The sequence below is a fragment of the Schistocerca cancellata genome, chromosome 3 (genome assembly GCF_023864275.1).
Source record: "Schistocerca cancellata isolate TAMUIC-IGC-003103 chromosome 3, iqSchCanc2.1, whole genome shotgun sequence".
Taxonomy (NCBI): Eukaryota; Metazoa; Arthropoda; class Insecta; order Orthoptera; family Acrididae; genus Schistocerca; species Schistocerca cancellata.
In genome coordinates this window covers 98,406,949-98,551,127 of record NC_064628.1, presented here as the reverse complement: position 1 = coordinate 98,551,127, position 144,179 = coordinate 98,406,949, and the positions used below count along the sequence as shown (strand labels likewise).

Sequence of the window (144,179 nt, the reverse complement as noted above, 5' to 3'; positions counted from 1 at the left end):
ACAGATAAAATGAAATACAAGAAACGTATTCAGGTGACAATTCGTAAGTTTAAATAAAGAAAATCAACAAAGTAGCACTGAAATTTGCTTAATTTTTCAGCTCTTCCAGGAGCTCCTTGACAGAATATAAGGAGTGAACCATGAGGAAACTCTTCAGCTTAGAATTAAAAGTGTTTGGGCTACTGCTAAGATTTTTGAGTTCTTGTGGTAGCTTATTGAAAATGGATGCAGCAGAATAGTGCACTCCTTTCTGCACAAGAGTCAAGGAAGTGCATACCACATGCAGATTTGATTTCTGCCTAGTATTAACTGAGTGAAAGCTGCTAACTCTTGGGAATAAGCTGATATTGGTAACAACAAACGACATTAAAGGAAATGTATACTGTGAGGGCAGTGTCAAAATTCCCAGACTATTGAATAGGGGTCAACAAGAGGTTCTCGAACTTACACCACATATACCTTGAACAGCCTGTTTTTGAGCCAAAAATACCCTTTTTGAATCAGAAGAATTACCCCAAAAAATAATACCATATGACATAAGCATATGAAAATATACGAAGTAGACTACTTTTTGTGTTGAACTGTCACTTATTTCAGATACTGTTCTAATGCTAAATAAAGCAGCATTTAGTTTCTGAACAGGATCCTGAACATGGGCTTTCCACAACAGCTTACTATCTATCCGAATGCCTAGGAACTTGAACTGTTCCGTCTCGCTTATAATATGCCCATTCTGTCTGATCAAACTATCGGTTCTTGTTTAATTGTGAGTTAGAAAATGTAAAAGCTGAGTCTTACTGTGATTTAGCATCAAATTATTTTCCACACGCCATGAACTTATTTCATGAACTACATTATTTGATAATGTTTCAGTATTACACACAAGATCCTTCACTACCAAGCTGGTGTCATCAGCAAAAAGAAATATTTTTGAATCACCTGTAATACTAGAAGGCATATCATTTATATAAATAAGAAACAGCAGTGGCCCCAGCACCAACCCTTGGGGAACGCCCCACTTAACAGTGCCCCATTGGGACTGAACATCACTACCACTCTCAATATTGTGGAGAATTACCTTCTGCTTTCTGTTCTTAAAGTAAGAGGCGAACAAATTGTAAGCTACTCCCCTTACTCCATAATGGTCCAACTTCTGCAGTAATATTTTGTGGTCAACACAGTCAAAAGCCTTCATTAAATCAAAGAAAACACCTATCATACACAACCTTTTATTTAATCCATCCAAAACCTCACAGAGAAAAGAGAATATAGCATTTTCAGTTGTTAAACCATTTCTAAAACCAAACTGTACATTTGACAGCAAATTACGTGAATTTAAATGCTCCAGTAACCTTGTATATACAACCTTCTCGATAACTTTAGCAAACACCGATGGCATAGAAATAGGTCTATAATTGTCAACATTATCCCTGTCTCCCTTTTTATAAAGTGGCTTCACTACTGAGTACTTTAATTGGTCAGGAAATCGACCATTCCTAAAGGAAAAGTTACAGATATGGCTAAGTACTGGGCTAACATACATAGAACCATACTTCAGTATTCTGCTAGATACCCTGTCATATCCATGAGAGTTCTTGGTCTTTAGTGATTAATTTTTAACTCAATCTCCCTCTTGTCAGTATCATGGAGGAGCATTTCAGGTAACAGTCTCGAAACACTTTTTTTTACGAGCGCTATATGATTCTCTGTTGGGGCTAGGTTTCTATTTAGTTCACATGCCATATTCAGAAAGTGATTATTAAATACTGTACATAAATGCGACTTATCAGTAACACGGACATTCCCACTACGCACTGATTCTATATCCTCGACCTGTCTCTGCAGACCATCCACTTCCTTTACGACTGACCATATGGTTTTAATTTTATCCTGAGACTTAGCTATTCTATCTGCATACTAAATACTTTTTGCCTTCGTAATAACTTTTTTAAGCACCTTACAATACTGTTTGTAATGGGCTGCTGCATTTAGATTTTGACTGTTTCTAACATTTTGATATAATTGCAACTTTGTTCTACAGGATATTCTTATCCCTCTAGTCAGCCACCCAGGCTGCCTGTTTGTGCTAGTACCCTGTTTTGAACGTTATAACGGAAAGCAACTTTCAAAGAGCACGAGAAAAGTCTTGAGGAAAGCATTATATTTATCGTCTACTGTATCAGCACTATAAACATCATGCCACTCCTGTTCCTTGATAAGGTTTACAAAGGTCTCTACAGCAACTGGATCAGCTTTCCTAAAAAGTTGATAACTATATTTAACATGTGTTGCAGCACAAAAATCTTTTAGAGTTAAAACTTGTGCATCATGATCTGAAAGGCCATTCACTTTTTTGCTAACAGAATACCCTTCTAGTAATGAGGAATGAACAAAAATGTTGTCTATGGTTGTTCTACTGTTCCCTTGCACTCTCACTGGAAAGAATATGGTTTGCATAAGATTATATGAATTAAGGAGGTCTACCCGCATCCTTGTCCTTGCGCAATCACTTATACAATTAATATTGAAGTCACCACACATAACTAACTTTTTGTATTTCCTATAAAGTGAACTAAGAACCTCCTCTAGCTTTAGCAAAAATGTTGTGAAATTGGAGTCTGGGGATCTATAAATAACAACAGTTAGAAGTTCAACTCCACTAAATTTAACCACACCTGCACAACATTCAAACACCTTTTCAGTGCAATACTTTGAAACATCAATTGACTCAAATGGGATACCATTTTTCACATACATGGCTACTCCCCCACACCACAAAGAGCTCCTAGAAAAGCTGCCATCCAACCTGTATCCTGGTAAAGAAAGCCTCTGAATTATATTCTTATTTAAGAAGTGTTCAGATATACCAATAATTTCAGAGTCAACATCTATAAGCAGTTCACTAACTTTCTCTAATACCTTGTATATTTTGATGAAATATACTAATTCCTTCATTACTTGGATACCTAAGCTTTGTCGAAAGTGGTTTCTTTGTTAGAGAGACTTTCCTTAAGCAGGAATACCTATCAGCTGACTTCAATCTAAAAAAAGGTGCAGCTCTAACACCCACTAGTACAGGAATTTTCCCATGAGTGATCCCACCACCCCCACCTATGCTGTCACCTATAAGCTTTGCCAACCTCCCCTTTCCATACCTGTTCAGGTGCAGGCCATGTGTAGTGAAACCCATCCTGGTGATAGACTCCACCGACACCACTGAAATGTGACTCATACCTTCTGTCATCAGCGCACCCCCAAGTCTCATGTTATTACACTTGACAGCTGTATTAAGATGAGTGTATTAAGATGAGGCCGATCATGACGCTGAAACAGTTCCACGAAATGCACATTCGTGTTGCCAGTCTGAGTGGCTATCTTTTCCAGGTCACCATCTATGTCATACTCCCCATCCCTATCAATACTATTACCAGCCCCACCCACATCACTACCTGATCCTCTCACCTCTCTTTGTCATTCTTCCCCCCTTTACCAGTACAGATAGTTACAGCACTATCTACTTAAGTGCAATGGCCATCAGTCATCAGTGATCTACTTCCAACCTATAGAATTCTTGTGTGCCTGTCCAGGTTATGTCATAAGTTATCCACAATATTTTGGCAAACAGACTTGTTGCATCTTCAGGTGGTTCCTGATGTCTGCTGCTCTGTTTGAGATGGTGTTCTGTATAGGTTGGGCATTATCCCCTCCACCACTCTAACCCTCACTGCTATCTGTGCAGGGAGCAGGGGTGGGTGAGGGAGGGGGGAGGGGCTGCAGACAGTGATCCCCATTCTCCGTGCTATAATCACAACCAAATACAGACCTTCTGTACAAGAACAATTGCTTTTTCTAGGTTCAGCGTAGGTTTCCACTCTTGGCTCAGTTGTAGGCTGCTGTAATTGTTAATTAGACCATCTCAGACCCTAATTTCAATGGTCTCTTTAATTGTACAATCTCAGAAGGAAGAATATTGTTTATGTATCATGGTTTTGTTCTAATCTATAGTACATCCAGTTTTTATACTATGATTAGCTGCAGCTAATTTGGTGGTCTGGTATAATTCAGTGTAGCATCTGTGTTCATGTCAAATCTTGTCTATAATGTGTACAGTTTCCCCCAACATATGCCTTGGTATACTGGTAGGGGATCTGATGGACCACTGGTTTCCAAAAGCCTGTATCATCCTTTTGTGAACCTAGTATTGCCAAGATGTCAGCTGAGACTGTTGCTGAGACTGTTTGGGCTGCCAAAAAAATCCACAAAGAGGGCATCCCACTGTGGCCTACAATCAATAGCATGGGAGCAGAAACATACAGCTTGGCCAATCATCTGATTGCTCTCCTGAGTCCATCTGTGGGGAAATGCCAATGTCACATTTGTAATTCCACTCATTTTTTACGACAACTACAGGAACCTTGCCTCTATGATACTGACCTGCTAGTGAGTTTTGATGAAGTTTTCCTCTTCACAGTGGTACCACTAAAGAAATCATGGACTTGATAAGCAACAAATTTGAGAGCAATCTGATGAGACTTTTCATGTTTGCACTTACCTTAGCTTACTTTCTGTTCAATGGAAATTATTATGAACAGGTGGATGCCATTTACCATGGGATGTCCCCCATCTTTGGTTGTAGCAAATTTGTACATGGAAGAGCTTGAGATGAAGATCCTGAAGCAAGCCCAGCTAAAATCAACCTGCTATCTGTGCAGGGAGCAGGGGTGGGCGAGGGAGGGCAGTTTTGACAATGGCACATTTGTTGTTTTTCTGCAAGGATGAGATAGTTGTAGCACCTCAACTTCCTCCATCTCAACATACTATTTGTCTTAAGGGGGACAGGAACAGCATTAACATCAGACTGGGGAAATATAAAGTATGGAGTCCCACAGGGCTCAATTCTTGGGCCATTAATTTTCCTGATCTACATTAATGATCTACCAATCACAATAAATAACAGAGCAAAAATAGTAATGTTTCCTGATGATACAAGTATCCTCGTAAAAGGACCCATACTCCACAATTCAGGATATAGCCATGACAGTCTCTACTCAAGTACACAAATGGTTCACTGCAAACAGCCTAACCTTAAATATTTCAAAAACCAATATGATACGGTTTCTGACAAAAACTTAAAAAAAAAAATAGAGCTCCTGAAATACATGTTAACAAAAATTAATGAAACCACACATACAAAATTCGTAGGTGTCCAGATAGACAGTCACCTAAGATGGAAAGAACAAATTGACCAGCTGGTCAAGAAACTTAGCTCATCGCGCTTTGCACGAAGAGCTCTCCATCAGTTAGTAGACAGAGAAATAATGTTGTTGTCATATTTTGCATATTTCCATTCTGTTCTCTCCTATGGCATAATCTTCTGGGGAAATGCTGCAGGTGTTGAAAAAGTCTTCAGAATACAAAAACAAGCAGTGAGGCTAATATGTGGGGTCCCTAATGGGACATCTTGCAGAGGTCTCTTCAAATATCTTCGGATAATTACCATCACAGGTCAGTATATATACTCACTGATGTTATTTGTAGCCAACAACAGGGAACTGTTTCAGAAAAATTGTGACCTCCACAACCATAACACAAGACAGGTGAAAAATTTTCATCAAGGCTCTGCAACTCTCACTAAAGTACATAGGGGAGATACTGAGTCAGATATAAAGGTCTTCAATAAGCTCCCCATCAATATAAAAAAGGAAATAAATAATGTACAGGTTTTTAAAAGGAAACTAAAATTATTCCTCATTGAACAAATTTTCTACAAAATGAATGATTACTTAGAGTTATGATGTACAAGAGTGGGGGAAACTGCCTAAGAAAAGCACTCCCTTAAAGATAAAGTGTGATGCTGTTCCTTGTAGTTTAACTGAAATTGTGGTGATAAAATGTAAATTTATCTGTTTCATTGCGAGAAAATGTGAACTCCCATGTATCCCACTCTCTTGAGCATTCACTTAAACCTCTTCTTCAGGAATGCAGTTAAACCTTGTATTCATTCAAACCATGACCATGAAGAAAATTTACTTCCTTATATACATCAATAACATTAAAAATGTGCACTGTCACTTCTACTATTTTAAACAATCACTTAAACTGTTTTTGGCATTATGCAGGCTTTAATACTGCATGCAAGTAATTGTTCTTGTAAAATAAACCAATGTCTGTGCAATGTGATGTATAAATGTTAATGTACTACTGTAATTGCATCAATTGACTTGTCCTATATTACTTGTACACTGGCTGTATAATATGTAATCAACAGGACCAAATAAATAAATAAAATAAAACCATGGAGGTGCAACAGTACATCATCCTTTCATTTCTTGATATCCAGGTGAAACAGAAGCTGGATGGTGAGCTGGGACACAGTGTACACAGAAATCTTACACACTCTGATCTGTATCTAAGCACCCACAGTAGTCACTACAATTCCCAGCATTAAGATATGAGGGTGGTTTGAAAAGTTCTCAGAACAGAATAGAAAAAAAGTTCTTATATCACTGAAACTTTGTTTATTTTTCTTTGTAGTCTCCTTGTAGATTAATGCACTTGATCCAACAATGTTCCAGTGCCTTGATCCCATCTAGAAAATAAGTTTCCTCCAGGCCTGCAAAATCGTTGTCAAATTCAGCTATCAATTCTTCATTTGAAATGAACCTTCATCCACCAAGAAAAATTTTCAGTTTTGGGAAGAGATGGAAGTCTGGTGGAACCATATCAACTTGCTGGAAAGGTAGAAATTACTCTTTATATCTTCTTGTATATTCGAGGGGATTTCACCAGTACAACCTTTGAACCCATGGTTAGAGCTGCAGAGGAGCATGGCATTAAGACCACTATATGTAGGCAGATTAAGACCATACTGAATAGACAAAAAGTAGAGGCCACCATGGTGAATGTGAAAATGATGATCAACACCTCCAGAGGATATCTGTAAGGTGGAGTTTTGTCCCCACTACTGTGGTACCTGGAAGCTAGTGGTGATTGAATCATTTAGGATATAAATGCTGGAAGCTCTCTTGCCAATGTTAGTTAAGTACCTAATAAGAACTCAGGATGAGAAACATGGGCCCCTCGTGTAAAAAATATAAGTTCCAAGGCAAAAGGTGCCATAAAAGGGCTTATGGTAAAAACTGTGCATAAGTTCCAGAAACATGTACTGGACATTGACCTCTGCAATAAGACCTATGATAATTTATAGTCCTACAATACAGTAGAAGAAAAGGTGACTGCAGGGATTGGCCTGCTTAGCCATAACAGGTGGAATTAGCAGCACATCTACTGTTGGGGTAAGACCATGCTGGACATGCACTCATTACAGGTTACAATGGATGCAGAGGCAGGGATATACAGGTTAAAAACTGGAAAAAGCTGAAAACTTTTAGGATATCTAGAATCCCACAATAATGTAATAAATGTATTAAATATAAGAATAGTCAGAAATGCCGGCTGAGTATATCATAGCTTCCAGCTTCAATGTAACAAATGGAAGTAGGGATTGGTGGATGAATGCACCACAATAGGGTTCAGGAGAGACAATCTGGTTTACTGATAGGTCAAAAACCAATGAAGGTGCTGTGGCTAGTGTGTATGGGGTACAGCCTAGACTAGAGTCTGTAATCTCTCTAGGGAATCAGGATAAGGTATTCCAGGCAGAGATATCTGCAATCAGAGACTATGTGGAGGAGAATTTAAGTAGATGCTACATGGATTTTAGTATCTACATTCTTGCCTGCCCAGCTAGCCGTGCAGTCTAACGCACTGCTATCTGAGCAGATTAGTGTCAAGGTCTGGTGTGCCAGCCAGCCTGTGGATGATTTTTAAGTTTCCAGCAAATGCGGGCTGGTTCCCCTTAGTCTGCCTCAGTTACACTATGTTGGCGATTGCTGTGCAAACACTGTCTCTGCATATGAGTACACCATAATTATTCTACCATGCAAACAATGGAATGAGACGTTCCCAAGGAGGTCCACTGGGGGTTGAACCGCACAGTAACCCTGCATTCAGTGTGGGGCAGCAGTGGGGTGAGTAGATTGCTGTAGCCTGTTGTGGGGTTGTGTATCACTGAGGGGTATGGTGGGTACAAAGCCTCTCCGTCATTTCTAGGTCCCCAGTTCAATAAATACAAACAACTAAATTCATTCATGAACCCCCAGTGAGGTTAGAGGAAAGCAACGGGATGAGTCTGCTGTGGGTCCCTGGTCACTCAGAAACTGATGACATTAAACAAGCAGATAGGCTGGCACGGTGGGAGCAACATCTTCATTTGTTAGACCTGAACCTGCCTTAATCATCAGTACAGTGATGGAAAAATCTAAATTACGCAACTGAATCAGGAGGTAAGATGTAGAATGTTCGACTAAAATCCAGAACCATAGTTTAATAGAAGTTCTGAAATCTTGAACCTGAACAAGAGGCAGATTAAACTCATGGTAGGTCTAATGGTTGGCCACGGGAACTTCAGAAAACACCTCCACATAATGTGTATAGAAAAAGGCTATGTGATGTAGTGGATGGAACTAAACCTCATTTAACCTACTGATGTCCAGGACTGAAGGCTAAAAGACAAAATATTTGGGTCACAAATTCCTGAAGAGATTGTGCCTAACAAAGAACTAGTAAATCAACTAAAATAAGCAATTTTTGAAAATATAATACAGTTGAATGGATAAAAAATCTGCTCACCAAGGGGCGGCAGGAGAATACACATACAAAAAAGGTATTACCTATGCAAGCTTTCAGAGCAATCGGCTCCTTCTTCTGGCACAAGGGTTGAAGGGGAAGGAAGAGGTCTTTTTCTTCACCCTTCTTCCTTCCCCTTCAATCCCTCTGGGAGAAGAAATAGCCACTGATTCCACAAGCTTACAAACTTGAATACTTCTATATGAGTGTTCTCCTGCTGCTGCTTGATGAGTAGAATTTTTTATCCATTCTATTGCGCAATAAATTTAGTTTGAATGTGGGGACAGGACCATTGTTGTTTTCTCTCCCTTATTAAATCAAATCATATCAAATCGCATCAGATGCGGATTTGGGCAGGTTGTGCCTAGACAACAGCAGGAAGAAGAACAGGAGCACAAATCATTAATGTGTATCCCATTTGTCGGTAATACCTCCAGAAGAGTCTTGGAGGAACACAATGTCAAATGTGCATTCCACTCAGCCCCTAAGACCTTCACACTACTAGGTTCAATACAGGACAACCTAGGCATTCACAAACCAGGGGTCTACCAAATTCCCTGCCCCAGCAGTGAGGCATATGTTGGGCAAATTGTGCAGACACTGGATGAGAGGTACAACAGACACAGATGCCACACTGAATTATGCCAGGCCACCAAATATTTCATGTGTGGTCATTTTATAAACACTTGACACAAAGATAAGATACATAGGCAATATCCCTCCTCCTGCAATTGCGTGATTTAAGAAACCATTGAAATTAGGATTCAAGGTGGTCTAATTAACAAATATACTGACAAAGAACTGAGTCAAGCATGAAATCCTGCACAGAGCTGAGAAAAAGAAAAGTGTTCCCATACAGTGAGGTCAGTACTCAATCACAGTAGCGCAGGAACTGGGGGCTGAAGTTCAGAGCGCACTACCGCCACCCCCACTGCAGCAGCTGTGTGGATAGCAACAGGAGCAAAATGAAGGAGGAGGTCATGGCTAATGTATGTAGAACATAACCCAAGCCAGACCAAGTTATCAGGAAACCACCTACAGGTGGCAACAATTCTGTTTGCCAAAATATTGTGGAGAACTTATAATATGACACAGGCGGACATCTGAGAATTCTACAATTTAGAACTACACTGTGAAAACATCAGATCGCAAATCATCTACACCTGTTCTACTGTCTTCATGTGTCCACTATGTATCCTACATAACTACTGGAGAACCTTATTTACTACTACATTGCCTGTGCCACCACAACTACCTAGAACACACCAAACACTGGAGTTAGCAATCCTGTGGAAGATCAAGAAATTTTCAGTTGTGGTAAATAATGACAATTTTGCAAGAGTAATTTAACAGAGAACTGAGTAAGCAGGAAAACTCATTTGTAAAAATTAAACCTAAATGTGTGGGGAGAGAGAGAGAGGGGGGGGCTGACACTTTGTGTACCAAAAGAAGCAAAATTTAAGTACTACATGATAATGGGATAACTTCAGATTACTTTATGAGGCTACAATCCAATATAATTTATAGAAATTATCCCTGTTTATTGCACTGAAAATGTGCAATGATTTATGCCTAGACTTGTCTTTACAAAACTTTTGTGTACCCCTCACTGGACGCTGGCAAATGACTTTAATTGATTGGTAGAATTCTAGGAAAATTTAATGACTGTACAGTGAAGTCCACTTACAGAACACTTTTTGGTCCATTAATCAGTGTCCCCCCCCCCCCCCCCAGGGCATTGGATTGTCAATTGGTCAAACCAAAAAGGGAAATGAAATTCAGAGATGTAGTTTTGCATTTGAATCTTTCTAGTTCAGTCAGTTTGAGACTGTTATGACTGTTCTCAGAATTTTGCAAGGGAACCTTTGGAAGAAAGAAATTACGTCCTTCAAATATTGTTGCTCTTCTTAATTTCTTTTCACAGCAAATTGTTGGGCAAATTTAGAGATCCAATAAATCTGATACTATAAAATGTTTCTACTACCTCAATGGTATACATAATGTGAGGATCATAAGTGCACAATAACATAGTTGGGACATGTATTTATGTAAAAACTTTCATTTTTCTGTAGTCTATTAGCAGATGGGACAAAAAATTGAATAAACCACTCATTCAAAAGGAAGAGATTAATAAAAGCTTCAAGTACTGTCCAATAGGCACTCTACAATGGCTTTCACATTATATACAACAATATTATGAAAAGGACAGTTGTCACTCACCATATAGCAGAAATGCTGAGTCACAGAACAGCACAACAAAAAGACTATTGGAAAAATAGCTTATGACTGACAAGGCCTTTGTTATAAATAGGTAATATACACACATACACACTCATGGAAATGCAACTCACACACACATACATGACCTCAGTCTCTGGCAGCTGGAGCCAGACTGCAAGCTGCTGTGCATTATGGGAGACGCGACCAGGTGGGGGTAAGGAGGAGGCTGGACTAAGCACCCAGAATCCCAAACACCTCACCTGGTTCAGATTCATTGATGACATCTTCGTGATCTGGATGGAGGGTGAGGACACCTTATCCACATTCCTCCAGCACTTCAAACTTTCTCTCCCATTCACTTCAGCTGGTCCTACTCAACCCATCAAGCCACCTTCCTTGATGTTGACCTCCACTTCAAAGATGGCTACATCAGTACGTCTGTCCATTACAAACCTACCAACCACCAGGAATACCTCCACTTTAACAGCTGCCACCCATTCCATATTAGAGAAGTCCCTTCCATACAGCCTAGCCACCCATGGCTGTTGCATCTGTAGTGGCAAGTGGTCCTTCTCAAAATATACCTAGGGTCTCGCTGAGGCCTTTACAGATCGTAATTACCCTCCTCCCAACCTTGTGCAAAAACAGAGCTTCAATGCCTTACCTTTCCAGTCACCCAATCCTCTCAAAGTCCTACCATCCAGCCTCAGAGGAGCATTGCCCTCCTGACTCTGTACCACCCAGGACTGAAGCAACTGAATTATGTTCTCCACCGGGGTTTGAGCTACTTCTCATCATACCCTGAATGAGAAATGTCCTACCCACCATCCTTTCCTCCTCTCCCACAGGGCTATTCCACTGCCCACCGAACCTATACAATATCCTCATCCATCCCTACAAAATCCCTGCTCCCATCCCCTTGCCTCATGGCTCGTATCCCTGTAAAAGACAAAACCTGTCCCATACATCCTCCCACCATCACCTACTCCAGTCTGGTCACTAGCATCACCTATCCCATCAAAGGCAGGGCTACCTCTGAAACCAGTCATGTGATCTACAAGCTAAGCTGCAACCACTGTGCTGCATTCTATGTGGACATGACAACCAACAAGCTGTCTGTCCACATGAACAGCCACCCAACTATTCCTCCCACTCCCCACCCAAGCCTCCTCCGTACCCCAGCCTGGTTGCCTCTCCCATATTGCGCTGGCCGCTGCTCGCAGTCTGACTCCAGTTGCGAGAGACTGTGGCCACGCGCACGCGCGCTTGTGTGTGTGTGTGTTTGTGTGTGTGTGTGTGTGTGTTACCCACACTGGTGTTCAAATCTGAAGCAACAAACTGCTATTTCCCCATCTTGTGTCTAATTCATGATATAATTATACAAACTGTCAACAGATGTCGTTACAATTGTGTTCTGCATGGAAGATGGCATTACGATTAATTGACAACCACACCAGTAATGACATCAGGGCACCTATCAAGTGGGGTAGTATTTGCATGGTAGTCTCACATCGACAATCGCTGTGTAGACAGTCACAGATGGTGCACTATGGCATAGAGAAGATGCCTACTCTCTGCTGTGGAGGGCAATAGGGAGAATGGAAGCAGGAGAGTCACAAACTGATGTGATCTGATGGCTTGATGTGAACCATTCTGTTGTTTCTCAGATGAGGCAAAATTTTGTAGAGGCCAGGACAGGGACGACCAAGTTTTATATCAGGAAGTGTGGACCATATTTGGCTTTAAGGGTATGATGGTACTGCCTTACTACTGCATTGAAACTGGCATCTGACCTTGCAGCATCCCCTGGACGTGTTGTATCGAGACAAACAGTGTACAGATGGCTTCAGCAGAGTGGCCTTTATTGTTGGAGACCTGCTGTCTGTTTATCTCTGGTGGATCTTCGCAGAAGGGAACGTCTAGAGTGGAGCCGTCAACATGCCACCTGGACGGTTAAACGGTGGGCCAATGTTCTTTTCACAGATGAGTCCCGATTTTGTCTGGAAAGTGATTCTCGATGGATTTACACCTGGAGGGCATGTCGAACATGATTTTGGGACCCAAACATTATGGAAAGAGACATATATCGAGGAGGATCCCTAATTGTGTCGGCAGGGATCAAGTTGACCACTCGAACACCTCTTCATCTAATTGTACCGGAGAATCAACAAGATTTAACTACTGTTAGGTACCATGAGGAGACCTTGGGGTCTCATATATGATTGTTTTGAGGTGTTGTGAACCCAGACTTCGTATTGATGGATGAGAATGCTCGATCTCATAGAGCACTGGTGGTAGGTGGTTTTCTGGAAACAGAAGATATTGCACACACAGTGTGGCCTGCACACTCTCTCGATTTGAATCGCATAAATCATATATGGGATGCACTAGGGAGATGTGTTACATCATGTCAGCATCCACCAACCACTCTCCAAAACTTGTGAGCAACTCTGCAGGAAGAATTGTCATTATTGCCTCAAAATGAGATTGATGACATCATTCATAGCATGTCCCATCATTGTCAGGCCTGAATTGGTGCCAGAGGTGGTCACATCCCATACTGAGCACATTAACCAGTTGTCAGATTGTGTGTGCAAATCTGTCAAGTTGGAAGAAAATGAAGAACATTTTTGTCTACCAATATGCAAGTGCCAATAACCTTGCCGCAGTGGTAACACCCGTTCCTGTCAGATCACCGAAGTTAAGTGCTGTCAGGCTGGGCTAGCACTTAGATGGGTGACCATCCAGTCTGCTGAGTGCTGTTGGCAAGGTAGCGTGCACTCAGCCTTTGTGAATCAAACTGAGGAGTTGCTTCTTTGAGAAGTAGCAGCTCCAGTCTTGTAAACTGACATACGGCTGGAAGACCGGTGTGCTGAACACATGCCACTCCATATCTGCACCCAGTGATGCCTGTGTGCTGAGGATTGCACTGTAGCCAGTCAGTACCGTTGGGCCTTCTGAGGCCTGTTTGGTTGGAGTTTATTAGAGTTTAATATGCAAGTTGCAGTGGATTACATTCTGTATACTTTATATTGTTTCTACTTTGCTATCACCTGTTTATACTGTTTCGTGGCAAAATAAACACAACCTTGCAAAATTTCTGTTTGTTGCTTTAGTTTAGGACACCAGTGTATTTTTGACAAAGGCCTTGTTGGGCAAAAGCTAACCTTCTGACAATCTTTTTGTTGTACCTTTATTCCACTCAGCATCTCTGCTATATGGTGAGTAGCAACTGTCCTTTTCATAATATTGTTACATTCCATACTGGATTTTCCACTGTTTAATATTATGAATAGGATAGATTGGTACCCACAATAAAGTTGACACACTTAATTGCAGACAGGCACAACGAAAAGACAGTTACACTTTGAGCTTTCAGCCAAAGCATTCTTCAGGAAACAAAACACAGACTTTCACACAAGCAAGCACACCTCACGCACACATGATCACTATCTACAGCCAGAAGGCCGGCCGGTCTGGCCGAGTGGTTCTAGGCACTTCAGTCTGGAACTGCATGACTGCTACGGTCACAGGTTCGAATCCTACCTCGGGCATGGATGTGTGTGATGTCCCTTAGGTTAGTTAGGTTTAAGTAGTTCTAAGTTCTAGGGGACTGATGACCTCAGATGTTAAGTCCCATAGTGCTCAGAGCCATTTGAACCATTTGAACAGCCAGAAGGCAACTGTGACACTGAACAGAAGCCACAATCTTGAATGGGGTGGGGAAAGGTAAAGGGTAGCAGGGTACAAATGGAGGAGAGAAGGAAGATCTAGACGGAGGCAGGACAAAGCTTCCAGGTGCAGTGTGTGAGGCTGTGGAGGAAGAAATATAAACATAGAGAGAATATATAACAGTGCTGGTGATGATTTGCTCATCAAATGGAGACTTTAAACATAGCGCCCCATTTAATGCTCTTCTAGAAGGGTTGTCTATTGCTGCAATGTGATGTCACTGCTTCGTTGGTTTTCATTTATATTAGCTTACAAAAACTATAATACAAATTTGTATTGTAAAATGCATTATCTCAGAGATCCATACAACACAGATCCACCTTTTATCCCTGCTGAAAGGTTGGAGAAGGGATCTTGAACCGACCTACAGTAAAACCTTTGAAGATACTTGACGGAGACTTCCTCTGTCACTATAGCTTATTTTTGAGTATGGGAGTAACTTATTTATGGACAGTTGGTGATATTGTAAGCGCAAGATAAGCAATTAAAAATGTGAAATGCTGTTACATTAATAAGCAGTTTAACCACCAGAATGTTGACTACAAACATGCATGCATTGTGTTGAACGGGTGTTGATTGTCAGTTTGTGGAATGAAATTCTGTGCCTGTTGCACTTATTCGGTCAATAATGGGACAGTTAATGCTGTTTATGAATGTCACTGGAATTGTTGTCTGATAGTGTCCCATATTTCCTTGATTGGAGACAAATCTGGTGACTGAGATGGTCAAGGCAACGTTTTGACACTCTGTAATGCATGTTGGGTTGCAGCAGCAATATGTGGGTGAGCGTTATCCTGTAGGAAGACACCCCCCTGGAATGCTGTTCATGAATGGCAGTGCAACAGATCGAATTGCCAGGATGATGTACAAATTTGCAGTCAGGGTGCATGGGACAACCACAAGAATGCTCCTGCCATATGAAATTGCACCCCAGACCATAACTCCATGTGTAGGTCCTGTGAGCACACAATCAGGGTGGTTCCAGGCCTTCAACTGCCCTCCTCCTAACCAACACATAGCCAACATTGGCACCAAGGCACAAGCATTTTCCATCGGAAAATACAACAGACATCCACCTGCTCTCCAGTGAGCTCTCACTTGATAGCACTGAAGCCACAAATGGTGGTGGTTTTGGGTCAATGGAATGCAAGCTACAGGGCATCTGGCTGATAGCTGTCCTCGAAGTATCCATTTTGTAAAAGTTCCTTGTGTCACTTTGATGCCAACTGCCATTCAAATTGCTGCTGTAGATGCAATATGACGCACCAGAGCCATATGCCGAACATGGTGGTCTTCCCTCTTGGTAGCGCCATGTGGCCTTCGGAGCCTGGTCTTCTTACGACAATACATTTTCATGACCACCGCTGCCGGCTGTCATGTACAGTGGCTACATTCCTGTCAAGTCTTTCTGGAATACCACAGAAGGAACATCCAGCTTCATGTAGCCCTATTACAAAACCCCATTCAAACCCAATGAGGTGTTGATAATGACATCTTTGTCACCTTAAAGGTACTCCTGACTAACATCAACTCGCCATGTCCAGTCTCAAAGGTAACTAATGTTTACAACCGTTACAGGGTGCATTCTAAGGCAAACCTGACTTGCATCCTCATAGTGGCACTACTACTGCCATTCTGGCATGAAATGTGAATAGACATCATCTTTCAGATGTAGAAACATACCTACAAACTTTTGTTTATGTTGCACAACTCCTTGGTGTTGCAACTTTTTTTCTATCAGTGTAACATTTATTTTTATTTATTTCAAATAAAACTGCTGTAATAATTCCACAAACTCTGTTTCCTAGTTAATAGGTCTTTTCTCAGCACTTCAGTACATTAGGGGCTGTTGCAACACTTTTGGATACGTAATTTCACCTTTTCAGAATATGGGCCAACATTGTACCAAAGCGTTACATTGTTCCACAACTTTTTTTTCAAGTAGTGACTTCTTTAATTGTCTTGGACTAAAATATCTCAGATGATAAGGAATTATGGTGCCATAGCAACAAAATATAGCAATACATTTAGGTATTTGTGTTTATTTATAAGAACACACTAAACTGAACAAATAAGAGGCGGCCAAAGTTCATTGTGCATACAACAGAGAAGATTCTTACAGATTAAGAAACTGAATTAAGATACTTAAACAAATAACAGGAATGCTCTAGCCTCTATATAACTCTGTCACTTGAAAATATCTCCTCTAGGAAAGTAGGCATAGATATTTTTCTTGCAACAGATGGCCACAGGTATGCCATTACACCTTTTTTCTAAGCCCATTTGCAGCATTTTTTACATTTCTCCACACAGTCTACTGTGGGGCCTTCCACTGAGTACATCTTTACGATTACTGAAGGGTATTCCTGTCTATTGTATATAACAGTTACAAAATTACTCACATTCAGATAGGTCGTGATTCTAAAGTAATCTTACAGCTGTAAGCTCTTGCTACTCACTGAGCTCATCTTCAGAGAACCCCAACTCTGATGATGAATATTGAACACTGAAGTTATCAGCATCAGTTTTCTGAGTCTTCATATTCAAAAGTCTGTATTACTTTCCTGGGTCTTCCTCTCTTTTTGGAAACAGAACTATTATCACTTGAAACAGAAGCAATGATCCCTGAAGATGGAGGTGAATCTTTCAACTCTATTGAACATATACTCTTCCATGGAGGGACATTTAATTTCCTGTGTATCCTCTTCTCAGTTTGCATCTTACACTCCTTTCTTTTCCAGATTAGGCATAGAAAGAAAACTTTGTTCACTTTCTCTGCTGCAAGTTCTTGATAAAATCATATGCTTACCCTTTGTCTTCTAAGGAATAACTTAATAAATGTGTAGCCAGTAAGATTATCTTTGAAGCAGTTGATAACAACACCTTTCCTCACAACTTTGAGGTGTTGGACATTCTGCTGGATGTCAGCTTTATCCTTGCATGATATTTCAATAATGTAACTCATTATGTTCATCAGCTGCTACCTGAGACTACCCCTGGAATGGAATGGGTCCAATATATATACCTACAGCCTTCTCCCTCCATGGCCAGTTCTTGGCATTCCCTCTGCATTCCACACCCACTGGACATGCACTTAGGCATTACATCTCCTTTCAGGTGCAACTGCCAGCATACTGGTATTCTGTTTTCACTCAGGTGTAGTTTTAGGTGTTACATTTGCTGTTTTAACATGCTGGATGTATTCCTAGACATTACATTTTTTTGTCCTGTGCACCTGTTGGCACAACGGCATTTTGTTTTTTGTCCAGTGCACTTCTAGGTGTTTCTCCTGCAGTCCACACCCTCTGGATGCAATCTTAGGCTTTCCATCTTTGGTCCAGTGTGCCCGGTGCTCTGTCTGGGGTTCATTTCCCATATACCGGGTGATCAAAAAGTCAGTATAAATTTGAAAACTTAATAAACCAAGGAATAATGTAGATAGAGAGGTAAAAATTGACACACATGCTTGGAATGACATGGGGTTTTATTAGAAAAAAAAAAAGCATTGCTAGACGCATAAAAGATCTCTTGTGCATGTTGTTTGCTGATGATAGTGTGCTCAGCCGCCACTTTCGTCATGCTTCGCCTCCCAGGTCCTCAGACCTCAGTCCGTGCGATTATTGGCTTTGGGGTTACCTGAAGTCGCAAGTGTATCGTGATCGACAGACATCTCTAGGGATGCTGAAAGACAACATCCGACGCCAATGCCTCACCATAACTCCGGACATGCTTTACAGTGCTGTTCACAACATTATTCCTCAACTGCAGCTATTGTTGAGGAATGATGGTGGACATATTGAGCATTTCCTGTAAAGAACATCATCTTTGCTTTGTCTGGCTTTGTTATGCTAATTATTGCTATTCTGATCAGATGAAGTGCCATCCGTTGAACATTTTTTGAACTTTCGTATTTTTTTGGTTCTAATAAAACCCCATGTCATTCCAAGCATCTGTGTCAATTTGTACTTCTCTATCTACATTATTCTGTGGTTTATTCAGTTTTCAAATTTGTACTGACCTTTTGATCACCCGGTACACACTTTCAGTTCTTGTTTTTGTGATGTGCTTCTGCTGCCCCTGTTGTGTTTTCAGCAATTCCATTGTAGGATCCCAGGAACTATTGAGCTGGTACCCAGTGTCTTGTCCATAAGGTTTTCCATCACCTTATCTCTAAAGATTCTCTTATAACACTGTCCCAGTATTTCGGAGATCTGTGTCAGAACCCTCTTTACATCATAAGTCATGGAATGATTGAGTTACAGACAGAGCTCAGCAATAGCTTAGTCAGGTGTGCCTCTGATGTTCTGTGAATCTGTGTTCATTATCCTGGCTGTTTGGCCAATGTGCCAGTGTTGCATGTCATACATTGAGTAGAAACTCAGTAGAGTCTGGAATCCTGCACTGGAATTGCTAAAGGTGCATCAGGGACAGCAGAAGCACTCCACAGAAACGAGAACTTTAAGTGTGAAGATGGGAAACAAACCACAGACAGAGCTCCAGGTGCACCAGACTGAAGATCATGTCTAGTGGGTGCGGGCTGCAGAAGGAGCACCTAGAAGCATACCTAACTGAGGAAAGAATGCCAGCACACAGACAGGTGCACCAGATCAAAAATGGAATGCCTAGGAACGCATCCAGTGGATGCAGACTGCAGACGGAATACCAAGAACTGCAGCAAACCGAAAATGTAATACCGTGATGCCAGCAGGCTTACCAGACAGAAGATGAAATGCGTAAGAGCACATCCAATTGGCATGGACCACAGAGGAAATGCTTTGGACTGACCATGGAGGGGGAAAGCTGGACCCGTTTGACTAGAGTGGTAGTCTCAGGTAACACCTGATGAAGATAACGAGTTATGTTGTCAAAATATGACACAAGAATTTTGCTGGTATCTGGCACAATACCGGACACCTCAAAGATATCAACAGGCTACCAGGGAAGCCTGAAGAATTACAACATCTTTGCTGTCTAAATAGCCTTTAATTACAAATATAAGATCTGTTTGAACAAGTGGGAAGCCAAATTCAGCAATTTGAACTAGGTGATTTACAAACTTTTCTCTTTTCCAGGACTAAATACTACTAGAAGACTATGATTTTTCACAGGTCTCACTTTCATTTTGTGCTTTAAGGTGCTTCTGGACATTCCATAGGGATTAGAAGTGAGGTGGATGTTCGGGTCAGTTACACCAAACAACACCTTATTAACAGGAGTTCATTTATTCACCTCTTCACACAAGCAAGGCTCACAAAGAACTAGATGGCAGAACTGCACAAAGATAATGTTTAGCTTAGTTCAACGATGATACTCAGATCAATACTGGTGTCGACCTCACTGGCACCACAGAAATAACTCTCTGATTTTTTGGCCTGAGCTAATTTCTTCCTAACACATTTCTACAAATTGTTCTGTATGTTTCAGATAATTTCTTGCCCCAATCTTCTTTTTATATACATTATCCATTTTTTCATCTGAAAATAATAATAATAACAATAATAAGTTCCAGATTGTGGTAATTCATTGTCAACATTTCAAATTTCTACCTCTTATGTAAGTCAATCTACAAAACAAAGTAGGGAGGTAACAAAAACTGCACTTCTTCCTTGTTGTTCAAAAACATTAGCACTGAAATCTGGTGGCTGCCTTGGAAGCATTTCAAGTATCTCAAATACTTGTTAGTGCTGCCCCCTGTGATTTAGCATTGGTACTGCATGCAAATGCTGACGCATGTGAGTGCACTGAAAATCAATAACCTTTACCCCTTGTGGGTCAAAGTAGCCTCACAAGGGCCAAGGCAGTCCCAGTTGATGGTACATACATAGCTTTTTTCACTTGCTGCACTCCATTTATTTTCCATAATAAATCACCACTCTGTTAGAGTACCGGTAACAGATAAATTTACTCTAAATACTACACTTCTCTTGACAAGGTCACACACTGCCTTAAATTTACAACTAAACAGAAGAAGCTGAAATTAACACTAACTGCAATATGTGTCTCTTGCCTACAATTATTTTTTAGTTTAAAATAGAAAGATTTTTGTATCATGTTCAGAATGACATTATACAACATTATCAGGAAAGAAATTCATCATATACTTAACATAAAATCTGATAACCTAAGGCACATGCTAACAACAATTGGACACAAAGTGGACTTCCTAAGAATCTTTGATGAATTATGCTTCCCTACACCAGTCACACTATTAAACATCTTCTGAGATGGCTACTTTCTTCTCAGAAAAAAATTTTATAACATCATTTAACACAGTTGTGCTTCACTACTGTTGCCCCTTATTGATTGTATTCCATCTTAGACTTACCATTAATATATTAAAAATCCTTATTTGATATTAAACAATGAAAAATCCAGGATGGAATAATATACAAGATGTACCACTTTGCTACCGCCATTTTTTCCCCCGGCCTTTGAGGCTTTAATGAAACAGATTATTTACACATGTATAATTCAAAGTATTTTCTATCACTGGCCACTACTTTCTCCCATCTTTCAGGTAGAGTATGAATCCCACATCGAAAAAATTGTTCATCTTTTGAAGCGATCCACGAATCGATCCAATTTGTGACTTCTTCAAGAGATCGGAAGTGTTGGTCAGCCAGGCCATGCACCATTGATTAAATCAGATGATAGTCAGAGGGAGCAATGTCTGGAGAATATGGCAGGTGGGATAGGACTTCCCATTTTAATGTTTCCAATCACATTTTGACCTCTTTTGGAACGTGTGTTCGTGCATTGTCATGCTGCAAAATCACTTTATCATGCCTCTCACTGTATTGTGGCCATTTGTCTTTTAATGCTCTGCTCAAATGCATTAATTGCATTCAATAATGAGCACCTGTGATTTTTTCACTTGGTTTTAACACCTATAGTACACGACGCCGAGCTGGTCCCACCAAATGCAGAGCATGCTCTTGGAGCCATGAATATTTGGAGTCTCTGGCTGCTGAGCCTGGACTGCAAGTAGCAGAGCATGATGGGTGAAGCAATCTGGGTGGTGGGGATAAGGACAAGGTGGGGTGGGGAGAAGAGAAATAGCAGGGTAGGTGTGGAGGTGGTAAAGTGCTGCTTGTGGGAGCATACAGGGATGAGTTGGAGAGAGGATACGGCAGCTAGGTGCAGTCAGGAGGTTGGACAGATGGGAGGGTGGGGATGGCAGTGGAAAAGAAGAAAAGTAAGAAGACTCTGGGTGTGTAGGAGTAATAAAGGTCTGCATAGTGCCAGAGTGTGAACAGAGAAAGGGATATGTGGGTGTTGGACAATGATTAACAAAGATTGTCAGGAGGGTTACAGGAACATAGGATATACTGCAAGGAGAGTTCCCACCTGCACAATCAAAAAAACTGGTTTATTAGGAAGGATCCAGATGGCACAGGCTTTGAAGCAGCCATTAAAATAGAGAACATTGCCTTCAGCATCATGCTCAGAAACTGGGTGGTCCACAGTTTCTTGGCCACAGCTTGTTGGTGGCCATTCATGTGGACAGACAGCTTGTTGGTAGTTATGCCCACATAAATTGCAGCACACTGGTTGCAGCTTAGCTTGTAGATCACATGACTGGTTTCACAAGTAGCCCTGCCTTTGATGGCTTAGGTGATGCTTGTAACTGGACTGTAGTAGGTGGTGGTGGGAGGATGTATTGGACAGGTCTTGCATCTAGTCTGTTACAGGGATATGAGCCATGAGGCAAGGAATTGGGAGTAGGGGTTGTATAGGAATAGATGAGGATATTGTGTATGTTCAGTGGGCCATGGAATACCACTGGGGAAGGGGTGTGAAGTATGTTGGGTAGGACATTGACAAATGTGAATCAGTTGCTCCAGTCCTGGGTGGTACTGAGTCATGAGGGGAATGCTGCTCTGTCGCTGGACGGTGGGACAGGGAGGTGAGGGTAATTGAAGAGATAAGGCATGGGAGATCTGTTCCTACACAAGGTTGAGAGGTTAACTTATGGTCTGTGGAGGCCTCAGTGAAACCCTTGGTGTATATCAAGAGGGATTGCTCATCACTACTGCAGTGACGGCCATGGCTGGCTAGGCTGTATGGAAGGGACTTCATGGTATGGAACAGGTAACACCTGTCGAAGTGGAGGTATTGCTGGTGGCTGGTATGTTTGACACGGACAGAGGTACTGATGTAGCCATCTTTGAAGTGGAGGTCAGCGTCAAGGAAGGTTGCTTGTTGGTTGAGGAGGACCTGGCAAAGCAGATGGGGGAGAAAGTTTGAGGTTCTAGAGGAATATGGATAAGGGGTTCTCACCTGCAATGCATATCACAAAGATGTCATCAATGAACCTCAACTAAGTAAGTGGTTTAGAATTCTGGGTGTTTAGAAAGTATTCCTGTAGATGACCTATGAATAGGTTGGCATAGGATGGTGCCATGCAGGTGCCCATTGCCATACCATGGATTTGTTTGTAGGTGATGCCTTCAGAGGACTGGAGCAACTGAATCACATTCTGTGTCAGGGTTTCGAATGTCTCTTGTCATGCCCTGAAGTGAGGAATGTCCTACCAACTAACCTTCCCATCCTTCCCACAGTGGTATTCAGCTGCTCACCAAACCTCCCACATGTCCTCACCCATCCCTACACAACCCCTGCTCCTAACCCCTTGACTTGTGGCTCATATTCCTGTAATGGTCCTAGATGCAAGGCCTGTCCAATACATCCGCCCACCATCAGCTACTCCACTCTGGTCACAAGCATCTCCTATCCAATCAGAGGCAGGGGTACCTATGAAACCAGTCGTGATCTACAAGCTAAGCTGCAACCACTGTGCTGCATTGTATGTGGGCATGACAACCAACAAGCTGTCTGTCTGCATGAATGGCCAGTGACAGACTGTGATCAAGAAGTAGTGGACTACCCAGTTACTGAGCACGCTGTGCAAGACAATGTTCTCTATTTTAATGACTGCTTCACAGCCTGTGCCATCTGGGTCCTTCCTGCTAGCACCAGCTTTTCTGAATTATGCAGGTGGGAACCCTCCTTGCAGTTCCTGTAACCCTCCTGGCCTCAACCTTCATTAATCATTGTCCTACACCAACCTATCCCCTTCCCTGTTCACACTCTGGCACTATGCAGTCCTTTGTTTCACCTATGCAGCCACAGTCTTTTTACTTCAATCCTTTTAAGCTGACTGCCCACCCCCTCCCCCACACCCTCACCATGCTCTCCGTCTTACCTCCTGACTGCACCTAGCTGCCCTATCATCTCTCCACCTTGTCCCTGTATGCTTCCACAACTCACAGTCTTTTCTACTCTAATTTCACACATTAATAACAAAGTCTCTTTCTTTGTGAATTATCAGTGGTAATCAATCCAAGTGTTTGGTAGTGTGCATCAGCTTTGACTCATAACATAATGAAGTTTTGTCATGTTGGTTGTGTTGGAACTCTCCTGTAGTAAATTTTGATCTCATAAAAGTTGTTTGGTGCATTGTTACTTCTAAAAAGCCATTGCACGTATTCGTTGTGTGATGTTTAACAGCTGCATGTTGATGGAAGAAGTGCGTGACATGCCGAGCACCACAATTTTCCTTCAGAAGTCTGATGTATTGTGTAAAATGTCTCCCTCATCCTCTGATGGATATCAGTGTTCCCAGACAGTTGGTTAGATTTATTAATGAGAAGTTGATAGACTTTTATTTGTTTTGTATTTGAGGGCGGGGGAGGGGGGGGGTGTAGGGTTGTTTGTCTCTGTGAAAAACCTCCAAATTTCATGTGTAGTGATTGGTTGCGTAATTGTTTTTAGATTATTTCAGAAATATATCTTATGACAAAATTTCTGTTGTTGCATGCTTATTATGGTTGCATGAGTGACACGATGATTGCCATATGGGATTTAGATGAGTTGTTTATTTCTACCAGTTTGATGACATCAGGGATGAAAGCTGATATCTTGGTATCAAAAACCTTGATATTTCCACATATGCTCTATTAAATTCTTAGCAAACACATAAGCAGTGGCTATCTACATATTTCACAAAGGTCTTAAATAACATTCAGTGATAAAATCAATAGAAATTACAATCACTTTGCACACATGGAATGGAATAGCATGTAGTTCCTACTCTCATTTTGCAGTAACATCTAAGATTTACTTGTGCACTTATTTAACTAGTGCAACTACATTACTAATGTATACAATGGATTTTAAGAACTAACATTCTGAAGCCAAACAGAGTGTCATATATATCTTTGCTTCTGGTTTAATAAGTCAGCAGTCCATGAAACACAATCCATTACTCTTAAGCATTCCTGAGAACATATACAATTAAAATGCTTTTTTCTGTGGGATTTGATAATTTATGTATGTGTAAAGGACAGAGATTTGTTCTTCCAGTAATTTTTGGGTTTGCAGCCAGATTCCATCAACATTCTGCAACATTATTTCAGCCCAGAGACATCTGTCCATCCTTAGGTGAGTAGACGAAGTACTGAAGAGATCAGATGCAGTCAAGGTATTTATAGTGAATTCTGCACATGCGAATTGTACTGGCAGTTTACGCGCATGCATTGGGAGATGACATTTTAGCACTGGTTTCCAGCTTCTGTAACTAAAGAATCCATGGAAATATGTCTTGCTGATAATTTAATGAATCGTGATAACAGCTTTCAGCTGGATAAAAATTGGAATCCAACTATTAAAATTACGCGGTCACAATGGGATTGACATTCTCAGTTGATACTAAGCAATTTGATTGTCCTTACTTCATCACTGAGGGCAGCACACACAACTTGGCTGCCTCACATGTCATCTCCTAATGCATGCACCATAAACTGCCAGTACAATTCACATGCGTGGTATTTTCTATTAATACTATGACTGCATCAGGTCTCTTCAGTACTTTGTCTACTCACCTGAGGATTGCCGGACATATCTGGGCCAAAATATCGTGGCAGAATGTTGATGGGATCCAGCTGCAAACCTGAAAATTACTGGAAGAAGAAATACACTGGGAAAATTTCAGAAGTCACATCAGAGATTTGTTATTCAGCTCTTAGGGCCAACTGCACCAACGCCGATTAAAAGTTAACTGTGGTCAAGTCAGCATTTAACCCTGATTAACTCAATATTCAGCTGTACCAATCCTGATCAAAGTTAATCGAGGGATTTGATTGTGATTAAAGTTAATCGAGCTCGAAGGTTTGATTATCTTGAATTGATCATGGTTAACTTATTGTAAACACATAACATGGCAGCACGTTTTGATGTTTTAGGTGGCATAGAAGATGAAGAAATGCTATATGTTCAACATATAAATTGTTGCAACTGTGTAGGTGTACATGTGGAAAGGGGAAATCCTTTCGAAGATTACGGTGACCGGAAATTTGAAGAGACGTTTCGTCTTTCAAAAGAAACAGCGTGGTGGTTATTGGATCAAGTCCATGATAGGTTAGAATTGCCAACTTACCAAAATAATCTGGTCTCACCCACAAACAGACTTCTGGTGACATTAAGGGTATATGCAACTGGAGCGTACAATATAGTAATTGGTGACAGAGCTAATGACATTCCACAATGGCACAAAGAATTATAAGTGAACTGTCTGGAATCATAGCAACAATGTCTTGTCAATACATAAAGTTTCCTTCTCAAGCAGAAGTATGCTCTGTGATGGATGGTTTCAACACACTGGCTGGATTTCATGGAGTTGTGGCGTAGAGCACCATAAATATCGATATTTGTTCAGTGCGTTAAGTGTGTTATCTTTGAGGAGAGGGCTTTGGGCAGGATGTTGGACGCTAATGGCAGTTAGCCTCCGGACTTGTATCTGTGTAGAAGCTAAGTGTGAATAAATCTGTATCTGAGAGAATTCTAGTTGTTTACCTACAACTATTCCATATTCCCTCATTGGTGACTCCGTTTTTTGTGTAATATGCGTCCGAGTTACCGCCCGAAGGTTATTTACGCACCTACCGCGTCGGGTTTCTCCGCGATCGCGAGGGCCTTTGTTCAGCTCCAGATTTCAGCAACATTTCTCCAGCACTCCTGCCATCATAGTGGACATGCCGCAAGAAGCTTCGGAATCCTTCAGCCAGAACATGCAGTGGAATTCATCGAGTGCCGCCAGTTTCTTCCAACCGCCAACGGTCGTGGACTCTGGCTTTGTTAGCCTAGACCTTCCCACGTGTTCACCACAGAGTGTTGGTCGGAACATTCCTACTCCTGTGTCGAACGCACAATTCAATACAGTTCGTGGTGTCAAGCGAGGTTTTGCTACTTTGGAAAATCCAGTAGTAAATTCAAACTTGAATTGGTTTCCGCCACGTGTGTATCCTTCCACGCCGGCTAGTCAACAGGTGTTCAATGCTCGCCAAACAGCAAATATCAGACCGAGTGTGAATCCTAGTGGACGTGTGTGGGATCCTTGTGTTGCTTCTAATCAAGTCAACAATTCTGTGCTGGACAGTAATTACTCCGACATCTACCACCAGCTCCACCACTCACGGTCGAGTGAATACTGTGTGCAAAACGGACATTCACCGGCGCACTTAAGTACTTGTGGCTTCTCTCCGAGCTACCATGTCAATGAGAATGCACATTTTGACTATGATCCTCACACCATTCGAGCGTCCGTCACTTCTCAGCCGCCCCCCCGGAGTCAAGTGAATTTCGTGATTCCCGCGTTACGGGACGCCAATAATTCGGACTCACTATCTTCTGCATGCTCTACTTCTGTCCGAAGTAATAGGCGCATCTCTGCAGTGACTGCAGACCTGCTCACCGGGAGTTCTGGTTTAACCTGGTTGAGCAAACATTCAATGTCTGTGCTTTGGACGACGACACACGCTTCGCCTGCCTCACGAACCATCTTCACGACTGCATCGATTTAATTTACAATCTGGTCAAAGCACCCCCCCTATCAGGGAAGTATGCTGTGGTGAAACAGACAATACTGGTGCGCGTCTCTAAAACCAGGAGAGAAAATGTGCGACAGCTCATCTACGAAGAGCATCTCGGTGACAGGTTTCCGTCCCAGCTGTCGCGGTGCATCCGTCTTCTCGCTGATGAACTAGTTATGCCTGATGACACACTCGCAGAACTCTGGACTGAAAAGCTGCCTTTGCCTGTCCAGACTGCAATCTCTGCGTATGAAGATAGGCCAGTAAATGAACATTTACACGCCGCCAACAGAGCATACTCTGCCAGGCAACGTGGGCTCCGTGCACTGCATTCTGGATGTGACCGCACTAAGACACTTTCTGACGCCATGCCCTTGTCTGGTGCTGCTAATAAAAAGTTTGTTAAACTAGCCACCCGGCTTGCACCTTCAACTCCCCGCAACGACAGTGCATCAGCCTCTGTGGAAGACTCTGGGGCACATACTCTGTCACCTAGCAACTACCCACAGGAGCACAGGCCCGCCCAACCTTACTGTTTCTTCCACGCGAGATTCGGGGAGCAAGCTCGCAAATGCCAGTCACCATGTTCTTACCCAAACTCCAACTGCAGGTAGGCTACGGTGCCACCTCCTGTGATGTAAACAACGGGCACCATCCCACGTTGCACTCCGTTTCGGACAACAACAGTAAGTGTGGTCGAGTCTATGTTTGCGATTTACGATCAGGTGTATGTTTTCTGGTAGACACTGGTGCAGACATCTCTTTGCTGCCGGTTCGCCTAGCAACCAATAAAGTGCAACCACACAAAACAGTACTTTGTGCAGTGAACTTGTCTACCCTACAGTGTTCGGGTTCCACTTTGTATGCAGTGAAACTTTCGCCCGAGTGCAAGCTGGAGTGGACGTTTCTAGTGTCAACAATTGAAGAACCTATTCTCGGAATTGATTTCCTCAAGCACTATCAGTTTTCACTAGATTTTGTGCAAAATACTGTGTTTTACCCCCCCCCCCCCCCCCCCCTTAACAAACATATTCCTTTCGCTCCGCCGAGTGACAGTTCGGCTAACACCAAACGTGTGCTGTGCTAAGAAGTGTGTAAACCTATCCTTGGAGCTGCAATCTTGGACAAACAAGTGGCTAGTGGAGTGCGCCAAGTCTTCGAAGTTGCAGATGGAACATATGGAAATGCTGCTGCATCTTTGCAACATACACCACGAGTTGGCCTCCACACAACAACGCCTTGCGGCACTACAAGCAGACGACTCGTCGGCTACAGACAAGGTCAGTCCTTGCCAATCTGGTGTTCCCGTGCCCGCACACATTAACGACAATGTTGTGAACTCTGTAAACTGTGTCAGCACCCCCTTTTGTAATGATAGTGTATGCCCAAGTGCTCATGCTCCTTGCGTTCCGAATGGACAATTAACTTGCCAAGCTTGTGGCAATGAACTACGGCCATCTGCTGTTCGGCCACGCCCACTCGTGCCTACAGCACTCGTAGTGGCACGGCCCGCTACCAAGAACCAGTGTACCAACCTCGCCCGTGTTAACACGTGTGTGGCCTTTACGCAGCCTACGAGTGGTTGGCACACCTGTACTTCCATGCCCTCAGCACCACAGCTTTGCCCGTCCGCCACTGCCTGCTCTGCTTCATGGACATCTGACTGTCGTGCGGCACCACATATTGCAGTGGTCACTAATGGCACAGTTCATCAGTTACGTCTAACCGATGGGCCACCCATATCGCAATGCCCACGCTGCCTCAAGCCAGAATTTATTAAAATTGCAAAAGAACAATTGGATGATCTATTACAAAAGGGAATAATTGAACCTTCTTCCGGTTGCTGGGCTAGTCCTATCCTGTTTGACCAAAAGAAAGACGGTAGTTGGCGTATGGTTGGAGACTATAGGCGTTTAAATGCCCGCACCATCATTGATAAATATCCGGTCCCACACATTGAAGACTTCAATCATGCACTCGCAGGTGCAAAGTACTTCTCTGTTTTGGACTGTAAGCAAGCATTTCATCAGATTCCTATGGCTCCGGAGGATATTGAAAAGACTGCCATAACCACTCCCTTCGGGCTGTTCCAATACAAATTTATGCTGTTTGGGTTGAAAAACGCCCCCCAAACGTGGCAGCGTTTCATCAATCAAACTTTATCCCATCTAGACTTTTGTTTTGTATACATGGACGACATATTGGTTTTTGCTTCTACTTTGGAACAGAGTGAGGAGCGTGTTCAAGTCGTGACAGATATTTTAGCAGCCGCTGGTATTGAACTGAACAATAAAAAGACTCACATTCCTAAGTTATGTTGTGTCATCGGACGGTCTGACACCACCGCAGGACAAGATCAAGCCTGTTCTCGAGATGCTACACCCTCAGACCTATAGGGAATTGTGCAGGTTCATCGGAACAGTTAATTATTACCGAAAACATTTGCCAGCCGCTTCTGCGGTGCAGGCTCCTCTCACAGATGCTCTCGCTGGCCCACAAACTTCTGGCACCCGCCAGGTACCATGGATACCAGACATGGACAAGGCATTTAACGAACTCAAACAGCTATTGGCCTCCACTGTCACTAATGCTCACCCACGTGCGGACGCCACAATGTTTATCACTACTGACACTAGTGACAATGCTATCGGCGCAGTACTGAGGCAGACATACAACGATGTTATGACCCCCCTGCAGTTTTTCTCAAAAAAGCTAAACAACGCGCAGAAGAAATACTCCGCATTCAACAGAGAATTACTTGCAGCTTACGAGGCCATAAGACACTTCAGAACTGATGTTGTGGGACGAGATTTCTATGTGCTCACTGATCACAAGCCGTTGGTTCCTGCCATAAAAAATCCTGCGGCTGATCCACCCCCAACGATGCTTTCGTCACATCAATTACATCTTGCAATTTACAAATGACATTCACTACATCCAAGGAGTGGACAATGTGGTTGCTTATTTTCTCTCGCGTGTTGGTGCTGTCACAACCTTAATTGACTTAACGGACCTACCTCGGTTGCAATCGGCAGACCCCGATACCATGCAGTTATTTTCGGACCACAGCTCCTCTCTCCAACCGGTACGCTCTACTTTCCCTGGCATATCTGACTTAGTGTGGTGTGATGAATCGATTGGTATGTTGCAGCCATTCATTCCTAAGCCCCTTCAACGCCACGTCTTTGACAAACTACACACATTAGCACATCCCGGTGTCAAAGCTTCCACCCGTCTGGTAGCTGAACGGTTTGTCTGGAGAGACATGCGCTGTGACTGTCAGTCTTGGGCAAGGGCATGCATGTTGTGTCAACAGAACAAAGTTTCCAGGCACACTTCCCCACCCCTTGGCTGTTTTGCCCAACCGCCAGGCCGGTTTCACCATGTTCATGTCGATCTCGTAGGCCCTTTGCCCCCCTCCGAGGGTTTCCGTTACTTGTTTACAGCTATTGACAGGATGACTCGGTGGGCTGAGGCTGTGCCTATTCCGAACATTACCTCTGAGACAGTAAGTCGAGCATTCTTAGATTTGTGGATCTCTAGATTTGGCTCACCTGTTTACCTCACCACTGACCAGGGGCGACAATTCGAGTCTTCAGTTTTCTCTGACCTCTGTAAAATGTGTGGTATTGTCAAAATTCATACTTCTGCATACTACCCCCAAAGCAATGGGCTTGTTGAGCAATGGCATCGTACCTTAAAGTCTGCCCTGCGTTGCCATGGCTCACTATGGACAGAGGCACTGCCCTTCGTGCTTCTTGGCCTTCGTGCGACTTTCAAGGAAGACCTCAAGGGCTCCGTAGCCGAGTTTGTGTATGGCCGCCGGCCACTGGTGGCCGAGCGGTTCTGGCACTACAGTCTGGAACCACGCGACCGCTACGGTCGCAGGTTCGAATCCTGCCTCGGGCATGGATGTGTGTGTTGTCCTTAGGTTAGTTAGGTTTAAGTAGTTCTAAGTTCTAGGGGACTTATGACCTCAGCAGTTGAGTCCCATAGTGCTCAGAGCCATTTGAATTTGTGTATGGCCAACCTCTGGTTTTGCCTGGAGAATTAGTCACTCCCACCCCACTTCCACGGCCCTCTGAACTCCCTTCACTTCTTGAGTGGGTGCGCTTGACTGCAGCAAAATTCAGCCGCCACCTCCGGCTGCTCATATACCTCCGTGCGTGTACGTACCGCGCACGCTAGACTCTTGTGAATACGTGTTTCCCAGAGACGACTCAGTCAAAGCCTCGCTTCAGTCGCCCTACATAGGTCCTTACAAGGTCATTAAAAGCTCTGAGAATAACATGGATCTCCTCATAAAAGACTCTGTAACCATGGTCTCACTCAACCGAGTGAAACCAGCTTTCATTGAGCCTCAGGTGAACCTCCCTGATTCTGCCCCTATTTCTCCCACTCCTGCTTCGAGCGGCCATCCATCTTCCCATACCATGCATTCGGGTTTGATTCTCCACAGCGTGCTTCTCTGCCGAGCATTGCTCCTTCTCCGCATTCATCTAATTCGAGTGGCCAATCTTTTTGGGGCTTCACTCCTCACAGCTCTCGCAGTCGAACTGCCAACCACTCGGATTCTACCATTGTGTTACCATCTTCGTGTGACAGCTCTTTGTCACACCATTCAAGCCACGCTGGGTCCTCGTTGCCTTCGGTGACGCTCCCTCGTCTGTCAGCTGATTGCCTGAGGTTGTCTCCTGCGCAGTCCAGTGCATCTGCCACCCCCTTCTTAGCAGATGCTTCCCCCTGCCATGGCTTTCCCACACCTCCCTGCCTCCCTACCATTGCTCGTACAGGTGCCACCCAAGAATTCACAACACATGTACACCCTGATGACATACATAAATTATCTGTTGTCGTAGATGGCGATACGGTGTGTGTGGTACTCGCGTGTGACAATGTTGAGGGAGGAAGTGCAGAATCTCGTGTGGTGCACTGCTTTAAATTGAGCAGAAGTGCTGCGTGTGGCAATTTGTGTGGCTTTGTTAGGCCTTTTGGCAAGGTGATTCTCCGCCTGCTGGCTGACGAAGTGCTACACCTCCACTCCAGGACGGGACGTCGTCTTCAGCTGCCAGCGTCGCTTGCTGACTTCGCTGTCGATGTACCGGGTTTCACCCCACGGTCTCCTACCAGTCGACCGCTTCCGCCTGATGCAGAAGACCTGTACGTTATCTTCCTAACTTCTTCCCCCCCTCACCCCCCCCCCCCATTCACAGGGACGTACTCCATACTGTGCGGGGGGGGGGGGGGGGGGGGGGGCGGCTATGTGGCGTAGAGCACCATAAATATCGATATTTGTTCAGTGCGTAAGTGTGCTATCTTTGAGGAGAGGACTTTGGGCAGGATGTTGGATGCTAACAGCAGTTAGCCTCCAGACTTGTATCTGTGTAGAAGCTAAGTGTGAAGAAATCTGTATCTGAGAGAATTCTAGTTGTTTACCTACAAATATTCCATATTCCCTGAGTCATTGGTACAGTGGATTGCACTCACATCAGGATTAAGTCACTTGGGGGTCAGAATGCAGAACTTTTCCACAATAGGAAATCATATTTCTCCTTTAATTGTCAAACAATCAGCAACCACAATTTAATAATATGGGACATTGTGACTCGGTGGCATGGCTCTGCGCATGATAGTACAATATTTCATAACTGCGCTCGAAGGGCACAGTTTGAAAATGGTGAAATACCAGTCGGTCACTTACTAGGAGATAGTGGCTATGCATGCAGACCTTACTTATTGACACCACTTTCAAATCTTTTCGGGGCTTCACTCCTCACAGCTCTCGCAGCCGAACTGCCAACCACTCGGATTCTACCATTGTGTTACCATCTTCGTGTGACAGTGTGTGGCAGAGCACCGATATAGCAGATCTCACATTACATCAAGGAACACTGTGGAGAGACAATATGGTTTGTGGAAGAGGAGATTCCCCTATTTTATCTATGGAAATGAGGTGTAATCCACAAAAGACAATGACAATTATATGGAGTACAGCTGTCTTGCATAATATTGTAAGGAGCACAAGCAAGGAAGAGCCACCAGAAGATACAGAAATTATGCAGCTGCTGTGGCTATTACGTAGTGAGAGGGGCCCCGATATCGACGATAATGAGCCAATGCCTCCTGCTCAACAAATGTATCGGGATGACACATTACCAGGACGAGCAGTTCACACTAGAATTGATGAACATTTTCACTGAAGTAAACTGTTATTTAATACATGTAAAATATGTAACTATTTTTATTGGAAATTATTATAGTGCACAAAAAACAAAATGTTTTTTAAACATTTACATTACATTCGGTAGAATTCTTCTGCTTCAAATATTTTAATTTTTCTTTAAGTGCCAAAATTTTCTTTCATGTGTTCTCTCTTCATCATTTCCAGCTGCTGCTGGAGTACTTCCACCTTCTTCTGCATCACACTGTCCAGTGCAGAGGAGGAAGTTGGTTTTGGTCTCAGTATCATCCTTCTCCAATTACATGTTTCTTGCGATCCTGCACTTGAAGGTTTGGAGAAGGGTTGTTGAACATTCTCCATAACAAACTGTGCTGGGATCAGGCTTTCACCAGCTTCAGAAGCAATTACAGTTCCATTACTGTTTGTGGTACTGCTGACATTGCCAACTGCTGCATCATCAACTATACCTACATTTAGGTCCATTATTACACTGTAACACTGTACTGTGCATCCGAATCAAAGGTATTTTTCAGTGGCTTCAATGATGAGCCAACTATTTCCAGTAATTTTGTCTCGTGTGGACTCTTTTTAGGTACTGGTACTGAGGCGGCGTGGTTCTTTTCATCGCTTTACGATGAACCTGCACCTACCTGTGAACATTGTCTCAGCATATCATCAGCAGGGAAGCCGAGTGAAACCTACTGTACTTCAACGCGAACCAGGCTGCAATTAAAGTCACTAATCTACATTTTGGGAGAAAGTTTTTTCACTAAATGAAAGGTTGGAAATTTTGTCCTCAATTAATATATTCTGAAACTTAGGTGAACAAGTATCACTGCCAAGCCCATGCTAGTCTTAACACAGTCACTCACAATCCCTTTCACTCACGTTAGTAAGTTTATGGTGTTGCATTTTCCGAAAATGTAATAGCTACAAAAATACTGATTGTTTTTGATCGGAAATGCTCATCAAATATTAAGTCTGCCGGTACCTAATGCAGTCACAGTTTTTAGCCCCCAACCTGCTCAATACGCCACGTGGAATATATGTCTTTTCTCGTCACAAAATTCACTTAAAAATTCCGAAATTTCTACAAGTCCATCAGAATAATTATGCCGTCACTTTACCACACTTTTGATGTATGAAACACTGCTAGATCGGGCAACTTATCGTTTCCATTCGAACTACTACTACACACATCCGAACTTCTTTCATGGCTAGGCTCCCACTCTTCTCTAGAATACTCTGTCTTCTCTACCAGCAGAGAAAGGCGCGTGAAGAATACTGCTTTACCATTGGTCAGTTTACTCAACAGCCAATAGCAAAACAACATTCTCCCGCGTCAATCCGCACTTTTCCTCAATAACCAATAACAAAATAGTAAACCTAATGACTGCACTATTTACTGACGTAATTATCTAATATGCTGAAGTTTTGCTTATGCATAAAGTTATTTACTAATTGTTATTTATACCTGAATTAACTTTCCCTTTACCATAAACTTACTTTACAAAACTATTCTACAAAAATCCCCTTTGTCCATATCCATACTTCTTCGAAATGTTCCCACACTAAATCCTACTACATAACTCATTAAACAATTGTCTTCATATTAACCTTAAACCACACTCACGCATCATTCATACTGCTAAAACACATTTATAACATTTTACATACACAAAAAGAAATAATAACACTTTATGAAAATACTAGAACAGTTTATGAAAAACATTCTATTACTTTAGTGCACTTTAGTGGGCAAAATCGAAACTAAAATCACAGTCTCCCTATCCAATATTGTCCTCTATCGGCTGATACATAAACTAAATGCATGTCCAGTTTCGCGTCACCATCTGTCACTATCCAGCTCTGAGACACATCTCCCACTTAACCGCCTCCAAGGCAGGATCGTTATATGGTGCTATGCCTCAGTACTGCCTTCCCTCCTCCTGTTTTATAGACTTGAACCTTCTCTTCAGTCAAGTCCTTCTGCAACCTCCTCTTCAAATTCTCATAACACATTTTAAGCCTTTCAGGCCTTCTTTTTGTTACACCTGAAATCAATATATTTTGTAGTAGTTGATATTTTTGTGTGTGTATCTTGAATTGTTATTAAATATTAATCTAAGCAGCATGAAAAATTGTGTTTTAATTTACATTAGTAACAGATATTTATTGATTTTTGATTCAAATAAAATTTAATCTTAACTGGAGTTGAATTAAATTGTGTTGCTATATTTTCCCATGCATCCAGTTTATCCCTAACTGTGCAACCATTCCTTTTTTACACTCTAATATACTTGAATTGGAGGCAAGCAACTACAAAAGTATGTCTACTTCAAATCTGGAAAAATTCGGCGTTCTTTTCTTGTTCTCCACAGTACAGTAACTATGCTCACATTACACCAACAATATGAAAAGTGCGCAAAAGTACCACAGACCGAGGTGGTTACAACAACCTTGCCACAAGCAGGCAGCGAATATCATTATCTTTGAATGTATATGGGCTCCTTCCTCTGTAAAATGCAGAGTTAACCGTGGTCAGACTCCCGATTAGCTAACCGTGTTTTGGTAATCGGCGTTTGACATTGGTGCAGCACAGAGACAACTTAATCAGGATTAAGTTTTAACCGTGATAACAGGACCCTCGGTTATTTTGCTTCTTAATCGGCGTTGGTGCAGTCAGCCCTTAATGGAACAAAAGCAACAGATGTAAAGGTAATTTCAGGAGTACCTCAAGAAAGTGTGTCAGGAGCATTATTGTTTACAAAATATATAAATGATCTAGTAGATAACATCATAAGCTTTGTGAGGATATATGTGGATACCACAGTTGTCTGTAAAAAGGTGGAAATGCCAGAAGACTACAGAAAATCACAGGAAGACCTGCAGATGATTGACGATTGGTGTAGGGACTGGCAGTTGACTCTGAACATAAAAATATGTAACATACTGAGCATAAATAGATGCAGAAATCCACTACTGCACAATTACATCATTGGAGACAAATCACCATAAAATAAACTCTAAGACAAAAAATTACCATGAAGGACTTATGCAAATTGTTCACAAACTGTTATTCATACAGGTATCAGTGGAAAACACAAAATTGTAAACTTTGATGGTTGTTGGGTGAAAGTGTGATGCTGCAGCACACCATTGGCAAGGGTAGTAAACAGGGGAAATGATGATAACAGGGCATAAAGTCTTTTCAAATTTCATTCTGTGTACTCCGCTGTACAGAAACTGTGTCTCGCAGACAGGTAAATGGCAAATATAGGCAGATGTCAACATTTGAGAGATGATGTGTAGTTGAGCTCAAAGAAATCAGTTGGAAGAATTGGCGAATCATTCAACATTTGAATATGAGTGATGCTGCTATTTGACAATGTTGGCAGGAAGGGGTGAATTGTGGCTGAACACTGTATCATAGAAGGGAGCAGCCAACCTGGAGAGATGACAGAACATGAGGACTGAGCAATCATCAGAGATGCACTCAGAGTCACGGATTCATCATTATCATTGATCCAAAGTGCAACTGGTGCTTCAGTGACCACGAGGACCATTAATAGGTGGCTCATAGACACGTGGCCGAGCTCACAATGCCCCTCGCACCAACTGTGGTTGACATCTTTTCACAAACAGTGATGTTGGGCACATCTGGTCTGCAATCTCAATGACTGGAGTATAATTGTCTTCAGTGATGAATTCCACTTCAAAATGATCCTGATGACCAGCTAAGATAAGTCAGGACACGCCCCAGACAGCAGTGGAGTACCAACCTTACTGTTGCTCGCCTTAGACCTTCAAGACCAGGAGTGTTTGTCGTGGGTGCGATTTCATTACATAGCAAGACCACTTCAGTTGTCATCCCCAGCACAGTGGTATACTGACAATGTTCTATGATGAATTTTGTTGCCTTTCATGTCAAGCCATCCTGGGCTTACATTTCACTAAGATAGTGCCTGCCCCACGAAGTGTGAGTTTCTACTGCTTGTCTTCGTGCTTACCAGACCCCAGCTTGGCCAGCATGACTGCCAGATCTCTGCCCAGTTAAGAACTTTTGGAGCATTATGAGCAGGGTCTCCACCCAGCTTGTGATTTTAACAATCTAATTTGAAGATTGGACAGAATTTGGCATGATCTCCCTCAGGAGGACATGCAACAACTCCATCAATCAAAGCTAAGCTGAATAACTGATTGATTATGGGCCAGAGGTGGACCAATACATTTGTCACTTGTTCAATTTGTGAAGCTCTTCCTCTTGAATAAATAATCCAGTTTTTCTAAGATTGTATTCATTTGTTTGTCTGTGCATGTACATATCCCCTTGTGGTGTGTGTGTGTGTGTGTGTGTGTGTGTGTGTGTCATCTTCATCAGCGAGTACTAATGATGTGACCTCTTTGAGTTGGCATGTGACAAAGCATCCCAGTAAGATCTTCCATTTCTTCCAATCCTGAGCTTCCTGTTGACAATTGAATCCCACTGTCTTCCTTAAATCTCTGTGCCGTCTGTCTGGTGGTCTTCTTCTAGGTCTTTTTTGGTAAATTGGGCTCCAATCTAGGACTTGTTTAGACCATCTACCATCTTTTGTTCGAGCTACATGAGTAGCCCACTGCCATTTCAGTGTATTCACTCTTTTCATTATGTCAGTGACCTTTGTTGTACGTCTTATTTCAACTGCTCTCTTCCTGTCTTTATTTGGGTAACCCAACATTGATCTTTCCACTCCTCTTTGGACTACTGTTAGCTTCCCAACAATGAACTCATTTAATGCCCATGTTTTGCAGCCATAAGTTATTACTGTCAATATACATTGGTCAAAGATAGATTTCTCTTGATCAACCGACATCTTAGATTTTAAAACTGAAGAGTGCTTCTCATAAGCTTGCCAGCCCAATTTAATTCATTGTAATATTCCTGGTTTTAAATCTCCTCTCATGTTTATCAGTTGACCCAGATACATATATTCTGTGACTCTTTGTAGTTGTGTGCTTCCAACTGATATACTTCCTTCAGGTGTCGACTCATTGATCATTATCTTGGTTTTATCAATGTTCGTTTTTAGACCAACTTCAGAGGACACAAATGCAACTTTATTAACTAATACTTGAAGTTCTTCTATGTCATTTGCAAATAAGACAATATCATCTGCAAACCTCAAGTTGTTCAGTATTTTTCCAAGAACCTGAATTCCCTTTTCTACCAAATTCAGTTTAGACATGGCTTTTTCAAAGACTGCTGAAAATAGTTTGTGAGATATAGTATCACCTTGCTTTACACCCTTTTCAATGGGAAATTCATAAGTATCTTCGGCAATGCCCACAAAGGCTGTAGAGGTTTTGTAAATGTTATGCAGGATTTTGATGTAGCCCTGTTCTACTCCTTGTTCTTTTAGAGCAGCAAACATAGCTGGGTGACTGATTGAATCAAAGGCCTTTTCAAAGACTATAAAAGCAAGGCAAAGGGGTATATGGTGCTCATTTGTTCTACTAATTATTGCCCATAGTTTGAAGATATGGTCAACTGTGCTAAATCCTGATTGGAAACTGGCTTGCTCAATGGGTTGAGCCTGGTTGAGTGTAGTGCTAAATCTGGTAGTCAAGATCCTAGTGAAAACTTTGTACATTATGGAGAGTAAGCTGATAGGGTGATAGTTCTTTATATCTTTGGTACTACCTTTCTTAAATATTAGAATTATTTTGCCTTTTTTCCAGTCTCTTAGTAATGTTCCACAGTGCAAAACAACCTGAAAATATCACAGCTAAATGCTTTATGGATTCCTCATCCATCAGCCTTAGAATATCTACTGGGAGGTCATCACTACCTGGAGCAGCCCCTTTTTCTTGTATTTTCTATTGCATGTTCGACTTCTGATGGGAGTATTTCTGGAATTTGGGAGACAGAAGCATCCAATTCATCTAGGATCAAGGTACCATAATTGATTTTACTGTATAGGTTAATATAGAAATTTCCAATATATTCAAGTATTTTTTCCTTGTCTGTAATTCAGCCTTGATCTGTGTCTAATGCTATTAGCTGATACATTCTAATCATAAGCATTCGCTTGGCTTTCTTTAAACTAGATTTATTCTCAAGACTGACTTTTAGCATGTCTTCTTCACACTTCTTGGTGTCGTCTTTCATGCTCTTTCTCAGGGCTTTGCACAGATCTGCATATTCCATCTTATCTTTGTCTGTATCAACTTTCATTCTTCTTCTCTTGTCCATCAAACCTGTTGTTTTATTTGTCAGTTTCTTGGGTTGGTTTTGAGATTTACTTAAGCCACCCACTTCTTAAGCTGTCATGATTTGTACATTTAATACTTCTGCTTCACAATCTTTTAATTTTCTCTGAATTCTTTCTTGAAATTCCTATTTCTGTTCTCCAAGATTTTTGACATTTAAAATTTTACTTTCTTGATTAATTAGTTTTAATCTTTCATATTTTGTATGAAATTCAAATCTTGCTATTACTAATCTATGATCACTGCTTGTCTTGAACCTGTTTAACACAGTGACGTTCTTAATGTTTTAGGCCAATTGGTGAGAATGAAGTCACTTCAAAGTTAGAACTCCTCCAAATCCATTTATGTCTTGGGTGCTTCTTGAAAAAGGTATTCATAATAGGTGTTTTCATGCATTCTGCAAATTGTACCAATCTCTCACCTCTATCATTTCTTTAGTGTATTCCATATCTGCCAACACACTGAATCACGTTCTTTGTATGTTCCAAATTTGGCATTAAAGTCTCCAATTATGAATTTATAAAAACAATCTCTGTCTTTTGCATAGGTTTCCTTGAGACATTCGTAGAAAGGTTCTGTCTCTTCATCTGCATATGCTTGAACTACACTCCTGGAAATGGAAAAAAGAACACATTGACACCGGTGTGTCAGACCCACCATACTTGCTCCGGACACTGCGAGAGGGCTGTACAAGCAATGATCACTCGCACGGCACAGCGGACACACCAGGAACCGCGGTGTTGGCCATCGAATGGCGCTAGCTGCACAGCATTTGTGCACCGCCGCCGTCAGTGTCAGCCAGTTTGCTGTGGCATACAGAGCTCCATCGCAGTCTGTAACACTGGTAGCATGCCGCGACAGCGTGGACGTGAACCGTATGTGCAGTTGACGGACTTTGAGCGAGGGCGTATAGTGGGCATGAGGGAGGCCGGGTGGACGTACCGCCGAATTGCTCAACACGTGGGGCGTGAGGTCTCCACAGTACATCGATGTTGTCGCCAGTGGTCGGCGGAAGGTGCACGTGCCCGTCGACCTGGGACCGGACCGCAGCGATGCACGGATGCATGCCAAGACCGTAGGATCCTACGCAGTGCCGTAGGGGACCACACCGCCACTTCCCAGCAAATTAGGGACACTGTTGCTCCTGGGGTATCGGCGAGGACCATTCGCAACCGTCTCCATGAAGCTGGGCTACGGTCCCGCACACCGTTAGGCCGTCTTCCGCTCACGCCCCAACATCGTGCAGCCCGCCTCCAGTGGTGTTGCGACAGGCGTGAATGGAGGGACGAATGGAGACGTGTCGTCTTCAGCGATGAGAGTTGCTTCTGCCTTGGTGCCAATGATGGTCGTATGCGTGTTTGGCGCCGTGCAGGTGAGCGCCACAATCAGGACTGCATATGACTGAGGCACACAGGGCCAACACCCGGCATCATGGTGTGGGGAGCGATCTCCTACACTGGCCGTACACCACTGGTGATCATCGAGGGGACACTGAATAGTGCACGGTACATCCAAACCGTCATCGAACCCATCGTTCTACCATTCCTAGACCGGCAAGGGAACTTGCTGTTCCAACATGACAATGCACGTCCGCATGTATCCCGTGCCACCCAACGTGCTCTAGAAGGTGTAAGTCAACTACCCTGGCCAGCAAGATCTCCAGATCTATCCCCCATTGAGCATGTTTGGGACTGGATGAAGCGTCGTCTCACGCGGTCTGCACATCCAGCACGAACGCTGGTCCAACTGAGATGCCAGGTGGAAATGGCATGGCAAGCCGTTCCACAGGACTACATCCAGCATCTCTACGATCGTCTCCATGGGAGAATAGCAGCCTGCATTGCTGCGAAAGGTGGATATACACTGTACTAGTGCCGACATTGTGCATGCTCTGTTGCCTGTGTCTATGTGCCTGTGGTTCTGTCAGTGTGATCATGTGATGTATCTGACCCCAGGAATGTGTCAATAAAGTTTCCCCTTCCTGGGACAATGAATTCACGGTGTTCTTATTTCAATTTCCAGGAATGTATTTGGATCTTACATCTGTCTAATATTTTTAGGACTAAGTGTGCAATTCTGCTTGAAATTCCTTCTGATACTGTTATCTTGTTGACAATGGTTTTGTTTACTTAAAATCCAACTCCATTTAATTTTCCATTTGGTTCTCTACAGTAATATAAGAGATTCAATGAATTCAAGCAAAGGCAGTTTTCGCCTTTATGGCACACTTCACTTGAACCAACGATGTCCCAGTTTATTTTCTCTAGTTCCTCTTCTACTTCCAGCACCAGCATATGACAATTGTATGTACATATTTGAAGGCACTGCTTCTCTTGTTTTGTAAACTTAGGATTTTGTGACACTAAAGCAGCGCCCATCCAGAGATCTGAACGTGAGGCTATTTTAACTCCGGAACATTTTACCTCACTGCCACACATCATGAATCAAAGGTGAGAAGCATAATCACCATGCGTGCTTCAGAAGGGATTGGCAATGTAGCTTTCCAGGCCGCCCCTAACATGGGGTACTGATGCATTTGGCAGGCCGCTCATCTAGAGTACAGATGCCACCTATGCATGAGAAGTATAGGTTGGAAAATGAAAGACCCTTATCCCTCAAAACCTAGTAGCATCAGGGTTGGAAAAGAACAAGAGTTGGTCGAGGATGGCTAAACAGGAAAGATAAAAGTGAGGAGCCTGGCATAAGTAAGTGGAAACAATTCCAGGACTCAGCTCGGGGCCCCATGGTCCAGCCACGTACTCACTAGATGTGAGGCCCCTAGGGAAAAATAAATATATAAAAAGAAAGATGATGAGACTTACCAAACAAAAGCGCTGGCAGGTCGATAGACACACAAACAAACACAAACATACACACAAAATTCAAGCTTTCGCAACAAATGGTTGCTTCGTCAGGAAAGAGGGAAGGAGAGGGAAAGACGAAAGGATGTGGGTTTTAAGGGAGAGGGTAAGGAGTCATTCCAATCCCGGGAGCGGAAAGACTTACCTTAGGGGGAAAAAAGGACAGGTATACACTCGCACACACACGCGGATGGATATGTGTGTCTGCTTGTGTCTGTATATGTGTGGATGGATATGTGTGTGTGTGCGAGTGTATACCCGTCTTTTTTTCCCCCTAAGGTAAGTCTTTCCGCTCCCGGGATTGGAATGACTCCTTACCCTCTCCCTTAAAACCCACATCCTTTCGTCTTTCCCTCTCCTTCCCTCTTTCCCTCTTTCCCTCCCGGGACTGGAATGACTCCTTACCCTCTCCCTTAAAACCCACATCCTTTCGTCTTTCCCTCTCCTTCCCTCTTTCCTGATGAGGCAACAGTTTGTTGCGAAAGCTTGAATTTTGTGTGTATGTTTGTGTTCGTTTGTGTGTTTGTCGACCTGCCAGCACTTTCATTTGGTAAGTCACATCATCTTTGTTTTTAGGTATATTTTTCCTACGTGGAATGTTTCCTTCTATTACAACCATTTCATTAATTTGAGCCCAACAATTACGTTTGTTATTGTCGCTGTTGCATTTCGAAATCTTTCCTGTCGTCTTATTTTCTCTTTATTTTCTCTTTCTGTTTTTACCAGTAGTCTCACTTTGTATTCACCTTCCTCTTTTACCGTAATCTACTATACAATTTTATCCCGCCTAAATATGCTCAGTAATACATAACCCACTTCCAAACCATAACAAAAAAAAAAGAAAAATTCCGCTTTCAACACTACCGCTGCTATAAAATCCACCGTTTCTAGTTCAATAACAGCTGCTTTCACGTATTAAACAACCATTTCGGCTAGTTCTAATAACTTTCACTTTATTTCCACTTCCGTTTTTCGCACATCACTGATCATTTTAGCCGCTCCCCACAGGTTTTAACGTCATTATTTCTTCGTCAGACAATTGTCAGCACCATTTTCGTAACCTTTCACCACAACACCACTCCTTTTAATACGTTTTTTCGAAATTTTCCCGAATTTCTCCGTCCTTTAACGTGATTTAGCAGCAACACAACCACCTAACCTTTATGCACATCGCTGTCTACCAACCCAAGTTCACCACAGGATCAACTTAACCAACACTTTTTCGCCTTTTTTCATATCAGATCTCCAGTTGCTTTCTAGTTCACCTTTATCTCTCCCCTATATTTCTATCTTTCATTTTCGTTTCAACCTCATGTTAAACTTTCCACCTTTTAATACCATGTCACCCTCACAACACCCCCACAACGACCCCATTAAGTTTTATTTACATTCCCTCCGCAAACATGCCTTCACCCTAGCCAGATTACGCTCGCATATTTTATTTTCTCAGGCTTGTCTGACATTTGGCATAACCCCCAAAGGCCTCACACTTAGAGTTCCCATCTCTGGCTGCAACCCTTCTTTCCATCAGTCCCTATACCAGTTCCAAACTGAACAATCCATTGCCCTCACCCACCTAATCCTTCACCTACACATCAACTCAGCCAATGAACACACCAGTCAACTCCTATCCTTAATAAAAGTCCTCACTTTCCTCTCCCACATCCACACCGGCTATTCAGAGCATCCTCCTACAGGCCAACCACAAATTAGAACAGCATGCCACCCTTCACCTCAAAAAACTATCCAATCTCCTGGTTTCCCACCTTCGGAAAGGCAACTCACTCACCCTTCACAACCTTTCCAGCAAACCTCAACCACCTCTCATTGCAAACAAACCCAGTCTCTCCCATCTACTCAATCTCCCACTTTACAAATGTCTGCTTGTGTCTGTGTATATGCGGATGGATATGTGTGTGTGTGCGAGTGTATACCTGTCCTTTTTTCCCCCTAAGGTAAGTCTTTCCGCTCCCGGGATTGGAATGAGTCCTTACCCTCTCCCTTAAAACCCATATCCTTTTGTCTTTCCTTCTCCTTCCCTCTTTCCTGACGAGGCAACCGTTGGTTGCGAAAGCCAGATTTTTGTGTGTATGTTTTTGTTTGTTTGTGTGTCTATCGACCTGCCAGCGCTTTTGTTTGGTAAGTCTCATCATCTTTCTTTTTAAATATATTTTTCCCACGTGGAATGTTTCCCTCTTTGTCTTTAAATATGTCTGCTTGTGTCTGTATATGTGCGGATGGATATGTGTGTGTGTGTGCGAGTGTATACCCGTCCTTTTTTCCCCATAAGGTAAGTCTTTCCGCTCCCGGGACTGGAATGACTCCTTACCCTCTCCCTTAAAACCCACATCCTTTCGTCTTTCCCTCTCCTTCCCTCTTTCCTGATGAGGCAACAGTTTGTTGCGAAAGCTTGAATTTTGTGTGTATGTTTGTGTTTGTTTGTGTGTCTGTCGACCTGCCAGCACTTTCATTTGGTAAGTCACATCATCTTTGTTTTTAGGTATATTTTTCCTTCATGGAATGTTTCCTTCTATTATAACCATATATATATATATATATATATATATATATATATATATATATATATATATATATATATATATATATATATATATATATATATACAGGGTGTTTCAAAAATGACCGGTATATTTGAAACGGCAATAAAAACGAAACGAGCAGCGATAGAAATACACCGTTTGTTGCAATACATTTTGAGGCAGACAAACTTTCGAAATTACAGTAGTTACAATTTTCAACAACAGATGGCACTGCAAGTGATGTGAAAGATATAGAAGACAACGCAGTCTGTGGGTGCGCCATTCTGTACGTGGTCTTTCTGCTGTAAGGGTGTGCTGTTCACAACGTGCAAGTGTGCTGTAGACAACAGGGTTTATTCCTTAGAACAGAGGATTTTTCTGGTGTTGGAATTCCACTGCCTAGAACACAGTGTTGTTGCAACAAGACGAAGTTTTCAACGAAGGTTTAATGTAACCAAAGGACCGAAAAGTGATACAATAAAGGATCTGTTTGAGAAATTTCAACGGACTGGGAACGTGACGGATGAACATGCTGGAAAGGTAGGGCGACCGCGTACGGCAACCACAGAGGGCAATGTGCAGCTAGTGCAGCAGGTGATCCAACAGCGGCCTCGGGTTTCCATTCGCCATGTTGCAGCTGCGGTCCAAATGACGCCAACGTCCACGTATCGTCTCATGCGCCAGAGTTTACACCTCTATCCATACAAAATTCAAACGCGGCAACCCCTCAGCGCCGCTACCATTGCTGCATGAGAGACATTCGCTAACGATATAGTGCACAGGATTGATGACGGCGATATGCATGTGGGCAGCATTTGGTTTACTGACGAAGCTTATTTTTACCTGGACGGCTTTGTCAATAAACAGAACTGGCGCATGTGGGGAACCGAAAAGCCCCACGTTGCAGTCCCATCATCTCTGCATCCTCAAAAAGTACTGGTCTGGGCCGCCATTTCTTCCAAAGGAATCATCGGCCCATTTTTCAGATCCGAAACGATTACTGCATCACGCTATCTGGACATTCTTCGTGAAATTGTGGCGGTACAAACTGCCTTAGACGACACTGCGAACACCGCGTGGTTTATGCAAGATGGTGCCCGGCCACATCGCACGGCCAACGTCTTTAATTTCCTGAATGAATATTTCGATGATCGTGTGATTGCTTTGGGCTATCCGAAACATACAGGAGGCGGCGTGGATTGGACTCCCTATTCGCCAGACATGAACCCCTGTGACTTCTTTCTGTGGGAACACTTGAAAGACCAGGTGTACCGCCAGAATCCAGAAACAATTGAACAGCTGAAGCAGTACATCTCATCTGCATGTGAAGCCATTCCGCCAGACACGTTGTCAAAGGTTTCGGGTAATTTCATTCAGGGACTAAGCCATATTATTGCTACGCATGGTGGATATGTGGAAAATATCGTAGTATAGAGTTTCCCAGACCGCAGCGCCATCTGTTGTTGAAAATTGTAACTACTGTAATTTCGAAAGTTTGTCTGCCTGAAAATGTACTGTTGTCCCAAGCATATTGCAACAAACGGTGTATTTTTATTGCTGCTCGTTTAGTTTTTATTGCCGTTTCAAATATATCGGTCATTTTTGAAACACCCTGTATATATATATATATATATATATATATATATATATATATATATATATATATATATATATATATATATATATATATCAACGGTTGCCTCATCAGGAAAGAGGGAAGGACGAGGCAACCGTTGGTTGCGAAAGCTAGAATTTTGTGTGTATGTTTGTGTTTGTTTGTGTGTCTATCGACCTGCCAGCGCTGTAGAAAAAACAGATGCCAGACTCAGAGTCATTGGAAGGATCTTAAGGAGATGTAATTCATCCATAGAAAAACTGGCTTAAGAAACATTTGTTTGCTTAATTGTTGAGTGTTGCTGTCAGTCTGGAACTCTTACCCCATCAGATCAATTGAAAAGATAGACGAGGCCGAATGAAGAACAGTGCATTTCAGCACATGATCATTTAGTCAGCACTAGAGCCTTGCAGAGATGCTCAATAAATTCTGTTGGGGGACACTGCAAGAGGGAAGTTGTGCATCATGGAGAGGCTTACTATTGAAATTCCAAGAAAATACATTTTGGGAAGTGTTGGGAAACATATAACCTCATATGTTTTGTCACATACATCTCATGAAATGACCACAACAAGAAAATCCAAGAAATTAGAGCTAATATGAAGGCTTAAATACAACAGTTCTTACAACACACCTTTTCGGAATGGAATGGGGAGTGGAGGGAAAAAATAATGATACTTGAAGTGCCTCACCATTCACCATTGTGGACTATAGATGTAGATGAAAATAACATTAATATGATATTTTCATTTGATTTTTACTGAGCCCAGAAATCTTGTTGGGTATTACTATGCATGGATATGGCACATGTCACAACTACAGTTACATTATAATAAACTCATAGCAAGAAAAAAACAATAGTTACATCTGCAGAATGAAATACAGCAGCTCAAAACTAATGGTATTTATTTTGATTATTTTAAACTCATAATAAGAAACATAGCTATAACACCTATTACTGTTACATTTCTTATTATGAGTTTAAAATATTTAGGATATACATGGCTGCAAAATACTAACGTGAATTCTTTACAGACGAATGGAAAAACTGGTAGAAGCTGACCTCGGGGAAGATCAGTTTGGATTCCGTAGAAATATTGGAACACGTGAGGCAATACTGACCCTATGGCTTATCTTAGAAGCTAGATTAAGGAAAGGCAAACCTACGTTTCTAGCATTTGTAGACTTAGAGAAAGCTTTTGACAATGTTAACTGGAGGACCCTCTTTCAAATTCTGAAGGTGGCAGGGGTAAAATACAGGGAGCGAAAGGCTAGTTACAATTTGTACAGAAACCAGATGGCAGTTATAAGAGTCAAGGGACATGAAACGGAAGCAGTGGTTGGAAAGGGAGTGAGACAGGGTTGTAGCCTCTCCCCGATGTTATTCAATATGTATATTGAGCAAGCAATAAAGGAAACAAAAGAAAAATTCGGAGTAGGTATTAAAATCCTTGGAGAAGAAATAAAAACTTTGAGGTTCACCGATGACATTGTAATTCTGTCAGAGACAGCAAAGGACTTGGAAGAGCAGCTGAACAGAGTGGACAGTGTCTTGAAAGGAGGATATAAGATGAACATCAACAAAAGCAAAATGAGGATAATGGAATGTAGTCGAGTTAACTCGGGTGGTGCTGAGGGAATTACATTAGGAAATGAGACACTTAAAGTAGTAAAGGAGTTTTGCTATTTGGGGAGTAAAATAACTGATGATGGTCGAAGTAGAGAGGATATAAAATGTAGAGTGGCAATGGCAAGGAAAGCGTTTCTGAAGAAGAGAAATTTGTTAATATCAAGCATAGATTTAAGTGTCAGGAAGTTGTTTCTGAAAGTATTTATACAAAGTGCAGCCATGTATGGAAGTGAAACATGGATGATAAGTAGTTTGGACAAGATCACATAACTAATGAGGAGGTATTGAATAGAATTTGTGAGAAGAGAAATTTGCGGCACAACTTGACTAGAAGAAGGGATCAGTTGGTAGGACATGTTCTGATGCATCAAGGGATCACCAATTTAGTATTGGAGGGCATCGTAGAGGGAGACCAAGAGATGAATACACTAAGCAGATTCAGAAGGATGTAGGCTGCAGTACATATTGGGAGATGAAGCAATGCACAGGATAGAGTAGCATGGAAAGATGCATCAAACCAGTCTTAGGACTGAAGACCACAACAACAACAAGATATTCAGCTTGATTATTTTACACTGGCATTCATGAATTATTCTACAGTATACAAGCAGCTCTTCTGAAGAAACATTTACCGTATTTACTCGAATCTAAGCCGCACTTTTTTTCCGGTTTTTGTAATCCAAAAAACCGCCTGCGGCTTAGAATCAAGTGCAAAGCAAGTTCTGAAAAATGTTGGTAGGTGCCGCCACAACTAACTTCTGCCATCGAATATATGTAGCGCTACACAGGCATGCTTTGTAGGCACAAAGATAAATACTGGCGCCAAAACCTCTGCGTCAGTAAATAAATTAAAAAAAAAATGTGGAAGACGAGCTTTTTTCTCCGCCCCGAGTTTCGACCACTGCATTTTCATACATTACTCAACGAAGTAAATACAAATTCTGTATTGTTCATCTTTTGAATGTAGCAGAATTACAATGTCATACGAAAATCCGACTGGCAAGACTGTTTGGGATGTTTGTCAATATGGCCAACTCTACGTTCTGAATTTTTTCCTACATGTGAGAAGAGATGGTTGCTAATAGAAACCTGATGAAATGTGAATCACATGCAGTATTCTCTTCACCATAAGAATAATACGAATATAAACATTTTGCCATGTATTCTTTCGTGTTTGCTGCTATCTAATTTAAATCCTGTCTGCCTAATAAACTACGAAACTAGAGTGAGACAACAGCAAACGCGGAAGAATATATGTATCGTTTCATGTTTGTATTCGTATTATTCTTATGCCTAATAGTGATACAGTCAGAAATGAAGCACGGCAACTGACTAGATTTTTAAATCTAAGATGACTCTAATTTCTGTGCAGAATTTGATGTACTAAAGAAGCGGCCGCAAAGATTTTCAAACGGAGAAAAATTTTTGCCTAACTCTCATTCAGAACTATGTTCTATCATACACAGTCTATTATTTGGTTCTTGTTGATCATTATCAAAGAAAGCAGCAGTGTAAGTAACAACAAATAGCAGTCTCTTGCCATTGTTTCGGTTATGAGACAATTCCTCTCTTTGTTTTAATTGTAAGCGGCAGTAGCGCGCACAAAAGCAAGCCATGCCGCGAGCGGTGACAGGCCGTAAACACGCACTATCAGAATGCGACAAACAATGCATGACACAGTACAGTAATGCATTTTCAGCTTAGAGTGACGCAAACACCTATAACAAAGAAAACGGCACTTATCAGCTCAAAGCAAAATAAGCAAAATAAGCAATCGATTCAAACCAGACGAAGCACATGAAAAAGGAAGGGTACCCGTATAAATACGGACGGAGCGCCTGACGCATAGCAATGGCTACCTGGTAAAGCTTAACTGCTAAGCTTACGACTCGAACCAAACTACTGTAGCTGCATCGTCATTTATTTGACCTAAATTGTGTCTCATATTAGAATGTACCAACTTTGTTTCGATTTGGAGGTGCGGCCTAAAACTTTTTTATCCCCTTAAATTTCGAGTCTCAGATTTCAGGTGCGGCTTAGATTCGAGAATTTTTTTTTTCCTTTATTTTGAGTCTCATTTTTCAAGTGCGGCTTAGATTCGAGTGCGGCTTAGATTCGAGTAAATACGGTAAACTTTTACTCTGAATCCTTTTTTATTTGACTGTAAGCTTCTGGGTAGCTTGTGCTGTTGAGGAACACCCATGTGCCTGACACTGTTGTGTCCCTTACATATCCATTCTATTTATAAACATGTCACTGGAATGATGGCTCAGGTGATGGTAGAAGTTTTATTTTTTGTAAAAATATGTAAATTTTCATGAATATAACACACTGATTTGTGAATGTAATACAAGGCAATAGCAGGATAATAAGCTCCAGAAATAAATGTTTAGTTGTGGAGGTAACAGACACATGTCTCATTATCCTTACTGCATAATAAATATATCTCAGTGAGAGATGACCTAATATGGAATGCAGTATGTGATTACTGAGGGTACAAATGTAGACTGGGCATATTCTAGTGTTACAGACTTTATCAGGACAGTAAATGCATAACATAAACTCCTCAGTCTATCTACTAACTTTTTTCTGTATGTTCCATGGTAGACTGTCACATATCCATGGTCAAAGGAATTTAGTGATTACCTATGGGTTTATGGCCTACTTTCAAATCTGACATCATTTATCCTTGATAAAATGTGTATGATGGCCAAAAAATTCTATACACAATTTTATCCTTAAAAAGAAACAGTTTTGTGTGAATATCCAATTTACTGTCTTGGAGTTTGTGTCAAAAATAGTAATAGATGGAAACATTCCCCGTGGGAAAAATATATATGAAAACAAAGATGCTGTAACTTATCAAACGAAAACATTGGTATGTTGAAAGAGACAATAAAAAACACACAAACACACACACAAATTTCAAGCTTTCATAACCCAAGGTTGCTTCATCAGGAAAGAGGGAAGGAGAGGGAAAGACGAAAGGATGTGGGTTTTAAGGAAGAGGGTAAGGAGTCATTCCAATTCCTGGAGCGGAAAGACTTACCTTAGGGGGAAAGATGAGGGAAAGACGAAAGGATGTGGGTTTTAAGGAAGAGGGTAAGGAGTTATTCCAATTCCGGGAGCGGAAAGACTTACCTTAGGGGGAAAGATGAGGAAAAGATGAAAGGATGTGGGTTTTAAGGAAGAGGGTAAGGAGTTATTCCAATTCTGGGAGTGCAAAGACTTACCTTAGGGGGAAAGATTAGGAAAAGATGAAAGGATGTGGGTTTTAAGGGAGAGGGTAAGGAGTCATTCCAATCCTGGGAGTGGAAAGACATACTTTAGGGGGAAAAAAGGACAGGTATACACTCACGCACACACACATACATGTGCGGATGGATATGTGTGTCTGCGCGAGTGTATACCTGTCCTTTTTTTGCCCTAAGGTAAGTCTTTCCGCTCCCGGGATTGGAATGACTCCTTACCCTCTCCCTTAAAACACACATCCTTTCGTCTTTCCCTATCCTTCCCTCTTTCCTGATGAAGCAACCGTTGGTTGCGAAAGCTTGAATTTTGTGTGTGTGTTTGTGTTTGTTTGTGTGTCTATCAACATACCAACACTTTCGTTTCGTAAGTTACATCATTTTTATGTTATATATATATATATATATATATATATATATATATATATATATATATATATATATATATATATATATATATATATATATATATATATATATATTTTTAAAGGCCTTTAAATATGTCTGCTTGTGTCTGTATATGTGTGGATGGATATGTGTGTGTGTGTGCGCGAGTGTATACCTGTCCTTTTTTCCCCCTAAGGTAAGTCTTTCCGCTCCTGGGACTGGAATGACTCCTTACCCTCTCCCTTAAAACCCACATCCTTTCATCCTGCTCTCTCCTTCCCTCTTTCCTGATGAATCAACTGTGGGTTGCAAAAGCTTGAAATTTTGTGTGTGTGTTTCTGTGTTTTTGTATTGTGCCTATCTACCAGCGCTTTCCCGTTTGGTAAGTCATGGAGTCTTTGTTTTTAATATATTTTTCCCATGTGGAATGTTTCTTTATATATATATAACAAAGATGATGTGACTTACCAAACGAAAGCGCTGGCACGTTGATAGACACACAAACAAACACAAACATACACACAAAATTGTAGCTTCCGCAACCAGCGGTTGCTTCGTCAGGAAAGAGGGAGGGAGAGGGAAAGACGAAAGGATGTGGGTTTTAAGGGAGAGGGTAAGGAGTCATTCCAATCCTGGGAGCGGAAAGAAGAAGAAGAACGTATCTCAGCTCTGGTAGACCAGCACCTCCAACCTATCACCCGCAGACTCCCATCCTACATCAGAGACACAAACCACTTCCTAGAACGCCTCAAATCCATTCCCACTCCTCTCCCACCTGAAACCTTTCTTGTCACCATAGATGCTACATCCCTTTACACAAACATCCCACATACCCATGGTCTCTCTGCCCTTGAGCACTACCTCTCCCAACGCCCACCCGAAGATCTTCCAAAAACCTCATTCCTTATCACACTTACCAACTTCATCCTCACCCATAACTACTTCACTTTTGAAGCCCAGACCTACAAACAAATCAGGGGAACGGCCATGGGAACCAGGATGGCTCCGTCCTATGCCAACCTCTTCATGGGCCGCATGGAGGAGGCTTTCCTGAAGACCCAACAGCTGCTTCCCCTGGCCTGGTATAGGTTTATAGATGATATCTTTGTGGTCTGGACTCATGGTGAAGAAACACTCCTTAATTTCCTCCATAACCTCAACTCCTTTTCGAATCTGAATTTCACCTGGTCCTTCTCCAAAACCCAAGCCACCTTCCTGAATGTTGACCTTCATCTTGTTGAAGCTCACATCCACACCTCTGTCCATATCAAACCCACAAACAAACAACAGTACCTTCACTTTGATAGCTGCCATCCATTCCACATCAAACGCTCCCTTCCCTACAGCCTAGGTATTCGTGGCAAACGCATCTGCTCCAGTGATGAATCCCTCAACAATTACACCAATAACCTGACCAGTGCTTTCCTCTCCCGCAACTATCCTGCAGACCTTGTCCACAAACAGATCTCCCGAGCAATACATTCCTCCCCGTCCAACAACAATGTTCCTACCCCCAGACCACACAGAAGCATCCCCCTTGTCACCCAATATTATCCTGGCCTCGAAAACATCAACAAATTACTCCACCAGGGATATGACTTTCTCAAGTCAGCCCCTGAAATGAGATCATCCCTTGACAAAATTCTCCCCACACCACCCAGAGTTGCCTTTCGTCGCCCGCCTAACCTCTGTAACATCCTTGTTAAACCCTACAATATTCCCAGACTACCTTCTCTACCCAGCGGTTCCTACCCCTGTAACCGACCCCGCTGCAAAACCTGCCCCATGCATCCCCCCACAACCACCTACTCCAGCCCCGCTACTGGTAAAACATACACAATTCAAGGCAGGGCCACGTGTGTAACTACACATGTCATTTATCAACTGACATGCCTGCACTGCACAGCCTTTTACATCGGCATGACAACAACTAAACTGGCTGAGCGCATGAACGGACACAGACGAACTGTCCGCCTAGGAGATGCCCAATACCCAGTAGCGGAGCATGCCCTCCAGCATAATTCTAGGGACCTAGGAACCTGCTACACCGTATGTGCCATTTGGCTTCTCCCACCCAACACCAGTCCCTCTGAACTGCGGAGATGGGAACTTGCACTCCAACACATCCTTTCATCCCGCCATCCCCCTGGACTGAACCTACGTTAAACAACCTCACTCCCATTTACTCTTCAGTCTTCTCCTCTTTCCCTTTCCTCTTTAGCCATTCACGCATCTTTTCATCCTACATAGTTGTGTTTATCTTTATACCATATACCTCTTTACTTCTGTATGCATCCTCTTTGGTTTGAAGCTGGCACAGTATTTACAGTAGAATATCTTTGGCTTCCCTCTGACAACCATGCCTCCATCCTTGCTACCCTCCCTATTTTCTTTTCCCTGTTGCTTCATAGCCTGGGTTGTGAGTAACTGAATCTCCTTTCCCTTCTTCCCTTTCTTTCTCCTCTCTCTTCTCCCTGATGAAGGAACATTTGTTCCAAAAGCTAGGAATGTAAATTTTCGGTTCTGTTTTATGTGTATCTATCGGCTGTACTGAGCTGAGGAAAAGCGCTGGCAGGTCGATAGAAGCAAATAACCAGAGCCACTTCTTCATCTCCTCAAACCCGGAACCTTCCACAGAAGAACCCCAAAAGTGCCCCACTTGTGACAGGATACTTTCCGGGACTGGATCAGATTCTGAATGTGGCTCTCCAGCAGGGATACGACTTCCTCAAATCCTGCCCTGAAATGAGATCCATCCTTCATGAAATCCTCCCCACTCCACCAAGAGTGTCTTTCCGCCGTCCACCTAACCTTCGTAACCTCTTAGTTCATCCCTATGAAATCCCCAAACCACCTTCCCTACCCTCTGGCTCCTACCCCTGTAACCGCCCCCGGTGTAAAACCTGTCCCATGCACCCTCCCACCACCACCTATTCCAGTCCTGTAACCCGGAAGGTGTACACAATCAAAGGCAGAGCCACGTGTGAAAGCACCCACGTGATTTACCAACTGACCTGCCTACACTGTGAAGCGTTCTATGTGGGAATGACCAGCAACAAACTGTCCATTCGCATGAATGGACACAGGCAGACAGTGTTTGTTGGTAATGAGGATCACCCTGTGGCTAAACATGCCTTGGTGCAAGGCCAGCACATCTTGGCACAGTGTTACACCGTCCGGGTTATCTGGATACTTCCCACTAACACCAACCTGTCAGAACTCCGGAGATGGGAACTTGCCCTTCAGCATATCCTCTCTTCTCGCTATCCGCCAGGTCTCAATCTCCGCTAATTTCTAATTTCAATTTGCCGCCGCTCATACCTCACCTGTCTTTCAACATCATCTTTGCCTCTGTACTTCCGCCCCGGCTGACATCTCTGCCCAAACCCTTTGCCTTTACAAATGTCTGCTTGTGTCTGTGTATATGCGGATGGATATGTGTGTGTGTGCGAGTGTATACCTGTCCTTTTTTCCCCCTAAGGTAAGTCTTTCCGCTCCCAGGATTGGAATGACTCCTTACCCTCTGCCTTAAAACCCATATCCTTTTGTCTTTCCCTCTTTCCTGACGAGTCAGCCGTTGGTTGCGAAAGCTAGAATTTTGTGTGTATGTTTGTGTTTGTTTGTGTGTCTATCGACCTGCCAGCGCTTTTGTTTGGTAAGTCTCATCATCTTTCTTGTTAAATATATTTTTCCCACGTGGAATGTTTCCCTCTATTATATATATATATATATATATATATATATATATATATATATATATATATATATGTTATAATAGAAGGAAACATTCCACGTAGGAAAAATATACCTAAAAACAACGATTATGTGACTTACCAATTAAGGTGCTGGCAGGTCGACAGACGCACAAACGAACACAAACATACACACAAAATTCAAGCTTTCGCAACAAACTGTTGCCTCATCAGGAAAGAGGGAAGGAGACGGAAAGACGAAAGGATGTGGGTTTTAAGGGAGAGGGTAAGGAGTCATTCCAGTCCCGGGAGTGGAAAGACTTACCTTAGGGGGAAAGGTGTTAAAAAAAGGTACGGTGAAACTTTCAGGAAACATTCCTCACACACAAATAAAGAAAAGATGTTATGTGGACATGTGTCCGAAAACGCTTAATTTCCATGTTAGAGCTCATTTTAGTTTCGTCAGTATGTACTGTACTTCCTCGATTCACAATCAACATGTGTGGGCTGACGAGAATCTGCACGCAATTGTGCAATCACGTCATCAACACAGATTTTCTGTGAACGTTTGGGCAGGCATTGTTGGTGATGTCTTGATTGGTCCCCAGGTTCTTCCACCTACGCTCAATGGTGCACGTTATCATGATTTCATACGGGATACTCTACCTGTGCTGCTAGAACATGTGCCTTTACAAGTACGACACAACATGTGGTTCATGCACGATGGAGCTCCTGCACATTTCAGTCGAAGTGTTTGTATGCTCCTCAACAACAGATTCAGTGACCGTTGGATTGGTAGAGGCGGACCTATTCCATGGCCTCCACGCTCTCCTGACCTCAACCCTCTTGACTTTAATTTATGGGGGCATTTGAAAGCTCTTGTCTACACAACCCCGGTACCAAATGTAAAGACTCTTTGTGCTCGTATTGTGGATGGCTGTGATACAATACGCCATTCTCCAGGGCTGCATCAGCGCATCAGGGATTCCATGCGACAGAGGGTGGATGCATGTATCCTCGCTAACGGAGGACATTTTGAACATTTCCTGTAACAAAGTGTTTGAAGTCACGCTGGTATGTTCTGTTGCTGTGTGTTTCCATTCCATGATTAATGTGATGTGAAGAGAAGTAATAAAATGAGCTCTGACATGGAAAGTAAGCGTTTCCAGACAGATGTCCACATAAAATATTTTCTTTCTTTGTGTGTGAGGAATGTTTCTTGAAAATTTGGCCATACCTTTTTGTAACACCCTGTATATAAGATGCTGTGACTTACCAAATGGGAAAGCGCTGGTAGATTTCTATCTACCAGCGCTTTCCCGTTTGGTAAGTCACAGCATCTTTGTTTTTTATATATATTTTTCCCACATGGAATTTTTTGGTCTCTTATATATAAAGGTACTCTACACAATACAAATGTGCATCATAGTAGACTACACAACATCAGACCACATTAAAATAGCATGTACAACTTTGATTAATTACATTAATGTATGAGAAAGACCTTTTACATGGAATACACAGTTGATATTTAGATACAACCCATAATAATTCTAACACGTTTGTACATATTATTTGCTTAGATCATAGCAACAGTAAGATAAAAATTAGTATTGGCACAGAGTTGTTGTTGTTGTTGTTGTTGTTGTTGTTGTGGTCTTCAGTCCTGAGACTGGTTTGATGCAGCTCTCCATGCTACTCTATCCTGTGCAAGCTTCTTCATCTCCCAGTACCTACTGCAACCTACATCCTTCTGAATCTGTTTAGTGTATTCATCTCTTGGTCTCCCTCTACGATTTTTAACCTCCACGCTGCCCCCAATACTAAACTGGTGATCCCTCGATGCCTCAGAACATGTCCTACCAGCCGATCCCTTCTTCTAGTCAAGTTGTGCCACAAACTTCTCTTCTCACCAATCCTATTCAATACTTCCTCATTAGTTATGTGGTCTACCCATCTAATCTTCACCATTCTTCTGTAGCACCACATTTTGAAAGCTTCTATTCTCTTCTTGTCCAAACTATTTATCGTCCATGTTTCACTTCCATACATGGCTACACTCCATGCAAATACTTTCAGAAACGACTTTCTGACATGTAAATCTATACTCGATGTTAACAAATTTCTCTTCTTCAGAAATGCTTTCCTTGCCATTGCCAATCTACATTTTCTATCCTCTCTACTTCGACCATCATCAGTTATTTTGCTCCCCAAATAGCAAAACTCCTTTACTACTTTAAGTGTCTCATTTCTTAATCTAATTCCTTCAGCATCACCCAACTTAATTCGACTACATTCCATTATCCTCATTTTGCTTTTGAAGGTGTTCATCTTATATCCTCCTTTCAAGACACTGTATATTCCATTCAACTGCTCTTCCAAGTCCTTTGCTGTCTCTGATAGAATTACAATGTCATCGGCGAGCCTCAACGTTTTTATTTCTTCTCCATGGATTTTAATACCTACTCTGAATTTTTCTTTTGTTTCCTTTACTGCTTGCTCAATATACAGATTGAACAACATTGGGGAGAGGCTACAACCCTGTCTGACTCCCTTCCCAACCACTGCTTCCCTTTCATGTCCCTCAACTCTTATAACTGCGACCTGGTTTCTGTACAAATTGTAAATAGCCTTTCGCTCCCTGTATTTTACACCTGCCACCTTTAGAATTTGAAAGAGATTATTCCAGTCAACATTGTCAAAAGCTTTCTCTAAGTCTACAAATGCTAGGAACATAGGTTTGCCTTTCCTTAATCTAGCTTCTAAGATAAGTCGTAGGGTCAGTACTGCCTCACGTGTTCCAACATTTCTATGGAATCCAAACTGATCCTCCCCGAGGTCGGCTTCTATCAGTTTTTCCATTCGTCTGTAAAGAATTTGCATTAGTATTTTGCAGCTGTGACGTATTAAACTGATAGTTTGGTAATTCTCACATCTGTCAACACCTGCTTTCTTTGGGATTGGAATTATTATATTCTTCTTGATGTCTGAGGGTATTTCGCCTGTCTCATACATCTTGCTCACCAGATGGTATAGTTTTGTCAAGACTGGCTCTCCCAAGGCTGTCAGTAGTTCTAATAGAATATTGTCTACTCCCGGAGCTTTGTTGCAACTCAGGTCTTTCAGTGCTCTGTCAAACTCTTCACGCAATATCATATCTCCCATTTCATCTTCATCTACATCCTCTTCCATTTCCATAATATTGTCCTCAAGAACATCACCCTTGTATAGACCCTCTACGTACTCCTTCCACCTTTCTGCTTTCCCTTCTTTGCTTAGAACTGGGTTTCCATCTGAGCTCTTGATATTCATACAAGTGGCTCTCTTTTCTCGAAAGGTCTCTTTAATTTTCCTGTAGACAGTATCTACAGGGTGTTTCAAAAATGACCGGTATATTTGAAACGGCAATACAAACTAAACGAGCAGCGATAGAAATACACTGTTTGTTGCAATATGCTTGGGACAACAGTACATTTTCAGACAGACAAACTTTCGAAATTACAGTAGTTACAATTTTCAACAACAGATGGCGCTGCGGTCTGGGAAACTCTATACTACGATATTTTCCACATATCCACCATGCGTAGCAATAATATGGCATAGTCTCTGAATGAAATTACCCGAAACCTTTGACAACGTGTCTGGCGGAATGGCTTCACATGCAGATGAGATGTACTGCTTCAGCTGTTCAATTGTTTCTGGATTCTGTCGGTACACCTGGTCTTTCAAGTGTCCCCACAGAAAGAAGTCACAGGGGTTCATGTCTGGCGAATAGGGAGGCCAATCCACGCCGCCTCCTGTATGTTTCGGATAGCCCAAAGCAATCACACGATCATCGAAATATTCATTCAGGAAATTAAAGACGTTGGCCGTGCGATATGGCCGGGCACCATCTTGCATAAACCACGAGGTGTTCGCAGTGTCGTCTAAGGCAGTTTGCACCGCCACAAATTCACGAAGAATGTCCAGATAGCGTGATGCAGTAATCGTTTCAGATCTGAAAAATGGGCCAATGATTCCTTTGGAAGAAATGGCGGCCCAGACCAGTACTTTTTGAGGATGCAGGGACGATGGGACTGCAACATGGGGCTTTTCGGTTCCCCACATGCGCCAGTTCTGTTTATTTACGAAGCCGTCCAGGTAAAAATAAGCTTCGTCAGTAAACCAAATGCTGCCCACATGCATATCGCCATCGTCAATCCTGTGCACTATATCGTTAGCGAATGTCTCTCGTGCAGCAATGGTAGCGGCGCTGAGGGGTTGCCGCGTTTGAATTTTGTATGGATAGAGGTGTAAACTCTGGCGCATGAGACGATACGTGGACGTTGGCGTCATTTGGACCGCAGCTGCAACACGGCGAATGGAAACCCAAGGCCGCTGTTGGATCACCTGCTGCACTAGCTGCGCGTTGCCCTCTGTGGTTGCCGTACGCGGTCGCCCTACCTTTCCAGCACGTTCATCCGTCACGTTCCCAGTCCGTTGAAATTTTTCAAACAGATCCTTTATTGTATCGCTTTTTGGTCCTTTGGTTACATTAAACCTCCGTTGAAAACTTCGTCTTGTTGCAACAACACTGTGTTCTAGGCAGTGGAATTCCAACACCAGAAAAATCCTCTGTTTTAAGGAATAAACCATGTTGTCCACAGCACACTTGCACGTTGTGAACAGCACACGCTTACAGCAGAAAGACGACGTACAGAATGGCGCACCCACAGACTGTGTTGTCTTCTATATCTTTCACATCACTTGCAGCGCCATCTGTTGTTGAAAATTGTAACTACTGTAATTTCGAAAGTTTGTCCGCCTGAAAATGTACTGTTGTCCCAAGCATATTGCAACAAACGGTGTATTTCTATCGCTGCTCGTTTAGTTTTTATTGCTGTTTCAAATATACCGGTCATTTTTGAAACCCCCTTTATCTTACCCCTAGTGAAATAAGCCTCTGCATCCTTACATTTGTCCTCTAGCCATCCCTGCTTAGCCATTTTGCACTTCCTATCGATCTCATTTTTGAGATGTTTGTATTCCTTTTTGCCTGCATCATTTACTGCATTTTTATATTTTCTCCTTTCATCAATTAAATTCAATATTTCTTCTGTTACCCAAGGATTTCTACTAGCCCTCATCTTTTTACCTACTTCCTCCTCTGCTGCCTTCACCACTTCATCCCTCAAAGCTATCCATTCTTCTTCTACTGTATTTCTTTCCCCCACTCCTGTCAATTGTTTCCTTATGCTCTCCCTGAAACTCTGTGCAATCTCTGGTTCTTTCAGTTTTTCCAGGTCCCATCTCCTTAAATTCCCGCCTTTTTGCAGTTTCTTCAGTTTTAATCTACAGTCCATAACCAATAGATTGTGGTCAGAGTCCACATCTGCCCCTGGAAATGTCTTACAATTTAAAACCTGGTTCCTAAATCTCTGTCTTACCATTATATAATCTATCTGAAACCTGTCAGTATCTCCAGGCTTCTTCCATGTATACAATCTTCTTTTATTATTCTTGAACCAAGTGTTAGCTATGATTAGGTTGTGCTCTGTGCAAAATTCTACCAGGCGGCTTCCTCTTTCGTTTCTTACCCCCAATCCATATTCACCTACTATGTTTCCTTCTCTCCCTTTTCCTACTGACAAATTCCAGTCACCCATGACAATTAAGTTTTCATCTCCCTTCACTATCTGAATAATTTCTTTTATTTCATCATACATTTCTTCAATTTCTTCATCAGCTACAGAGCTAGTTGACATATAAACTTGTACTACTGTAGTAGGCGTGGGCTTCGTGTCTATCTTGGCCACAATGTTGTGTTCACTATGCTGTTTGTAGTAGTTTGTAGTAGTTGGCACAGAGTACATAAATCTAATTGTTTTGTATGAAGCTATTCCAGGTATTTGTTTACGCTATAATAGCAGTTGGTCGTTAAAAATTTGAATACTGCTTCTTTAAACGAAGACAATTTTTTAATTTCTTTTATGTTTACTGGTAGTTTGTTATACAATCTACTTCCTTGTATGTTTGTTTGATTCTGCGCCAAAGCCTTGTTAACTCTTTTAATATGAATGTCATTGTTCTTTCTTGTGTAGATCCAAGTTGGATTGGAAATTGTCAATATTTCTTTTTACATTAATTATGCTTTCTTGTATATAGAGGCATGGTAGGGGCAGAATATTTAGCTGTTGAAATAATTAGTTTGAAGGAGTTAACCTTGAACTGTTGGTAATCATTCTAACAGCTTGTTTTTGTAGAGTGAAGATTGTTTTGAGATTTTTCTTACTATGACCCCAGAATATGAGGCCATAGGAAATACCAGAATGTATAAAAGCAAAGTAAACAGTTCTGCTACATTCTCTACTACATACAAAGCTAATAATACGTAATGCAAAGCAATCAGAGCTTAACTTATGAGAGAGATACAGGATGTGGGATTCCCAGTCTAAATTTTCATCTATATGTACACCTAAGAATTTTGGGGTAGCAACTCTCACAATTACTTTATTTTCTATTCTGAGATCCAGATCAGAGTGTGACTTTGTTTTCCTATAATGGATATAATTAGTTTTAGAGATATTTATGGTTAATTTGTTAATTTCAAACTAATTTTGCAAATATTCTATAACTCTGGTTGCAGATTATGGCAATACCCGGTTTATGTCAGTTACTACAATGTTTGTGTCATCCGCAGGGTTATGTGAGCACCATTTACTGGTGTCGAAGTTCATTAGCACTGTGGTATCATCCAAAGATCATGGTGCCACACCACAGTCAGCAATGTGCATCAATACTACAAACATTAGTGATGTCTCGCTGCAGTACACAATGATCCAAGTGCTTATCCATCCTCGAAAATAATAATTAGTGGCATTGTAAATAGGAGGTCGGTAAGTGAGAAGTACATTTTCAAAATAAACAGTGATGTGAGAGAGCAGTGCAACAAGCTTGGAGCAATATTCATTGATCCTAATAAATTTTTAAATGATAAATATCTAGGGAGGGATGGTTTTCATTTGAACAGACTAGGCTTGCAGCTTTAAGTAAAATGTATATGGATGTCTGCAAAATCATAAACGAGGGAAACTAATATATCCTGATGGGGGTAGTAAACTATTTACACAGAAAAATGTCCATGTTTCTGCACCTAAGACGTCACAAAGTTGTGAAAAGGCAGTTTTTCGGGAAGAACGCCCTGAAGAAACAAAAAACAAAGCAGGTGTCAAAATGTTACATGAAAACATTCAGTTCCTAAGCAAAAAGTGCATACAATTACTGTAAGCACTAAGTGAGGAAAATGCAGATGTAGTTATTCTTACAGAACATGGATTGTCTAATACTTTAATTACAATGACTAAATTTGACAACTATGCTGTGAGTAGTAATTTCTGTCGAACAGAACATAAAAGTGGGGGGGCTGCCATATATTGTAAAGCCCATCTACAAGTCACAAAACTGGATTTTATCACATAACTTAGTGTGGAAATGACATTTGAAATTTCAGCAATAAAGCTGTTGGCAAACAAAGTTTCCCTGATTGTTATAGGTCTGTAGAGATCTCCTAGTAGTATTGTGGACAATTTCTTACAAAACATGGAAAAAATGATAGAAATTGTATGTAATAAGTATACGAACACAGGTACTGTTATAGTTGGTGATTTTAATATAGATTCCTTAAAGTATACTAAAGATTATGAAAAAGTAAATGATATTCTGTGTAGCTATAATTTGTCAGACAGGGTTAATGGGCCAACCAGACTAACTAAAGACTCCTCTAGCTGTATAGATCCGTTTTACACCAACTTAGATGACTGCAGAGTTGACATAATAAACCTTCACCTCTCTGATCATCTTTGCCAGACAATGGAAATACTGAATATGTACGATTCACAAAGTACATATGAGACAATTGAAATACAATGTACAAATGAAAAATGTGTAGAGAAGTTGGGGTACGCAGTATGAGACATGGAATGACATATATTGCACTGAAAATGTTGCAGACAAATGGAATAACTTTTATAACACTTCCCTTGTCCATCTCAATGCAACATGTCCAGTTACTTTCAAAAAGAAATGGTTAGAACTTCAAGTTTAACACATATATTTCGGAACGACACAACAACACATATAAGTCACAGAGTAAGTTGACAAGTAAGACATGTGTACATGTTAGCATTCGAATGAGCACTGAGTCCCAGTCTAGCGGCCGCTGCTTGGCTGGCCGCTTAGGTGGCGCAGCTGCTGCATGGCTGGCAGACAGTGCCGCACGTAGAGGACGCGCGTAATTGCGTGGCGGCACTTTGAATGATCGGCAAGTCACAACACTTTTCCCCCCTTTGAAATTGTTGCACTGGTCTTGATGGAGGTGTCCTGGAGATGGCTAACGTCCATAGGCGTTGTTTGAACTCGCCGTAAAGTCTCAAGGAGGAGGCTTCCCATACGGACGGAAGTGACCCCGATGATAACGGGTCGAGATGACAGGAGACGTAGGGGTCGAATCTGCTGGGACCTCATGCACCAATCTGCCCGTTGCGGCAAGTCCAGTTGATATGACAGGAGACATGGGCGATGTGTCGGCGTCCGTTGGAGGAGGAGGTGAGTAGATTTGCTCTGACAGAGGATGGTCCTCCGGTTCCTGCATGGGCACGTCTCCTGGTGGCGTCCATTCTGGGGCTGGCATCGCGATGACAGTGAGAGGGCTGCGTTGTGAGTATTGAGAGATGCCAAGATCCCGAGCGTCAGGTAGAGCCAATGGTGGTGTGGCGGCATTCGGAACAGGCGTTGCTGGCACCCGAGGCCGAAGCTGGTCCGAATGACGCACTGCAACACCAGTGTCCGTCTGGATTTCATACAGGCGTCTGCCACGTTGTTATAAGATGCGGCCCGGGCTCCATTTTGGCCGCCTGCCATATCCCCGTACCCAGACGAGGTCGTCGGCGGTGAACCGGCCAAGTGAAGGCACCCGCGGCCGTGAGGTGGGAGGCCGCAGAAGATGAAGTAGCGTGCGGAGCTGTCGGCCATGTAAGATCTCAGCCGAGCTGTGGTCGCCCATGGAGGTGAAACGGTAAGACGCCAGAAACTGGAGAAGCCCATCATCAGCAGCAGAAGAAGTCAGAAGTTTCCGCATCTGAGCCTTAAATGTGCGGACCAGTCGTTCAGCCTCACCATTGGATTGTGGATGGAACGGCGGTGCCGTGACATGCGTAACGCCGTGACGAGCACAAAAATCCGCAAATTCGGAAGAGGTAAATTGCAGACCATTATCAGTAACAAGAGTAGAAGGGAGGCCTTCTAAAGAAAAAATGCGGGCGAGAGCACTGGTGGTTGCCGCAGTGGCAGGTGACGTGCAATGGACAATGAAAGGAAAGTTAGAGTAGGCGTCAATTACGAGGAGCCAATAAGTACCTAAAAAGGGTCCCGCAAAGTCAGCATGAATGCGCTCCCAGGGCTTCTCAGGCAAAGGCCACGATGACAAAGATGACTTCGGGGCAGCGGCCTGTGACGCACAAGGGCCGCAGGCAGCGACCATGTGTGCTATTTCAGAGTCGATGCCAGGCCAGTACACATGACGGCAAGCCAGAGATTTTGTGCGGGACACACCCCAGTGCCCTTGGTGAAGGAGGCGCAAGACCGAAGCACGCAAAGACGCAGGTACCACAACACGCGGCGAAGCATTGTCAGTGGAGAGGAGGATAACACCATCCCGAGCCGTGAGGCGGTAGCGCAAAGTGTAGTAGTTCCGCAACGGAGCAGAAGACTTAGCGGACAGGTGACCTGGCCAGCCCTTCTGAATACAGTGTAAAACCCTGGAGAGGGTAGGGTCAGAACCCGTAGCAGCCGCCAGCCTGTCCCCAGTGATGGGGAACCTGTCCACAACCCGCTGCTCGGCAACATCCAGGTGGAAACACAAAAGTTCGTCCCTATCGAATGCCTGATCAGGACCCATGGGAAGGTGAGACAGAGCATCAGCATTCGCATGTTGAGCCATTGGCCGGAAATGAATCTCATAATTGAAATGAGACAAATAAAGAGCCCAACGCTGGAGGCGGTGTGCAGCCTTGTCAGGAAGTGACGTTGATGGATGAAACAAGGAAACAAGTGGTTTGTGATCCGTAACAAGATGAAATTTTGAGCCATAGAGAAAAACACCAAACTTATGAAGAGCATAAATGATGGCCAAAGCTTCTTTCTCAATTTGAGAATACTTTTGTTGGGCATCCGTGAGCGTTTTGGAGGCATAAGCAATGGTTTGTTCCTAACCGTCAGAAAAACGGTGCGCAAGGACTGCACCGACTCCGTATTGAGAGGCGTCTGTGGCAAGAACAAGATGTTGGCCAGGTCGATAAGTAGCCAGGCACGGGGCCTGTTTCAGCATAGTCTTCAATTTCTGGAAAGCCGCTTCACATGACGCGGACCAGTGAAAAGGCACGTTTTTATGCAACAGGCGATGCATCGGCTGAGCCACCGAAGCAGCAGACGGTAAAAACTTGTGATAGTATGCTATTTTCCCCAAGGAGGCCTGCAGTTCCTTAACAGATGGAGGGCGAGGAAGGGCATCGATCGCAGTGACAGTTTGTTGAAGCGGACGAATACCATCCCGAGAGAGTTGAAACCCCAAGTACGTGATAGATGCCTGAAAAAATTGTGATTTCTGAAGATTACACTTAAGACCGGCAGTCTGTAAGACATGAAAAAGTGTGCGGAGATTTTGAAGATGTTCTTCAGTGGTGGAGCCAGTGACAACAATGTCATCCATGAAACTGATACACCCAGGGACAGGGAGCAATAATTGTTCCAAGAATCGCTGAAAGAGAGCAGGGGCACTAGCAACCCCGAATGGCAAGCGTTGGTATTGATAGAGGCCGAAAGGCATGTCAAGGGCCAGAAACTGCCAGGAAGCAGCGTCGAGAGGAAGTTGATGATAAGCTTCTGACAGGTCAATTTTAGAAAAATACTGGCCTCCAGCAAGTTTAGTGAACAGTTCTTCAGGACGGGGCATAGGGTAAGTGTCGATGAGGCATTGAGCATTTACAGTGGCTTTGAAATCGCCACAGAGACGAATATCACCATTTGGCTTAGCAACTACAATGACAAAAGAGGACCACTCACTGGAAGTGACAGGAAGCAAGACCCCTGAAGCAGTGAGACGATCCAACTCCCGATTTACCCGATCACGAAGGGCCACAGGAATGGGCCGAGCCCGAAAAAACTTAGGCCGAGCAGTGGGTTTGAGCATGATATGAGCTTAAAAGTCATTTGCACGGCCTAACCCAGGAGAAAAAAGGGACGAAAATGTTGTCGACAAGGAATGCAGATGAGCATAAGGAATAGCATCAGAGACAATATTGACAGAGTCATCTATGGAGAACCCAAAAACGCTAAAGGCATCGAAACCAAAAAGATTTTCTGCATTGCTCTGGTCGACCACAAATATGGGAACAGTGCAAACGATGGATTTGTAAGATACCTCAGCATTAAACTGTCCCAAGAGAGAAATCTTCTGTTTATTGTACGTCCGTAATTGCCGACAGGGGACAGGAGTGGAGAACCCAGCTGAAGATATGTCTGAGAATTAATTATAGTGGCAGCAGAACCGGTATCCACTTGCATGCGAACATCTCGACCACAGATTTGGACAGTGAGGAATAACTTCCCTGAAAGGGAAGAAGTGCAATTGACAGACAACACAGAATCAGAACCAGCGTCATGTTCACGAACATCATGTATGCAGTCGGATTTGCAAACGGAAGACACATGACCTTTCTTTTTGCAATTGTGACACACAGCCCAACGTTGGGGACAATCCTCGCGTGAATGTTTTGTAAAACACCACGGACATGAAGGAAGTTGCCGGGGGTTTTGGTGCAGTTTCTTAGCGGGTTGTTTACGGCTAGGCCGAGGCTGCACATGGGAGTGCACTGCGGCCACGTCGGCTGGCGGGGACGCGCCGCACGCATCGTCAACTGTGCACAGAGGTTGTATTTCCCCGACATCACCCCACGCCTCTATTTGCGCCCCAGCGGCACAAGAAATTTCAAAAGACTGCACAATGGAGAGAACTTCATCTAGAGTCAGATTCGCCAACTGAAGGGCACGTTGCCGAACTTCCTTGTCGGGCACCAACCGGATAATAGCATCCCGTACCATGGAATCGGCATAGGATTCTTTGTGAACGTCAGTAACAAATTGACACTTTCGACTGAGGCCGTGAAGTTCAGCAGCCCAAGCGCGATAGGATTGATTTGGTTGTTTTTGACAATGATAAAAGGCAACACGAGAGGCTACCACATGCGTTTGCTTTTGAAAATAGACAGACAGAAGTGAGCACATTTCAGCAAAGGACAAAGACGCAGGATCCTTCAAAGGAGCCAATTGCGACAACAACCGATACATTTGAGGTGAAATCCAGGAAAGGAACAGAGACTTACATGGTTGTTTGTCCGTGACATGAAATGCCAAGAAGTGCTGTCGAAGACGTTTTTCATAATCAGACCAGTCTTCCGCCGTCTCGTCGTAAGGAGGAAAAGGAGGTAAAGCCAACGACGAGAAACGCCCCGCATTTGACGCCGCGCCGAAATCGCGAGTCGCCGCTGTTAGAAGCGTTTGCTGTTCAAGGAGATTTTGCAATAGTTGCTCGACAGTAGCCATTGAACCCTGTGAGCCAACGGTGAAAAGGAAAAATCCCATCCTCATCGCCAATTGTTAGAACTTCAAGTTTAACACATATTTCGGAACGACACAACAGCACATATATGTCACAAGTAAGACATGTGTACATGTTAGCATTTGAATGAGCACTGAGTCCCAGTCTAGCGGCTGCTGCTCGGCTGGCTGCTTAGGTGGCGCAGCTGCTGCATGGCTGGCAGACAGCGCCGCACGTAGAGGACGCGCGTATTTGCGCGGCGGCACTTTGATTGATCGACGAGTCACAACAGAAATATACTCAAAACCATATAAAACTTCCTTCAGAAGGAAAACAGCTGAAGAAGAAAATGTTTATTACTTGTAAAATATATAAAGAGTTCCTGAACACATCAACTAGAGACAACTACCAAACATGTTGAGAAGCCTATAAACAAGCACTGAATGTATACACAAAGGAAACTATACAGCAAAAAATTGCTACCTCAAATAACATAAGCAAATCAGTATATAAATGTGTAAATGAGAGAATCAGCAGAAAACCAAAGCCTAGTGTCAACAATATCCAACTGACGACTGATAATGTAAATATTTCAGATCCATATATGATCAGCAATATTTTTAATACTCACTTTATAAATTTAGGTAACGTGTGTGACCTCTGACACTGATGACTACAGAACTCCTTGCCAGGTACAAAAATCAGTGTTTATGTGTGAAACAGATACAGCTGAAGTAGAGGTAATCATAAATAAAATGCAAAACAAATTCTCTACGGGATGGGATGAAATCTCCTCCATAATACTAAAATGATGCAAACATTCGCTCATACCTGTTCTGGTCTACCTCTTCAATAAAAGTTTGAATAAAGGTGTGTTTCTATCTGAATTAAAATATTCAATAGTCATGCCATTGCACAAAAAAGGTAGTATCGACAAAGTCGAAAACTACTGATCCATTAGCTTAATTCCAATCCTAAGCAAAGTATTAGAAAAGATTATTTCACTAAGGTTAGAAAAATTTCTTGTCAAAAAAAAAGTGCTATGAGAAACCCAACAAGGTTTTAGGAAAGGCTATTCAATATCATCTGCCATATGTGATGCAGTACATACAATACTTATGAAATTAGATGAAAAAGAAAGATTGGTATGTTTGTTCCTAGATTTATCACATGCATTCAACACAGTGTCTCATGAGCTGCTGCTTGAGAAACTGGAAACTTATGGTATCAGAGGAATAGCCAAAAGTCTCATACAGTCATACCTATAAGACAGATATCAGGTCACACAAGTCACACACAAAGTGGGCAACATTATTAAGAAGTATAGCTCCAGTCCAGCTATAGTAAAGTATGGTGTACCCCAAGGATCAGTTCTGGATCCTTTATTGTTCATACTATATGTTAAGGATCTGCCCACAGAACACAACAGCAAGATATTTAACTATGCGGATGACACAACCGTTGTTAACTGGGGAACAAACGAGAATGATTTGGCCCAAAATTGTTCTGATGTCTTATTTGCATTGAATAATTACTTCCAAAACAACCACTTTAGCTTAAACATCAATAAAACAAATCTACTGGCATTTCAAATACACCAAGATGAAATGCAATGGAGTGTTATGTCTGATGATTGTTCAGAAATAACATTGAAAGATAAACCTCTAACAAAAAAAATTAACCTAAATTATCCTAAGGACAAACACACATGCCCATGCCCGAGGGAGGACTCGAACCTCTGCCGGGAGCAGCCGCACAGTCCATGACTGCAGCGCCTTAGACCGCTCGGCTAATCCCGCGCGGCGATAAAACTTCCTTCCTTGGCCTAATGTTAGATCAGCATCTCTCTTGGGAGCATCATATCAATTTCTTATGCCAGAAACTTAGCAAATCAATTTATGCAATGTGGACAATGTCACAATTTCTTAAATATGAGCAATGCTTTAGTGTATCCATACCTCACATATGGAATTGAAGTACGGGGATGTGCTGCTGCCAAGCATGTAAATAGGGTATTCATCCTTCAAAAAAAAAGGCAGTTAGGATCATGTGTAAGCTTAGATATTATGAGTCCTGCAAAGCAATTTTCAAAATTAAGAAACTACTAACACTCCCATCACTACATATTTATAAAACTGTTCAGCTCAGCTGGTGTTAAAATACAAGCAGTACAAACATCTAAATAGAGAAGTGCACATGTACAATACTAGGAGGGATGATGATTATCACCTGGAAATAAATAATACAAAAAGTGCAGACAAGAGCCCCTATTACATGAGGATCAAATTTTATAACAAACTTCAAAAAAAATTAAAAAGCTTAAGTGGAAGCTGCCTTGAAATTGCCTTGAAGGAGTTCCTCAGCAATAAGTGTTTTTATAGTATTGAGGAATTCCTCTCAGAGGAATAGAATACTTTCATTTGTATAAATAGTATTTACACGTACACAAAAAAAGCAACATAATTTTTTTATCTGTTAGACCTATTGTATATAATTGTTTCCCACAATTATATAAGGGGAAATGATCAATATAAAAACCATCCAAAACAAATCCTTGTATTTGTTCATGGAGAATAAATAAATAAATGATGAATGGGAGAGACTGAAGAAGACATGCTCTCTCTCCCGCTCTCTCTCAGCCCAGCAGTGTCCCTGCATGGAGGTCAATATAGAGACAAGCTTGGAAGAATCCTGCAAACACAATGATTTAAGTAGATTGTATTGGTGTCACCAGTAAACATTACTGGTAGACCTTTAAGAATGATTTAGGTCACATCATTGATAAATATAATAAGCAGAAGTGGACCAAGTGTGGAACCTAGCTTGCTCCTTTAATGGTATGACTCCAGCATTTTTTGAGGTGATTACAACTTTTTGTAATCTATCTGAGAGATATGAGCTAAACCATAAATTGCATTTTCCCTTAATTCTAATATGTAGCAGTTTACCCAGAAATAATTCATGGTCGATAAATCGCAAGCCTTTATGAGATCAAGGAACACTCCTGTTATACGTTTTTGTGTCATTGGGTGCACTATAAGCTTCATTTAGAAATGAATTTAGGACCCCAGTTATTGGACTCCCTTTATGAAAACCAAACTGATGAGACATCAGTAAACAGTTGCTTTCCATGAACCTTGTATATGCTTGATAATATCGAGATAGGTTTGTAGTTATTAACATCACACTATTCATCATTTAAAAGAGAGGTATTGTACCATCAGATGCTCAATAGAAGAATATAATTAAAAGCTTCAAGAACTTACTCCCTACCACTACATGTTCAAAACTTTTTTATAGGTCCGTCATTTGGCTTAAATTATGGGATTACACTCTTCATTGTCTTTGGTAAAAATTAGTAAGCCATCTCCTTTTGTCAGTTTTCAGAAATAAGTTACACAGTGGTAGCCTGAAAGAGCAAAGCAGGCAACTTCATCATCTTTAAGACAATTCTCAGCAACACAAAGCAAATCTATGGTTTCTAAGTGGCTTTCCAAGAATATTAATTGTAAGCCTAATCTTTTGTTTCTCGTGCTTTTCAGATTTTGGAAGCAACCTTAGAATTGTGATTCCTTTGTATGGCTGCACTACTTTTAATTGATGTTTCTCCTGCCTGTGATCACTTTTTATAAGGAATGAGTGATTGATCAATTTTAAATAGTTGGAAGAGAGACTAGTTTACATTATACTTTTGATAAAATTGGGTTCTTGTTAAGGCAGGATACCAAAAATTTGGAAGGGTTGTGGGTATCCTGCTTCTAGTTAACTTTATTCCTGTTCCTGCTGACTGTGTAGCATCTAATGGGTTTCATGGAACTGCTTCTGTTGTGATGTTTTGATGTTTTAGCTGTTGGTACTGGTACTGCCTCTGTGGTGCTACTGCTTGTGCTGAATGTGGTAATGTTGTTTTGTTTGGAGAATTCTTGTTTTTTCTTGTCTTTGACTAAAAAATCATTTGTATGATGACAAGGTATAGTTTTCTTCCTATTCAGTTCATTATCCCCGGTTCCTTCTCTTGATTAGTCACCTTTTTGCAGTTTTTGCAACTAACACATTTTTTTGTTGGCACTGATGACAGTGCTGCTGGTTTGACCTCTCTTAGTAGTGTTGTTGTTCTTCCTGTTGGGATTGATGGCGAAGTTACTGTGAAAAGCTTAGTATTGAAATTATCTTGGTGATTTTGATTTATTTTATTGTCAAATTCACCAGATATCGTTTCCCCAAGACTTTCAGGTGTAGTGCACATTGCGTATGAAACCTACATGCTATATTGCTTGTATCAACAAATTTCACAGTTTTGAAATATCTACAGATTCTGATAAACTGATTATTGCGCAGCATTATTATGTGTAAAGTTTTTCAGACACTGTTTAAGATGGTGTTCAGCACTGACAAGTCACTGACTGGATGCATTCTCAGCAAACTACACAGCTTGTACTTTCTGAGGTTTACATTAATTATTTGTTATTGTCAATAAGTAAATAGGCAAAAGCACTTTTCTGCTGAGGGTAGAAACATCCTAATGAAAGGAAACTCATTATCACAGAACACAACCAAACAATAATTTAATAGTTTCACAGCAAATATTTTACCATAAGGACTTCAAAAACGTCTTACATGGTTTTGGAAAGAGAATAGTAGCTTCTAGTTTCCTAGAATTGATATTAAAAGGTAGAAAAGCAACGAAACTGCATGTAAATGTCTTAGACATCTAAACTGATATTCAGTTAATAAATTAGCATATTGCTTTATGCCTCAAGAAATGAAGTTTAGTATGTTTTACTCAGATATTTGTTACAATTATCCTGATGAGTACATACAATAATCATCACATTTTGCATATTTTGACTTCCTTCTGTATTACAGAATAATATACAGACGACATTTTTGCATTTTCTCATTACAAAGTTGTGAATTACGGTCTAGTTCCCTGTAGGAAGCCAACATCAAATTTGGACGTAATATAGTCTTACAATTAATGCTTATAATTATGTAGTGATTCTGTGTAGTGCACGGCTTTTTTTTAAGTTACTGAACTAAATATAACTAGATAAACAAGTTCAAAGGACTTTTAACTACTGGTCTGCAAAGCAAAATAAATTAGTGCTCAATGATGTAAAAACAATTATATCTACATCTACATCTACTCCCTGCAAACCACTGTGAGGTACCAACTAATGGCACTGATGATGAAGAGATTGAAAGAATGTATCTTGGGATAAAGGAAATTATTTAGATAGTTAAGACAGAGGAAAACTTAATTGTGATGGGTGATGGAATTTGGTAGTAGAAAGAAGAAGAGAAAGAAAAACAGCAGGCAAATATGGACTGGAGGAAAGAAATGAAAGAGGAAGCTGCCTAATAGAATTTGGGGCAGAGCATAATTTAATCATTGCTAACACTTGATTTAAGAATCACAAAAGAAGACCATGTGGAAAAGACATGGGGACACTGGGAGGTTTCATGTTGATTATATAATGGTAGAAAAAGAGATTTCGAAACAGGATTTTACACTATAAAAGATTTCCAGGGGCAGGTGTGGACTCAGACTATAATTTCTTTGTTATGAATTGTAGATTAAAACTGAAAAAATGGCAAAAAAGGTAGGAAATTAAGGAGATGGGACTCAAATATGCTGAAATAACAAGAAGTTATTGACAGTTTCAAAGGCAACATTACACTACATTAACTGAAACAGGAGACAGGAATACAGTAGAAGATGAATGGGTAACTTTGAGAGATGAAATAGAGAAGGCAGCAGAGGATCAAACAGGCAAAAAGACAAAGCATACCAGTAATAGAAATCTTGGATATGGCAAGAGATACTCAATTTTATTAATGAAAGCAGAAAATATAAAAATGTTGCAAATGAAGCAGGTGAAAGAGACTAGATAGTCTAAGAAATGAGACTGACAGGAAGAGCAAAAGGGCTAAGCAGAAGTGGTTAGAAGATGAATATACATCTACAGAAGAATTTATAACAAGGGGAAAGATAGATAGTGCCTATAAGAAAATTAAAGAGGTGTTTAGAGAAAAGAGAAGCAATTGTATGAAAATCAAGTGCTCAGATGGAAAACCCGTACTAAGCAAAGAAAGGAAAGCTGAATGGTGGAAGGATTATATAGAGGGAATACACAAGGGAAATAAACTTGCAGGCAATGTTACAGATAGGGAAGAGGAAACAGATAAAGATGGGATATGACATATGATACTGTGGGAAGAATTTGACAGAGCACTGAAAGGGCCCCTGGTGTACACAAAATTCCCTCAGAACTGCTGATATCCTTGGGAGAGCCAACCATGACCAAACTATTCCATTCCATCTGCTGCGCAACATATGAGACAGGGGAAATACCTTCACACTTCAAAAAGGATGTACTAATTCCAATTCTAAAGGAAGAACATCCTGATGTGTGTTAATATTACTCAACTAACAGTTTATAAGTCACAGCTGCAAAATACTGGCACAAATTATGTACAGAATTATGGAAAAACTGGTACAAGCTGACCTCAGGGTAGATCAGTTTATGTTCCGAACAAATGTTGTAACACACGAGGCAATACTAACCCTATGACTTATCTTAGAAGATAGGTTAAATTAAGGCAGAACTATGTTTATAGCATTTGTAGACTTAAAGAAAGATCTGACAGTGTTGCCCTCTTTAAAATTCTGAAGCTAACAGGGGTAAGATGCAGGGAGCAATAGGTTATTTACAGTTTGTACAGAAACCACACTGCAGTTATAGGTTGAAGGACATAAAAAAGGAGGAATGTTTGTGAAGGGTGTGAGGCAGGGTTGTAGTGTATTCCCAAAGTTATTCAATCTGTACATTGAGTAAGCTGTGAAGAAAAGCAAGGAGAAATTTGGAGAATGAATTAAAGTTCAGGAGAAGAAGTAGACCTTTACAGTTTGCCAATGTGACCTCAGTCCTGTCACAGACAGTGAAGGACTAAGAACAGTAGAAGAGAACAATATCTTGAGAGGAGGGTGTAATATGAACATTGACAAAAACAAAATGAGGATAACAGACTGTAGTCATGTAAACAGGGTAATGCTAAGGGAATTAGATTAGAAAATGAGACACTAAAAGTAGATGAGTTTTGCTATTTTGGCAGTAAAATACCATATGATAGCCAAAGTAGAAAGGATATTAAATGTGGAATGCCAATGCAAGAAAAGTGTTTCTGAGGGAGGTAAATTTGTTAACATCAAATATAAGTGTTAGCAAGTCTTTTCTGATGGCAGTCTGGAGTGTAGCCTTTTATGGAAGTGAAACATGAATGACAAGCAGATCGGACAAAAAGTTAATTGAGATTTTGAAAGGTGGTGCTACTGAAGAACGCTGAAGATTAGATGAGTAAATCACATAACTTATGAGGAAATGCTGAACAGAAGTGGGGAGGAAAGACATTTGTGGCATAACTCGACTAAAAGAAGGGATCAGTTTATAACACATTTCAAGATATCAGGGAATTGTCAGTTTAGTACTGGAGGGAATGGAGGGAAGTGTGTGTATGTGTGTGTGAGTGGGTAAACATTGCTGAGGAAAACCAAGATATGAGTACAGTTAGCAGGTTCATATGGATGTGGCTTGCAGTATTTATCCACAGATAGAGAGGCTTACAGTATTTATCCGCAAACAGATAGGTTTGCAAGGGACTGCGTAGCATGGAGAGGTGCATGAAACCACTCTTCAGACTGAAGACAACAACAACACACTAGTCACACACCTTGGCTTTGCACCCACAGCTCTAAGTGTCTATGGCTAGACAACTTGTATGGCATGGTGATAATACTTATAAATTATATACACAAACCTTCCTCATGAATTAGTCTATGTATTAGTGGAAACAGTATCAGAATACCTACAGTAATTCCTGAGATTAACTTTCACATATAGACAGAAAAACATGGCAAAGGACTTTATAACATGTACAGATAAATGAAATAACAACCAATGTATTACATTATTGAAATACTGTATGAACCTGTTAGAAAAATTAGGGTATTGAAAACCACATGTCAGGATATGTAAACCCTGATGGTAATTGTAGCAAGTGACTGCACTCAATTTCAAACAAAATGTGTCATTTGCAACACTTTCCCTCACTCATTTTTTTCATGAAACCCATCAAGAAGAAGAACCTGCAGGGATGTAGAACACACAAAGGTATACTTTTACAAAAGACAAAACTATCATAAAAGCTTGACCTGTATAGACTACTGTATTAACTATAAACTATCATTATACTACTTAGTGCTATTCACACTTAAGCTGTCTAAATTTAGTCAAGTAAATTAAAAAGAAAACTGTTACTTTGAAAAAATGTGCTGCCTCATCTGTTTTACTATGTAGTCACTGTTTATCTGCTATAAGTAGCTTAAAATTTGTTAGATTAGAGTGATATTTTTCAAAGTAAATATATTTTTATTAGCTGCACCCCATCTGTCTTGCAGAGTGGAACAGAGCCTTGATGACTATTGTGTGCCCAAAATCAAAATCAAAATATTTTTTCTGTGAACATGCCTTCTGTTTCTTTATAAAAGTAGTAAGTTAATATCTCATTTTACTTAATATGAACATGAGTAATTCATCAATTTATGCAAGAATTACTTTTTAACATAGTCATAGGCTAAGTTTATTTTATTCCTTGTACAATGTAGCAAGACTTATAATACTAAAAGTTTTATGCATTTTTTTTTTTTTATTTGGTATGCATATTTCATAGATCCGTACATGCGAGTGATTCGCCTGGATGTGGAATGTGTCAATACAATTGTGAATATGATATACTATATGAAAGAACACTACACACTGTTGAACAACTGTGAACAGGAAAATGCTTGTTTTAATCAAGAAGTTTCTTGTAGCATTCTTAACATTATGAATTGTTCCACGTTATTATGTTCATCATGTATATAATTTGTAGTGAATGTAGCAATTTTGTGCTATACATTGAGTTCACTTTATGTATCACATCTTAATCAGTTTAGCAGTTAACTCAAAGAAGTGCACATGCATAAGTTACATAATCAAATTTATGGTCATCTTAATAGATTTCAGAGTCAACTACTATTTAAAATATCTCACTTAGGGGAAACAAGACAAATAAATTCACATATCTGTGCTGTGTGAACTTAGTTCTCAAATATTATGTCTCTTCTTGTGTAACTTGAAAGACTGTGATGCTCATTCATAATTTTCATCAACTGCCTTACTAGAAGAATACTGTTTTGTGCTATGTATGAAATCAGTTCCTAGTGACATTCTTAAAAATAAATAAATAAAAAATTTACGTACAAAACATTTCCAGACACAAGAAATTCTTTGAATAATTATTAAAAATTCAAATCTTCCATTAGTCATAATATTCAACTGTCGGTTTAATAGCAGACCAGAGCACCAGCTCTACAGGAAATGGAGGAGACCTTGAAGGCACAAAGGAGACGCACTCCGTGTCTACTCAACTGAAACATTATTGTCTGCAGTGTCACTAACCTGATGTTAAGAAACTGGTGTGACAAATTTGGTTTCCTCAACTCCAGTACTACATTACACAATATAACAACTTTATCAAAAAGATTTCTGTGAATATCTATTATGATAACGTTTAAAAAGAAGAGAAAAAATTGGTTTTCTGTATTGTGTCAGTACTAAAGAATGAACTTCCAGCAATTTATACTTGTAACTAATTTTCAATAGTTACAAAATGCAGAGGCAGAGCTCAGTATTATATGGTTAAAAGGGGTATTGTCAACATTGTTATTACTGTCAGTCATTCTGAACACTATTACAAATTTTCACACATGACCCTGCAAGGAAATCCTTTATGATGCAGTGCATGGTCATATCCAAGGCCATCCAATGTCCTGTTTCTTTTACTTCCTTTTCACAGAGGTGGGAGAACCTTTATATAAGGAGGACTGGCATAGCAACCTCGGCAGTAAGACTTTATACTTTTCTCTGTGAGAGTGAGCGACAATGAAAGCAAACAATTACTTTTATTTTGTGTGCATTTTATTAAGTGTGCTGGATAGTTTTATGTGTAGTGCATCAAATGGGATAGAATTTATTGAAAACAAACATCAGTCACTTAAGGATTCACCATCATATTTACTTTCAGTATCTGAAGATGCTCATAATTTTCAAAGGTATTTGAATTTTCATGGAATTCTACTAGACCAAACACCATCAAGTTCAGAATTATTGGGGCCAAGTATTGATTTAGATTACACACATTTACAAGAAGATACTTCAGGAAAACAAAGTCATGGTATTTCTAGAGATTCACATGTTTTCTACAATGAAAATGATGCAGCTAGAGCCACAGGACGTCTTGGATTTTTTGGAAGTTCTGCAAAACAGGGTGCATCTGGGCATATGTCTGAACATGCTTATGATGGCCTTCAGAGAAGAGTTCATCATGATTCATCTGACAGAAACTTTTACAATGGTATTTCTGGAGCACATGCTGATAGAAGGTTTGGAGGTCTGTACAATGGTGGTCATGAATTAAAACAAAAAGGGCTGGCAGCTGCTGCAGTTGGATCTAATGGTTCACACCGTAAAGGACATCACTCATCAGGTTTTCATAATTCTTATCATAAAGATGAATCGGGAAACAATACAACTTTCTACGATGATTCTGCAGATTTTGGTGGACATTTCTTCTTAGGCTCCCAAGATGGTTCATATATGAATCAAGCGGATGAACTGTATGGAGGTAACTATAACCATGGTGCTTTCAAAGACCAAGTTAAAGGACGGCAAAGCAACTATGGTCTTTCTAATGTGTATGATGCTGTTAATGGTCATAAACAAAATTATGGTCAGGGTCGTTTCTTCGATAATGCAGCCGGTTATGCTGAAGAGGAGCAAGCTAAAAACAGTGAGCGTGCTTTGTTTACTGGACGGAATGGTGATTCAAAAACCTATCATGGGGAAAATATAAACCATGAGCAGCTTTATGGTGGAGTTTTGAAGCCTAAATTTCATTCCACACTTGATGAACCCGAACATAGAAACAGTTTCTCGAGTGAAAAACGTAATTATTATCCAGCTGATGGCCGAACTTACGCGCTACGGAAAAGACCAAGCGATAGTTTAAGTGACTATGGTATTGACGATGGGGCAAGGCAATATTCTAAACAGTACGAATCAAGTGCGAGTAAATATCTTAAACCACAAACTTCTGCTGAAATCGGATACTATGGGACTTATAGAGGTATTACTTATTGAACAGCTGTCAAATGCTCATCGTTTATGGAAAGGTACTAAATTTTAACAAAATGTGTTTAGTGCGTGGGAGTTTTGTGATGTAATTTAACGGCTGCAATTCTTTCTGCGGCTTTCACAATCTGTATTCCAGAAAACCAGTCACGATTTCTTATATCGAGTACTTGTAAATTTTGCTGTGAAGTAATTTGTTCTACTGGAAATTTTTTGTGTCGTCATTGAAAGAAAGTTTGATATTGTAACTACTGTTAATTTTTTATGTGCGTAAATATGCCATTATGTTTTATACTTTGATATCACTGTCAACTCTTTTAGTTTTCAATAAATTAATTAGTAGCAACTTTTATAGTTTTGTTCTGTCATTTATCAACCACCACAACATTTGGTAATGGGATTTGATTACAAGTGCTGTTTACTACTTCAGTATTTAAGCAGATTAAATATAATAAACAGTCGTATATACGATTAGGCCAGCTTTCATATCGTTATTTACAAAGTTCATTATCTGTCGTGACGCCCTGAATCTATATATGTATCATTGTCCAAAGAGGTATGTGCATCGTCCTTATCCTCAAAGATACTGCGCCTTGCAAGTCACCCCTATGAATGTGGCGTGACCGGCATGACAACGTAAAACTTGTCAAGATGGCGGATACCTTGGATGTGGTGGAAGAGAGCGGGTTTCTTTCAAGTTTAATATGGGAAATTCTTAAAAGTCCAATTAACATTGCTTTGGTGGGAATAATCAGTTATCTTGTATATAAAATAATAAAAAGCAGGCAAAAGGTACATGAACCTGTGCACATTGAACCAGAATTACCGAAGTTAAGAAGAGATTTTACAGTAGAAGAGTTACGAAAGTATGATGGAACTGGCCCAGATGGAAGAATTCTTGTTGCTGTGAATGGAAACGTCTACGATGTCACGAAAGGGAAACGTTTTTATGGACCAGGTGTGTAGTAACCGTACTATATTCTGAAGGTTCCAGGTTGCATTCCAAGTGATGGACAGGTTTCTTAAGTCTTTTATGTATCTATATCTACTTTTACGCCTTGGCACAGTATGCAGTATAATAGCATGCATCGAATGACAAATTCTCGCCTTAGTGCTATCAGAATAAGTCTTAGCTAGTTTACTATAAACACCGTAGTTTGTCTCATGTTCACACCTTTTGAAGAAAAACATTTTTCATTGAAGCTAAATAATTGCCACTTTCAAGGGGTCATAAGTAACTTTGAGGGACTGTTCAGTACCGTATTATGATTTCAACCATTAAGAGAGTGGGAAAATTATTCATTTATGACTAACATTCACATAGTTATTGTGCCAGTTACTTACCATGTTTATTTGATAGTACTGAATGTTTAATGAAATGTAGTAGGATTGTGAGTTATGCAAAAGTGGTATGCTCACACCATATCTAATCTTTTCCATGTAGAAAATATGAAGTGCTTTGAGTTCCTTTGCATTCTGTATAGCTAGAGGAGTAGCAAGCCAATCTATCCTTACTTCAGTAACATAAAAACTGTACAGTAGATGCACCACTGTATATGGGCATATAGGCGTAAAAGAAGTTGAATGTACTTCAAAATAGATAATTTTACTTTAGGCTAATGAGAAAATCATTCAGATTATTTATACAAGTAAACATGTTTTGGCATTTACTTTTATGAAATGGGGTCAACTGAAGACTGGGATACAATCTGTAGGCTTTGACCAGTGCCGTCATAGTTTACTCACAGATATTGTCTTTATTTTCAAGTCATATATAATAATAAATCTATCTTCAGTGGTGAGTACATTGAAGTAAATGAATGTGTTCTTAAATGATAGGGTTAGAGACACTGTAAGATTTTTGTCACTTGTATTAATTTAAATCATATGTTCATTGCAGTTCATTTGATACTTATTTTCATTCTTAGTGAGTGAGATATTTTGGAAAGAACTGCTTTTCATTCTAGACAATTTTTACTTTCTGATCTTCGTATGTAGGTTGGATTTATCTATATTAACTGCAGTAAGGTATACAAATATTTTTTGTTCACATTTTTCAGTTGGTACTAATATTATCGCAGGTGAAAAGACCGACATTCTTAAAATTATCTTATACTTCAGTTGAGGTATATAGGTCCACTGAAGAATACGACATTAGTGCTAGCCAAGACAAAAAAAAGTGACATACGTAACATCAGTATCCTGTACATCAGTTGAACTATGAAGGTAGTAACATGTTCTTCAGTTGACCAATTAGGTGTTATGTATGTCACTATTTTTCTCCTTCACTAGAACTAGATCTTGGTCTGTCAGATTATATAGCTCAACTGAATAACAGTACACTACCTTCACAGTTCAACTGAGGTGCAGGATGCCAGTGTCACATATGTTGGTTTTTTCATCTTCACTAGCAGTAGTATCCTGTTCTTCAGTTGACCTTTGCAAGTCAACTGCAGTATGGGATACAAATTTTTTACACATGGGTCATTCCGTGCCAAATCAACCAATTGTACTACATGATTTGAACCATGACCTCTCAGATTTGGATTCCAATTCTCCACCCCCCCCCCCCCCCCCCCCCCCATGTAATGACCCACTAACACTAGTTTAAATTCGAAATTTCAAATTTTTCTGACCTTTGGTTTTGGAGTTTCAAGGGTTTAAAAATAAAACAAAATCTGTTTTTCATCAGCTGATGATTGTTTTAAAATGCTGTAGCTCAAAAAGTATACAACCTAGAGCTCAAACTTGTTTCCCTGTAAGAATTCTGTTCAATTTTATATATAACATGACTATGCTACCTAAATCTGAAAATTTTAAACTATTCCAAAAAACCTTTTTTGAAATTCCCAAAATACGTACCCTCGGATTTTTTTATAAAAATTGTGTGTGTTGTCCAGTGTAACCGACTACATGCATGCAAAATTTCAAAATGGGATCTCAGTGGGTTCTTGTATAAAATATTTTACTACCACAATACACACTAGTGAGGTGAAAAGCAGACTATTTCTAGGCTATGAATACTAAGATAGGACTATGTAACTCTAACAAACTTAAATTATTATGTCAGCCTTTTTATGCAACATTACCATCTTATTGTTTGTTAATTCATTAAATGATATAGTGTTGTTTTTAATTTAATGTTCATGATTCTTTTAACTATGCATCAGAAGGAAGTGAACACATTTTAATTGGTAATATACGTGCTAGAAGTTAAAATTTTGAATAAAGCCACACACCTTCATCCTTAGTTGTAAATGGCAGAGATTATCTTTTTCTCGGTTTTCCAGTGTTATTTGAAATCATTTACAACAAGTTCCTTATATTAGAAATTGACATATGAGTAATTTCACTTGGGAAAAAGATTAACTTGTTGATATTTGCATTGATAGAACTGTATTTGTAATACTAATTGGTATTTACAAAGTTAATACACATGGTATTTATACAACTTAGTGTTTAGTGAGGGTAGGTGTAACATAATCTAAATGTGCTTCTTTTATGATCATTTAAGATATTTTTCCAAAGCAAGAGAAGACAACGTCATTTCTTTAGCACTTAAAGTGTTGATTCTTCCCCTAGCTGTTGTTGGATTCGCTGTTTGTGAAAGAGTATTTCCTGGGACATCTAATATATCTCTTGGTTGTGGATAGTATAAAGACTGGGCTGGACCCTTTGGGTGTAAAAAAATTTATTCGGTACATGTCATTGTATTTTTCTTTAGTGCATCCTAGCCACCAAGAGTCATCACATGCTACTGTCACAAAACCAGCAGCAATATTTTCCATATGTGACGGTGTTGTTCAGTGTTGTCACGTATTCAGGAGATTCAACCAGACTAAAATGATAAGGTTTGACAGTAATTTGACTCTGTGCAGGGTTTGGGTCGGCCGAAGCGTCCGATCCCACCTGTCGGCTTTGACCCGTGACATAAGGCTGTTGTGTGTGACGTCACGACAGCGCGGAATTTAGTTTGTGAGAGTGGCGTGTTTGTAGCATTTTGATGCAATCGGTGGTGCTCTCTGGTGGTGTGTTAGGTGATGTTTTTGGTGTAGTTTGCGAGTGTGGCGTTGTGTGTGAATTTTGGTAAATTGGTTTTTTATGTCTTTGGTTGGTGTGGATATGACTGACAGGGTCAACAGTTTTCGGTTGTCGGCTATGATGGGGGACAGTGCATTGTCTCCAATAAAATTTCTTCAACTATTCGGATTTTTTGATGAAGTTGTGAAGTGTTCAGTATGCTGTGAAGAAATGTGGCTTGCTTAAAGTTCTGGCATCTCAGACCAGGGGCGGCTGTATGTGGAAATGTTGTATGGATAACAGGTTAAGGGAAGTGTTCGATCCCAATGTGTGGCTGTGAACGTTGGTTTTGGTATCGAGAGATGTTTTTGAGCTATATAGGTCAAGGGAAGTGTTAGGTCCTAATTTATGGGATCTGGGAGCTGCTGTTGAGCTATGTAGGGCAAGGGAAGTGTCAGATTTCCCCCCCCCCCCCCCCCCCCCCCCCCCCCCGTCATTTTGCGTGTTTTTGTATGGGGGTGGGTGTCTAAATTTGTTTATATTTAGTTTGTCCCCACCCAAAACCCCCTATTTCCTGCACTTGTCCCATTAGTGTTATTAGGCTTTTTGTGGAACGTGTTTATGTTTGTTTTTTGATGTATTTTCATCCTCCATAATGTGTACGTAACGACTTTATATGAGCCATATTGGAATCGTGGTTTATGGTCCTTTCCGCCATATTTGTGACGTCATGGGTCAAAGCAGACGGGCGGGATTGGACGCTTCCGTATTTCCCAGGGTTTATGTAAGTGAAACTTTTGTGTTCCCACAATCGCTTTTGATTCACTAAACCGAGGAAGTAAGTATTCTTTGGTCAGTTCATAGTCCTCTGTTGTGCAATATTCAGTCAATGTTTTTTATGTTTGCCATGGCAAATACATAAAGTGATTTGGGTGTTAAGATTTGTTGGTCATTTGGCCTTTGTAAGCTGGCTTTAACAGCTAGCCGCTTAACAGTTCAGCCAGGGCCATCGCATGCACTCTTGCCGAGGGATGTTGCAAAGAACTCCCACTCTGCCTCAACTTCAAAATCAGTTTTATGCAAACACAAATTAAGGATGTTTTTCTGATTTTTATATTGTGCAGCGCTGCCATCAGAAAAGTAAGTAATCTTTTTAAGTGCAAAAGGCAAGGTTTGCTTTATGATTTCTAGCAGTTTTTTCTGGAATACATAGAAAGTGACTGTATTATGTTTCAGGCAATCTAATATGAAGACATACTGCAGATATTTTAGTTTTCCCTCCCATTTGTAATATATGATGAAAGGATGCAGTGCAGTTTGTGTGGTAGTCCAGTGGAATGATTGTATTTCATCTTGTAATATGAAAGAGTAGTTTTCTGCAAAATCACGGTTGGCTACTACATGGCCTTCAGTTAAATTGGACTTCATTTTGCTGTAGTATTCTTTCTGCGGACTAGCTATAAATTGAGTTTTTACCTTCATTAGTGTGTCCAAAAACTCATCCATAAAGTCATCAGTACTTTTTACTACAGTTTCCATCAAACACCTATCTACAGTTACCCACTTTTTGTAGGTAACTTCATCAATCATATTGTCGGTGAACTTTGCATTCAATAGATCTTTTAAGTCTAGACACACCAGGACATTCTTTACAAATATCCATAAAACATTGTTGTGATAGTGGATTGCACATCATCTTGACTAGGCAGGAATGATAAGATTTCAGAGCAGTTTTATCTCCATCCAAAATAAAATTTTGCATCTTAGCACCATTCATCATTAGCTTAATGTTTTGGTGTAAGGTACACACATAAACAGTATGTGTGCCACTTCTTACAGCCAGGATACAGTTCCTTGTTCTTAATTTGCAAAAAACCCGTCTCACTATGATACTGAACGGGCGCTGAAGACCTTGCTGTCGTGCGCCCACACAACACTTCTACTACTACTGGAATTTTTATCTTGTGCTTTGAATGACTGATGGATGGTTTCACTGTGCTCTGTGTGTTTATGAAACAAGGGACCGATGACCTATGCAGTTTGGTCCCTTTAATTCTCAAACCAACCAACCAACTAATTTGCAAAACTTGGAAAACCCTATTTTGTTTGCAGGGTTCTTTTCCTTAAATAATTGGTATATTTCTTGCAAATTTGCCAACACTAGCCTCTTTTGAACCTGGATCTTTCCATCTTTATTTCTTATGGTCACACAATCTTTTTATCCCCTGACATCATTCTACTAATGTCGTCAGAATCGTAGAAGTCTTTTACACAGTCAACAATATTCTCATTTAGAGTCCTTCCAGGTTTAGAATTAGGATTTGACAAAATTCCTTTTTCTTTTACTAACAGTTTTACTGCACAAGCCATGTAGTTTGTCACTCCAAATACTTCTTCTATTTTCTGACAGCTCCAACTCATAGGTCAGATAGACAAAATCATGTTTTCACTTCTTTTTATTGTTTGAGCAAACTTTTCTTTTAACTGTTGAATAATCTCGGATTCATCTTCGGAATGTTAAGTAATAACTTCTTTAGGGCTCGATTCTGGAAGTAAGTTTTTCCTAAGCTAGACTTTATTTTATCAAGATTTTTCTTTGTATAGGTAGGCACAGCAAGCTTTTTCTTCTTTAGTGGGACTCACCAATGAGTCCCAGTGACTTGTTCAAATAGTCTACAGAAGATTGAGGATCAATAAAATAATTGTTTACATCTTCGCTACTGCAAGGTAAAACTACTTATTCTGTTTTGTGTTTGTCACTAACCTTTTTCGTACATACGTCACATATTTTCATGCCACTAATGATTCCTAAGTCTAGAGAGCACATCCAGTCTGTTACATTTCTTAGTGATTGTACACGGACTTTCTTATGTTGTTCTACTTTAAAAGGGTTGCAACATTTAGCAACAATAATTGCACAATTCTTCTGAGATGCCATTTCTGTAAGGTAACAAATTATACTATCAAAAAGAGTGTGTGTGTGTGTGTGTGTGTGTGTGTGTGTGTGTGTGTGTGTGTGTGTAAACTTAAATAACTACATTTCTATTATTTGGAACATTCTAGAAAAAATAAATATAGTAAATAATGGTATTTTATGATATTTGATATATTACCACATGCATAGCATGGCATACACTAAGATTACACCGCTCTATACTAGATCACTTGGACAACTTAACACTAAAATACAGTACAATATAGAGCACTCATAAGTTATTTTGCTATGATTATTTCATACACATTTTAACATAGGGTCGAGGCCCCACTTACGGCCACATTAATGACATGTTTTTAGGCTTTATCATGTTTAACTTTTAGGAAATGAAAATATAATACATAATCTTACCTCTCAATAAAGTAAGTTTCTTCTGATGCTTTGTACAACATGTAGAATACAAAAAACATTGTCTGTCTGCTTAAAGAAAAACACTACATAACTCAACTTCTGCAACACAGATCTTTTCATTAAATGGCGACTTCAAACAAGACCAAACAAAGAAACGTTTCTATAGACAATTGAATAGCACATTTCATGTTGCTTATTATAATCTATGGTAGGACTGCTTGGTATTCCAGAGGAACTTAAAATTGCACCCATTACATCAAGGTGGCCATAAGTGGGGTAGTGGCCAAAACTAGAGCCTTGACCCTATATGAAAATTTCATGTTTTTTAATAATAAAAAGTGAATGTCATATAAAATCATAAGATTCTTAAGTTGTTATTTTTTATACATTTTATTCTCGCATTAAAATATCATTTAATGAATTAACAAACAATATGAGGGTAATGTTGCATAAAAAGGCTAACATAATAATTTAAGTTTGTTAGAATGACATAGGTGTACCTTAGTGTTCATAGCCTAGAAATAGTCTGCTGTTCACCTCACTAGTTTGTATTGTGGTAGTAAAATATTATTTTAGAACCCATTGAGATCCCATTTTGAAATTTTGCATGCATGTAGTCAGCTAGACTGCACAACACATTAAATTTTCATTTTAAAAAATCCGAAGGTACGTATTTTGGAAATTTAAAAAAATGTTTTTGGGATAGTTTAAAATTTTCAGATTTAGGTAGCATAGTCGTGTTACATATCAAATTGAAGGGAATTTTTAGAGGAAAACAATGGTGCAAGTTTGAGCTACAGCATTAAACAATCATCGACTGATCAAAAACAAAGATTTTTTTGGTATTTAAACCCTTGAAACTCCAAAACCAAAGGTCAGAAAAATTTGAAATTTCAAATTTAAACTAGTGTTAGTGGGTACATTACCTAAAAAAATATTCATCCAAATCTGAGATGTCAAGGTTCAGGCTGTTAGTTGATTTGAGATGGAATGACCCACATGTGAAGTTTTTGCCTTCTGCAGCACCGGTAACCTATTCCTCAGTTGACCTACATATGTCAACAAAAGTATTGGATTCATTTTTTTGTTTTTTTTTTTTTTTTTTTTGTCACTATGATACTTTCAGTCGATACTATTACTATTGAACGCGGATGAAAATTGTATCCCCTACTTCAGGTCAATTGAAGTGTGGGATACAAATTTTATGTATGTGTCTTTTTTTTTACCTATGTGTAGTTCAACTGAGGTACAGGATGCCAATGTTACGTTTATAGATTGTTTTGTCTTCGTTAGTATTAGTTGACCTACATAGGTCAACTGAAGTATGGGGTAGCCTATAAATTTTACGTATGTCGGTCTTTTTGCCTTTGCTGATACTAGTATGAGCTGAAGACTAGGATTCTAATAGTAGCGGAGCCAGAAAAAGCAACAATTGTAAACTTTCTATCCCATACTTCAGTTTGCCTACATAGGTCAGCTGAAGAATAGGATACTAATGGTAGCGAAGGTGAAAAAAATCGACATATATTAAATTTGTGTCCTGTAATGCAATTGACCTGTACATATCAACTTAAGTTTAGGATGCAACCCATATATGTCAACTGAGGTAGTCCATGGTAACATTAATTCTGTCCCTTGTTTTATTCTTTCCTTTTTGCATTAGTATCCCATTCTTCAGTTGAGCTATATAGGTCAGCTGAAGAATATGGTACTAGGACATATTGTGTCTCAGCACTTTTCTTTGCTGTTAAATCTGTGCAATGCAGCATCTTGGGTAACATTTGATGTCATTTGTCAAAACCGACGGGTTGTATCCCATTCTTCAGTAATCCCATGAAATATGCAACTTACAATAAGTTGATGGCTTCTTGTGTGTTGTTGCTTGAAAACAGATTGGTATATATTTTTTAGGTACCCATTATATGGAAAAATATATTGCCTTGATCCAGTTTAAATTAATTTACTACAAAATGGTCAGAGTGCTTACTATTTGGATACCTGGTGGTTTCAATATCAGCTGCCTTTTATGGTCACTTACAACAACAATCTCGATCACTTACAGTAATATACTCAAGAGTCCAATTTCAAGCCCAAGGTATTTTGTGCACTCGAGAAATAGAAGTTGCAGTTGTTTTCTAGTACAAATGCAATATGCTTGTGGGTGTTGTCTAGGTCTGTTACCAACATTTATCAGTCGATTAAATGAGACCTCTCATCTCTGCTATTTGTGGCCGTTACGTGTATACGAGTACTTACACTTCTGTGTTATAATTGGCACTTGTAGATTACAAATATGGCAAATGAATAGAGACAGATGGAGGGAATGTGTGTATATTGTGGGCAACACGCAACTTACTTTAGCATATTTAGTCTGCTAAAGATTCCTCAATACATGTTACAATAACTTTGGTATGGATGTTTTTATATATTGTAACAAGGCACTTAAAATAGGCAATACTGGGGCACAGGAATGGGGTAAATTCTAGTGTCTTGATTCCACCCGTCAGGCTTTGGGCAATGACGTCATTTCTAAGGCTACTGATCACATTCTTAGACAGTTGAATGCAACATATGACAAAATTACTACTACAGTTCGCTTAATTATTTACTTAGCCACACATTGTATCGGAAAGAACTGAAGGCAACAAAAATAAATAAGAATAGAAAAAGAGAAATGTACATGTCTGAAATTCTCATCATAAGTGACAAAATCAACAGTTTTTAAATCCATTATAGCCTAGCGCATGGTGAAGTTGTAATATTATGAAATAGCATTAGTTTTTGGTAATGATTATAGAATCTAAAGGCACTATTGTGGGAAAGTGGTGGTTTTGGTTGGGGAGAAACGAAAATATAGCACAAAAACTGGAAAAGTGAAAGTAATTATATACTAAAAAGAACAGTAACATGAAATGTGGGGAAACAAACTCCAAAATTGTAAAAGAAAAGCCTCTACACAGGTTACGAAAAGTCACAATAAATAACAAATATTGGAATTTGAAACTAGAATTAAGATATGCAGGACAGTTCTGATTTCTGATTCCAACCATTCTGTGGCTCATTACGTAGATGGTTTTTCCAGCAGGTGTGTGCACTGAAATGTAATAGTATTTCTACATCTGTAATTACTCTTTGAGCTCTGCAAAAAAAAAGTAACAAATATTGGAATCCATAACTAGCATCAAGCTATATAGATTAGCAGATTCCACTATTCTTTACTTAGACCATTTTTGCAACAATATCTACGTTTGGTATTATTCTCTTCACAACTGAGAAAAAGAAAAATCTTTGCGTCAGTACCTACAATACTTTTTACTGTTTCACAGTAGTTCAGTGATCAATTAGAACTGTAGAAATCATCTGAAAACAGAGTTAACACACTTACTGCATACATGTCTGAAATTAAGAACCATTGAATGGCTGGAATTGCTGACTAGAATTGACCTTGAGTACAGGTCAAGTCTAGTAGATCATTTTTCAGGCAAGTGTGTGAGCTGAAAAGTAGTATGATTTGCATTTCTATTTGCTCTCTAAAACACTGTGAAAAAATGACAAATATTGGAATCGGTGACTAGAATTAAGCCATTTAAGAGGCCAATTATGGTTATCATTTCCAACCATTGCATGGTACAGTATTTAGATCATTTTTGCAGCATGTGTGTTACACTGAAATGTGTAAGTAATAGGGTTTCTGTAATTGCTATTGCTCTCTGAACTGCTGAAAAAAAGTAACTAATATTGGAATTGGGTACTAGAAGTAATGTATATAGGTAAATTTCAGTTACTGATTACAATATTAATTACTTTTATAAATTTTGTTCTTTGGGTGCTGGCTTTTTGAGGATTTGTTTTGGTTATTCCACATTTTATGCTACTGTTTTATATATGTTGTTGATTATTTCATTTTCCCATTGTTGTTACATTTTAGTTTCTCCTTGCCCAAAGCCACTACTTTCCCATGATTGTCTTGATATATTCAGTAATTATTATTATAAATTAACACTTTATTATTATAAACAAATGCTTTTCAACTGTGTTTTTGAAAATATCATCGGGACCTGGTGCAAAAGATTAATGGAAACCAACTATAGCCCATTGTGGATTGTAACCAAATTGAAGGGGATTGAGGTAGACTGCTTGGCTTTTGCCAATGACATTGCCAATTTGTCAAACGATGTGGGCACCACTAGAATTCAAATTGAGCTGTTAAAAGAAATCTGAGCAAACTGGTCTCCATATATCATTTGAGAAAACAGAAGTCATGACTAACATTAAAGATGCCCCACGAAAACTGTACGAAATATGGAGTCATCGCCCGGGTAGACAAATTCAAGTACCTGGGTGAGATCATGAAATGGACTGGACAAGAAAGCGCTTAGGGAATGGATACACAAACTAGGAACAGTCTACCAAACATCTCGCAGGATCTACGGCAAGAAATGCCTTTACCAGAACACTAAGATAAGTCACTATGAACCAGTTTTGAAGCCAGTAGTTTTGTATGCAGCCGATACCTTATCCCTAAACACTGATAAAGACTCCTCAAGGAACTGGAGGAAAGAGCACAAAATCATTAGAAAAATATTAGGATCCAAGTACAAAAATGGCATCCATCAAAACAGATCCAACTAGGAAGTCTACAGTAAAATAGAAAAAATTAGACAATCCAGAGAAGATGGGGACGATTTTAAGTTCACCTCCAATGGATTGACTGAAATAGGTTAATCAAAAATATATTTCTCTTTTTTGATTCAAAACCAAAAACTACGATGCCATGGTTTAAAAACACCAAAGTAGGCTTCCAGGTGCTACATACCAAACCCAAATATTCTTTTGACATTTCTTTGCAAACAGGCACACTCACAATGAATGAGGGAAATATGGGATCAGAAAAAAGCCAGGCTCAGTGCTAAGTGCAACAAGACATAACATGGTCTTAGATGGCCCCAATGAGCAAATAAATACTAATGCTATTTTATAATATTATGACCTCACCATGCACTATATGATAATAAAATTTAAAGGTTCTCTGTGCTTATGTTACGTTACTCGCATAATTTAAAACTAATTTATTTCACACATATACTTCCCTTTTGCTATAGTTATCTTCAATTCATTTCGATATAATTTGCGGCTAAGAAAACAATTGTGTGAATTGTGATTGTAATTTTATTGTAGGCTATATTCCTTTGTTTATGAATGCCATCTGATGCTTTCAAAGATTGCCTCTATGTAGCATCCATGCCTGTGGTATAACCTCATTGCTCAAAGCTGACAGGTGAAATTGGACTCTAGAATTTATCCTAGTAACAGGTAGACTTCTTTACATTAGATTCCAGCAGTCCTTGCATGACCTACCTAATTACAATGTGTCTATGGTATGTTCATAATACAGATTAACATGATAGTAGTGTAAAAATAGATTCAGTGTTATGAATGAAGTAATTCACTCCTCTCTTTCTCATTGTATTATTGTTTGTGTACTTTTGATCAATATGTTCTATTGATGCAATGAAGTGTCTCTGGACACCTTTATCTGTGGTGAGTGCACATACCAATCTTTTGGTGTGATTAGAGTGAATTTTAAATGTGAATCTGTGCTTCCACTAGTTTATGTAGCTTGTCCTTTGCCACAGCACGTATGTATGTGTGCGCGCGCGCGCGTGTGTGCGTGTGTGCGTGTGTGCGTGTGTGCGTGTGTGCGTGTGTGTGTGTGTGTCCACATTTATATTTAAAAAATGTTTGTCTGCAACATTGTTTCCATCAACGCCCACATCTTGTTTGTAACTATGTTTATTGTCCCGTAATGTGAAATATTCACTACTGCTACGGTTGGGCATATGTACATGAGCACTTGAAAGTGACTGTTCAGTCAAAGGTGGTCGATAGCGTGGTTAAAACATCTTATATCATAGTGATAGAGAGCTGCAGCAGAAAAAAGTGACTTGTTTTATTATTCCAAAACACCCGAGATCATCTTTCACTAGAAGTGTTTAAATGCATGTGGCACCTTCTCTGGGTTTCACTTTTTTTTTTTTTTTTTTTTCAGCCTCTTAAATTTACACAATGTCATCCTTTAATAAATTACAACTTGCCATTTTATTTTATTTCCTCTTTGTTTAGTGTATAGTATTTTATAAACATGTTTTACTTCCTTAACCACATACTGACTGATAAACCTAATCAAATAATGAAGAGGAAAAAGAAATTAGAAAGTACATTGAGAGACAGTGTTGTACTCCTCTGCGGAATTGACTGAGACGGCTTCAAATTGTGTTGAACGACTACTTTCATCTAACAGGCATAGATATTCTGGTGAGAACTAACCGTTCTGCAATACACCCCATCTTGGAAAAGAGATATTTAAACTTAGATCCTGATTAATGTGAAATATGATACATTTTTTGTGTTTTGTCATGTGCACATTTTTTGCTTCTGCAGATTTAAAGTAGACAGAATTTGAAATTTGAACTGATTCTGACTGAATAATGTAGTGTTTCTTTCAGATAGCAATTTCGCTGCAGTTAGTTCCTTCACCTGCAAACATTTTGAGGTTACTATTAATGTGATTGAACAGCAACATTACTGTTGATGACTCTGAATTAAAGATAAAATGATGGATTCTCTCTACCAAGAAATACTGAATCCACTCACAGATGTAGTCTGATACTCCAGATGGATTCTCTCTACCAAGAAATACTGAATCCACTCACAAATGTAGTCTGATACTCCATATGATCATATTTTTGTTAATAAATATTGTTACTGTTGAGTCTCCCATCCCACTCATTCTCTCCTCTAACATCAGGACCGTGACAGCACGGCAAGTCCCCCCCCTACACACACACACACACACACACACACACACACACACACACACACACCTCTTCCGATATTCATCCATTGTCCATTTTACCTCCATCTGCTATCTGTGTCTACATTGTGGGAATCTAAATTGAGTGGAGGAGGGGTGGGGTGACCTGTGAATCCAGCAAACAATTTTGTGTTTGTGTTCAAAGTAAAAGATATAAAATTAGTTTCCATGTTTGTACGAAAGAAGCCTGTAACTGTAAAAAATAGACCTTTTCATCTCAGTATTCAAATATACAAGTGTCAACACAAATTAAAAATAATTCTCTTTGTTTTATGTGAATCAGAAAATTTTCATTCTTGATCATTATTTTTACATTGATCTTGTTTTTCCACATTAGCTTAAATATGACAACAGCAAATGCAGGAGAAATTTTGTAAGAGATGAACAATCATGCAAAAAATGTGTAAGTGAGCTTAAATGTTCATTATCTACCTCATATGTAACTATGGTATATCAATATTGCAGTAATGTTCTTTGTTCGCTTTTGCATGTGTGTGTTACGAAATTGTAATAACGTGTTGCCCTGTGTTATATATTTTTGTCAAATGTTGTTGGTTTTATGTATATGCGACGTCTCCTTTATCATAATGTACTTGCTTAGTACACCAGGATGTGTGTATATTTCAGAAGAAAACCTCATAACCAACAAAGAGAAATAAAAATTAAAGAAACAGCGTGCGGTCCATCTAACCTATTATCTTAGATTTGGATGAAACTTTACTTATTTCTTCTCCCTACAGAGAAAAGTCACAATACCAAATTTTAGTGTTTTATTTCACTCCATTTTCATTTTATAGCATTTCAAATTTGGAAGTTTTGATGTTTTTTTAATGTGACATGATACTAACATTTTCAAAGGTAATTACAATTTTTTTCTTTTAGCATCTAATCTGTATGAAACAAGCTAGATGGTGATATTGGACCTACCCCATTGAAATCATGGTTGCGGTGACACTGATCTGTAGTGTAGCCCAAGGACTAGGTTGGGGTGCATGGTGGTAATGTGGATGTGAATTAGTGGAGCCAATGAATGTGAATGTCAAATAGAGGTTGTGGTAACGCATTGACCTGTTGTGTAGCCTAATGTTTATGTTCGTGCCGTATTTTAACACACTTGACCAGATAACTTATTATAGACAAGCCTTCAATGTGTATTTTGTTGCATATTATGTTTATATATAGTGTATAAACTTAAAAAAATTTAAGGTGGGGTCCATTATGTAACATTTCACTGAAATGTGGTGGTTGTGTAATATAACGTATTCTTATGAACAAAATTACCTAATACTTTTAAGTACATTTATCTAACGGATAGGAAAATGTAGTCAGTACATAATGTCACATAAAGGGGAAGGGGTACCTCTCAGACTGCCACCTGGAAAATAAATGTGCTGGGATTTTTGCTATTTTATAGTATTTTACCTGCTATTTTGAAAACTGTAAATCAGTTTTCATTCAGTCATATTACAAAATCTGTTGTTCAGACATTTGTAAAAATACATTATTGGTTTGTGTTTCAGAGTTGTTGTTGTTATCATTTTAGTATAATAGATATGTTGTTTAAAAACCCAGGAACAGATGACAACAGGCTATGTCATAAGTCATGGAACATATGCCTATCAAAACTGAAATTTTAAGTAATTAAAGAATTAAACAAACTTATCTTCAGTGGCCGGAATTACAGTAACAAAACTTTTGTTTTTAACTGCACATTGTAAAATGAAAATAATTAAAAGCAATATTTTTTCTGAATGAATATTCAATTTTCTTCCACTTGCAGTTTTAGAATGTTCAGATACCAAGAATAAGAGGTATTGGCACTGAGCAAATAACCTATTGTTTGGAGCAATGGAGTGTTGGTTATGAACCTACATAAATTGAACAGTTACATTGTGTTCTGTTGTATACATTTCTATGACAATTCAAAAGTACCATAGATTGCAGTATTTTCAAGCTATGTAGTGAGATGGGTTGGTATTTTCTTCTATCACATGAGATTTCAGTTTATTCCTTAAAATTACAGAAGGTTCCACATTGTTACTTAGGCAACTGGCTTCCAACGATGTAATGGTATTAAGTTGTGGAAACTTCTAGTTCTTTGAGGCCTTCAAAATGTTCCACAAGGTCTGAACATGGCTAATATACAGGCTTTTCCAAATTAAAATTTAATGGTGTTAACATTACATAACTGAAACGAATCCGACTCAAATGCTATTTGACTTGTGGAGTAGAGGTCTTTATAGATTTCCTTTTCTAGCTAGCCTTTTATCTGGTTCCTTTGTAGTGTCTGTTTTTTCATGGTTAGTTGCATTTTGTGTAGTGTGTGTGTGTGTGTGTGTGTGTGTGTGTGTGTGTGTGTGTGTGTGTGTGTGTGTGTGTGTGTGTTGGTTTTTTTACTTGGGTCTCCGTGTTGGCTGAAAGCCCACTTTCCTGCAGTCTTTTTATTGTGCCTATCTGAAACTCAGCATCTCTGTTATATGGTGAGTAGCAACTATCATTTTCATAATATTGTTCATTCCACCAGGGATTTTCCAATGCTTGATCTAGGTATAGTTTTTTTATAGTGGCTTGTACATCCATCAATAAAATAGTGGGTTTTTGTAGCATGTGTAAACATTTATTCTGTGAACTCTATCGCAATTTTCAAATTTTGTGGGCTGTTTTATGTTACGTTTGGCCCAAAAACACTATTCTTTTTCCCCCCTCAGTAGTTTTTAGATAAATTGTAACAGAACATACAGTGCAAGATTTGTATGTCCATTGGTATCATTGGTCTTTCAACTTAACAGTAAGAGTTATTTTCAATAAAGCCTATATGACCTCACTGTTTGGTCCCCTCCCCCAAATTAACCAAACCAAATCTGGCACTGTTAAGGTGGAGTACATTTACAGGAGATGCAATATTCCTCAGTGTGATTGGTATGCTTAAATCTAAAATCATAAACTTCATTTCATAGTTATTCTCCGGCTCCTTGGTTTTATTAATTTTGATTTTGAGACGTGTATATAGATACAGAGTACCAGTGGGAGAACATTGTTCAAATAATATTGAGTGTACATGTGCAAGAGTTTGACATATTACATACCAGTATTACTTTCTATTTTTCATGTATAACAGCATATGTTCTCAAACAAGATTTCAAAACTCGGTGAGCTGATGTGCCCCCCCCCCCCCCCCCCCCCCCGCCCTCTTCCCTTGCCTTCCTCATCCTGTGAATGAATGAGGGCTCTGGTTGTCACTTCGCTGTACATTACTTTGCTGTCAAGTTTTAGGCAGCTGCAGTGGGTTGGAGCAAATGACAAACAACTGGTGCGCACTCTAATGGAACCCTATGTCTTGTCTATAATTGAAACTTTGACAAATGATTGACGAAATTAAGTTAAGAAAAAATGCTGTTTAGGAGTTTCCAGACAGAGAAGTGATTAAAGTTACTTGCGGGACACGGATCCTTGAACTTTCGTTACCACCGAATGTCAAGAAAAGTCATTGAGAACAATACTGATCATTCTGTTAGAGACCGTATTTGTTGTCACTCATTCTTCTGAAAAGAAATGGGGTGTTATTTTGCCAGTAATGGCATAATTCCTTCATTCAGTAAAGTCATCACTTCTGTCTTGTACTCAGAATGACATAAACAGGTTTTAAATGTAACTTCTTTAAAATGAAACACCAGTTGGACTCATTTTCGTATGTATTCTTCACTCTCAAATAATCACAAAACAATTTTCTGTGTTACTTGTATGCTAACAATTACTCCCAAAAGTAAGCCAGAGATGAGTTACAGTTAGACTTTTCTCCAACAAAGCTAACAACAAAGTTCCAAAGTCAGGTCTGTCTGTTGCTATTAGGTCCAGTATATTTCCATAATAAGTGGGCTTTTAAGCATTTTGTTCTAGGTAGTTCTCAGACAAAACATTTTACAATGTTTCAAAGCTTGTCTTGTCAGTTCCACCACTTTAAGACAGTAATTCTCCCAGTTGATTGTTTGCTGCTTAAAGTTTCATCCAGTGATGACATTGTGATTGGGAAACTTACGTACAAGTGAACTGAGGTTTGCTCTAAAGTTTTGGTTATATATGTAGGCGAGTCTGGTGGCAGATAGATCTGATAAGTTTATGCTCATTCCTCACCTTGTCATCCCGTCAGTCAGTCTTTCGGTGCATTTCAGTTCATCTACTGTGTAAAATACACCACCTCCATTCAGTACACACTTAAAATTTCCCCTAATATGTCATTGCTATTTAGGATTTTAATCAGCTTCCTGTATCTGGTATGATGAGAGCACATCAAACTCTGGCATTTGTTGTGAATGCATTGGCAGTTACACTTGCATTTTAATACTCTTCCCTGTAGGGTGCATTTCTTTGAATCCTAAACTGGCACTTCCAGGTCACCTACAGCTGTTATCTGGATTGGATGGAGTGTCTACATCCCCCACGCACTGTCAGCTACCTGGATAGCAATGTCTGATCTTTGGTGCAGACCTGACTCATTTAAGGGGATCCTACACTTCTCAACCCTATGGCTCAAATCCAGGAAGTCGCAGTGTATATTATGACAGAAAGTTTGAAGTATCTGGTTCAGTCCTTCCACTCAACTCAGCACTAAGAGTTCAGCCAGTTCTGAGGACAATGTTACTAATTATGAGCTTTGTGCACAAGGCTGGTTTTCTCAGCCTTCTCTGCCAGTCGCTGGAATGATCCAGGTATGACCTTGGACCCCATACGACAGGTATCGGCTGTTCCAACATGCTCCATGATCTGCTATTGATTGCACCCTGTTTCTTCAGTGGCTGTCCCAATGCCGCCTTTGACCTGCTGAGAATTAGTAGACTCTGCCCTTTTTCATTTGCCGCCTCTTCACATAGGACACAGCAACTTTCCCAAGAAGTAAAGTTTCACTGGCCCAGTTTCAGTGAAAGTCAGCACATCGAACTTGTTGATTAGGGTGGTTAGTAAAACACTCTTGTGTTCTCCTTGGTTCTTGTTTCCTCTGTACAGGACTCCTAGCCTCACCACCAACATGCCACTCAAGTCCAGTGAACGAGAAGTGATAGATCCCATACTTCCTGTAAGTAGTACTTTTGTTAACTTTGGTATCTGTGGTACACCACCCTTGGAAGCTCTCCTGAAAAACCAATTCGTAACAGCTTCCAATCATTTGACAGTAGTCAGGCCAGTTCCCTGCTGCTTATGAAAGTCATCTGACTCGTCCCATGTTCGAGAACAGTATTCCATTGAGGCTGCAATGTGGCTGTTGTAATGATTTACAGGATAGTAAACAAATAACTTTAGAATAAACCTACTGCTTCTCTTTTAATCTATCAAGCTAAAAATATTCAGACTCCCTTCAACAAAAACACCAGCAATTAGTACACAAAACAAGCTTCTATCAAGGCAACGGAAAAACTTGTGATAAAAGTTACTAACATTTTGAGGCTATAGTTATTAACAAACTCTAAACCATCATTAATTTGTGGTAAATGCTGATAATATACACTGCTGTGGAGTGGAGGCATTAGATGGAACTAGATGTAACGTGTTATGTCGGTTATGTATTACTGTAATTTAATCGCAAACGTCAATTTACTACCTGAAATAGCTTACACAACAATTGTAACTTCAAAAATTCTCAGATTAGGGGTGAAGTATTCTTTGGCAGTAACTGTAAATATTAAATTCTGATGTACTGTGAAATAAGTTATCCACTACACTCGTAACTTATGAAAATTTCCAAAAATATACCTTTGTAAGTGCCCAAAAAGTCCCAGAGATGTACCTCTGTGCCATGTAATTCTACAATGAAAGTAGGGAACGGTTGTTGCTGGCTGAGGATACTGTTGTCAAAAGCTTCTAAAAAAATCACAATTTAACCTTAGGCCTACAGTTGATAATAATGTGAATTTTTTGCAGCACTCGCAGATATCGGAATTTCACAATATAACACAATACGTCCTATTATTGACACAACCAATGAAAGATTATGTAAAAGCAACACAAATGGTAAAATATTAGAATCTAGAATTTCTAATCAGTGTTCTCACATAAAGGAAAATTGGGAAGTCGTCATATATACAAAAGCGCTGGCAGGTCGATAGACACACAAACATACACACAAAATCTAGCTTTTGCAACCAATGGTTGCCTCGTCAGGAAAGAGGGAAGGAGAGGGAAAGACAAAAGGATTTGGGTTTTAAGGGAGAGGGTAAGGAGTCATTCCAATCCCGGGAGCGGAAAGACTTACCTTAGGGGGAAAAAAGGGGGAAAAAAGGACTGGTATACACTCGCGCACACACACACATATCCATCCTCATATACACAGACACAAGCAGACATTTGTAAAGCTAGATTTTGTGTGTATGTTTGTGTTTGTTTGTGTGTCTATCGACCTGCCAGCGCTTTTGTTTGGTAAGTCTCATCATCTATATATATATGCGAATTGGACAGATCTTCTACATAGCTGAATTTATTACACTGTCTACTATCATGTGCCAAAGCTGAATAATGCAGTGTCAGTTTCACAGTGAAATGCAATTGCTTAGATGTCCTTGTTTTTTCACTGGTACATTATCTTCTATTTTTATAAGAATGTCTAGAGACTTTAATTCCAACTATTATGAAATTCAGTTATTTCCTCACAAGCAATTCTGCTTTGTCTTCCTTCTTATGATATAACATTTCTTTCCACTAATGATGTGCTTCTGGGTGTTGTGCCAACACCCTTTGCCAGTATAAAGCTACATAATCCATTTGTTGCAAGGTACTGTGGTTTATGTTTAAAAAACTGTAAAAATAAGATAATTGGATTGGTAAATCCTAGAATTAACTGGAGAAATCTAAGATTTACCACCGCAGCATGGTAAAAGTCCGAAATTTCTCATTATGTGCATAGATTTTGAACTTTTGCCAAGAGACATTGGTAGATTTAAGGGTTTACCAATGCAAACTGGTAAAAGCTGGATCGAAAACTCCCGCCTCCGGTTCAGACAGGTTTCATTGTTGCTGATTTTGTGTTCAGATAAGTTTTTTGTTGGCAAGTATGAGTCCTCAGTCCACTCACTGCTACGTAGTTTGTCAGTGTCAAGCATCCTGTGTACAGTCATCTTTGCAACTTGTTTTAGTTGTTTCTTCTTCAGCTTTGCATAAGAATGAGTGACATTATGCGTAAAAGATTTTACAAACTTTTAAGTGAATCAATGACTAAGGAGAGGTCAACAATTTTTATGTAACTGCTGAGCAGTATAATATTAATATTCTGTTAAGTGGCAAATGCAAAAATCGTTTCCAATAAGAAATCAGTTCACTACAGATGTTTGAAGCGATATGATGTTCTCAGCAACGGAGGTGAACAGAAACTCATAGCACCGATGTCTGCTAGAAAAGAAGAAATTCATTATTACATTTGTTTTGATGAACTGTTTAACATATGACATGAGACCCACATCGCTATAGGCCATGGCGGCCGAACATGGATGATTGTGGAACTGAATTGTAAGTACAAGAATGTGACTTGAATCAGTTGTTACTTATTTGAGATTATGTGAACTGTCGGAAAAAGCAAAAAGCATTGAAAAGGGATGTTGTAGTGAAAGCTCTCATACCCAGTGAAATGAATTCATGATGCCAAATTGGCTTTATCGACATGCAGGCAAACCCAGACAATAAGTCGAAGTTCACACTTGTATCCAAGATCATTTGACAAAATTTGTTATCCTCCCCACACTAACTTTGAAAAGGGCTGATGGACAGCATATCATCTTTTGGACATTTTTATCATCTTTGGTGCCCCAAGCACTCTTCATTCTGACCATAGTAGAGAGTTTTGTAACCAAGTAATTCAAAGTTTATGTGGGTTGTGGAGTGATATAAAGATAGTCTACAGGAAGCTGAGGAACAGTCAGTCTCAGGGATCAGTTGAAGGAGCAAATACAGATATCAAAAATATGTTGTCAACTTGCATGGAAACAAATGAAACTTCAAAATAGTCTAAAGTGCTGAGGCTTGTGCAAGCAATGAAAAATAGGGCTTATCATGAAGGGATCAGATGTTCACCATAAAGGGGGGGGGGGGTCCCAATGAAAATGGACATTATGACCTCAGTTGTTCCACATGATTTAATAAACAATATAGTCACTGATGACGACTTGGAAACAATGTTAAACACCACTTCCACTGACTCACAAGAGATTGAAAATGACGGTCAAGGGATTGATGTTGTGAATCAAGTACTGGAACAGAAGGAATGGAGGCAGAAAGTAAAGCTGCAGCAGGCGAGGCAACACCAGATACACAGGATTTGACAACAGTTAACAATGAGACACCGGCACCAGCTAATGGTTGTGATGAGACACTGGCAACTTCCAACAGTGTTAATAAAGTGAAACGGATCCAAGAAGCTGCCAGAGGAGGTCTTAAAGTGCAGGCAAAGAGAATGAAAGCAGACTCATAACAACATTTCAAAACCGTCAGTTGGACAGAAAGTAAGAATTAAAGTACTGGCTGTAGACAGGGCAAATATTGATGTAAAATCTGTAATAGCAATTGTGATAAATATTTGGCATGACGAATTTCATCAACTTGGTACCAAAGCGGGTAAACTGAAGTCATTGTACAATATCAACCAATTTGCATTGAGCAGGGAAAATTTTACCCACATTAAAGAAGTAGCAAGAGAAGAAATTAGTCTATGGGAAGTAGTTTCCAAACAATCTTTTCTTGGAGGACAAGGGCTCAAAAAGTGCAATTGCTTAAAGTGTTCAACTAAAAAATGCTTGTGTAAATAGTCTTCCATATTATGTAACTAGAAATGCTGCCATAGTCAGCCTTGTCGTAACAAAAATTAACGTTCACAACATAACTTTTTACAACATTTTTCATTAATATGGAATATTGCTCATTATAATTACATTGGACTGCAAGAATGTTTAAAAATACATGTATTTACAATAAATGCAAAATATTTCAATAAATTGCTAAGCTGTTTTTATTTTATTTTATTTTTTATATATAAATAAATACAGTTTTACCAGTTGGTATAGGTACATCCCAAGATTTACCAATGTCTCCTGGTAAAAGTTCGAAAGCTGTGCCCATAATAAGAAATTTTGGACTTTTACCACACCCAGTATCTTGACATTTGTTTTCAATAGCTTGTCCAAGCCATTTCAATTGTCATTGTGTTTCCTTATGCCAGGCCATTGCCAATTGCATCCTCGTATGTGTGTGCATGCTTGTACTTTAGATATAAAGATCCTAGTGTTCCTAGAAGAGTGAGCTAACTCATCACTTCCTCCTACCTATATTTCTCAGAAAAAGATTAAGCTAAAATTATACATATTACAGTGCTTACCGAGGCTTACCAGCAGTCACTTTTTGTTCCTTACTCATAACGGGAAAAGGAGGGGAGGTGAATGAATGGTAGTGGTACATGAAGAGGTGTCCACTATGCAGCATAAGATAAGTTGTGGAGCATAGATGTACATTTTAATGATTGTTCTGATTACCTTGCTGTTGCTAAAATTCTAATCCTATGCTTCTGTTTCAATAACAGATTAATCTCCCTCAGATCGTTCATGTGCTGTTGGCAGTTGCCCGGCAACAGAATTTAGTTGACGTATATTATTTAGAAAGTGTGTTTATTGTGACAAAGGTCACATAAGAGTCGGTTACAAACAGATTTATTTCTTTATTTTAGGTGGTCCATACTCAGCATTTGGAGGACGTGATGCTTCCCGTGGTCTTGCTACGTTTTCTGTTGATTCAGCAAAAGATGAATATGACGACTTGAGTGATCTAAACACGATGGAGATGGAATCTGTTCGAGAATGGGAAATGCAATTCAAAGGTAAAATTAGTTCCTAAAAGAGCAAAATTTAGTATGCCGTATTTACCACTAACATTAACATACCATTACGATGTTATATACATATGTTTTTATTTTAGGAGAATGTCAACTATTTTTTTTTAATCCGTAAGATTGTCCTGACATTCTTTTTCCCTGCCTCATACCTTTGGAAATGTCTCCCACTCCCTGTCCTTGATGTTGACGTGTTTGTGTTGTATGGTAGGAAAGGAGAAGCATTTGCAGAAGTGTGTGTAGTGCTAAAGGGCAGCTGTGCTTTTCAATGACAGAATCTTAAAGAAACTCTAAACAGGTGATGTACATAGGACTGATGGCAGGGGGATCGGATATCTCTGTGGTCGTAATGAGTTAACCATTGACAGATCTGTCACTTAGCATGAGGTGCGTGGAACTGAGTATTGACAAGTGTGAACTGTCTTTTCCGTATGTTCCTTAAGGACTGGAATTCCTTGCCAGAAACTATGGTAAATATCTTGGCTATATGCAGTCTACTAAAAAGATAAAATTTATCCTGCAACTGAAAACTATTTAATGGTACGAACAGTCCACGGGTGTACCCCTGGTCCATAGTGTTCAACGGGCAACATATTTCAGCAATCAGACATGTCGTGATCAGGTGCGCGGACGAACTGAGCTCGTGAGGGCGGGTGGCTGTCTTAAACCCTATCCCCCTGCGAGGCATTCTCTCAGCGGTCCGCGGCCGTGCATTTTCAGTCGCTGAGACGCTGGCCTCTGTCTCTGTGGTGGTGTCAGTGTAATTTTCTTGTACGCCCTGCTTGCCTGTTCATTTTCTTTGCTGAGTGTCTTTTTAATTAGATTCAGTGCTGTTTCCCATGCCTTGCTGAGGTTATAGCCACAATCTTGGTTGATGAGTCCGTCTCTGGTACGAATTTCGATAGCCTCTCTAACAACGCTGTCCCAGTATTTAGATGTCTGTGCCTAGACCCAGGTATATTGGTAGTCCATTTCGTGATTTCCAGACAAACAGTGCTCTGTGACTGCCGACTTGTTGTGGTACCTAAGTCGAGTGTGCCTCTGATGTTCTCGGCAATGATCTTTGATGGTGCGCACTCTCTGTCCAATATGTCTTCCCACACTGCCTTCCGCAAACCGAGATCATCTTTGACAGTTACTAATAATGCTTGTGTTTTATTGGGTGGGCAAAAGACAGTTCCTACTCAGTGTTTCCCCAATATTCGTCCTATTTTCCCCAATAGCACGCCAATATACGATATATAGGCAATGGCTCTCTCTTCCCCCGTGACTGGTTCTGTCTCCACATGCTGTACTGTAGAGGTGGAGCGGAGAGCGCATCTGATCTGCCATTCCAAGTACCTATTTTTCTGGAATACAGTTTTGAGTTGTTCCAGCTCATGGGGCAGCCAGATCACGAACATGTCATCCATGTAACAGAGAAAACAAGTAGGTTTCCATTTGGATGACGCCAAAGCTTCCTCCTCGAAGTACTCCATAGAGAAGTTCGCCCCCATAGGTGAGAGTGGGCTCCCCATTGCGACTCCTTATGTGTTCATTGTATTCTCCTTTAAAGAGAAAATACGTGGAGGTCGGAATGTGTCTGAAAAGGTTGGTCGTCTTCTCATCAAATTTCTGTGCAGTAAGCTGAACTGACTCTCAAAGAGGCACCCTGGTGAATAATGAAACGTCAAAACTTACCAGGATATCAGAGTCTTTCAGCTTGAAGTTGTCGAGACGTTTTACGAAATCCACAGAATTACGAACGTGGTGAGGGCATTTACCCACATAAGATCTTAGTAATTCTGCCAGATATTTGGCCAGCAAATATGTAGGTGCCCTAATGTTGCTGACAATTGGGCATAACGGCACTACTTCGTGGTGGACTTTAGGGAGTCCATAAAGTCTTGGTGGTACAGGTCCTTCAGGTGTCAATTTCTTGCCGACAACCTCTGGTAAATCCACGTCCTTGAGAAGAGCACTAGTCTTGTTCACCTTCTTTGTGGGGTCAGCATTGATCTTCCTGTAAGATTCGTCATTTAGCAGGCTCTGCATCTTCTCCATGTAGTCCTTATGGCCTTAATCAGCCAGTAAGGCGACAATCTCGGGGCTCTGTCTCAGGTCTCGAATGGCTGCCCTCTCCCTGCACGTAGTATTCAACTTGATTGGTTTAGTTCTCATCAGAGCACGGCAGGTTTCCCGACATACTTCTTAAGCTGTTTCAGGTGGCATTCGCTCAGCAACCTGTTCAACTGCACTGACAATGTCCACTTCTGGTGTGAACCTAGATGTGGGAGCAAAAATAAGTCCCGTCTCCAGAACAGAAACGGCTTCCCCAGTCAGCTCAATGTCTGTAAGATTGATGACAGTCTTGCGTGGGGCCTTCAGCAGTGGTTTTCTGGAGAGACGAAAGAATTTAGATATCTTACGTCCCGAAGCCTTCTTATGAGCAGTATTGGCAGTCACCCAGTTAACACCATCAATCCAGTCCCAGGTCCTGGAATTAAAATGATTGGCTAGTTGTAGATGTAGTTTAAGTAGTTTCTGAGAGTTGTACTCAAGGCTGTGTCTGGTAAAGTGTACCCTCTCACAAACCATGGCGAGGGTATCACACTTCATAATTCTCTTAGTTGCTGCAAAATCGATGTGATGCATGACCTCAGCAAAGTTTGGCACAGCCTGATCGGCACGACACCTCTTCAGAAAAGCAAGAGCACTCAGAAAACAGCTCCTTCGGTGGCAAAGCTTTTCGAATTTCTTCATGCTGAGATACATCTCCTCCCTGTAGATCTGATTCTTCAGTTTCTCCCGGCGTATTTCTTGTGCAAACAGTCCACAGGCGTACTGCCGGTCCGTAGTGTCCAACGGGCACAATATTTTGTAATCTGGCCCCATGGAAGGCACAAGCTCCTAGGCTTTCTTACACACCTGAACTCCATACGTCTGAACATCAAATTTACTATGGAGACCGAAGCAGAAGGAAGTACACCCGTGATCTGTTAGAGCAAGATATATGCCAGGAGAAACTGAAGAATCATATTTAATGGTAGTTAGGAAAGAACGCACAGCAGAATACACATTTCAATATAGAAACTCCATGACAGCTCAGTGTAAAATACCATTGATGTCAGTGCTCCTGGAAGTCATGAGTAAAGTCATTTGACAGCTGGATCATAGCAATAATTAGCACACGCAACACAACTGACACCACACTACACTACGCTGAGAGAGAAGTGCAGTTTGGCCACTACATCGGCCCCCTTGAGGGAAGCAGATTGCCCTCCAGGTAGCATGTCAGGAAGTGTACTCACTGTCCAGATCCTGTTGTGTATGTGTACGGTAGTTCTGCAACGGGTAGTGCCAGTGTTGGTGCTTGTGCAGATGGGTTTCAATGTTGGACATCGGGTGGTCACTCATCGTGTGGAACATTCACTAATTTAACTCTGTCTATAGAGACTGTAGTAAGCTGGTCAATCACCAGTATCTCAAAGGTGTGTACTCCTCGCTGCAGTACCTTGTGGGTACCAGTGTGCGGTGGTTTCAGAGTATGACATTAAGTGCATGTCTGTAGGGCTTGATGCACTTAGGTGGTGGGGGTGCCATGCCCTGAAGCTTGAGGGGGCAAAGTCTGGTGACATTTTCTCTGTCAGAGTGCAAAGTTGCAGGTGTTGGGTGATAGTGATGCTTGTGCTTTTACAAACTTTCCAGGTAGGTGCAAGGTTTCACCATAAAAAAGTTCTGCAAATGAAGTGTCTAATTCAGATTTATGTCATCCGGAGGACCAGAAATATAATTGGTAGTGCTGACATCTAATCTGAATCATGACTCATGACTGCCACCTTGAGCAAACGATACCAGTGCTCAGTCCTACCGTTGCTGCTTGGGTGGTAACTCTTGGTCTTGTAATGCACTGGGCTGCAGAACATTGTGAGTTAGAAAAAAGGTCTGATTTGTCAGCCATGCTCTGTCATTATGTAAAGCAGGCAGCCAAAATAAGAAATCAATCTTGCTGTGGAGGCGGGCACAATATTTTCTGCAGATATGTTATCTATCGATGGTAATGTGGTATCATTGTCCATTGGAAGAAGATAATGGTCCCACGACATCGGTATGGAAGTGTGCAAATAACATGTTAGTGATTGGAAAGTTCTCAACAGGTGCCTGTACGTGATGGTTGATCTTCCTCCATTGGCATTTGACACACATAACAGGTCCATTCCCGACACTCTTTTCCAATCATCAGCCGCACAAATCAGTGAGACAGCAGGCGAACTGTTGACGTGAAGCCCGGATGACGTAAGTTGTGCAGGTTGTCAAAGGTAGACTTGCAAAACAATATCGGTAAGAAAGGCCTGGTCTGGTCAAGGTCACGGTATATTGTGGTGTTGGCACTGAGCACATCAACTAATTTCAACTTCAGCTCTCTTGATGGATCTTTGAGAGTGCATCAAAGCTCTTGGTCAGTTTTCTGTGCCTCAGAGAGTTGGGTAAAATCCCCAGTGCTAGAGCTGTTTGAAATGCTATAGGTGTGAGATAGACACAGTCAGCCACAACATTGTCATTACCAGGTAAGTGCACGATGTCTGTGCTGAATTGTGCTGTGAAAATGATTTGATTGTGTTGGCAAAGTGAGCAGCTGTTGGTGTGCCAATATGTGTACATTAGTGGCTTGTGGTCCATAAAAATTGTGAACTCCCATGCTTCCTATATATCACAAGGAGGTCCTGATTGTATGTGCTCCACATCTGCTGAGATGTTCACAATTTATGGGAGCAGAAAGCCATATATCTTCATATAATTGTTGCAGAACAGCCCCAATCACTGTTTGACTCACGCCAACTAAAAGTGCGAGGGGGAGCCTAATTCAGGATGTGCAAGGAGTGCTCCAGCTGCTGTGTTGCTTTTTCCCCCTGCAAAAGCCGAAACCGTTGCATCAGTCCAGTGGAACGGCAAAGTCCCCTCGATTTTCAGGCTGTTGAGTGCTGTAATATGAGAGGTTCTTGTAATGCTGCTGTGTGTGGCACTAAAAATTTAACATTTTGAGAAAACGCCATAGTTCTCAGCTTTTTTTTTTAAATTAAGCCTCACATATCAATCTTTAAAATGCATAAATGCATGGACATTTATGTATTTTGGGCATTTGCCCAGACATTTATCTTGGACATTTGCCCTGACTTACAAAACCCAGGCATTTTACTCCACTACCCACAAGGGTGAAACTCGTCATTGCCAATAAATAAATAAATAAATAAATAAAACAATTTGCAACTAAGTCTTTCTTCAGACACATGTAAGTATTTGGTGAAAAGCCCTCCTTCCAAAGTAGGACGTGCCGCGCCCCCCCCCCCCCCCCCCCCCCTACCACACACACACACACACACACACACACACACACACACACACACACACACACACAGAGAGAGAGAGAGAGAGAGAGAGAGAGAGAGAGAGAGAGAGAGAGAGAGAGAGAGAGAGAGAGGGGGGGGGGGGGGGGTTGCTGTGAGCTGACTGTAGTCTGCAACTGTGATTGGTAGATGCAGCAGTCTGGCCTGGGTGGTAGGAATAAGGATGAGGCATGGGTCAGGAGGGGGGGCGGGGGGAGGAATGGCAGGGTAGGGGTGAGGAAAAGTGTAGTGCTGCTTCTGGGAGCATACAAGGTCCTGTTGGGGTGTCGGGAGTTGTAGGTGGGGGTCCTTGTATGTATCAGAAAAGGAGAGAAGTAGAGAACGCGGAAAATAGTAGTGGGTGTGTTGGTGGAATGGAAGGGTGCAAAGTGCTGCAGTGAGAACAGAATAGATAGGTGGAGGACAAAGACTATGGAAAGTTGGGGCCAGGGTTTTACAGGTACGTGTGGTATATTGCAGGAGGTGTTTCCACCTGTGCAGTTCAGAAAAACTGGCATTGACTGGAAGGATCGATATGGAACAGGCTGTGAAGCAGTCACTGAAGTGAAGCATTTTGTGTTAGGCAGCATGTTCAGCAACTGAATGGTCCAGCTGTCTCACGGTCACAGTTTGTCAGTGGCCCTTTCACAGGTAGCCCTGCCTTTGATGATGGGGTAGGAGGTCCCTGTGACCATTCTGTAGTATGTGGTGGTATGAGGATGTGTGGAACAGGCATATGAGCTGTGAGGTAAGGGGTTGGGAGTGATCCATAAACTAAGCTGCAGCCACTGTGCTGCTTCCTACATGTTCATGACAGCCAACAAGCTGTCTGTCCGTCTGAATGCCCACTGACAAACTGTGGCCGAGGGACAGCTGGATCACCCAGGTGCTGAACATGCTGCCCAACAAAATGTGCTTCACTTCAGTAACTTCTTCACAGCCTGCACAGTCTGGATCCTTCCTACCAGTAACAGATTTTATGAATTGCATAGTTAGGAACTCTCTCTGCAATGTATTCCATATTTCCATAAGCCTCCCAGCCTCGACCTTCACTAGTTTGTCCTCCACCTACCTATCCCTATCCCTATCCTTGCTCCCACTCCAACACTACACAGCCTTCTGTTGTACCATTACATCCACTAAAGTGCGCGTCATATATCTTGGCGGCCGGCCGAGTTTAGGTTTGTTCTGCGCATCTGACGTCACAAAACACAGTCAGCCAATGAACAGAGAGCGACGTTGCCAGATCTCGACTGCAGTGCAGAGCACGGACGAGTGTCTTCAGTTTTAGAAACGTTCTGTCATAAATAAAGTAATAGAACAAAAGCAATGTCTTGATAGCAGACTTTCTTTTATAGAAAGTTTCGAAAAAGCATTCTTTATACCAATTGCTTCATATTCTATTAATTAAACCAAACAAGCAATAAGACTCCTAATTCAGGCGATAGCAAGGAAAGGTGTTTGTTTCAATCTCACGAACTGCTTTTTCGCAATAAAGAACAGCGGTAATTGTTTATTTCCTATTGTACTTCGACGAAGCGTGAGTAATTCATAATCATACCAACAGTGTTTATAAGTAGTTGCGTGAGGTGTTAGACTCCTTATGGAGTTAAACTATTCGATGAGCTGAGGTAGCGGAACGGTGAAGGTGTTGGACTGCCAAGTGATAGGTTATGAGTTCAAACCTTGTGCGGTGCGTAAAATTTTCTTTATTTAAAAACAATATTGGAGTGCCTTACTTCACAAATTTTATTCGTTTGAATGAAATTTCTAGTGCTTTGCCTCTTCATTAGCTTTTTCGCTGCTGCAGACACGTGCTCCTCGCATTCCGCGTTGTGTGCGATTTTGTCATCACTGCACTGCTCGCCTGTGCAGACACATGGTGTTCCCACTGCTTTGACACACTTATAATTCGATTTCACAAAAACTATTTGGCCAAAAAATTTGATTTTTACACGTCTTCTTGACTGATACCTTCCCCCCATAAATGACTTAATTTTGTTTTGATGTCCAGCATTAAATGTAGTAAACCATTGCACGAAATTTTGAAGAGTTTGCAGAGGTAAAAGTCCATAGCGTATACTTTCCGTATGGTCGATTTTAGTTGCCACAATGTTGAGAATGAAATGTGGACAAGATACCTAAATTTCATATAATATTTACTGTATAACAATATAAGACTAAAAACAGCCGACCAGTTGCAATGAATAAAGAAATCTTTACCTAGGTTTCAACAGATTTAAATCTGTCTTCTTCAGAAGGCGGCAATTTTACATTAATATGGACTGATGTATCATCATCGTTTGTGAGCTCTGCAACATCCATGTACTAATTTTTATTTACATGACAAACCCTATTTTCAGGGCTATATTTTAATTTGGACAAATGGATCTATGCAGATATTTGTAAAAACGACGATGATACATCAGTCCATATTAATGTAAAATTGCCGCCTTCTGAAGAAGACAGATTTAAATCTGTTGAAACCTAGGTAAAGATTTCTTTATCCATTGCAACTGGTCGGCTGTTTTTAGTCTTATTACGTGGAACCGTTGCTGTTGCGCAGCTATGTTTAAAATACTGTGTAACAATATCTCATTTAATTTAAGTACCACATAGGTGTCGTATGTAATATTGAGAAATATTCCGTCTTTCACGACTGTAATAAAAGTTTTATTTACACACGGCGTGTTTGGCTTTATTTTAAAGCACTTCCATCGGTGAAAGGTATGGCACATACACAATGGTATTCATGTTCTATTTCTTCTTTTTGTTCCACAGTCGCAGTTTTACCAATGGTATTGAATTATATCCCTCTTCTGCAACTGTAATAAGCGACTTATTTAGACCAGACACGTGTCTCTCTTTTGAAGCATCATAAGAGGACTGTATTTTGTGTCCTCCATTGCCAAGTCACCTTTCGTAGTTTTGTGCTGCGGTAGCACAATATTCAACGTTTGTGTTGGCTCATCAGTGTTTTAGCAAATAAATGCTGTTTGTGTGTGCCACACACAAAATTATATTTGACATAGCTCTGAGCACTTCACTGACAAACGGTATATTCAAGTCCTAATGTTTTTGTAAGTCCACAGTTTTGTTTAATGTATTTTGTCTACTTCCTTTTGATTGATTGAAGTGCTTTAAAATAAAGCCAAACGTGCCCAGTGTAAGTAAAACTTTTGTTACAGTCGCGAAAGGTGGAATATTTCTCAATATTACATACAACACTTACATGGTACTTAAATTAAATGAAATATATAGGTATCTTGTCCACATTTCATTCTCAACATTGTGGCAACTAAAATTGACCATCCGGAAAGTATACTCTATGGACTTTACCTCTGCAAACTCTTCAAAATTTCGTGCAATGGTTTACTATATTTAATGCTGCATAATAACTGCGTTGAACATCGAAACAAAATTAAGTCATTTATGGGGGGAAGGTATCAGTCAAGAAGATAGGTAAAAATCTAATTTTTGAGCCAAATAGTTTTTGTGGAATCGAATGATAAAGTGTGTCAAAGCAGTCGGAACACAATGTGTCTGCACAGGCGAGCAGTGCAGTGACAAAATCGCACACAGCGCAGAATGCAGGGAGCACGTCTTTGTAGCAGCGAAAGGATTAATGCGGCCATGGTGGCTTTACTTCATGAACTGCGCGCTCCCCCCTAAACGTAAGCTTGCGAACTATGCTATACTATGGCGCTGCTTCTCTTGGTGCGTGCGTCGTGTGCAACTGGCAACGCAGCAATCACCCGCGTGTAGGCGGGCATGCGCGAGCTGCCAAGATAAAAGAATTGAACTATAGTCTTCTTCCACTTCTCTCCTTTCCTGTCTCCCCTCACCTTCTACCACCCTCCATGCAAACTTCCTGACTGCACCAACGCGCGTGCACACACACACACACACACACACACACACACACACACACACACACACACACACACACAGTGATTCCATCGTCTTTAACTTCTTAAATAAAAAAGTATTAGCAGTTGCACAGCCAGCTGGAATTCCAAGGTCTCTCATCTGTGACGCAAATGCCCATAACAGAGAAACGTGGTGTTGTAGCCATAAAATCTGGATTGTAGATCAATGGAAGAATGTAACGTTGTCGTGCGAGTTGCGTTTCACAGAGTTTCCAACTTCTGGCTGAGTTTGTCCCAAGAGTGAAATGTGGTGGGAGGTTTCAGTGATGTGGGAAGCCATATGATGATATTCCCTGGGCCCCAAGCTTACTCTGCAAGGTCACTTCACCACCAAGGATTATGTGACTATTTTGGCCTATCAGCCCCATCCCACGGTACAATGTCTATTCCCTGGTGATGCTGTGTTCCAAGAAACCAAGGCTCCGATTCACACAGCTTGCATCATCCAATACTGGTTTTGTGAGCAGGAGGATGAATTGCCTCATCTCGCGTGGCCACCAGTTACTAGATCTAGTATTGAGCCTTGGCGGTCTACTTTGGAGAGAAGGTAGCATGATCACTGTCTGCCACCATCATTGTTACCTGAACTTGCTGCTATGTTGCAGGAAGAATGGTATAAGATTCCTGTGACAACCAAACAGGATCTGTATTTTATCAGTTTGGAGAGGACTCAAAACTGTTTTGAATGGCAAAAGTTTTCTTACATCTTATTAGGCATGGTAATGTATTCTTCTTAAGTGTTTCCATATTTTTGTCCGCCCTGTAAAAGTTGACTTGAACATCACATTATTCTCTCTTCTCACTTTTGTGCAATCCGCACTACTTTCTAAGTCATGAGTATAGCATAGTTATGGCATAAGTACAGACAGGAAAAAATTGTTTTATTTTTTCGCCCAATTTCGGTGTTGTTTTTTGCCCATTTTCTCATTTTGTATTTTTCATATTCTTTATTTTTGTCTTATTTGTTTTCAGTGCTATGCTATAAATGGAAATAAACCTCACAATTTAATTATATTTGTTAGTCATAACACATCAGATTTATTTCAATTTTTGGACAGAGAAAGAAATTCTCCAAACAGATTTTTAAAGCTGTTGTTTTTGTCTTTTTCTTTGAAATTCAGTTCTTCATTGAGAATGGAAATATACTTCTCAGTTATATTGTAATTATTAGACATTAAACATCAAACTTATTTCATTATTGTACAGAAAGATAAACATTTATATTAAAACAGTTGATTTCCTCAAAGAAAAATTAAACACTTACCTGTACACCAAAGACAGTTTTTCATGTGAAATCATTGTTATTTGTTCAAAGTTCTCTTGTGAGAGATTTTTAGTACTTCATTATTTTATGAAAATAACCACTCCAAGTCTCTGTTTGAACATGGTATTCAAATTGCCTTCACTGCAGCTGCAGCAAATTGTGGGCTGTCAAATTTAGTTGCCTACAGGTTTTTGACAATGTTCACAGCTCCTACTGAAAGCTGCTTTCTACTAAATTCTGAAGTGATTTGTGTCCTTTCAGAATGCCCATGTTACTAAGAGCTGCCATGTCAGGTATACATGAGACTTTGCTATTCATGATTAACAGAGTTTGTGATTAAAGTCCTAGGGTTGAAACACAACCCTAGGACTGAGAACAGGGACTTCAATGGATTTGTAGCCATGAGCATTGTCAGCTTTGTTTGGAGATGCAATCTGGTAGGTTAAAGTGTTTCTCTCAACTGTGCCTGAAGAGTATGCAGCTTCACCTTGTTCATGAGCTTGCTGGTTTCCTCACATAATTTCCATCTGCCATAATAGCAATACCATTTTCCAGCTGTTTAACTTTGAGCATGATTCATTTGAGGTAGGATGATTTGCAGACTCTTTAAGTACACACTAATGTTCATCAAATCATTTTACATGTTCTTATAAACATGGCTTCCACAAGAATTGAACTTAAATCATCACTAGACAGTGAATTATTGTAACCAATAGCTGTGTTGGACAGTTTTTGCAGATCATCACTGTAAAAGAATTCCACCATGTCTTCAAAATATTTTCCTCCATATGTGGCTGTGGAAAGTGGAGAGTTCCAACGTGTCAACACCAGAAGAGGAAATGCCTTCTGGATCCCTACTCTTCCTTTCAAAACTGTTGATAAAAATGTTTTCTCTTTCCAGTATTCAGGAAAGCATTCTTTTAGTTAGTTATAGCTGAGTTGTTTCAAAAGCTCCTTGGAAAAAACATTAGTTATCAGATTCATCTTGTGTGCTCAACACTGAACATGGTTTAAATGGTCGCTTATAGTTATTTTCAATGAACTGACACATTTATTTATATACCTAACACTGTCAGCTACAGCAGCTTTTAATGTTATCACGTTGAATATTAATGCCAAACAGCCAATATTGCACACAACCACACTGAGTAGAGTTTGCTGTATCAAGAACTTGCACACTCGCAACGGAGAGTTTTTGTTTGTTCCAAGTCTCAACAGTCTTTTACTGTCACAGCCAAAACATGACAACCCCTTTTGTCAGTGGTCTTGTCTGCTAACACTGCAACGAACTTGCAGCTATTTGCTACATCACCTCATCCTTTCATTGTTTTTGTATTGAAGGTACAACTGTTTTCCTGTTTGTCTTGGCGCATTGAATGTCGCCTACACCTTGAATAAAATTAACCCCATTGCTAGCATTTGATTTAAAAATAACTTCTATCTGTGCTAACAAAATTTATTACTTTATTAAAAATACAGTGGAAAGCTGAAAACTACAATTAGATTATCGTGCTGTTTACTGCATGCATGTGTGCCAGTGACTATTATTTATTGATAAAAATAGTCTTCACCCAAACATATGGCTATTTGCATGTTTCATGGATCATAATTGTTGCTATCTCATTGTGACATGGAAAGAGTTTTACAATTATATACTTTTCAGTTAAGCCCCCAATTTAATAAAAATAGTAGGTAACAGAAATATAACAGCGTAAAATTTACTTCAGTTTTTTTTTACTCTGTTATCTTTAATGAGGTCTCAATTTAATATGATCTGAAGAAGAATTTGGAAACTGTCCCACTATCAAAGTTACACGTTTTATTACCACACTGCGTCATAGTGTTTGAATACTAAGTTCTGATGATTTTATTAACTGTACCTTCTGACCACATTTTAGAATAAATGTTACATTAACAGCTTTCAGGATTTCAAATTCTTTTTGTTTGAAACATTTACTGCTAGGTGTACATATTCATATTAATCATGAAATCTGTTGCAGAATGGTCTAAACTACACAGTAGCCCTTGCTTAAAAGGGGGGGGGGGGGTGTAGAAGGGATCTAGTTTTATGCTAGCCACTACCATAACTACAGTTATTGTTGTGTGCAGTGAACAACCTTCATTCAGTGTCATAAAAAATATGTTGTTGTTGTTGTTCAGGAAGCTACAAAAAATAGGATTATATAAGTTTTTAGGAAATTATTTACATTGATTATTCATTGTTTATTTCCTGTGTAATTCCGGTATAGCTTCCCGAGCCCCAGAACACACTATTAAGACAAAACAATGGTGCACCACAAATGCATTATCTAATGGGGACGGAAATTGGTAGGTTAATTTTCGTATGTATAAGAACAATTACAGACGAATGGAAAAACTAGTAGAAGCCGACCTCGGGGAAGATCAGTTTGGATTCCGTAGAAATACTGGAACACGTGAGGCAATACTGACCTTACGACTTATCTTAGAAGAAAGATTAAGGAAAGGCAAACCTACGTTTCTAGCATTTGTAGACTTAGAGAAAGTTTTTGACATGTTGACTGGAATACTCTCTTTCAGATTCTAAAGGTGGCAGGGGTAAAATACAGGGAGCGAAAGGCTATTTACAATTTGTACAGAAACCAGATGGCAGTTATAAGAGTTGAGGGACATGAAAGGGAAGCAGTGGTTGGGAAGGGAGTGAGACAGGATTGTGGCCTATCCCCGATGTTATTCAATCTGTATATTGAGCAAGCAGTGAAGGAAACAAAAGAAAAATTTGGAGTAGGAATTAAAATCCATGGAGAAGAAATAAAAACTTTGAGGTTCGCCGATGACATTGTAATTCTGTCAGAGACAGCAAAGGACTTGGAAGAGCAGTTGAACGGAATGGATGGTGTCTTCAGGGAGGATATAAGATGAACATCAACAAAAGCAAAACGAGGATAATGGAATGTAGTCAAATTAAGTCGGGTGATGTTGAGGGTATTAGATTAGGAAATGAGACACTTAAAGTAGTAAAGGAGTTTTGCTATTTGGGGAGCAAAATAACTGATGATGGTCGAAATAGAGAGGATATAAAATGTAGACTGGCAATGGCAAGGAAAGCGTTTCTGAGGAAGAGAAATTTGTTAACATAGAGTATAGATTTAAGTGTCAGGAAGTCATTTCTGAAAGTATTTGTATGCAGTGTAGCCATGTATGGAAGTGAAACATGGACGGTAAATAGTTTGGACAAGAAGAGAATAGAAGCTTTTGAAATGTGGTGCTACAGAAGAATGCTGAAGATTAGATGGGTAGATCACATAACTAATGAGGAAGTATTGAATAGGATTGGGGAGAAGAGAAGTTTGTGGCACAACTTGACCAGAAGAAGGGATCGGTTGGTGGGACATGTTCTGAGGCGTCAAGGGATCACCAATTTAGTATTGGAGGGCAGCGTGGAGGGTAAAAATCATAGGGGGAGACCAAGAGATGAATACACTAAGCAGATTCAGAAGGATGTAGGTTGCAGTAGGTACTGGGAGATGAAGAAGCTTGCACAGGATAGAGTAGCATGGAGAGCTGCATCAAACCAGTCTCAGGACTGAAGACCACAACAACAACAACAACAACAACAACAACAACAACAAATGATTACACTTTCAGTAAAAATGGATGCTTTATTCAAGAGGAAGAGCTGCAAAAAATGTGATGCTGAGCAATTCAAACAGTGCTGAAAGGAAATGAGACAAATACATATATTTAAGACTTCTGATTGAGGACTTTCTCAATCTGGTGCCCAACTGGAAACCAAAGAGTGATGTACTGAGTAAATGGTTCCTACTTAAATTTGATACTCCTGTAGAGTCCATTACTGTCTTGAATATTTTGAAAAACAGGTGTTAGCAAAGTTGGCCAAAAAAATGTAGGTCTCTGCTGTCACCTTCACCTTTGCTACAGTTGGTTTAACAATACCATCATTGGTACGGAAAAATTCTGCTTTCTGGTGCATTGCATGTATTGTTGTTACTTCAGTACTTTGTTCAAAATTCCACGTTATTTAGACCTTTTGTAATATTGGCATGAATTGGTTCTGTCTAGACCTTTTATAGTATTGGCGTGAATTGGTTATGTGTAGACACTGGTACAATTATCAGGTAGTTCATTTTTCAACAACTTTTCAAGTATAGGTTGAAATATGGGGCTGTTAATTAGTGCCTCAAAAGCTTCAGAAGGTGGCTGCATGTGCAAACTAAAAAGTTTCATTTCACAGTAAGCACCTGGTTTAGCTGCAGAGCAGGACATGGTGTATAATCTGTGTCTACCTCTACATACATAATCAACAAACCACCGTACAGTGCATGGCAGTTGGTACCCTGTACCACTATTAGTCATCTCCTCTTCTGTTTCACTCACAAATAGACTGAGGGAAAGACAACTGTTTATATGTCCCCGAATGAGGGCTATTTCTCTTATCTGATCTGTGTAGTCCTTATGTCAAATATGTTGGTGGCAGTAGAATCTTTCTGGAGTCGGTTTCAAATGCCATTTCTCTAAATTTTCTCAAGGGTGTTCCTTGAAAAGAACATCGCCTTCCCTTCAGGGTTTCTCATTTCAGTTTGCAGAACATCTCTGTAACACTTGCATTTTGTTCAAACCTACTGGTAACAAATCTAGCAGCCCACCTTTGAATTGCTTCGATGTCTTCTTTAATCTGAGTTGTTACGGGTTCCAAACAGTCGAGCAGTAATCTAGAATAGGTCCCACTAGTGTCCTATACATAACCCCCCTTTACAGATGAACAACACTTTCCCAAAATTCTCCAAATAAACCAGTCAACCATTCACCTTCTCTGCCATGATCCCCACATCCTTGTTACATTTCATATCGCTTTGCTGACTGTCAAGTAGGACACTATTAATGTTGTTTGAACATTGCAGTTTTGTTTTTCCTACTCATCCATATTAATTTAATTTTTTTTAAATTTAGAGCTAACTGCTATTTATCACACCAGCTAGAAATATTGTCCAAATCATCTTGTATCCTCTTACAGTCACTCAATTTTGACACCCTACACCCCTGCATCATCAGCAAATGACCACAGATTGCTGCCCACCAAATCATTTATGTATATAGAAAATAGAGTAATAGTAGTCATGTGACACTTCCCTGGGGAACTCCTGGTGATACCCTTGTCTCTGATGAACACTTGCTGTTGAGGTAAACGTTCTTGGTCTTATTACTTAAGAAGTCTTCGAGCCACTCACACATTTGGGAACCTATTCCATATGCTTGTACCTTCATTAATAGCCTGCAATGGGACACTATGGTAAATGCTTTCCAGATATCTAGAAATAACGGAATCTGTCTGTCTGACATTCATCCTTAGTTTGCAAACATCATTGTGCAAGTCGGGTTTCGCATGATTGATGCTTTCTAAAAACGTGCTGACCTGTGGACATGAGCTTCTTGGTCTCAAGAAAATCTATAATATTGGAACTTACCGGGTCTGTTCTTTTATCCTTCTTTTGTATTGAAATTACCTACACCTTTTTCTAGTTGCTTGGGACTGAGTGCTGGGTGAGAGATTCATAATAAATGCAGGGCAATTAAGGGGCTAGTGCCGTAGAGAACGCTTCGTAAAACCAAATGGTTATTCCATCTGGACCTCACAAATTATTTATCAACTCTTTCAGTTTTTCTCTCTTTCAGTTGTTTCTGTATGCCAGGGATGCTATGTCTTCCATTAGGGAGTCTGATGGTCAAACGACAGTATGTTTGTACGCCGCTCCTGCATGGACGTTTTCATAAAAACAAAATTAAAAACTTCAGCTTTCATCTTGCTATCTTCAACTGCCACACCAGCCTCATCAGCAAGCAAATGGATGGAAGCTTTAGACCCACATAGTGATTTTACATAGGGCCAGAAGGTATGACTAGTTGTTGTATGCTTTGTGCGTAGATTTTTTCAGACGCATGAATCTCTAGTCATTTGCATGTTCTCTTTTGAGCAGAGTGTACAGCAGTCCTGACTTCCTCTGCATTTTCCAAATTTTGTTGTTAAACCTTGGTGGGTCCTTATAGAACTAAGTAATGTCAATTCACTTTCCAAGTGCTCATTTTAGCAGAAGTGCTATGCTAGCTTTCTTGAGTATATTATTAACTTTTGTAATCATAGTTTTTGCAATGACATGATGATCACTAAATCCCATCTCTGTTCTGATTCTGTTGACAAAGTCCACATGGTGTAAGGAATTTCCATTACATGGTAGCTGCCTAACTAGCTGCTCAAGACAGTTTTCAGAAAACGTGTTCAAAAGTACTTCGCTCGATTGTCTGTCTATACTCCCCACACTGAACCCATAGACGTTCCAGTCTATACATAGTAGGTTAGAGTTACTGTGCAGTGCAGTTTCTGTATCTTTTGAATTTCCTAAATGTGGGTCAATTTTGACAGTTCAATGATGATTTCATACCAAATATTAAGTGAAAACTTTAACAAACAAAACAATCCCTGAGTGGTAAAATATCTTCAGTGAGACTGGCTGCTTATATGGAGTGGTGTGGGCAGCTGGGACTGCCACCAGAAGAGTTGGAGCATGTGGAAGAGTCAGTCATCAGGAGCCTGAAAAAAAATCAACCAGATGTCCGAGCAGAGCTGCAGGTACCACTGTCAACTGCTTGGTGCATTCAGCAGAAACATCTGCGAGCAAAATCATACTGGCTGCAGATGTTATATGTGCTGGCTACTCGGGTAAATGACTTTTGCTCTGACTTCTGCAATGACTTGCAGCAGCTACTGGAGAAAGACTGTTTTTCACACAAGTTCGTTTTCAGTGAGGAAGCCACACTTCGTGTTTCTGGGAAGTTGAGTTTGGTATTATATGCATGTTTGGTGTGCAGAATGTCCACAAGAGATTGTAGAACACATTCATGATTCACGTAAAGTTAATGTCTTTTGTGCTATATCCTCTTCAGAAGTTTACGGACCATTTTTCTTTGCTAGGAAAACTGGCTGGTTTCATGTACCCGGACATGCTGCTGCAGTGGTTTATGCCACAATTACATCAACACTGCAAGACTTCATGTTGCAGCAAGGCTGCAAGCTGTGTTTTTATACTGACCCAGTTATTTCCAACAATAGATCTTTTTCAACTGCGAAGTATTTGAACAGCACACCTTTTTCTGCTGACTTTCCTCTGTTTTTAAAACTGGACACTTTTAGTAATAATTGCTGTTCTAATTTTACTATCTGTCTGGTTGAACATAAGCTTATTGATGTCCCCCCCCCCCCCCCCAAGTCTGAGCATGATGTACAATTAATACCTGCAGTTGAAGTTCTATAATCATATTGATAGCCGATTTTAGCAGTGTTACAAAGTGTATTTCATTCTAACTTCAGCCCCATTTCTGAAATAAGATGAAAATTTATCTCCAGCCGCCAACTTTTATACAGTTGGCACCCACTCTTACACAGGTATATTGCAGTTATATCAGATGAAAGATGATCTTTGTAGGGTGAGTGGTGCAGTACACCATATTGTCTCTAATCGAATTTAAAGTCATGACGTTCTGCAGGACACTGAATACCGTCATAGCCCTTTTTACTATCGAATATTGTGGAGAATGTTAAAACACACAGTTTTGTCTCAGTTATTGCATTGCAATTTGTGACTTGCTACAGGATACGAACACAATATGCACTGGCTGACTGGGCAGTTGTGCTAGTTTGTCATTGTCAGCACAAAAAATGTTTGTGCTACAGAAGCTGGTTTACACTGTACCTATCTGTGTAGCACATTTTAATCCCATTCATGTTTTGACTGTCCCACCTGATAGGAATAGTTAGCTGGCTAAAGCCGGAGATAAATTCTGCCGAAATTTTTACAGAGGCTCAAACCCTGTTCAGAAAGGATAGATTAAGAAAACACCTAGCATTCGCAACCTTTTATTTAATCCGTCCAAAACCTCACAGAGAAAAGAGAATATAGCATTTTCAGTTGTTAAACCATTTCTAAAACCAAACTGAACATTTGACAGCAAATTATGTGAATTTAAATGCTCCAGTAACCTTGTATATACAACCTTCTCGATAACTTTAGCAAACACCGATGGCATAGAAATAGGTCTAAAATTGTCAACATTATCAATGTCTCCCTTTTTATAAAGTGGCTTCACTACCGAGTACTTTAATCGGTCATGAAACCGACCACTCCTAAAGGAAAAGTTACAGATATGGCTGAGAACTGGGCTAACATACATACAACAATACTTCAGTATTCTGCTAGATACCCCGTCATATCCATGAGAGTTCTTGGTCTTTAGTGATTTAATTATTAACTCAATCTCCCTCTTGTCAGTATCATGGAGGAGCATTTCAGGTAAGTCTCGGAACACTTTTTTTCTAAGAGCGCTATATGATTCCCTGTTGGGACTAGGTTTCTATTTAGTTCACCTGCTATATTCAGAAAGTGATTATTAAATACTGTACATATACGCGACTTATCAGTAACACGGATATTCCCACTACGCACTGATTCTATATCCTCAACCTGTCTCTGCAGACCAGCAACTTCCTTTACGACTGACCATATGGTTTTAATTTTATCCTGACACTTAGCTATTCTATCTGCATACCACATACTTTTTGATTGTCTTCATTTAAACTTAAGACTTGTCACCTGAATATGTTTTTTTTTTTTTTTTTTTTTTTTTTTTTTATATTTCATTTTATCTGTTTCTAATATTGTGTTATAATTTCATGTATTGACTCGTTCCATGACCATGGAGACTTCTCCTTAATTTGGTCCTACGGAACAATAAATAAATTAAATAAAGTAGGTGGTGGTGGTGTGTTTGTGTCTGTTGGTAGTAGTTATCTTGTAGTGAAGTTGAAATAGATAGTTCCTGTGAATTACTATGTGTAGAGGTTATACTCAACAGCTTTACCAAAATAATAATTGGCTCCATCTACCGACCACCCGACTCAGATGAGATAATAGCTGAACGGTTCAAAGAAAACTTGAATCTCATTACAAATAAGTATCCTACTCATACAGTTATAATTGGTGGAGACTTCAATCTACCCTCGATATATTGGCGAAAATACATGTTCAAAGCCGGTGGTAGACAGAAAACATCTTCTGAAATTGTACTATATACTTTCTGTGAGAATTACTTTGAACAATTAGTTCATGAGCCCACATGAATTGTAAATGGTTGAGAAAACACACTTGACCTCTTAGCCACAAATAGTTCTGTTCTAATAGAGAGCGTCATGACGGATACAGGGCTTAGTGAACACAAGGTCATTGTAGCGAGGCTCAAAACCATACCAACCAAAACCACTAAAAACAAACACAAATTATATCTGTTTGAAACAGCAGATAAAAATTCACTTGATGCCTCCCTAAGAGTGAGTCTCCATTCCTTCCAAGCTAATTATGGAAGTGTAGACCAGATATGGCTCAAATTCAAAAATAAAGTATTGACAGCAATGATAGATTCATAACATATAAGTTAATAAGAGACAGTACTGATCCACCATGGTACACAAAACACGTCAGAACACTGTTGCAGAAGCAATGAAAAAAAGCATGCCAAATTAATAGCAATGCAAAATCACCAAAACTGGCTAAGTTTCATGGAAGCTCGAAATTTAGTACGGACATCAATGCGAGATGCTTTTAATGGTTTCCACAATGAAACATTGTCTCAAAATATGGTAGAAATCTGAGATTCTGGTTGTATATAAAGTACACCAATGGCAAAAAAAAACAGTCAATACCATCATTGCGCGATAACGATGGAAATGTTACCGATGATGGTGCCACTAATGCGGAGGTACTAAATACAGTTTTCCATAATTCCTTCTCGAAAGAAGACAAAGTAAATATTTCAGAATTCGAAACCAGAACGGCTGTTAGCATGAGTGACTTAAAAGTAGATATTGTAGGTGTTGCGAAACAACTCAAAATGCTTAAGAAAGGCAAGTCTTCCGGTCCAGATGGTATATCAATCAGGTTCCTTTCAGAGTATGCAGACACAGTAGTGCCTTTCTTAGCAATCATATACAACTGCTCACTTGATGAAAGGTCTGTTCCTAAAGACTGGAAAGTAGCACAGGTCACACCAATATTCAAGAAGGGAAATAGGAGTAACTCATTGAATTGCAGACCCCCTCAGTTTGCAGTAGGATTTTGCAGCATATACTGCACTCGAAGATTATCAGTCACCTTGAAGAAAATGACTTATTGATACATAACCAACACGGATTCAGAAAATATCGTTCTTGTGCAACACAGGTAGCTCTTTATTCCCATGAAGTAATGAGTGCTGTCGACAAGGGATCAGATTGATTCCAGAAGGCTTTTGATACCGTTTCTCACAAGGAACTACTGATCAAATTGCGTGCATTGGAGTATCGTCTTCAGTTGTGAGACTGGATTCGTGATTTCCTCTCGGAGAGGTCACAGTTCGTAGTGATAGAGGGTAAATCATCGAGTAGAACAGAAGCCCCGCAAGGTAGTGTTATAGGCCCTTTGCTGTTCCTTATTTACATAAATGATCTAGGCGATAATCTGAGCAGCTCTCTTAGATTGTTTGCAGGTGACGCTGTAATTTACCGTCTTGTAGAAATCGCCAGACGATCAATTCCAAATACCTTGATCTAGAGAGAATTTCTGTATGGTGCAAAAAGTGGCAATTGGCACTAAAAATAAGTGCGAGGTGGTCATCCACATGGGTACTAAGAGAAATCCGATAAATCTTGGGTATACAATAAATTGCACAAATCTAAGGGCTGTCAAATCGCATAAATACACAGGAATTGCAATTACGAGCAACTTAAATTGAAAAGACCACATAGATAATATTGTGGGGAAGGCAAAACAAAGACTGCGCTTTGTTGGCAGAACACTTAGAAGATGCGACAAACCCACTAAAAAGACAGCCGACATTACACTTGTCCATCCTCTGCTGGAATATTGCTCCTTGGTGTGCGATCCTTACCAGGTAGGATTGACGGACGACATCGAAAAAGTGCAAAGAAGAGCAGCTCGTTTTGTGTTATCGCGCAATAGGGATGGGAGTGTCACTGATATGATACTAGAGTTGGGGTGGCAGTCAGTGATACAAAGGTGGCTTTCTTTGTGGCGAGATATATTTATGAAATTTCAATCACTAACTTTCTCTTCTGAATGCGAAAATATTTTGTTGACACCCACCTACATAGGGAGAAATGATCATAATAATAAAATAAGAGAAATCTGAGCTCGAACGGAAAGATTTAGGTGTTTCTTTTTCCCACATGCAATTCGAGAGTGGAATGGTAGGGAAGTAGTATGAAAATGGTTCTGATGAACCCTCTGACAGGCACTTAAGTGTGAATTGCAGAGTAACGATGTAGATGACACATTATGCCACCTTTAGATATAAAATTATTTTGATGTTATCAAACACTGCTTTATGTAGCATTATTGTTGAGTGAAGTGCAACTTTATAGAGATATAATCTAATTCAGTATTTCATGTTGTGATTTTTTCTTATAGAAAAATACGAGTATGTTGGACGGTTGTTGAGGCCTGGAGAGCAGCCAACCAACTATGAAGAGGAGGAAGAAGAAGATGTGCCAAATGCTGCTCAGACAGATACGAAACCAAAGGATGAATGAATGTGCTTTTGCTACTGCAACTTTCTGTACTGGACTGTACTGTACTGTCTTGTCGTCATTAAACATCCACAAGAATGGACATGCCCCTTCATTGATTTTTCAGGAAGAAAGGGGGATTTCAGTACAGTTATCTTACGTTTAAGGTTGCCTTAATTTTGTATATTTCTTATGAGCTTACAGCTTTACATATATGGAGAAAGGCCAATTTAGCACTGATTTAGTGTATCCTTATTTTTATTGTTTAGAGTGGTTGTATTTGAGTTTATGGTAATGTGTGATCTACGGTGTGGAAAATTGATAAAGTATAATCTATTAAAAATTTAATATATTTTCATTAATTATTCCCAAAAGAACATATTCTAAAATTTTATTGTTGTCAAGAGATAAAGAGGCTGATTAACTCCATTCAAATAAGTGTTAATGACAGTTTTCTTTATAAGCTGTTGCAGAATGTTGGTTTTTTTTTTTTTACAAATGTGTAGAAAAGCTGTCTCTTTAGTTCATGTAATTCATACATTTTTAAGGTGGTTATTACTGCTGACTGTGTTAATATACAGTTATTAGTTGGCTGTTCAGGTACTGTTGTAAATATGAATACTGATTCAAAGTTTCGTCTTCTTTGTTGATACTGTTGCATTTTCTGCTTTGTCAGATTATATATCACTGTCAAATTATGTGTGTGTTTTTTTGTCTTTGGTCAGAATTTCATCAAAATTTGAGTGTTTTAAGTTTCCATTGCAGTTAATGGTAATATTTTGACGCCTGTGGCATAATTAATCTTAATCAGATTGTAATGAGACTGGATTCTTGTGATAGAAGTGAGAGTGACACATATGTTTTAAGTTGTTTTACTAACTTGGTTTTGAGAATTTTATGTTACGTAAATTGGAAACATAATGCTTATTACCAAAGTGAATGGAAGCTCTCTGAATTAAATGTTTCTGGGAGTACAACATTTACAATGTTTTATATTGCTTTAAATATGAAAAAGGAAAAGAATTTTATTCTGATGAAAATTAGAAGAAACACTTGTTCCTGTCTGGCTTAATTATATTCATATTGTTATGTGTTCATTGGCTCATTCCACATAATGTTAATTCTTTTGCTGATAAAACATTGATTGTTACAATTTTTACTCCAGTTTTGATGTCCTTTGATGAACATCCACGTGCTCTGTACTGAGTTGCTGTTAAATTGTTGGTATACTTATTTTGTAAATTCTTGTCTGATTTTGTTCTTTTTGCATTGCAATGTGGGGAACCACAGATGTGTCTTCTGTATATAAATCATAAAATAACATTACTGACAGATTTAATTTAATTACTTTGCCTTCCATTGAATGCATTTTGTAAGATTTTCTTCATTGGATTGGCCTGATACTCATTCCATCATAGCTGTATTTTCCCATAAAGAAATTAAATATGTGTTCTAAAAAGATGTCTGTATATATATATATACATATAATTATATATTTGTGTGTGTACTTTTCATACATGTTCTTAACTGAATAGGTGGTTGTTGTGCTGTGCCAGATGGCTGACAAAGGCAAATAAATTTCAGATGTGATGTTTTATGAAGTCCTGTGAATGTAAAGCAAGTTTATTTTTTATGATTAATAATTGCTTTAGATAGCTAGGTAGTTTTCATTAATTTTTTTACCAGTTTTAACTCACGGTGAAGACCACCTTGAGGAAATTGAGACTGCAGACACAGGCCAGCTTTGGAATATATAAACAGATTCACAGTTTTGCTGCTGTAGAAAAAGTTAATTGTATTATTCTAATAGTCAAATGGGGAGGAAACAGAAGTTACCTACTTTGTAAAGTAGGCTGAAATGGCTCAGTTGAAGTAGCAGGGGAATATACAGGGTGCACATAAAGTCTGGGAACACTGTCAATTATTTATTGCACAAGAACTAAATGCTGTACAGATGTCATACATATTGCATTTGGAAGAGAAACTCTGAAAGTTTTTTTTTACCAACATTCTATATGTGAACCATGAGGAACCCAGCAGACATAAATATGGTAATCGAATTCTTGCCATACCTGTCACAACATGGCATTGTCGACTGTAGCAGTTGCTTCCCATATTCTCTTCTCGAGCTCTGCTACATCACGTGGTAGAGGCGGTACATACATCAGATCTTTAATGTGTCCCCACAGAAAAAAGTCACACGGAGTGAGATCTGGTGATCAGGGGGGCCATTTCATGAAACAGCTGTCCCCTTCTGTAGCACGGCCGATCCATCTATGTGGCAGCTCCATGTTCAGGTGCCCATGAATTTACCAAACTACAGTGTGGTGGTGTACATGAAGAAAAAAAAACTTTCGGGATTTCTCTTCAAAATGATGTATGTATTATATCTGTACAATGTTTGGTTCTTGTGCAATAAATAATTGAAAGTGTTCCCGGACTTTATTGTACACTCTGTACTAAAATCATTTCACAAAACTTTAAGCAGTCAGAAGTAGTACCAGCATCATTCACATGTTAAACCTCTTCATAAGAAAAGTGACAAGACTGAAAACAACTATAGTCTAATTTTCTGACTGACATGTTCTTCCAAAATATTTGGAAAAGTAATGTACTCAAGACTATTCTCATATTTATGTAGGAACAGTGTGCTTACCATATGAGTTCTAATTTCAGAAGGGTTGCTCAACTGAAAATGCTGTTTTATACATTCACCCACCAAATGTTACAAGCCTTAAATAATAAAATATCACCAGTTGGTATTTTTGTGAACTATTCAAGGCATTTGATTGTGTAGATCACATTACATTCTTTTAAAAAAAACTCAAGTTTTATGGTATTGATGGCTTTGCACACAATTGGTTCAAATCATACTTAACAAACTGAATGCAGACAGTTGTGCTGAATAAATCAATGTTGCAAAGGTGGAAAATTTTAATGTCTGGGGAGTAATGACAAAGGGAGTCCAGCAGAGTTTGATTTTGGATCCGGATCCACTCCTGTTCCTTATGTATGTGAACGACCTTCCACTTGAAATTCAACGTGCAGAATTAGTTCCTTTTTCAGATGATATTATTATTAATAGATCACGCAAGAGAGAAAATGACAGACGAGAGTTAATTCCAAATAATAATTAAGCTTTTCTCTGAAAATGGCCAATCCCTAAATCTGGAGAAAACACAATGTATTAAATTTTGTTCAACAAATAGTCATACCAACAATTGATATAACACATGAACAGGAGTAATTACATAGGGTAGAATGCTCCAAATTTTTGGTAGTACTTACTGATGAAAACTATAAGAAACATATTAATGAGGTTCTAAGACAACTTAAGTTCAGCTACTTTTGCTCTTCATATAATTGCTAGTCTTGGAAACAAACGAATCGATCTCCTCCATATTTGCTCTCAATAATTTTATGGGCTAACTCGTCACTTACAAAGAAGGTATCAAATGTACAGAAGCAAGCAGTTTGAATAACATGTGCTGGTTACCTGCAGTGAAATTCATCACAAATAATCCATCACAACTTGAGAATGATGTGATGTCCATACCTACCACACCAGAGAGAGAAGACGACTTTTATTGCCCATTATTAAAGCTGTCTGTGACTTAAAAAAAAAATTACTTGTTTGCTCAATACCGTATAATTTCATACATGTAGCATGTAGTAACCACATTGTTTCATCCATTAGATAGTGCCTGCTTATCTTTTGTTAATATCTTAATATTTACTTCAATGATATAAATAAAATAGAAACATTCCACATGGCAAAAATATATTAAAAACAAAGATTCCATGACTTTACCAAACGGGAAAGCGCTGGTAGATAGGCACAATTTAAAAAAAAAAAAAAACCACACACACAAAATTTCGAGCTTTCGCAACCCACAGTTGCTTCGTCAGGAAAGAGGGAAGGAGAGGGAAAGATGAGAGGATGTGGGTTTTAAGGGAGAGGGTAAGGAGTCATTCCAATCCCGGGAGCGGAAAGACTTACCTTAGGGGGAAAAAAGGACAGGTATACATTCGCGCGCGCACACACATATCCATCCACACATACACAGACACGAGCAGACATTTGTAGTCTGCTTGTGTCTGTGTATGTGCGGTTGGATATGGGTGTGTGTGCGAGTGTATACCTGTCCTTTTTTCCGCTCCCGGGATTGGAATGACTCCTTACCCTCTCCCGTAAAACCCACATCCTTTCATCTTTCCCTCTCCTTCCCTCTTTCCTGACGAAGCAACTGTGGGTTGCGAAAGCTCGAAATTTTGTGTGTGTGTTTTTTTGTTGTGCCTATCTACCCGCACTTTCCCGTTCGGTAAGTCATGGAATCTTTGTTTTTAATATTTACTTCATTACATTGGTATTTCTGAAAGAAAATAGTTGCATAGATCTGTATCAAGACCTGTTTACAATACACTTCTATTTATGTGGCTTTACAGTTGCCATGCAAGTGATAGAAATTCTAAATTATTAATGGAAAATCTCATGTAAAGATGTGAAGCAAATACTAACAAAGAGATATAGGGGCTGGTCAGTACTTAGCTCAGTACAGCCGACAGATACACAAAACAGAACAGAAAATTGAGCGATGTGTGTTCGTTTCCCCTGATCTGGACATACTTGCTTGGTCTGGTCAACCTTTACCGGTACTTTTCCTTTTTTTTCCCTATAGTGTTTTTTGTATTTAGTGGTCTTCCTTTGGTACTGAACATTACCAACACATTTTCTTTCGTCCTTCCCTTCTTGTTTTATTCCTCCTCATTATTACTATTTTAACTTTATTTAGCCAGCCTGGGTGGCCGAGTGGCTCTAGGTGGTACAGTCTGGAACCGCGCTACCGCTACGGTTGCAGGTTTGAATCCTGCCTCGGGCATGGATGTGTGTGATGTCCTTAGGTTAGTTAGGTTTAAGTAGTTCTAAGTTCTAGGGGACTGATGACCTCAGATGTTAAGTCCCATAGTGCTCAGAGCCATTTGAACCCATTTTTTTAACTTTATTTATTTAATTTCCCTACCCACCAGTTACCCACTATGTACCCTAATCCTATACCACATTATTTACATTCATTCCGGAAAATGCATTCACCGTAGCCAAACTGCAATCCCACATACTTTTCCTCCGTTCCTGCTTAACGTTCATAATTACCCCTAAAGGACTTACCTTAAAAGTTCCCACCTATGGGTGCAATCCCTCCTTCCACTAGTCTCTCCTGGACTTCCAGAACCTTCCATCTTTAGCCCTTACCTAACTTCTCCTGAATCTCTACACTACTTCGTGTAACCACCACTCCCAACAGGTCCTATCTCTCTTCAAAGTCGTCCACCTCTCAAACCCCTGCTTGGAGAACACACTCAGGAACATCACCCTAGAAGCCAGCTGTAAACTTGAGTTCCATGCCACACATCACCTGAAAAAACTATCCACAGTGCTAGTGCAACACCTAAGTAGTGGGGTCCCTATCCCTCACAAACACCAACCACAACAGCACCTTCAACAAACCCCCCTCATAGCCAACAGACCTAGCCTAGCCACCTTACTCAATGTCCCAGTCCTAGCACATACCCCTCACAGACCAAATCTCAACTATAACCACAATCAAATGCCACATATCACCAGTCCCAATTCAGTTCTAAACCTCTCATCCAGATCCCTCTCTCCTCCAGAGACATCTGTTCTATCAAAAGGCTTAACCTTTAGCCCCATGCCTAAATTCAACCACACTGCCCTGGTTAAAGATCTCATGTCATTCACCCGGAACCTCAACTGGAAATATCACTTCACAGCCCACAAATAGTAGACACAGTGTTGAATCCTGTCTAGAACAGTTCCGACCGCCTTCTCAAAGGGATTCTCCTCCCCTCCCCCAAAACCATCCCTTGCAGACATTTCAGGAATTCCTCACATCCAGTGTTGCCTCCCAGTAGTCCTTGAAGAACATCCCCACAACCCCCATCACCACCCCAGCTGAATACCGTGCCATTAAGGAGCTGAAAACAGACCGCTTTATTGTCATCCTCCCAGCGGATAAAGGCTCCACGACTGTGGTACCTGACCGTGTGGAGTATGTGGCCGAAGGGCTGCGTCAACTCTGACACCTCAACCTACAAAGCTGTTACCCAGGATCCCATTCCCTCCATCCAGACAGCTGTAGAAAATCCAAGGTCCCTCACAAGGCTTCACAACAGCTTCCATAGAACTACTCACGCCACCTGAGCCACATACCCGTACCTTCTACCTATTACCCAAAATCCACAAAGAGAACCATCCTGGCCGTCCCATTGTGGCAGGCTTCAAAGCCCCTCTCTGCCCTTGAACACTACCTCTCCCAACACCCACCCGAAGATCTTCCAAAAACCTTGTTCCTTATCACACTTACCAACTTCATCCTCACCCACAATTACTTCACCTTTGAAGGCCAGACCTACAAACAAATCAGGGGAACGGCCATGGGAACCAGGATGGCTCCATCCTATGCCAACCTCTTCATGGGCCACATGGAAGAGGCTTTCCTGAAGACCCAACAGCTGCTTCCCCTGGCCTGGTATAGGTTTATAGATGACATCTTTGTGGTCTGGACTCATTGTGAAGAAACATCCTTAATTTCCTCCATAACCTTAACTCCGCTTTTTGAATCTGAATTTCATCTGGTCCTTCTCCAAAACCCAAGCCACCTTCCTGGATGTTGACCTTCATCTTGTTGAAGCTCACATCCACACCTCTGTCCACTTAAAACCCACAAACAAACAACAGTACCTTCACTTTGATAGCTGCCATCCATTCCTCATCAAACACTCCCTTCCCCACAGCCTAGGTATTCGTGGCAAACGTATCTGCTCCAGTGACGAATTCCTCAACAATTACACCAATAACCTGACCAGTGCTTTGCTCTCCCGCAACTATCCTGCAGACCTTGTCCACAAACAGATCTCCCGAGCAATACTTTCCTCCACATCCAATAATAATGTTCCTACCCCCAGACCACACAGAAGCATCCCCCTCCCCCTTGTCACTCAATATTATCCTGGCCTTGAATACATCAACAAATTGTTCCGCCAGGGATGTGACTTTCTCAAGTCAAGCCCTGAAATGAGATCATCCCTTGACAATATTCTCCCCACACCACCCCAAGGTTGCCTTTCGTTGCCTCCCTAACCTCCGTAACATCCTTGTCAAACCCTACAATATTCCCTGACCACCTTCTCTACCCATCGGTTCCTACCCCTGTAACCTGTAACTGACCCCACTGCAAAACCTGCCCCATGCACCCTCCACAACCACCTACACCAGCCCTGCTACTGGTAAAACATACACAATTCAAGGCAGGGCCACATGTGAAACAACACGTCATTTATCAGCTGAAGTGCTTCACTGCACAGCCTTTTACATTGGTATGACGACAACTGAACTGGCTGAGCCCATGAACGGGCACAGACGAACTGTCTGCTTAGGAGATGTCCGATACCCTAGCAGAGCATGCCCTCCAGCATAATTTTAGGGACCTAGGAACCTGCTACACTGTAAATGCCATTTGGCTTCTCCCACCCAACACCAGTCCCTTGGAACTGTGAAGATGGGAACTTGCACGCCAACACATCCTTTCATCCCGCCGTCCCCCTGGACTGAACCTATGTTAACCAACCTCACTCCCATTTACTCTTCAGTCTTCTCCTCTTTCCCTTTTCTCTTTACCCATTCACACATCTTTAGATCCTACATAGTTCTGTTTATCTTTGTACTATATACCTCTTTACTTCTGTATGCATCCTCTTTGGCACAGTACTTACAGTAGAATATCTTTGGCTTCCCTCTGACACCCATGTCTCCATCTTTGCTACCCTCCTTGTTGCTTCATAACCTGGGTTGTGAGTAACTGAATCCACTTTCCCTTTTTTCCCCTCTCTCCTCCTGACGAAGGAATAAAGTTCCGAAAGCTGGGATACGTAAATTTTCTGTTCTGTTTTTGTGTATCTATCGGCTGTCCTGAGCTGAAGTAAGTACTGGCCATCCCCTCTATCTCTTTGTTAGTAAGTAATAGAAATTTTCCGTCAAATCTGTAATATAATTGCATACTTTATGTAACTTGATGTATGTTTTCCACCTTCTTTTGAATTAGAGGTTCTTGGTTTCTCGTCGTCAGATGGCCCAATTAACCAAGGACACCATGGTGTGGGAATTCTTGTGTACCTGAACAATGCAAATATTCTTACCCCAGTGCAACCGTATTGGAGGTGTATATGTGGGAAGGTAAGGCTATTATATCATTTCTGAAGAGGGGCAGCATCCTTTACAGTAGTTGACAGGCGATAATCTCGATGATTGACTAATCTGACCCTGTAAGATAATCAACACAGTTTGCAATGTTGGTACTGAAGCACAGTAGGGGAAAAGGGGGAAACTACGGCTGCTATGTTCTCCGAGGTCATTTGTCTCCCATTCCAATCTCCAGGCAGATGTTACTCAAGGAGATGTCATCTAAAGACAAATATGTTGTCTGTGTGTGAGCATTGACTGTTAGCTTCCTTGTTCATGTTGGTAGATGTGAGAACTTCAAAAGAGAAATGAATCTGTTTGGGTTAGATGCATTGATAGGTAATAAAATGTTGGAAGAATGGGGTTTCTGGTCTTAGGAGTGCAGGTTTATCAACACAAAATGAAATAAGGATAATGCAGAAGTAGGTATAACAATGAACAAGAAAATAGGAATGTGGGTGAACTACTAGTGTACAGACCTTATGTAGTAAAATCCAGATTTCTGCCGTAGTAGTTTAATGTCTGTGTTGTGGTGGATCCATTTTGGCTAGGCTTCCATCTTCAGACATCTGCATAAGTTTAGTATTATTTTTTAATATTGGTTAGTCGTATATTCAGATATACAAATTCGGTACTTCTGCCAACGTATCATCGGTCATTGTTATCACTGTATTGTATTATGTGATGTACAGGGTGATTCAAAAAGAATACCACAACTTTAGGAATTTAAAACTCTGCAACGACAAAAGGCAGAGCTAAGCACTATCTGTCGGCGAATTAAGGGAGCTATAAAGTTTCATTTAGTTGTACATTTGTTCGCTTGAGGCGCTGTTGACTAGGTGTCAGCGTCAGTTGGTGCTAAGATGGCGACCGCTCAACAGAAAGCTTTTTGTGTTATTGAGTATGGCAGAAGTGAATCGACGACATATGGGGCACTGAGAATCCGCGGGAAACAACTCAGTATGAACGTGACTCGCCTAAGGTGAACGTTTTCTGTGCCATTTCAGCCAATAAAGTTTTTGGTCCCTTTTTCTTCGAAGGTGCTACTGTAACTGAACTACAGTATCTGGAGATGTTAGAGAATTGGCTGTTCCCTCAGCTCGAACAAGAAGCACAACAATTCATATTTCAGCAGGATGGTGCGCCACCACATTAGCACTTATCTGTCCGTAACTACCTGAACGTCAACTACCCGAGGCGATGGATTGGCCGCCAGGCAGCCCGTGACAGAGCACTTCATCACTGGCCTCCAAGAAGCCCTGATCTTACACCCTGCGATTTTTTCTTATGGGGGTATGTTAAGGATATGGTGTTTCGGCCACCTCTCCCAGCCACCATTGATGATTTGAAATGAGAAATAACAGCAGCTATCCAAACTGTTACGCCTGATATGCTACAGAGAGTGTGGAATGAGTTGGAGTATCGGGTTGATATTGCTCGAGTGTCTGGAGGGGGCCATACTGAACATCTCTGAACTTGTTTTTGAGTGAAAAAAAAAAACCTTTTTAAATACTCTTTGTAATGATGTATAACAGAAGGTTATATTATGTTTCTTTCATTAAATACACATTTTTAAAGTTGTGGTATTCTTTTTGAATCACCCTGTATATTTACAACTTTTATTCTGTAAGGTGTTTTGTGGTTTGCTGCTGTTCTTAATCGTCCTTTTTATAATGTGACAGTTTATCATCAGATTTGATAGTTGAAGAAAGGTACTGTATACTTACAGTTGCTATGGTTTGTTGATGTTATTGTAGATTGTATGTATGATCTTTGTAATTGATGTCTCGGATCTATCTGCTCTCCATGATTATAAGAATGAAAAGAGAGAGAGAGAGAGAGAGAGAGAGAGAGAGAGAGAGAGTGAGAGTGTGTGTGTGTGTGTGTGTGTGTGTGTGTGTGTGGATTTCTCTCTCTCAAGGGAAGTACAGTCACTGTTTAACCTTTGGGTAATATGTGTAAAATTTCCATTGCTAACTCATATTTGTTGTGTTTTGTGGTTATCATTATTTAAGTGGATGAAGCATATTGCTAGATTATTTTCACTAAGACTCATGTGCTCTTGATACCTTTACTGGGGCACAACTTCATCTGTCCCACGCAAAATTTATGGCAATCATGACATTCGATTGCGTATATGCCTGCGTGTGTGTATATCGGCAACTTCATTTTTCCTGAGCAAAGTCTTTGATGGATATTGTTGTTGGTTCTGTATATGACTTGGATACTTGATCATCATTACTGTATTTAATCTGTTTGGTATTGTACCTAAATATGTTTAGGTATTGACATTGGTTTAGTCATTTTTGTTTCTGTGGACAATTTGGTGTCCTTGTGGATTTTTTGTTTAGGTGTAGTTTTTCCTTTGTATATCTGCATTACTATGTCTGTGGTTGAAACATTATTATTGTGCTACATATCATTTTGTATCGCAGCTTGGTTTGGTGGTAGATGTTGATCATGTCGTGTAAGTATGTGTGCTTGTGTGCATTTGGGTGGCATGATTTAGCATTTATGATATCGGTTGTGTCTTTTCTGTAAATTTTGAAAATATTTTAATTACTGTTGTTAGTGTTTGTGAGGTCCAGGAAATGAATTGATTTGTTTGTTTGTTTCTTTCTTTCTGTTTCCATGGTGAAGTGGAATTTGGGATTTAGTTTGTTTAGTGCTTTATGGGTATGAATGATGTAAAGTTGGTCTCCATCTATAAGGCCAAGTGTGTCAACCACATATCTAAGATAATAGATGACGTTCTTGTTTAGAGAATTTGTGGGTCCAAAAAATGATTCTTCTAATGTATTCAAGAAAATACCTGCTGAGGTGCTGGCATTACTACAATCTATGGTTACTCCCTCTAATTGGAAGTACACATTGTTGAATTCAAAATAATTTTGTGCTGTAGCTCCATGGAGTAAGTAAATTATTTCTAGTATGCCTGTATTTGCTTCTTTTTTATATTGTGAGAGATTATTCTGTATGACTGTAATTACCTCTTGGACCAGTATATTTGTGTACAGTTTGGTAACATCAAACGATATTAGTTTACCATTAGGTAGAATTTTGATGTCCTTTATTTTTTGTGCCGGTGTGTTTTTAATAGTGAATTCGCTACTGAATGTATATAATTTTGAGAGTAATCTGTTCAGTTTGTTGCTGATAAGTGGGAGACTATTGATTCAGTTAACCACAGGACAAGTTGGAATACGGGGTTTTGCAAAATTTGGTTGCCCTCGTAGTTATGGTGTTCGTGGGTTAATTACAATACTTTATTTTTTCAAAATCTGAGTGTTTGGTGTTGCAAATTTGTTGGTAGGGTTTCTTAGGGGTTTACATTATGGTATTAGTTGATCAACAGACTACAAAACCGTAAACCAAGCAATAGCAGTCAATGCAGACAAGGACAGTAGCCTTGTGATAATGAATCAAAATTACTGTATGAATAAAGTGCAAGTCTCTTTTGCAGCTAAGAACATAATACAAATCAGGAAAAACAATATTACTAATATACATGAACCCAGGCATATAAAAAATTGAATGCCAGGATTGCAATAAATTTTGTGTAGGACAGACAGGATGAAACCCCAATGTAAGATATAAGTGCACACATGAGAATCAGTAAAAATAATTCATGTTAACCACAATGCAAAACAAGTGGAGTTAGCAATGAAAATTTTACACCTATCTAAAGGCTTAGTTGATGTACTTGAAGAGAGAGTAATCAGCATACACATAGTACAACAACCTGATGACATTTTAAATAATAATAATGTTGTGTGACGAGGGCCTCCCGTCGGGTAGGCCGCTCGCCTGGTGCAAGTCTTTCGATTTGACGCCACGTCGGCAACTTGCGCGTCGAACATTTAAAATGAACAAATGGGCTTAAGACAAACAGTTCATAAAAATTTTACTGAATTCCTAACCAAAGACAGCAGGTAGACACAAATAACTACCCACAGACACATCAATTACAAAGATTATACACGGAGTTCAAAATTATAACATCAACACTCCATAGCAGCTGTAACCGTATATCTCTGGCCAGCTATTGCAACCGGAGTCTTTGAAATCTGACAATAAGATACCACATTGTAAAAATCGAGCTCTCTCTCTCTCTCTCTCTCTCTCTCTCTCTCTCTCACACACACACACACATACTGTAAAAATCGAGCTCTCTCTCTCTCTCTCTCTCACACACACACACACACACACACACACACGGAGTTGCAGATAACTGTAGCTGGCATAATGACAGCCAGCAACCACTGATGTTATATGGATGTAAGTGCCAACTCTGTCTATCTGAAAAAATTATTAACCAACATTAAAATAAAATTAAAAAATATGTAATTTTTGCTGATGACCTGAGGGATGGAAATCTAGCAGAAATGGACCTGTCACAATAAAGACATTAAACTACTGTAGTGGCAATCTGGATTTTACCAAACAATGTTTCCAAGAGAGATCCACAATGTGGCGAGGCCATTGGATGTTAAACTACTAGTGTACAGATTATTGTAACAAAAATAGTTCAAAAGCCGTTTTCCTCGCAGTAGCAAAAGTACACATACTTGCTAGCTCTGTAGATGATAGAGATTTTAAGAAAATATTTGATATAAAAATTGCAGTATGTTAAAAGGGACAAAAATGTGATATTATTGAGGGACTGGGATTCGGTTGTAGGAAAAGGAAGATGAGAGACAGCAGAACATGACCGAGAGGTGGTGGTGTGGAGGGGTCAGATACCTCGTATAACATTCACAGAGTATTTGGTTTGTAAGAATCATAAAATGAGCAGTAAGGGGAGGAGTTCTGGGGACACTAGATGCAGGTAATGCATCCCGTGTCATAAAAAATTTAAAATGAACGTATAACATTGGAATTAGTACAGATCGTAGCCTGAACTGTTCTCTGCATAACATTACCATTCAACATAGTCACCATGCATTTGTATACATTTGCACCATAGTTGAATCCAGCATCCAAACTAGTCTGGAAAAATTTAGAGTTTGCTTCTTGACCCTTGATTGAGCCAACCATAAAGAAAATGTATAGGGACACTGCAATGGACATCAGCAATGTGTGATGTTGGAGGAAGAAGTTTGGTAATAGAGAAACGGACATTGCATATAAACTGCACAGCATGTGGCCAGCTTATGTGGAAGCAAGTCATGGTGAGGCGTAGTGCCATATACCGATCCTGCCTTGGAAACGGTTAAGTGGGAGATGTGCCTCAGAGCTAGATGGTGACACGAGACTGGACACGCATGTAGTTTATGTATCAGCCGATACAGGACAGTTTTGGATAGGGGACTGTGATTCAGTTTCGATTGTGCCCACTAGAGTGCACTAAAGTAATAGAATGTTTTTCATAAAGTGTTGTTATGTCTATTAGTGTATGTAAAATGTTATAAATGTGTTTTAGCAGTATGAATGATGCGTGAGTGTGGTTTAAGATTAATATGAAGACAATTGTTTAACGAGTTATGTAGTGGGATTTAGTGTGGGAACATTTTGAAGAAGTATGGATGTGGACAAAGGGGATTTTTGTAGAATAAATTTGTAAAGTAAGTTTATGGTAAAGGTAAAGTTAATTCAGGTATAAATAACAATAGTAAATAACTTTATGCATAAACAAAACTTCAGCATATTAGATAATTACTTCAGTAAAAAGTGCAGTCATTAGGTTTACTATTTTGCGATTGGTTATTGATGAAAAGCGCGGACTGATGAAGGAGAATGTTGTTTTGCTATTGGCTGTTGAGTAAACTGACCAATGGTAAAGCAATATTCTTCGCGTGCCTTTCTCTGCTGGTAGGGAAGACTTAGAGTATTCTAGAGAGGAGTTGGAGCCTAGCCATGAAACAGTTCAGACATGTGTAGTAGTAATTCTGATGGAAATGATAAGTTGCTGGATCTAGCAGTGTTTAATACGTCAAAAGTGTTGTAAAGTGACGGAATAATTATTCCAATGGGTGTCTAGAAATTTCGGAATTTTTAAGTGAATTTTGTGACGAGAAAAGATATAAATTCTGCATGGCGTATTGAGCAGGTTGGTGGCTAAAAACTGTGACTGCATTAGGTACCGACACACTTAATATTTGTCGAGCATTCTCAATCAAAAACAATCCGTACTTTTGTAGCTATTACGTTTTCGGGAAATGCAACACCATAAACTTGCTAACGTGAGTGAAAGGGATAGTGAGTGACTGTGTTAAGACTAGCATGGGCTTGGCAGTGATACTTGTTCACCTAAGTTTCAGAATATATTAATTAAGGACAAAATTTCCAACCTTTCATTTCGTGTGAAAACTTTCTCCCGAAACGTAGATTTAGTGACTTTAATTGCAGCCTGGTTCACATTGAAGTACAGTAGATGTCGCTCGGCTTTCCTACTGGTGATCTGCTGAGACAACGTTCACTGCTGGTTCATCATAAAGGGACGGAAGGAACCATGCCGCCACAATGGGCATGCTGATGGAACATGGACAGTCAACAATGCAACCCGTGTAACCACAATTTACGTTACTCGGGGAGCTAAACATTGAATTTCCCAAACTGGTTTTGATGCCTTGGTTCAAAGTTGGCGCAGTGTATATAAATACATGGTAACTATATTGAATAATAGTATTGTGTAGGGGACAGTTCTGGATATGATCTGTATTAATTCCCCTGTCATATGTCCATTATCAATTTTTTATGATGCAGGAGATATTACCTTTTGATCTACAATTGTGTGATGATAAGACGGCATTAGAAACCAGTTTTTAAAGTATAAAAATTAACACCTTTAGCCTGTTACCCATAACCTACTCTCCTCTATAAAAGACACCAATCATTTCCTCCACAGACTCTCCACATTACTTTTCCTTCGCCACCTGCTGCCCTGCTCATCTGTCAGTGCCACTTCCCTCTACACAATCATCCCTAATGTCCAAGAGACTCCACACCTACATCCTCCTTCCAGGCCGCCATGACTAATCGTGACAGTATGGTGAAATGTAATACCTCCAAATTTCTTATGTGAAGACTCTAAGCTTTTTAAATAAAACAAATTTTATTAACATTCTGAGCTGAGTGTATGTATGGATAGTATTTAACTAAAAGACACTGCCTGTTACACACTGATGGCAAGAGTTGTAAGAGCACAATATGCTGATGACATTCTGGTTGCAAGTATCTTTGTGTGTACAGACCACTTCATCTGAGAATCAGTATTCATTCCTATAAATTTTTCATTTCTTACATGGTATATAGTGGTGCTATTTACTTTTAATTTAAAAGTGTCATTCCCCTTCTTCAAACAGAAATTCACGGCATTAGTTTTCTTTATGTTCAATGTCACTTTATTGCTTATTGACCAATAGTAAACTTTCCTGAGGGTTTCATTTGATTCTCTGCAAGGAGTTCTCTTGTTTTCTGTTTTGCTGCCATCATCAAAGATAATTTTTTGCCCATGACTAACATTACTGGAAAAGTCTTTGTTGTATATCGTTAACAGTATTGGTCTTAATATGCTGCCGTGTGTAAGTCCTATATTAATGTATTGTGTTTCTGATAAGTGTTTTTCTAAATATTTAGGCTTATTTGAGGTATGTGTTACCACTACTCTTTGTATCCTATCTGCTAGGCATGATCGGAACAAGCCATTAGCTACCCCTCTTATTCCTAATGCTAAGATTGTGATCTATCTGTAATCCCAAAAACTTAACACTTTCTACTTCTTTTATTTCATTGTGTAAACTTAAGTATTCTTAAAACTCAATAATAATCCATTTTACTTAGACCATCTGTTTTTGAATTTTTGTTAGCTGCATGAAAGTAGGGTGACTGGCGAACATAATACTTTTTATTACTTCGCAAAATTTGCGTTTTGTGAAACTACAGGTGGAAGATCAGTTGTGCATATCAGGCGCAAAAGGGTTCAAAATAAATACTTGTGGTACACCATGTCTGATTGCTTCCAATTCTGAGTGCCCGCTGGTATGTGAATGGCATGGAACTGGCACATTTTGCTTTCCGTCATTCAGATAAGATTAAAAAATCATGAACCTGCTGTATTTCATTTTCCATAATATTTTAACTTGGATGTCATGGTTCACCCAGTCATGAGTTTTAGCCAAATCACAAAATGCTCCTAATTGTAGGAGTTTACTATTTAATGATTCTAGTATATATTGTGCTGATCATTTTCAGTTGAGAGTCCATTTTGAGATCCAGGCTGTTTGCCACTCAGTACGTTTTCCTATTCTAAGTGTTTACGAAGTCTGCTGCATATGTTTTCAAATATTTTTGAAAATAGATGCAGTAATGAGAAGGGGCAATAATGCATTACTAATGTTTTGTCTCCCACCTGTGACATGAATTAACAACAGCATATTTAAGTCTTCGTAAAAAGTGCCACTGTGAAAAGATTCAAGTTGTTACTAAATTCAGTTGAATAATATTTCAGTATTTTGTTACTGATTTCATCATAACCACTGGAGCATTTATTGTTATCGCCTGATAACAATGAAAACTTCTTTTTGAGGTATTACATTAAGTTAAATGATATACTTTTTTGAAGACTTTTCTTAAAACTGTAGGCTATCTACTAAAAGAATGTTCAGACCTAAATTATCTGATATGATATTTAAAGTACCCATATCTGTACTTTTATAGCGGTTTCATTCAATTACCTACGGCTAAAAATCAGTGTAATTTAAAGGTGACCAATCTCTTGGCGAAATAGCTTGCTGTGTTTTTGTATCCTGTTTTTTAATATCTAGTATACAATTGACAAGGTATGTCCAAAACTTGCATACAACATTCTCAGAAAATATTTAATCTGAGCGAAGTCCTCTAATATTAGTTCATGATTTTGAAATTCTTTCCAAACTCAAAAGTACCATTTACAATGGATGATGTTTACTAAGAGTTCAGTACCAAGTATAATGAGAGAGTATTAATGTTGAAGAGAAATATTTCTTTGTAGTACTGTTTTTAATATGATTCAGTGTATACTAATTCATTCTATGGGGATGGGATCGGTAATTGGGATATAGAAAACTTATTTCCCATATATGTCATAGCTCGTATATATTTACACTTGACACTGCGTCCGTACAGTAAAGTTAAGATGGAGACTCGACAGAGCACTTAAGAGTTCACAGATATTAAGTTTCATGGTCTGTCAATGCATTGACGTTACCTACCTCAGCCTCAGTGAAGGTAATGGTGACCCTATCTCCTTCTCTATGTTTTCCATGGTTGTTCCACATTGCCGACATCGATGAACTGATCCTCGGTATGGATTTTTTGTCTCATTGCACACTATCTCCAAAAGTTATACAGGGTTCAGTGCTCCACCATCCTACGAACAGTCACATACCGTGCACCTGCACCTATGTCCAACGTTCTGTTTACATTGCAACATACGATATCATACGCGAGTGCTCCACCCTCGCAGGCAACGTTGTGACCTGTGTTACCGACCTACTGTCAGAATACGACTCGGCGACGCAACTCTGCCAGGACAACGAGAAGCTGAAAAAACGCATCGTATTCACTTATAGCTAGTTCATTGTGGCTCGTACCACGCTTCTGCAACTGCAGTACATGGCACTGCCACCTAAACAAGATTGCTCGGCTGAGCCTAGCTCAAACTCTCACCAGGTTAGTCCACAAACTTTACTTGCATGTGACGTTCCAACCCCCCATCACGCTCACCTCATCCAGTGCCGTGTGTTTCAAACAGTGCTGCTAATGACAGTCGTGCACGTTACAACCATGCCCACCTCTCAGACAGCTACCGCGTGTGTTGATAAACATTCCCCCTCTCTCACTCACCGGCCACATGACCCAGCGGCCATTGTGGCCGCACATGTGATGGCCAGCACTGCTCTTGCCTGC

General features: G+C 40.1%; 2 protein-coding genes across 2 annotated transcripts; both read left to right on the top strand.

Annotated features, from left to right (window-relative positions):
* The first annotated feature begins 78,472 nt into the window (after positions 1 to 78,472).
* On the top strand, positions 78,473 to 80,112 carry LOC126177103 (uncharacterized). The gene has a single exon (XM_049924363.1). The coding sequence runs from the start codon at positions 78,527 to 78,529 to the stop codon at positions 79,781 to 79,783; it is 1,257 nt and encodes a 418-aa protein (XP_049780320.1). The 5' UTR covers positions 78,473 to 78,526; the 3' UTR covers positions 79,784 to 80,112.
* A 282-nt stretch (positions 80,113 to 80,394) lies between these two features.
* Positions 80,395 to 127,635, top strand: LOC126177102 (membrane-associated progesterone receptor component 1). Its single transcript, XM_049924362.1, has 3 exons — positions 80,395 to 80,732; positions 103,709 to 103,858; positions 125,937 to 127,635. The coding sequence occupies exons 1-3, from the start codon at positions 80,426 to 80,428 to the stop codon at positions 126,056 to 126,058; spliced, it is 579 nt and encodes a 192-aa protein (XP_049780319.1). The 5' UTR covers positions 80,395 to 80,425; the 3' UTR covers positions 126,059 to 127,635.
* The last annotated feature ends 16,544 nt before the right edge of the window (positions 127,636 to 144,179 follow it).

Excerpts from the sequence above, each read along its gene's own strand:
- LOC126177103 (XM_049924363.1), top strand. The coding sequence starts at position 78,527 with ATGAAAGCAAACAATTACTTTTATTTTGTGTGCATTTTATTAAGTGTG.
- LOC126177102 (XM_049924362.1), top strand. The coding sequence starts at position 80,426 with ATGGCGGATACCTTGGATGTGGTGGAAGAGAGCGGGTTTCTTTCAAGT. Across the intron at positions 80,733-103,708 it reads GAAACGTTTTTATGGACCAG|GTGGTCCATACTCAGCATTT; the intron begins GTGTGTAGTAAC and ends TCTTTATTTTAG. Across the intron at positions 103,859-125,936 it reads ATGGGAAATGCAATTCAAAG|AAAAATACGAGTATGTTGGA; the intron begins GTAAAATTAGTT and ends TTTTTCTTATAG.